This window comes from Cherax quadricarinatus, chromosome 28 (assembly GCF_038502225.1).
Source record: "Cherax quadricarinatus isolate ZL_2023a chromosome 28, ASM3850222v1, whole genome shotgun sequence".
Lineage (NCBI taxonomy): Eukaryota > Metazoa > Arthropoda > Malacostraca > Decapoda > Parastacidae > Cherax > Cherax quadricarinatus.
This window is the reverse complement of record NC_091319.1, coordinates 6,250,610-6,394,788: the sequence shown is the minus strand read 5'-3', so window position 1 is coordinate 6,394,788 and position 144,179 is coordinate 6,250,610. Positions and strand designations below refer to the sequence as shown.

The following is a 144,179-nucleotide window of genomic DNA, read 5'->3' as shown; positions in this document are numbered from 1 at the left end:
GTGCTAAATGATGGTCTACTGTACATAAGAAAAATAATCACAGAGCATGTAAACACATTCAAGGCATTTTTCTCATTCCTTTCTCTGTAACCATAATTCTTTGTGTCATTAGCCATAATTATCAGTAAATTTAGATGAAAGGGGAATTTTTTTTTTAACACATCAGCTGTTTCCCACCGAGGCAAGGTGACCTAAAAAGAAAGAAAATCCCAAAAAGAAAGAAAAAATATTTCATCATTCAACACTTTCACCATCACTCGTACATAATCACTGTCTTGCAGAGGCGCTCAGATACGACAATTTAGAAGTCCCTCCAAACTGCCAATATCCCAAACCCCTCCTTTTAAGTGCAGGCATTGTACTTCCCATTTCCAGGACTCAAGTCTGGCTAACTGGTTTCCCTGAATCCCTTCACAAAATATTACCCTGCTCACACTCCAACAGCTTTGTCAAGTTCCAAAAACCATTCACTCCTATCTAACATGCTCACTCATGCTTGCTGGAAGTCCAAGCCCCTTGCCCACTAAACCTCCTTTACCCCCTCCCTCCAACCTTTTCTAGGATGACCCCTACCCCACCTTCCTTTCCCTACAGATTTATACGCTCTCCAAGTCATTCTACTTTGTTCCGTTCTTTCTAAATGACCAAACCACCTCAACAAGCCCTCTGACTAATACTTTTAAAAACTCCACACCTCCTCCTAATTTCCACACTCCAAATTCTCTGCGTAATATTTACACCACACAATGCCCTTAGACACGACATCTCCACTGCCTCCAGCCTCCTTGCTGCAGCATTTACAACCCAAGCTTCACACCCATATAAGTGTTGGTAGCACTATATATATCCCACTATTTATACCAAAAGATATGTTGGGTTCTTAGGTGTGCAATTCCCCTGTAGGAAGAATGGCACCCATATTTGGGAAGTGGCCCCTTTTCCTAGGCATGATCCACTCTAACCCCACCATCACATTAATGTGATCCAACATCAAGAGATCACTTAGGAATCTCAGTAGTCATTCTGGGTGCTTTATATGACATATACCAGGCCCATTTCAGAGTACTCAGCACTAGTATGGAGCCCATACCTGAGGAAGGATGTTAAGAAATGAGAAAGTCCAGAAGTATGCACTGAGATTAGTGTAAGAGCTAAAGGGTATGAGCTACGAAGACAGGGTAAAGGAATTGCTTCTAACAACCCTGGAGGACAGAAGAACCAGGGAAGAAATTATAACATTCAGAATACTTGGAGAAATTGATATGGCAAACAGGAATAGGCTGTTGAGATGCAGGAAAACAGATCCTTGGAGGCACAGCTGGAGGTTAAATATGCAGGTAAGTCAGAGGGCTGTCAGGAAATATTTTTTTTTCGCTTAGGGTGGTCAGGAAGTGGCATGGCTTTGACGAAGAGGTGGCAGAGGCAGGCACCATACATCGTTTTAAGAGTAGGTATGATAGGGCCCTTGAGGCTAGGAGAGAGTGAATCTGATAAGTAGCAAGTTGAGAGGTGGGCCCAAGAGCTAAGACTCTACCCTGTAACTGCATATAGATGAGTACATGTAGGTGAGTACTCTTGGAGACCACATGCATATGAAGAACGATAATAGGTCTAATTTCCAGTGTAAATGCTGATGCATAAGAACATGCATCAGCATGTTGGGCTCAGCTGCTGTAGGCTGACAATTTGATATAAATTTTAAGTTCAAGAGCTATTAGTAGAACATCAATTTCATGTGTAAGAAATGAACTTTGAATCTGTCTACCCATTTAGTAATCTGATGAAGACAATCAGAAATAAATTACAAAAATAAAAGTCTGAATATTTTGCTTTTCTTTCCCTCCTTAGGAAGTTCCAATGATCCAAATTTGTTCTTCCCCACTTCCAAGGGTAAAAGCTTGCTTACCTTCTACAACTTGACTACATTCACTCTTTCTTGATCACTTCGTTTCATGCACTGTATGTCCCTTGTGGGTTTAGCACTTCATTTGATTATAATTTCTCATGCTATTGCAGTGTATACTGATGGTTATAAATCTCCCAGTGATGTCACATATGCAGCTGTTTTTCCTGAATGAGTCATCAGAGGTCATTATTAGATTTTTTTTTTTTTTGTATTTTCACAATGGAGGTATATGCAATTCTCACTGCTATTATCCACAGTGCGACTATCTGCTTTGTCATTTGTTGTTTTGGACTCCCAAAAAGCATTACAGGCTGTCCAGAAATTCAACTCCCCTCATCCCATCCCTCTTTGTATACAGCTTTGGTTATGTCATATTTCTAGTAAGTAAAAAGAAGTCCTGGAGGTGAGAAGTACAATGCTTGCACTTTAAAGGAGGAATTTGGGACATCTGAACTGTCGTATCTGAAAGCCTCTGCAAAGACGGCGATTGTGTGAATGATGGTGAAAGTGTGTCTTTTCTGGGTCACCCTGTCTTGCTGGGAGATGGCCAGCATGTTAAAAAAAAAAAAAAAAAAAAGTATTTTGCAGAGTATGTACATGCCAGTGTTCAGGGCAGTGAACATACAGACTCAGGCACTTGGCACAGTGAAGAGGATTTTGGTCTTCCTCCTACGGAACCTAATTGCCCCCCCCCCCCCCTCGTCTCCACATCTCTCCTACTGTATAGGCTTAGTGCTTCTTTTTTGATTATATTATTATTATTTCCTACTGTATAGCCCTTGTGGCTTAGCGCTTCTTTTTGATTATAATAATAATCCCATCTCTCCTGTTTTTGGCCTTTGGGGTCCTCCCTGCAGGCATTCTAGTTCCTAGGTTGGGGAAAGGATATTGTTGTCTATCCCATTCTTTTGAGGTCCTTGCTGATGGCTTAGTTTGCCATGGAATCTGGATCGTATGGGGATGTCCCGATCCCCCTCCTGTCTCCCAGGGGGAGGCTTACAATATCTTTTGGGTGAGGGGCAAACTCTGATGATGATACCTTTAGCACTCTCCTCAGTTCTTTCTACCTCAACCTCTTGCTACCCTCTACCCCTGCACTATCCACTGCCCCGCTGTACTCCATAACCTACTAATCATCCCTCTCCCTCTTGCTACCTGATACCCTCACATCCTTCCCTGCCTTGCAGTGCTGTATAGCCCTTGTGGTTTAGTGCTTCTTTTTTATTATAATTTGGATGACAAGCATATCTCTGGAATCTGCCTGTTGGATTCTGGGAGGTGGTGGCCAAAGGGGGGTATGCCTTGTGGTGGGTATCCAACTGTCCTCTTCTTTTGTCCACCAAGGTGGATGTGAGGTTGCTATCCTGGATTGCTGGTTTACTGGCATGAAGGATAGGGTATAGCATGGGTTCCATGCTGCATCTGCACTGAGGTTCTCTTGGGCATGGAGGGGGATTAACTGCCCTTTCATTCCTCTTAGAAGCTACCCTTCCATGTTCTCCCCTTTTTTTTTTCTAGCCATGGTGTCCTAGATCCATGAAGTGTCTCCTGCCCGTGGGCGGAGACATTTCCCCTGCACTGTAGTTTGCTTAACTTTTGACTGCCAATTATTCAATTACAATCAAGGGGGAGCGCTAAACCCATAGAATTATACAGCGCACATAGGGGGGAGGACTGTTTGGCTGCCAAGAAGTTCCGTCCTCAGTTTACATTGCAGGATACTGTTTAAGCGTCCGAAAGTCGATCCCTACACCACAACGGTGTAGAAATTGCTGTACGTCAGAGGGTGTTACTGGATCATAGTGTAGCAAAGGTGGAGAGAACAGAGGTAGAGATAGAAAGGGCTGTGAAGAGTGCTAAAGGAAGTGTGTATTATCAGAGTTTGTGTAATAAATTGGTTGTCAAAAAGTTAGAGGGAGTCCGAGTCAAAGGTTTGGCTGTCAGCAAGGAGGGAAGATAAAATAAGTGTGTTAGAGCGCTGACAATGATGGAGGTAAATTCTGCATGCTCGTTGATAGGACAGTCCAATAAAATATGGCAAACTGGCAATGGAACCTGACAAGTCTCAGAATAGAACAGGGCGCCTCTCCACGAGTAAGACGAGTGTGCCTGATGCAATGGAGTATCAAGAGACAACGGAACTTCTGGTGAAAGTAACTTGGCGAGTTTTAGCACCAGAAAATTTAAACCCATGCATAGTGCCCCAATGGGAAACATGGTTGACAGCATTCTGTCAACTGTTATTTGTTCACGACCAACGTTGTCCATGAAAAAACTAGGGCATGAGGCGAATAAAATTTTTTAATAGGTTGCAAAGCATTGAAGGAGGTGGACTAATACAAACATTGAGGTAGGCATCATTGCAGTATGGATAATGGGAATGAGAATTGCATACAGTTCAGCTGTAAGTCATCTTTAAGCATTACTGGGCAGCGCTGTGTAGCCCTTGTGGGTTAGCGCCTCTTTTTGATTATAATAATACTAATAAGCATTATTGGTAAAGCATGCTCTGGAGTAGACAATTGAGTCTATCTGCTGTATAAAGAACTGCAGGGTAGAACAAACCAACGGTATATGACAGAGTACCTGAGGACTTCATTGGAATGACTGACAAGAAATTTCATCACAAGATCCCCAATCTTCAACCTCAGCACAAGGGCCACTGTTGCCTAACTTGAAGGTATATACTCTACAGTATTATAACCAACCATTTTTTTTAGCTACAGTTACTCTTTTCTTAAACTGTCTAAACCTCACTAGAATTCAGTTACTTCACAGATCATGCTTAAAACAATGAGGTAGAAAATTAAAATCATGGGGGAGTGCTAAACCCATAGGACTGTACAGCATCTGTGGGAAAGGGGGGGGGGGGATGGAAGGTATTCAGGCTCAGTTCAGGTAACTGGAACATGGAAGGTAAAAACAAGTATTTTTTCAAGAATTATGATAAAAAAACAATTTTTTTTTTTGTAGGTCTTAAGGTGCACAACCCTATTTTCCCAAGTGTTCTCAATCCATCCCCTCAAGGGATGCTGATGCTGGTGAGGGGCTCTTGATCTAGGGAATTGGATCTGAATACCTTCCATTCACCCTCCCCCTCCACACTCACTGTATAATCCTATGGGTTTGGCACTTCCCCATGATTATGATGATAATCTCAGTCCATAAGTTGCAGAAATCATTGGTAGCACAGTATTTAAAGGGTTACCATCCTGAAAACTGAATATCCATTCTACTGTATTTTCTTTCCCCATCAGGTCAAGAACAGAGGCCCCTCAAGGGAGGTTCCTTGATGCTGGTGAGGGGCTCTTGATCTAGGGAATTGGATTTGTGCTCCATTATTATTATTATCAAAAAACAAGCGCTAAACCACAAGGACTATACAGCGCTGCAGGGCAGGAAGGAAGCGAGGGTATCAGGTGGCAAAAGGGAGAGGGATGATTAGTAGGTTACGGAGAACAGTGGGGCAGTGGATAGTGAAAGGGTAGGGGGCAACAAGGGATTGAGGTAGAAAGGGTTGAGGGGAGTGCGAAAGGTATCATCAGAGTTTGTGGGGTAAATCAGTCATTGTCAAGAAGTCAATGAGAGAGTCAGGATTAAAGGAGGGTCCATCAGCAAGAAGGGAAGGTAAAGAAAGAGTAGTAGAGCGGAGACGACGTTGGAGAGAGGACAGTCTAACAGAATGTGGCTAACCAATACTGGAACCCGACACTTCTCACAGAGGGGAACAGGGTGCCTCTTCATGAGGTACCCATGAGTAAGACGAGTGTGGCCAATGCAAAGACGGGAGAGAGTAGTCTCCCAACCGCGACACTGATGACAAGACAGCCAGTTACCTATACTCGGTTTAATAGACTGAAGTTTGTTACCGAACAGATTAGACCAACATTGTTGCCAACGAGTGTGAAGGTGGTAGCAATTACAGCAAAATAGTCCGTAAATGGAACACCTTTATATGAAACTGGTAGGTCATGTACTGCTGACCGCTCAGCAGTGTCTGCCTGTTCATTGCCCTGTACGTCAACATGCCCAGGTACCCAACAAAAAACAATATCTCTCTGCTTGGTAGAGATGCAGCGTAGCCAAAGTTGGATACGGAGAACTAGGTGAGGTGTATCAAATTTTCGTATAGCCTGTAGAGCACTAAGGGAGTCCGAGACAACCACAAATGATGACACAGGCATAGATGCTATACGGATGAGTGCTGCAAGAATGGCATACAATTCAGTGATAAAAATGCTAGCCGAAGATAGCAATAGTGTACACTGCGATGGCATGAGAATGAGAGTGGAAGTGGTCAAGAAAAAGAGTGGGAAGTTACCGTAGGCAGTTGGGCTTTTGAGCAAGGGAGTGAGAAAGAACAGACTCAAACAGCTGGAACTTCCCACGGGGGTAGGGAAAAGTGAGACGCTACATGAACATAGAAAGGTGGTAACTGAAGGGAAGACAAGCGAATGTAGGTGAAGAGAGAAGGGACGGAGCAAACGGGCGGCGAACAAATAAAGAATGTCTACTAATATCAGTCAGCGCTGTATAGCCCTTGTGGCTTAGCGCTTCTTTTTTATTATAATATCCACTGCTCCGCTGTTATCCGTAACCTATTACTCATCCACCTCCCTTTTGCCACCTGATGCCCTCGCTTCTTCCTGTCCTGCAGCACTGTATAGCCCTTGTGGCTTAGCGCTTCTTTTTCATTATAATAATAATAATATTATAATAATAATACTAATATCAGTGACCATTCTATATATGGAAGGATTGCAGAGATAATGAGAGCATACATAGTAACAAAGGCAATGGGCATCACAGCGATCAGACAAGGATGGAACATTCGCTTCTGCATAGAGGCTCTCAACAGAGAAAGAGCGAAAAGCACCAAGGCATAAACGTAATCCTTGGTGATGGATGGGTTAAGGCTAGAGAGAGTAGCAGGAGAGGCCGATGAATAGATCTAGTCACCATAATCGAGTTTTGACAAAATGAGGGCTGAATGTATGTGAAGGAGAGTTCGACGATCAGCTCCCCATGAAAGATGAGCAAGGGTTTTAAGAAGGTTCAGCCGGTTGTGACAAGTTGTCTTCAGAAAGGTAATGTGAGGTTTCCAGGATAACCTACGGTCAAAGAGAAGGCCTAGAAACCTAACTGTATCACGTTCAGGGATATGGGAGCCATAGAGGTACAAAGGATGATCAGAGATGACAGAGCATCTAGTGAAAGTAATTTGGTGAGTTTTGGTACTGGAAAATTTAAACCCATGTGTGGTGGCCCAATGGGAAACACGGTCGACCGCATGCTGGAGAGAAACTGTAATGAGGTGACAGTCAGCGCCTGCACAAGCAATAGCGAAGTCATCAACATACAGGGATGACCAAATATTGGATGGAAGACTAGAGGCCAAATCATTTATAGCAAGGAGAAAAAGTGTTATGCTCAGAAAACATCCCTGGGGGACACCTTCAGCTTGGACAAAGTCGGGGGAAAGCACATTATTAACCCGAACGCTGTATAGCCCTTGTGGCTTAGCGCTTCTTTTTTGATTATAATAATAATTAACCTGAACACGGAAATGTCTGTCAGTTAAAAACCCCTCAAGGAAGGTTCCTTGATGTTGGTGAGGGGCTCTTGATTTAGGGAATTGGATCTGTGCTCCAGTTCCCCGAATTAAGCCTGAATGCCTTCCAGACCCCTCAAGGAAGGCTCCTTGACGCTGGTGAGGGGCTCTTGATCTAGGGAATTGGATCTGTGCTCCAGTTCCCTGAATTAAGCCTGAATGCCTTCCATCCCCCCATAGGCGCTGTATAATCCTACGGGTTTAGTGCTTCCCCCTTGATTATAATAATAATAATGAATGCCTTCCACATCCCCCCCCCCAGGCGCTGTATAATCCTCCGGGTTTAGCGCTTCCCCTTGATTATAATAATAATAATGTCGGTTAAAAAGTTCTTAAGGAAGGATGGTAGATTGCCTCGGAGGCCTAAGGAGTGGGCTTGGGCCAAAATATTATACCTCCAAGTTGTGTCATATGCCTTCTCAAGGTCAAAAAATATGGCAATAACCGAGTGGTTATTCGCAAAGGCATTACAAACATACGTATCCAAGCGTAGTAAGGGGTCTATGGTAGAACGGCCTTTACGAAAGCCATATTGACTAGTGGAGAGACTGTTGTGTGTCTCTAAATACCACATTAAACATCGATTTACCAGACGTTCCATCACTTTGCAAACTGCACTGGTAAGAGCAATGGGACGATAGTGGGAGGCATCATGTCCCGTAGTACCCGGTTTGCGGAAAGGGAGAACAATGGCTGATTTCCACAGCTGGGGAAGAACTTGTGTCCAAATAAGATTGAAGAAGTGTAAGAGGACTGTAAGGGCTAACCTCTTCAAGGGGGGCTCCTTGGCGTGGTGAAGAGGCTCTTGGTCTGAGGAATTAGACCTATCGGTCTTCTTCCTCAGACCGAACCTAATTACCCCCCAATCTCCCCTCCCCTATCCCATCCTCCCCATCCTCCCCTTTTTCCTTTCCTCCTCCTCCTCCCCACTCCTCCCTTTTGCCCTTCCTCTTTTTGTCCTTTGGGATTTCTCCCACAGGCACGCTAGTTCCTAGGTAGAGGAAAGGACACCGGGGTCGATCCCATTCCGTTGAGGTTTCTTGGCGGTGGCGTAGTTTGCCGTGGAATCTGGATTGCCTAGGGATGTCCCGATCCCTCTCCGGTATCCCGGAGTAGCTTTGGGTGTCTTTTGGGCGACGGGTGTATCTCTGGAAGCCACCTTTCGGATTCCGGGGGTGGTGGCTGAAGGAGGTATGCTTTGTGGCGGATATCCGGCCGCCCTCTCTTTTGTCCACCGAGGTAGCTCGGCAGATGTGAGGTTGCTATCCCAGATTGCTGGTTTACTGGCATGAAGGGTAGGGTATGGCACGGGTTCCATGCTGCATCTGCGCTACTAGCGGTGTCGAGTCCTCTTGGGCGCGGAGGGAGATTTCTGGCCCTTTCATTCCTCCTAGGAACTATCCCTCCCCGGTCCCCCCTTTTTTTTTTCTTTTTTTTATTTTTATTTTCTTTTCTTCTTTCTTTTTTTTTCTTAAAAACAAAAAGAAAGAAGTAACCTAACCATGGCAGCCCTAGTCCATGAACCTGGTACCCCCGGGCCCCTTCTTGATACCGCACCCCGTTCTGACCCCGCCTCGTCTTTGGACCACTCTTCAGACATTCCTCATGCCTCTGTACCTATTGCCGGTGCTGTTTCCTCACCTGCTTCAGGTACTGAGGCCTCGACTGACTCCTTCGATTTACCAGACCTTCGCTCTCCTCTGACTATGCTTCCGGCCTCTCCCTCTACGGTGCGGCAATTTTCAAATCGCCGACCCGTTCCACGTCGGACCAACTCTGGTCCCACGCCTAAACGTCAACGACAATTACCTGCTGATGATACTTCTCCACCTTCACCTTCTCGTTCTTCTCAGAAAAGATCGACACGTCCTTCACTACCTTTCCACGCTCAGTTTCAGACTGAACAGTGGACTAAATTCTTCACTTTACGACCAACTTCCTCTACTGCCTATCTTTCTGACCATAGTATTGGCAAGGCACTCCTACGCCATGTTGGTAAAGATATTTCTTTTCATGCTCTTAAGAGCGGTACGCGCATCATTACCGTACAGAATGCTACCCAGGCTCGTGAGCTCTCTCGTCTTTCCCATATAGATACTGTTCCTGTCACCCTTGAAAAACATCATTCCCTCAATTCTTGTAGTGGTACCGTTATTCTGCCCCATACCATAGTTCAACAAAATTTCCAGACATGTGGCACCGACATTCTAGAACAGCTGGAACTCCAAGATCTCCCAATCCTCAAGGTAGACACTTACGTTCTTCCTGCCCGTGGGCGGAGACGATACCCTAGCAATGTGGCTCGTTTAACTTTTGACAGCCGAGAACTCCCATCCTCAGTTTATATAGCAGGACATCGGTTACAAGTTCGAAAGGTGATCCCTACACCACAACAGTGTAGAAATTGCTGGCGATTTGGCCATCCAGCGAAATATTGCAGATCTATCGCCGAATGCCCAGTCTGTGGTGCCGATGACCATTCTAATACGTCTTGCAATCGATCTCTCTCTTGCCTTAACTGTCATGAGGCTCACCCTTCGTACTCTCGCCGTTGTCAGGTCTATTTAAACGAGCGGGAAATCCGTTACCTCAAAGAGACAGAAGGTCTCCCTTATGCCATGGCAGTTTCTCATCTCCGCCTCCAAGGGAGACTCCCACGTGTTTCTTATTCCCGTGTTTCAAAACGTCCCCCCACTTCTGGTATCCCATCTTCTACACCCACCTCTGTGGTTACCTCTCCCATAATCACTCCTGTATCTAATCCTTTTGCTGTCCTCGGCTCAGACGTCCCTACTTCAACGCCTCAGTCTAATCTCGCTTCTTCGAGTTCTCTCTTACAAGCCTCAGTATCGACAAGACCTCGTACGACACCTCTTCCCAATCGTCCCTCTACTTCTCAAAAGTCAAAAAAAGGTCCGGTAACACCTCCTACCCATCTTCCACCTCCTCATTTTACCCTCCCTGTCTCTGTCCCTAGTTCTTCCCCTCTCACTGGCTCAGTTACAAGTGCAGAGGTTCACCCTCCTCCTCGTAATGTACCTTCCTCCCCTGTTCCCTCCCAAGTTTCTTCCTCTTCTGCTACCTCCCAGGTTCCTGTCTCTTCTGTCCCCTGCCACGCTTCTCCAGTTCCCTCCACCCTTTCGCCCCCCCCTACCTTGGTACAGTCCAATACAGTTCCAATCTTTACTCATCCTCCCCCTACCATTCCCAATATTGTCTCCCATACAACATCTCTGAATTCTGAAACACTTGAAGCAATCTCTGAATATATTGCAGAGACCAAACCATCAATGGACACTGATCCACCTTCCGCTCTTTCTCTCTCCTCTGCTCCATCTGCGCAACTCCTTTCTTCACAGCGCACCGTTCCTTCGCTGCTTGAACATTTTCCACTGCCTCCGCATGTGGACTTTTCTAACCCTCCTAGTCCGTAGGAACCCTTACCTGCGGATTTCAAGTATCTTTATCATTGCCATTCATGGCCTTTTTACAGTGGAATATACGTGGCCTCAGGGGTAATCGGGGTGAGCTTCAGATGTTACTCTCCCAGTTTGCCCCTGTTGGTGTTTGCTTACAGGAACCAAAATTACACTCTGCTGTTATTTCTCACATCTCAGGCTATAATTTATTGTATTCTTCAGATCCTTTTCCTGATGGGACCTTTAATGAAAGTGCCCTTCTTCTCCGCACTGATATTCCGTACCATCAGCTATTTGTTCATACTTCGCTGCATTACACAGCAGCCCGTATCCACTTACATAGGTGGTATACGCTCTGTTCTTTATATCTCTCTCCTTCTCGGGCATTATCTATTCCGGATTTTGCCTTCCTTGTTTCGTCATTACCGCCACCAATTCTGTTACTTGGTGATTTTAATGCCCACCATTTCCTCTGGGGAGGGTCTCACTGTGATTCCCGTGGAATTCAGTTAGAGGCTTTTCTTGCCACCCACCCCCTCCATGTTTTAAATACAGGTACTCACACCCATTTTGATCCTCGGACTCATACTCTCTCTTGCATCGATCTCTCAGTTTGCTCTTCCTCCGCCGCATTAGACTTTACTTGGTCTGTTCTCCCGGACTTACATGACAGTGATCATTTCCCAATCATTCTTACTTCCCCTTCATATTCGCCACCTCTTCGCACCCCACGCTGGCAATTTAATCGGGCAAATTGGAACCTTTACTCACACCTGACTGTTTTTAAAGAGGTTCCTTCTTCGTCCTCCATCGATGAGCTTTTACACCTCTTCTCATCCTCCGTTTTCACCGCAGCTTCTCATTCTATACCCCAAACTTCGAGCAGGCATTCTCAGAAATGCGTGCCTTGGTGGTCTCCTGCTTGTGCTCGTGCAGTACGTTTGAAACGCGCTGCATGGGGCAGGTACCGGTACAATAGAACCACAGAGCGACTCCTTGATTTTAAACAGAAGCGTGCGATCGCTCGCCGTGTCATCCGTGACGCTAAACGCACTTGCTGGCGAGATTATGTCTCCACCATCACCTCTGCTTCCTCTATGAGTGCAGTCTGGAAAAAAGTACGAAAACTGAGTGGTAAATATTCTCCTGACCCGGCTCCTGTTCTGCGGGTTGCCGGTGTTGATATAGCAAACCCACTAGATGTTGCCAATGAAATTGGCAATCATCTGGTCCGTATTTCTCAGGGACTCCATCTATGCCCCTCATTTCTTTCCTCAAAGTCTGCCAGAGAGTTAGCACCCTTGGACTTTTCTTCTCTCAGAGAAGAACAGTATAATGTGCCTTTTACACTTCAAGAACTGGAGGCAACACTCTCAGCTTGTCGATCATCGGCAGCTGGGCCCGACGACATTCATATTCGTATGCTACAACATTTACATCAGTCAGCCCTTGCAGTCCTATTACGCCTTTACAATCTTATTTGGTCACAAGGAGTTCTTCCACAGCTGTGGAAATCCGCCATTGTTCTCCCTTTCCGCAAACCAGGCACTACGGGACATGAAACCTCCCACTATCGTCCCATTGCTCTTACCAGTGCAGTTTGCAAAGTAATGGAACGTCTAGTAAATAGACGTTTAGTGTGGTATTTAGAGACACACAACAGTCTCTCCACTCGTCAATATGGCTTTCGTAAGGGACGTTCTACCATAGACCCCTTACTGCGCTTGGATACGTATGTTCGTAATGCCTTTGCGAATAACCACTCAGTTATTGCCATATTTTTTGATCTTGAGAAGGCATATGACACAACTTGGAGGTATAATATTTTAGCCCAAGCCCACTCCTTAGGCCTTCGAGGCAATCTACCATCCTTCCTTAAGAACTTTTTAACTGACAGGCATTTCCGTGTTCGGGTTAATAATGTGCTCTCCCCGGACTTTATCCAAGCTGAAGGTGTCCCCCAGGGATGTGTTCTGAGCACAACACTTTTTCTCCTTGCTATTAATGATTTGGCCTCTAGTCTTCCATCAAATATTTGGTCATCACTCTATGTTGATGACTTCGCTATTGCCTGTGCAGGCGCTGACTGTCACCTCCTTACAGTTTCTCTCCAGCATGCAGTCGACCGTGTTTCCAATTGGGCCACCACACATGGGTTTAAATTTTCCAGCACTAAAACCCACCAAATCACTTTCACTAGACGCTCTGTCATCTCTGATCATCCTTTGTACCTCTATGGCTCACGTATCCCTGAACGTGATACAGTCAAGTTTCTGGGCCTCCTCTTTGATCGTAGGTTATCCTGGAAACCTCACATTACCTCTCTGAAGGCAACTTGTCACAGCCGGCTGAACCTTCTTAAAACCCTTGCTCATCTTTCGTGGGGAGCTGATCGTCGAACCCTCCTTCACCTACATTCCACCCTTATTTTATCGAAACTTGATTATGGTGACCAGATCTATTCAGCGGCATCTCCTGCTACTCTCTCTAGCCTTAACCCCATTCATCACCAAGGATTACGTTTATGCCTTGGTGCTTTTCGCTCTTCCCCTGTCGAAAGCCTCTATGCAGAAGCGAACGTTCCATCCTTATCCGATCGCCGTGATGCCCATTGCCTGCGCTACTATGTACGCTCTCATGATCTCCGCAATCCTTCCATTTATAGAATGGTCACTGATATTAGTAGACATTCTTTATTTGTTCGCCGCCCCTGCTTACTCCGTCCCTTCTCTCTTCGCCTTCATTCGCTCTTGTCTTCTCTTCAACTACCACCTTTCTATGTACATGTAGCATCACACTTTTCCCTACCCCCCTGGGAAGTTCCAGCTGTTCGAGTCTGTTCTTTCTCCCTCCCTTGCTCGAAAGCCCAACTGTCTACGGTCGCTTCCCGCTCTCTTTTTCTTGACCACTTTCACTCTCATTCTCATGCCATTGCTGTGTACACAGATGGCTCTAAGTCTTCTGACGGCGTAGGATTCGCAGCAGTGTTTCCGGACAGCGTCGTACAAGGGCATTTACTATCTTCAGCTAGTATTTTTACTGCTGAATTATATGCCATCCTTACAGCACTTATCCGTATTGCATCTATGCCTGTGTCATCATTTGTGGTTGTCTCAGACTCCCTTAGTGCTTTACAGGCTATACAAAAATTTGATACACCTCACCCCTTAGTCCTCCGTATCCAACTTTGGCTACGCCGCATCTTTACTAAGCATAAAGATATTGTTTTTTGTTGGGTCCCTGGTCATGTTGACGTACAGGGCAATGAACAGGCAGACACTGCTGCGCGGTCAGCAGTACATGACCTACCAGTTTCTTATAGAGGTATTCCATGTACGGACTATTTTGCTGTAATATCTTCCCACCTTCGCACCCGTTGGCAACAACGTTGGTCTACTATGCTCGGCAACAAACTTCAGTCTATTAAACCGAGTATAGGTTACTGGCCGTCTTCTTATCACCAGTGTCGAGGTTGGGAGACTACTCTCTCCCGTCTTCGCATTGGCCATACTCGTCTTACTCATGGATATCTCATGGAGAGGCGTCTTGCTCCTCTCTGTGAGAATTGCCAAGCTCCATTATCAGTCAGCCACATTCTGTTGGACTGCCCACTTTATCAACGAGCACGCAGAATTTACCTCTGTCGTCGTCTTCGCCCCGCTGCTCTCTCTTTACCTTCCCTTCTCGCTGATGGACCCACCTTTCATCCGGACTCTCTCATTGACTTTTTGACAACGACTGACTTACTCCACAAATTTTGATACGTTCAGCCCTTTCTACTTGTATCTCTTGCTACCCTCTACCCCCGTACTATCCCCTGCCCCGCTGTTTTCTGTAACCTGCTGATCATCCCCCCTCCCTTCTGCCATCCAATTCCCTTGCTTCCTTCCCTACCCTGCAGCGCTGTATAGCCCTTGTGGCTTAGCGCTTCTTTTTGATTATAATAATAATAATAATGTAAGGGCTAACTGATGTAAATGTTGTAACATCCGAATATAAATGTCGTCAGGTCCAGCTGCCGATGATCAGCAAGCTGAGAGTGTTGCCTCCAGTTCCTGAAGTGTAAAAGGCACATTACATGTATACTGTTCTTTTCTGAGAGAAGAAAAGTCCAAGGGTGCTAACTCTCTGGCAGACTTTGAGGAAAGAAACGAGGAGCATAGATGGAGCCCTCGAGAAATACGGACCAGATGATTGCCAATTTCAATGGCAACATCAAGAGGGTTTGCTAAATCAACACCGGCGACCCGTAGAACAGGAGCCGGGTCAGGAGAGTATTTACCACTCAATTTCCTCACTTTTTTCCAGACTGCACTCATAGAGGAAGCAGAGGTGATGGTGGAAACAATCTCGCCAGCAAGTGCGTTTAGCGTCACGGATGACACGGCAAGTGACCGCACGCTTCTGCTTAAAATCAAGAAGTCTCTCATCGGTTCTATTGTACCGGTACCTGCCCCATGCAGCGCTTTTCAAATGTACTGCACGAGCACAAGCAGGAGACCAAGGCATGCACTTTTGAGAATGCCTGCCTGAGGTTTGGGGTATAGAATGAGAAGCTGCGGTTAAAACTGACATCGAGAAGAGGTGTAGGAGCTCATCAATGGAGGATGAAGAAGGAACTAAAAGCAGTGAGTTGCGGGTCAAGGTCCCAATTTGCCCGATGAAATTGCCAGCGAGGGCTATGGAGAGGTGGTGAATATGAAGGAAAAGTAAGAATGATTGGAAAATGATCGCTGTCATGCAAGTCTGGTAGCACAGACCAGACGAAGTCTAGTGCAGTGGAGGAAGAGCAAGAGAGAGTATGAGTACCAGGATCAAAATGGGTGGGAGTATCCGTATTTAAAACATGGAGGAGGCGAGAGGTGAGAAAAGCCTCCAACTGAATGCCACGCGAGTCACAATGAGACCCCCCCCCAGAGGAAATGGTGGGCATTAAAATCGCCAAGTAACAGAAGTGGTGGTGGTAAGGATGAAACAAAGGCAAAATCTGGGATAGATAATGCCCGAGAAGGAGAGAGAGATAAAGAACATATTGTAAACCACTTATTCAAGTGGATATGGGCTGCAGTGTAATGCAGCAAGGTATGAACAAACAGTGGACGGTACGGAATATCATTGCGTAGAAGAAGGGCACTTTCATTAAACCTCTTCAAGGGGGGCTCCTTGGCGTGGTGAAGAGGCTCTTGGTCTGAGGAATTAGCCCTGTCGGTCTTCTTCCTCAGACCGAACCTAATTACCCCCCATTCTCCCCTCCCCTATCCCATCCTCCCCTTTTTCCATTCCTCCTCCTCCTCCTCACCCCTCCCTTTTGCCCTTCCTCTTTTTGGCCTTTGGGATTTCTCCCACAGGCACGCTAGTTCCTAGGTAGAGGAAAGGACACCGGGGTCCATCCCATTCCGTTGAGGTTCTTGGCGGTGGCGTAGTTTGCCGTGGAATCTGGATTGCCTGGGGATGTCCCGATCCCTCTCCGGTATCCCGGAGTAGCTTTGGATGTCTTTCGGGCGACGGGTGTATCTCTGGAAGCCACCTTTCGGATTCCGGGGGTGGTGGCCGAAGGAGGTATGCTTTGTGGCGGATATCCGGCCGCCCTCTCTTTTGTCCACCGAGGTAGCTCGGCAGATGTGAGGTTGCTATCCCGGATTGCTGGTTTACTGGCATGAAGGGTAGGGTATGGCACGGGTTCCATGCTGCATCTGCGCTACTAGCGGTGCTGAGGTCCTCTTGGGCGCGGAGGGAGATTTCCGGCCCTTTCGTTCCTCCTGGGAACTATTCCTCCCCGCTCCCCCCTTTTTTTATTCTTTTTTTTATTTTTCTTTTCTTTTCTTCTTTTTTTTTTCTTAAAAACAAAAAGCAAAGGAGTAACCTAACCATGGCAGCCCTAGTCCATGAACCCACTACCCCCGGGCCCCTTCTTGATACCGCACCCCATTCTGACCCTGCCTTGTGTTTAGACCACTCTTCGGACACTCCTGATGCCCCTGTACCTCTTGCTGGTGCTGTTTCCTCACCCGCTTCAGGTACCGGGGCTTCGACTGACTCCTTCGATTTGTCTGAACTCCGCTCTCCTTTGACTATGCTTCCGGCTTCTCCCTCTACGGTACGGCAATTTTCGAATCGCCTGCCCATTTCACGCCGAACCAACTCCGGTCCTACTCCTAAACGCCAACGTCAATCTCCTGATGATGCTCCTTCGTTACCTTCCCATTCTACTCGGAAAAGACCGATACGTCAAACACTCCCTCTCCACGCTCAGTTTCGGACCACACAATGGACTAAATTCTTTACTTTAAGACCGACTTCTTCTGCCTACATTTCTGACCATAGTATTGGCAAAGCGCTCCTGCGTCATGTTGGTAGAGATATTTCATTTCATGCTCTCAAGAGCGGTATGCGCATCGTCACTGTCCAGAATGCTACCCAAGCTCATGATCTTTCTCTCCTTTCGAATATCGATACTACTCCTATCACTATTGAAAAACATCTTTCTCTCAATTCTTGTAGTGGTACTGTCATTCTGCCCCATACCATAGTCCAACAGAATTTCCAGTCATGTGGCAATGACATTTTTGAACAGCTGGAACTCCAGAATCTCCCAATCCTCAAAGTAGACACTTATGTCCTTCCTGCCCGGGGGCGGAGACGTTACCCTTGCAATGTGGCTCATTTAACTTTTGACAGCCGAGAACTCCCGTCCTCTGTATATGTCGCGGGACATCGGTTACCAGTTCGAAAGGTGATACCTACACCGCAACAATGTAGAAATTGCTGGCGTTTTGGTCACCCAGCGAAATATTGCAGATCTATGGCCGAATGCCCAGTCTGTGGTGCCGACGACCATTCTAATACATGTACATCTTGCAGTCAACCTCCATCTTGCCTTAACTGTAATGAAGCTCACCCTTCGTACTCCCGCCGTTGCCAGGTCTACTTAAATGAACGTGAAATCCGTTGCCTCAAAGAGGCAGAAGGTCTCCCTTATGCTATGGCAGTTACTCATCTCCGCCTCCAAGGGAGACTACCCCGTGTTTCTTATTCTCGTGTTTCCAAACATCCCCCCACTTCTGGGGTCCCATCTTCTGCAGCCTCCTCTGTTGTTACCCCTCCCATAGCCACTACTGCATCTAATCCTTTTGCTGTCCTTGGCTCTGACGTCCCGGCTACAACTCAGTCTGTTCTCACATCTTCGCGTCCTTCCTCACAAGCCCCAGTATCGACAAGACCTCGTACGACACCTAATACCAATCGCCCCTCTACTCAGAAGTCCAAAAAATCCACATTGCTCAAATCTTCTTTGCCCCTTCCTTCCCTTCTTCCACCTCCACACTTTACCTTTCCAGTCTCTGTACCTAGTTCTTCCCCTCTCTCTGGCTCTATTACAAGTGTGGAGATTCACCCTCCTCCTTGTACTATGCCTTCCACCCCCGTCCCCTCCCAAGTTTCTCCCTCTTCTGCCACCTCCCAGGTTTCTGCCTCTTCTGTCCCTCCCCACACTTCACCTCCAGTCCCTTACACTCTTCCCTCCCCCTCTACTTTGGTACAGTCCATTACTGTCCCAATCTTTACTCACCCTCCTCCTTCTATCTCCAATATGGTCTCCCATACATCTTTGAATTCAAAAACACTTGAAGCCATTTCAGAAAATATTGCAGACTAAACCTTCAATGGACACTGATTCACTTCCTGTTCCTTCTCTTCCCTCTATCCATCTTCACAACCCCATTCTTCGCAACGCTCCGTTCCTTCGCTACTTGAACGTCTTCCAAGGCCACCACACGTTGACTTTTCTAACCCCTCTAGTCCGTAGGTGCCTTTACCTACAGATTCCTGGTATTTTCATCGCCAATCATGGCCTATTTACAGTGGAATATCCGCGGCCTCAGGGGTAATCGGGGTGAGCTTCAGATGTTGCTTTCCAGGTTTTCCCCTGTTGGTGCTTGCTTACAAGAACCAAAATTACACTCGGCTGTTTTCCAACCTATCTCAGGCTATAATTTATTGTATTCTTCGGATCCTTTCTCAGATGGGACCTTTAATGAAAGTGCCCTTCTTCTACGCAATGATATTCCGTACTGTCAACTATTTGTCCATACCTCGCTGCATTACACTGCAGCCCATATCCACTTGAATAAGTGGTTTACAATATGTTCTTTATATCTCTCTCCTTCTCGAGCATTTTCTATCCCAGACTTTGCCTTTCTTGTTTCATCCTTACCACCACCACTTCTGTTACTTGGTGATTTTAATGCCCACCATTTCCTCTGGGGGGGGGGTCTCATTGTGATTCACGTGGCATCCAGTTGGAGGCTTTTCTCGCCTCTCACCCCCTCCATGTTTTAAATACGGGTACTCCCACCCATTTTGATCCTCGTACTCGTACTCTCTCTTGCATCGATCTATCAGTCTGCTCTTCCTCCACTGCACTAGACTTCACCTGGTCTGTTCTATAGGACTTACATGACAGCAATCATTTTCCGATCATTCTTACTTCTCCTTCCTATTCACCACCTTTCCGTAGCCCTCGCTGGCAATTTGATCGGGCAAATTGGGATCTTTACTCACACCTCACTGCTTTTAGTGAGGTTCCTTCTTCATCCTCCATTGATGAGCTCCTACACATCTTCTCGATGTCAGTTTATACCGCAGCTTCTCATTCTATACCCCAAACCTCAGGCAGGCATTCTCAGAAGTGCGTGCCTTGGTGGTCTCCTGCTTGTGCTCGTGCAGTACGTTTGAAACGTGCTGCATGGGGCAGGTACCGGTACAATAGAACCGCTGAGAGACTTCTTGATTTTAAGCAGAAGCGTGCGATCGCTCGCCGTGTCATCCATGAAGCTAAACGCACTTGTTGGCGAGACTATGTTTCCACCATCACCTCTGCTTCTTCTATGAGTGCAGTCTGGAAAAAAGTGAGGAAATTGAGTGGTAAATACTCTCCTGACCCGGCTCCTGTTCTACGGGTCGCTGGTGTTGATATAGCAAACCCTCTCGACGTTGCCATTGAACTTGGCACACATCTGGTCCGTATTTCCCAAGTGCTCCATCTATGCCCCTCGTTTCTTTTCTCAAAGTCTGCCAGAGAGTTAGTACCCTTGGACTTTTCTTCTCTCAGAGAAGAACAGTATAATGTGCCTTTTACACTTCAAGAACTGGAGGCAACGCTCTCAGCTTGCCGATCATCGGCAGCTGAGCCTGACGACATTCATATTCGTATGTTACAACATTTACATCGGTCAGCCCTTGTAGTCCTCTTACACCTCTTCAATCTTATTTGGGCACAAGGAGTTCTTCCCCAGCTGTGGAAATCTGCCATTGTTCTCCCTTTCCGCAAACCGGGTACTACAGGACATGATGCCTCCCACTATCGCCCCATCGCTCTTACTAGTGCAGTTTGCAAAGTGATGGAACGTCTCGTAAATCGACGTTTAATGTGGTATTTAGAGACACACAACAGTCTCTCCGCTAGTCAATATGGCTTTCGTAAGGGTCGTTCTACCATAGACCCCTTACTACGCTTGGATATGTATGTTCGTAATGCCTTTGCGAATAATCACTCAGTTATTGCCATATTTTTTGACCTTGAGAAGGCATATGACACAACTTGGAGGTATAATATTTTGGACCAGGCCCATTCCTTAGGCCTCCGAGGCAATCTACCATCCTTCCTTAAGAACATTTTAACTGACAGACATTTCCGTGTTCGAGTCAATAATGTTCTTTCCCCGGACTTCGTCCAAGCTGAAGGTGTCCCTCAGGGATGTGTTCTAAGCACAACACTTTTTCTCCTTGCTATAAATGATTTGGCCTCTGTTCTTCCACCCAATATTTGGTCATCACTCTATGTTGATGACTTCGCTATTGCTTGTGCAGGCGCTGACTGTCATCTTATTGCAGTTTCTCTCCAGCATGCGGTCGACCGTGTTTCCACTTGGGCCACCACGCATGGGTTTAAATTTTCAAGTACCAAAACTCGCCAAATTACTTTCACTAGACACTCTGTTATCTCCGATCATCCTTTGTATCTCTATGGCTCCCGTATCCCCGAACGTGATACAGTCAGGTTTCTAGGCCTTCTCTTTGACCGTCGGTTATCCTGGAAACCTCACATTACCTCTCTGAAGGCAACTTGTCACAGCTGGCTAAACCTTCTTAAAACCCTTGCTCATCTTTCCTGGGGAGCTGATCGTCGAACTCTGCTTCGCCTACATTCAGCCCTCGTTTTATCGAAACTCGATTATGGTGACCAGATTTATTCCGCGGCCTCTCCTGCTACTCTCTCTAGCCTTAACTCTATCCATCACCAAGGATTACGTTTGTGCCTTGGTGCTTTTCGCTCTTCCCCTGTTGAGAGCCTCTATACAGAAGCGAATGTTCCATCCTTGTCTGATCGCCGTGATGCCCATTGCCTTCGCTACTATGTACGCTCTCACGATCTACACAATCCTTCCATTTATAGAATGGTCACCGATATTAGTAGACATTCTTTATTTGTTCGCCGCCCGTTTGCTCCGTCCCTCTTCTCTTCGCCTACATTCACTCTTGTCTTCCCTTCAGTTACCACCTTTATATGTTCATGTAGCATCTCACTTTTCCCTACCCCCCTGGGAAGTTCCAGCTGTTCGGGTCTGTTCTTTCTCACTCCCTTGCTCGAAAGCTCAACTGCCTACGGTGGCTTCCCGCTCTCTTTTTCTTGATCACTTCCACTCCCATTCTCATGCCACCGCTGTGTACACAGATGGCTCTAAGTCTTCAGACGGCGTCGGATTCGCAGCAATGTTTCCGGACAGCGTCGTGCGGGGGCATTTACTATCTTCAGCTAGCATTTTTACTGCTGAACTGTATGCCATTCTTGCAGCACTTATTCGTATCGCATCTATGCCTGTGTCATCATTTGTAGTAGTCTCAGACTCCCTTAGTGCTCTACAGGCTATACGAAAATTTGATACATCTCATCCCCTAGTTCTCCGTATCCAACTTTGGCTACGCTGTATCTCTACCAAACATAAGGATATTGTTTTTTGTTGGGTCCCTGGTCATGTCGACGTACAGGGCAATGAACAGGCAGACACTGCTGCGCGGTCAGCAGCATGTTGGTGAGGGGCCCTTGATTTAGGGAATTGGATCTGTGCTCCAGTTTCCCGAATTAAGCCTGAATGCCTTCCACATCCCCCCCAGGCGCTGTATAATCCTCCGGGTTTAGCGCTTCCCCTTGATTTTAATAATAATAATGCGTGGTCAGCAGTACATGACCTACCAATTTCCTATCGAGGTGTTCCATTTCTGGACTATTTTGCTGCAATAGCTACCCACCTTCGCACCCGTTGGCAACAACGTTGGCCAACTCTGCTTGGTAACAAACTTCATTCTATTAAACCGAGCATAGGTTACTGGCCGTCTTCTTGTCATCAGTGCCGAGGTTGGGAGACCACTCTTTCCCGCCTTCGCATTGGCCACACTCGTCTTACTCATGGGTATCTCATGGAGAGGCACCCTGTTCCTCTCTGTGAGCAGTGTCAAGTTCCAGTATCGATTAGCCACATTCTGTTAGACTGCCCTCTCTATCAACGAGCACACAGAATTTACCTCCGTTGTCGTCTTCGTTCTACTACTCTCTCTTTACCTTCCCTTCTTGCTGATGGACCCTCCTTTAATCCTGACTCTCTCATTGACTTCTTGACAACGACTGATTTACTCCACAAACTCTGATACTTTTCGCACTCCCCTCAGCCCTTTCTAGTTCAGTCTCTTGCTGCCCTTTACTCTTTCACCATCCACTACCCTGTTATCCGTAACCTATTACTCATCCATCTCCCTTTTGCCACCTGATGCCCTCGCTTCCTTCCTGCCCTGCAGCGCTGTATAGTCCTTGTGGCTTAGCGCTTCTTTTCGATTATAATAATAATCCATCAGAAAAAGGATCCGAAGAATACAATAAATTATAGTCCATGATGGGTTGGAAAACAGCTGAGTGTAATTTTGGTTCTTGTAAGCAAACACCAACAGGGGAATACCGGGAAAGCAGCATCTGAAGCTCACTCCGATTACCCCTGAGGCTGCGGATATTCCACTGAAATAGGCCATGATTGGCAATGTGGAATATATCAGGAATCCGCAGGTAAGGGCACCTACGGACTAGAGGGGGTTAGAAAAGTCTATGTGTGGTGGCATTGGAAGATGATTAAGCAGTGAAGGAATGGAGTGTTGCGAAGAAAGTAAAGAATTTAGTCCATTGTGTTGTCCAAAACTGAGCGTGGAAATGGAGTGCATGACGTGTCGCCAACGACAATTTCCTAACGAAGTAACGATCAGGAAATTGTCGTTGGCGTTTAGAAGTGGGACCAGAGTTAGCCCTAAGAGGGACGGGCTGGCAATTCGGAAAGTGCCGCACCATAGAGGGAGAGGCCGGAAGCATAGTCATAGGAGGGCGGAGGTCAGACAAGTCGAAGGAGTCAGTCGAGACCCCGAAGCTGGTGATGAAACGGCACCAGCAAGAGGTACAGGGGCATCAGTATGTCCAAAGAGTGGTCAAAAAGCGAGGCAGGGTCAGAATGGGGTGCGGTACCAGTAAGGGGCCCAGGGGTAGCAGGTTCATGGACTAGGGCTTCCATGGTAAGGTTTTTAATTTCTTTTTGTTTTTAAGAAAAAAAAAAAAAAAAAAAAAAAAAAAGGGAACGGGGAGGAATAATTCCTAGGAGGAATGAAAGGGCCGGAAATCACCCTCCGCGCCCAAGAGGACCTCAACACCGCAAGTAGTGCAGATGTGGCATGAAACCCGTGCCATACCCTACCCTTCATGCCAGTAAACCAGCAATCCAGGATACCAACTTCACATCTGCCGAGCTACCTCGGTGGACAAAAGAGAGGGCGGCTGGATATCCACCACAAAGCATACCTCCTTTGGCCACCACCCCTGGAATCCGAAAGGCGGCCTCCAGAGATGCACCCGTCGCCCGGAAGACGAGAGAGGGAACGGGATATCCTCAGGCGATCCAGATTCCACGGCAAGCTACACCACCACCAAGAACCTGAACGGAATGGAATTGACCCCAGTACCCTTCCCCCTACCTAGGAACCAGTAGGCCTGTGGGAAAGAATCCCAAAGGCCAAAAAGAGGAAGGGAATAAGGGAGGGATGGGGGGAGGAGGAAAGGAAAAAGGGAGGATGGGATAGGGAAGGGGAGGATTGGAGGGTAATTAGGTTCAGTCTGAGGAAGGAGACCAACAGGTCTAATTCCTCAGACCAAGAGCCTCTTCACCACGCCAAGGAGCCCCCCTTGAAGAGGATCTGTGCTCCAGTTCCCTGAATTGAGCCTGAATACCTTCCACCCCCCCCCCACATGTGCTGTATAATCCTATGGGTTTAGCACTTCCCTGTGATTATAATAATAATATCAAGAACAGAGGCAGTAACCTCTACTATTATTATTATAATCAAAAAGAAGCGCTAAGCCACAAGGACTATACAGCGTAACCTCTACTAAATGACCTCCATTATTGTTATTATAATAAAAAAGAAGCTCTAAATATCCTCCAATGGTTTGACGTTTCATGAGCAAAGTGATAAAAGTATACATCACAGAAGGAAAACAACATTATAAAAATTCATTGATAAATTTATTTTTCCCAAAATGATCAATATGACATACCAGATGGCTCATTTACATCACCAGAGAACATGGAATGGCTTAGTGGACCTTGCCTACTGTCAAGCAATGCCTACACCCAAGACTAAGTGTTATGGGGTTAAACAACCATTAGAGCCTGCTGCTTCAACTGCTACAAACATCCATAAATAACACTGCATGTTCATGAACAGTAGTCACTTGCATCCTTAATTAAACTGGAAAAACCAGTGTTAATATATATGTTTGCCAATAAAATGGCACTCCTGAATGCCCTCCTTTTGAGAGTTCAAGAATGAAATGTTAAAGTCTGAGTCTTAACAGAATGAAATACAATTTATCACTTAAAAACCCAAACTGTTTTAAGATAAGGTTACTATATACAGTAGATAAGGGTCTAGTAATAAAAGGATAAAAGTTTTAGAAAAATAAACAGTTATTTAAAGTTGCTTCAATTCTACAGGTTTCTTTTCAGCACACTATAGTTTATAATAAATCCTCAAAAAATAGACTCAAGGGCCCTAACCATACTCTCTGTTTTCAACTATTGTCCCATAACTGTTTTGTCTGGGTGTGGCAAAGATTTTTTCCCTGACTTTTTTACAGCAGCTCTGGAAGTTTTATATACAATTTTTCCTTATAACTGAAGTACTTTATCAAACAATATATAGATACAATATTTCTAAGTGACATAAAATATACAAACATTACATAAATTTAATACAACAGGTTTTATACCTGTGACTGCACAAAATATAGAATTCTTGGGTCTAAGGGTCCTGCTCTGCAACAATGTAATAACTGACAGGACCAAGGATTATCAGCTTATCCCCAATCAGTAAAAAGGCCATTTCACTATTCACATCACACAAACTAGACATATTCACACAGTACCTTGAGCACAAATTTGTTCCAACAAATTTTTACTCCATAACCATATGCATAATAAAAATAATAATTTTTTTTAGCTGGAATTGTACATGAAAAACATAAAAGTATTTGGGGTTATGTGGATGGACTTTATTTGTTACAGCCAGAAATGACAGCTGAGCTTAGGTCACACTTTAAAGCTCTCCCCTCAGTGCATCACTTTATAACAAATATTTACAACAATTACTTAACACCTAACTCAGCTTATATTTTCTGAAATATTTACAGGAACCAGACTTATCATAAAATGAGACCTATAGATTTGTCAAACAAGAAAAAGTAGGTCAAAGGACATGTATTGATATTGTTGTAACCTTTCAGCTAGAGAAAGTTATTTGCGTGCAAACAATTAGTATCACAAAGTAAGAAAAACTTTAATATCTCAACAAGAATTGCTCATCTTGTTACAGCTGCAGATACAAGACAGCATCTGGCACATACAATATCAACAAGGAACACTTTAGAGAGAGTACACAACTCAAAAGTTGTACCAGATATAATTATTTGGTAGACTAAAAAGTAAGGGAAAGTAAATATACATGTGTATTACACATCAAGATACCCTCTTAGCTCTAAGTAGAATAGCAAAAATTTTGAAAAGGCAACCAATAATAGATTTACAAAGATTATAAATATTAACAAAATTTATCATGACAAATTTTTAGTTGTAAGAGCTAATTCTTTTTTTAATACATGGCTCCATGCATGCAACAAAACATTAAGTACAACAAAAAACACTGGATTAAAACAAATGTCTTGCATAAATGTGTTGACATGTCTAATGTAAGATGCCAGAGTTGGACTGCACCAACCTAGGAGAATTTAGACCAAAGTCTTGGAACATCCACACACAAAATCACTAACCTTTCTTAAAATTTTATCACACTATCAAATTACTAGCCACACTTATTCTCAGGACTCAACACTAGAAGAGTTAAGGCTTCATTAATGAGTCCAGCATCATTCCTGTTTTCTGTCAACTAACTGAACACTAAGCCATGTCACAAATCCTTGGGTCTTTAACAAAGCATATAAAACTATGGATAACCCATAATGAAAATAAAGAAAAATACTGATTCTTTACAAGTTATAATACAAATGGAGTGCTTACAGAAGCCACACAATCCCATTCAGCCTGTGCTGTCATGAGCAATATATGTAAAACTCAAAACTCATTAACTGTACTACTAACCTCTCACCCCTTGAATATTATCTTTTGGCAAATCTGTTCATTAAATTCCATGTAGTCTTTTTGTGATTAAACTGTAAAAAATTATTTAAGTACAGTACTAGTGTTTTAATAACAGTGACCTTTCAAAAGCATGTATTAAAATGTATTATTACAAGGTAATATTAATTAAATATAATATTAACACAGTCTACCTGTGCTATTTAAGCAGAACTTGCAGACTTGGCTTATAATGCAATAATCATGTTGCCAAACAAGAAAATTATGATAATCAAAACAATGCACTAAATCCACCAAACTAGTAAATTCATTGTTATAGCAACTAAGAATAAACCCGAACTTGTACATCATTATTAATAAATAAAATCTAAATTCAGGCCTGATTTAGGTAGGATTAAGCCATATTAACCCCTTCAGGGTCCAAGGCCCAAATCTGAAGTGGTGCCCCAGTGTCCAAGAATTTAAAAAAAAAAAATTTGTTATTTTTTCTTATGAAATGGTAGAGAATCTTTTTGTGAAGGTAATAAAACAAAAAGTATGAAATTTTATGGAAAATTGACGAAATTATGCTCTTGCGAATTTTGATGTGTCAGCGATATTTACGAATCGGCGATTTTGCCGACTTTGACTCCCATTTTAGGCCAATTACATTATTCCAGTCAACCAAATTCTTAGCTATTTCACTAGTATTACTTCTATTCTATCGACTGAGCACAAGAAATCACCAAGTCAACTGTTTCAACTACAAATTAAAGTGATCGGAAATTGTTAATTTGGCCAATTTAACACAAAGTTCAAAATATTCCAATTTCAAAATAGGGTCCAGAATAAACAATGTAGGTATTCCTGGAACTAAACTAACATTTCCTCTGTTCATTAGTTACGTTTTGAGGCTTTACAAATAAATTCCATTTTGATTTTTTATTCACATATTGAATTTTTATTCACACCAAAAAATAGAAGATTTACTGTTATGCAATACTGTAATAATTGTATAAATATCATCACCATATTTGTGAATGCATATTAGATCCACCAGCTGGCGTGTATTAGACGTGTGAGGTCGTTTGTTTACTCTTGAATATCGGCAAAAATTTAACATTTCTGCTACTTTGAGCTTAGTTTCAAGCCATTTCCAGTGCGAAAACCAATCAAAATCATCTCTATTTCTGTAATATGTCTTCCATTCTATCAAATGAGACCAAGAAATCACAAATAGAACTATAAAAAACATACGAAAAGACACTGCAAAGTCGCTGTTTTAATCGAAAAATCATGATTTCAGTTTTTTTCTCTCATTATACACAGCGTGCTGCAGGATCTGTTTTATGTGGTGCACACATACCACATAGATGTATTCTCTCATATCTAGGCCCAAATGTAGCACTCAGGTTATCAGAGTGAGCTGAGCTCATGACGTAGATCTACGGTTTGGACCCTGAACGTAAAGCCGTAGATCTACGGGACGGACCCTCAAAGGGTTAAGTTAATTATAATAAAGTTAGGTTTCTAAGTTAGTTTGGCACAATATTCAAAATTTATATACATACCATGTTAATTCAGAAATATAAATTCATTTTCTGAAAGATCTTACTTTTTTGGTAAATTTGATTTGTCTGACAAACTCTGCCTAAAAAAAGCATACTGTAACACTGAGTGAACCATACACTGACTGTATGGGTAATAAGAATAATCTGAATATTTTGAGCTTAACTAGAGAGCCCTCTTCAGATGATACTAAACCAGTTGGAAGGAACCCCTAATATACATATGCAAACATATGAGGTGCATACACAAAAAAGTAACACTGCAGTAGGCCTACTGCCCTTGCAAACTGACTCCACCCATCCCATCACTGTGTTCACATCCACAACTATTGGTAAATAAGTACTATATTATTTTATTCATATCTGAATTAATCTAGTTTAAATTCGTCAGATTCTTAATAGATGGGGAACCAAACATAACATTTACAGAGGATTTGGACATACATAAGGAACATAATTGACCAACAAAAAATTAGTCCATGGCCTTCATAAATATTTTAGGCCAGCCCATCTCTAATGAATTCAAGTTACAGTAATTCATTATTAAAAATGTAGGAAGTACAATATTTGTTTAGCATTATAATTATGGATGTGACCACACTGGCAGGTGGCATCAGAGTAACAATAATACAGGTACAACACTGATCTTATGGCACCCTTGGTTCCTAGGCCTTGCTGGAATATAAATTTTGCATGAAAAACAGAGGTCACATAAAACTGAATACACCCTGACCCACTATGCTCTGCTGGAAACATTAATCAAACATTATTATAAACATACCAGGTTTATTACTGTACTTAGTGTGCACCTGACACATTTAAACACATTTAAATATATATTAAGTGCTTATATCCAAGTAGCTTAGTATACAGTAGGACCCCTCCCCTCAATATTCATGGGGGATACATTCCAAGACCTACAGCGGATACCTGAAACCGTAAATAGTAGCAAACCCTATACAGTCATTTTTCATTTACATACGTAACTACGATAAAGTTCAACTGATAAATTACACAAAGTCAAGAATTAGCACTTTTTTACTGATGGGAAGCACTTCACAGCTTCTGTTAGCCTTAGAAGAACTACCACATCACTGCTTAATTGTTATTTTTGGGCCTGGGTAAACCACATAACTGAAACCACGGAAACCAGACCTGCAGATACAGCAGTCCTACTGTATACAAAGTATATGCACTTTTTTCTATACTGTACAATGTGGGTTATTCATGTGTGTGTGTATTGCGTGTGTGTGTGTGTATTGTGAGTGCGTGTGTATTGTGAGTGCGTGTGTATTGTGAGTGCGTGTGTATTGTGAGTGCGTGTGTACTGCAAGTGCGTGTGTGTATTGCAAGTGCATGTGTGTATTGCGTGCATGTATGTATTGTGTGTATATGTGTGTATTGTGAGTAAGCGCATGTAGTGTGTGTGCGTACGCGTATGTATTGTGTGTGTGCATTTGAAAAATATTATGTATTTTTTTCTTCAACACGTCAGCTGTCTCCCACTGAGGCAGGGTGACCCAAAAAAAGAAAATCACCTTCACCATCATTCACACAATCACTGTGTTTGCAGAGGCACTCAGATACAACAGATTAGAAGCCACTCCCAACAGCTGTGACTCAACCCCTGCAACCATATACAGGTGCATGCGCACATGTGCACAGTCATTTTCTCTCGCTCATTCACTCTCGCACTCTCACCTATTCACTCACATAATAGGTGTTCACATTGTTACCAATAAAATAATTATATTTTGTTTTCCATTACCACATTGTACAGGAAAAAAAATCTAAAATGCCATATCATGATATAAATTTAGGGAAAAATAAGTCTCTGCTCACCTTACACACCAATTCCAATGAGAACACACTGTTGGATACAGTAGTTTCCCTTCCCTATGCATCTCAGTCTGTCTATGGGCAAGTATTATCTGCAGGTGTAGTGTAACTGTTGTAGGTAATCTTCAATGCAGGCATCCACCATGCATGCATGCCAAGTTCTTATTTAGCCTAGTTATTCAATGAATTTTTTGACATTTTCATCAATCTATCCTGTCTCTGAATATTAACTATGGCACCCAAGAGGAATACCAGTGATGCTAGAGATGCCAAGAAAATTAAGCCTGAAACTCTTATGGCATCTAATGAAATTAAGGTATTTCAGGTTTATAATGAAGGTGGGGTGGTGAAAATTAATAACCTAAAATTACATTGTAATTATACATTCCCATGCCTTTAACAGTCATTTACCTATCTTAGTTGCATTTATACATCTGTCAACAGTTGGTATGTTGGTAATTGATAATATAAAGACTGAAAAAAGTTATTTAACAAGAAAGTTGTGGAGTGAAAATATGATTCTCACGAAAAACATTTGTTACTGTTGGGTTTAAGGGTCATCCCAACTGTTGCTTTATCAGTCCACCACATGACTGAAAGAAGGGTTGAATATGACATAAGCTATGGTGGGCCTCAATAATAATAACAATCATCAAACTAAGTCCTAAATTCAGAATGGTCATGCAGCACTGCAGCATGGGCTGTGCTAAAGAAGGAATATGCAGAAGTCAGGAACAAGAGTGGAACAGGAGTGTGCAAAAGTAAGGGTTAGTGGAGTGAGCAAGAATAAGGGTTAATGGGGGTAGTGGTGTGTGTTGAAGGTAAAATATAATTAGAGCAATAAGTTAGTTTCCAATACAAGGTGTCAAAAAGTCTGCATCATAGCTGGGACTTTCAGCAAGGAGGGACTTTCAGTGAGTGTGTTTGTGTGTATGGTGACCTTCAAAAACTCCCAACATTAACAAAAACACAATTATAATACAACTATATGCTTCTTGTCTATTTTTTTTTAAATACAATCACCTTTAGTATATATCTGATATAGGCATACAAGTTCCTATATGTCTGGAACAATCTATTATGGAAATGAGAATTAATTTTGCCAATGCTGATAGACAGTGATAGTAGTGGCAGTAGCCTGTCACATGATTATGTAAGGAATTTTAACTTGTCACATAGTTGCATTTCAACAAGCAACAGTAACTAGAATTTTAAATTAAGAAAAATAGCAGTTTCTTTTGACATTTAGTAAACAATTTCCTTGGCATTTTTGGTAATCTTTCAAACAAGTTTTTCATTTCATGTAAAACAGAATTCGCTTAAGAGAGTTTTCAGGAACACAACTACCTTGTTATGTGGGCATCTACTGTATGTACACATACTGTACTTTTCACTTTATTTTATATATTCTTGATTCAAAAAATTATGGACACTATTAAAATCAAACAAATTCTATGTATTATAAAGATGTTAAACTGAATTCCAACTGACATTCAAGAGACAACAAAACTGATTGCAGACTGCAAATCCTCATCACTGTCACCTCATCATTAATGGTACACAGTGTGGGTATGATACATTTATGCAGTGGAGGAGGAAGGACGGGAAGGATGCCATTAAGGCATAAGGTGAATGTAACACTTGCAATAAAACAAATAAATTAGCTGATAGATGACTCTGTGCAGGTTTACAACATACTGAGGGGAATAAGAACCAAAATTTTGTTGTCCTGTTTGGTGAGGATAAGATACATACAGAAGGAAAAACAAGTTGTAATGGATGAATACTAACTAGTGAACAAGAAGAGATAGAGATTCTTTGATAGAACCAGTGTATTACTAACCACTTGAGGCTATGAATTAATAAATTTAGAGAACAGAGAAGTTGTACAGAAAAAATGTAAATAAATATTTTCATAATTATTAATGATATAAGGGAGAAAAAAATTCCATAAATGACATTTGATGAAATACACGATGGCAACGATGACAGAAATGTGGAAGATTCCCGAGCAATGATCAAATTAATTATGGTTGAAACTCTAACTGGATTGCTGAGAAAATGGCTCTTTGAATACTCAGAAGGCAATGCAATTCTGGGTAGACCAAGACAAAGAGCAAGATAGGACACAGGTACGCTAAAACCTGGGATGTATACACGGGATGAAAAGAGGGAGCCAGGAGAAAGGTGAATGTGGTAGCTAGGGTAATGGAAGTATGGGTAGTGTCACTGCCATAGTGCTGAAGGAAAATTGCTAATTTCTCCCTGGTCTTGAACAGGTGACCCATTAGCTAACCATGATAATTTTATTCTCATCCTCAGTGGCACCTGAAAAGAGAAAAGCATATTAATACATTTATACATTCTTTTTTTTTTTTAACAAGTCGGCCGTCTCCCACGGAGGCAGGGTGACCCAAAAAGAAAGAAAATCCCCAAAAAGAAAATACTTTCATCATCATTCAACACTTTCACCTCACTCACACATAATCACTGTTTTTGCAAAGGTGCTCAGAACATAACAGTTTAGAAGCATAGATGTATAAAGACAACATATCCCTCCAAACTGCTAATATCCCAAGCCCTTCCTTTAGAGTGCAGGCATTGTACTTCCCATTTCCAGGACTCAAGTCTGGCTATATAAAAATAACCAGTTTCCCTGAATCCCTTCACTAAATATTACCCTGCTCACAATCCAACAGATTGTCAGGTCCCAAATACCATTCGTCTCCATTCACTCCTATCGAACACGCTCATGCACGCCTGCTGGAAGTCCAAGCCCCTCGCCCACAAAACCTCCTTTACCCCCTCTCTCCAACCTTTTCGAGGACGACCCCTACCCCGCCTTCCTTCTCCTACAGATTTAAATGCTCTCCATGTCATTCTACTTTGATCCATTCTCTCTAAATGACCAAACCACCTCAACAACCCCTCTTCAGCCCTCTGACTAATACGTTTATTAACTCCACACCTTCTCCTAATTTCCACACTCCGAATTTTCTACATAATATTTACACCACACATTGCCCTTAGACAGGACATCTCCACTGCCTCCAACCACCTCCTCGCTGCTGCATTCACAACCCAAGCTTCACACCCATATAAGAGTGTTGGTACTACTATACTTTCATACATTCCCTTCTTTGCCTCCATAGATAAAGTTTTTTGACTCCACATATACCTCAATGCACCACTCACCTTTTTTCCCTCATCAATTCTATGATTAACCTCATCCTTCATAAATCCATCCGCCGACATGTCAACTCCCAAGTATCTGAAAACGTTCACTTCTTCCATACTCCTCCTCCTCCCCAATTTGATATCCAATTTTTCTTTATCTAAATCACTTGATAAATCAAATGAAATGATTTATACATTAATATTAAAGTATATCAAATAAAAACAATTAAGCATAGAGGTAAATGAGCAAAACCTACTACATTAATTGTTGGTTTATGGTATTTTAATGCATGTGTAGTGCAGCATGCTTTTATTTAGTGGTACAATTTGGTAAAAGAAATATGGGTTTATTTCAATAGTTATTTCTTTCTCTCTCTCTCTCTCTCTCTCTTTTAATGGCTCAATCATGGCCTTTAACCTTTTAACTGCATCCAACATATATTAGCATCCAACTAATGACTGGGCCCAACATACTAGCATGCGCAATTTTTCAAACCTTAAATCTGCTACCTGCCAATATTTTTGACCTCAGCACAAATCTTTGGCTTCTTCAATCTATTCATAAATTTGAAGAAAATCTAAGGTCAGGAGGCTCTACACAGTATATCATGGTACCAGTGAAATCAGGAGCTCTTGTTCCTCCATCAACTTCCCTACCACTAAACGGGAAACAGAGGCTGCAGACCACATTCAGAGATAAAGACCTGGGAATAAGCGTAGTGCTTACCATATCGCCAGAGGCTCACATTAACCAAATAACCTACACAGCCAATGCTCACTTGACAAATCAGAGTGGCCTTCAAAAATCTTTGCAAGTCATTCTGAGTGTTTCATACAATGTATGTCTAGCCCATTTTGGGGTATACACCACTGGCATGGAACCCACGCCTGAAAAAGCAGAACTAAGGGGCATGAGCTATGAAGAAAGGCTAACAGAACTGAATCTACCAGCACTAGAGGACAGGAAGACCAGAGAATACACGATAACATACAAAATACTGAGAGGAACTCGTAGGGTAGACAGGGACGGGCTGTTTGAGAGGCAGATAACATATAAGCCACAGGGATGTCATGAAGTACTGCTTCAGTCTCAGGGTGATTGAGAAGTGAAATGACCTAGATTAACAAGTGGATGCAGGCTCCATACAGTCTTAAGAGCAGGCATGATAAGGCCCACATGGCTAAAAAGAGTGAATCTGGCAGGAAGCAAAGCAAGACAGGGCAGGAGCTAAGAATCAACCCCTGCACCCACATATTGGTGAGAATAGGTTTAGTATTCAACATAAACATTAAAAAATATACATCCATGTACTAAAAATGTCTTACCTTCTCTCCATCAAGTCATTTCCTTAACCCTTAAACTGTCCAAACATATTTACGTTCACATGCGTAGTGCTCCAAAAGTAGACCTTCGTTTTTTTTTTTTACATAGTAAAAAAAAAAACGTTCAAAGTTTTTTACACGTTTTCAAATGTAAAAAAAAAAAAGAGCTACTTTTTTTACATACTTTCAAATATTGAAGAAACGTAGATCTACATTTGGACAGTTTAAGGGTTAATGAGCCCATGAGGAAAATCTGGTACCCTAGCTACAGTGTTTAATTTAGAGAAAATTTTTTTTTTTTTTAGTTTCCAGTGCTTGTGTGTTTATTTTCATGTACTCACCTTGTTAGGGTTGTTAACCTTGATCAGTTGAGTCAATGAAGCAGTTGGAGCCATATTAGTTCCACTGGGATTCAACATCTGCAGCTGTATTGACTGCAAATGCCAAGTTGAATTTAAAGCGGGCAAAACATTATAGTTACAGTATTATTATTATTATCATTATTATACAACGGGGAAAATCTAAACCTGTAGAGGTCAAAAGGCATTTGAGGAATGGGAAGCAATCAGACTTGAAACAAGAGAATAACTCCAGATTCCTAAGGTCAAGAAAACTTAACTAGGTACTGTAACAGTACTTGTTGATTGCCTGATCAGCCAGGCTGTTGCTGCCCAGAGCCTGAAGGTCTACATAGACATCACAACCTGTAACCAATCCTCTGTTTCTAGCAATAATTATATGCCTGTATGTTAGTAGAAGGGTGAAGAGTCTGTGGCACCCAGTCATAAATGTATTATCTGCACAAAAAGAAAAAATTACCTTGGGTACAGCAGCTTGGAAGAGGAAGTCTGTGACCTGTGCTCCAGTGTTGTTAGATGCTATCAAGTTGATAGTAATGAGGGTTTCCTGCAACTCAAATGCCATATCCAATCGTATTCCATTTTTATCATATGCAGTGATACCAGGTATACCTGTGAACATACATTAATAATTTAATATGATGCAAGATGCTAAATTCTATGTCTATTAGTTTATACATTAAGTTTTAATTACACTATTATTTAAATTACTTGCTATGACTTTTCTTTAAATACAGCAGTACCTCAGTATACGTCCACTTTGAAATAAGTCCAACTTAGTATACATCCTGTCTGGACGCGAAAATTTTTGCTTGGTATATAACCTTCGTTTGAAATACGACTCGCATGATAGAACTTGTAAGGGTCAAAATGAGTCATGACACCGTGTGCTACCCTTGTTTACCTCTCTCTTGAGAAAAAATCATGACTGCCCACTAGCGCCAGTACGCCCGCTGCTACCATTCAGTGAACAACCCGTGCTCTAATTCTCTGTGAAGAGGAGATAGAGGAAGCCCCTACTTCATTAATCAAGGAAATCTTTGCCAAATGGATGGACATCAAAAATTTTGCAGAAAAGTACCACCCCAACAAAGCCCAAACAAGCCATAATAGCATTGTCTGGAACGACCAGATAATGTCATTTCCGAAACATCCTGAGGAGATGATAGAAGCAAAGTTTTTGGACAGATTTTTAGTAAAAATCAAACCTAGTTAGCTTCAACCAGGTCCAAATAGAGAAAAGAGACAGAAAAGAGAAGGACCTTGGATGTATACCGAGGTATCACTGTACTCAGTTACCACACCAGAGATTTTCCACCTAGGGAAAAAATGCCGAATATCTGATCAAAATATTTACAGCAAATATGTCTCAATTTTTCAGTTTTAGCATTTATCCAACTTTACAGAGAAGCACAAACTAAGGACTAGGACTCACTTGACTTTTGGAGGACTAATGGGTAAATTGAGTTACTGGTGGGAATGGTGCCTGCAGAGTTTGTGACCGGAGAGCTGGGAGATGAAATTATAGGGGTTGAGTTATTGAGCAGGCCATCTAGTAGGTAGGCAGCATTACTAGAATTGGGTAGCTGGGTTGGGGGGGCTTCATTCATATTGGTGGTTGGTACTGATGCTGCAGGGCCAGAGTCCAACCCTCCTGTAATGTAGCCTATCATTAAAATGATGCAAAATGGTCCACTACAATGATGTAACCTCACAAATGATGTATGAAGGCCAATAATGATGATGCATTTTTGCATAAATGATTAATGATGACTAACTACAATAACAAACTTTTAATAATTTTCTAGCTAACCAATCTCTCTCAGTACAATTTTACAAAATATAAATTCATGCAACTTCCATAAATTTCATGTCAAAGGCATCACAAAAACACAATATCCACAAAGTCCTTTTGTAATTTCTGATAATTATTACAATAAAATGAAAAAAGATACAGATACAGTTGAAATTGAAGTAATGCTTACCTAATAAGTCCAATATATCAGCATTAACTGAAGGAGTTGAGGCAACAGTGAGAGAAATCGATGTGCTAGTTGACTTGATGGTATCACTGTCTCCTGGCTCCATCCCCCCCAGTAGGTCAAGTAGTGCATTCTGAGATAATAAAACAAAATCCATGTACTTAATGTATGAATGTACATTAAGGGTATAACTGTTTTACTTTTATTCCAAATAAAACATCTCCTGTGTCATATATTGATGAACTTTTGTTTATAAAAAATGAAAAAGTCCCTAATTTCTCCCAGTCATCAAAAAAGGTCACTCCTAAATAAAAACTATGAATCACCATATATCTGCATTACTACTCGTAAGTAGCAACTCAGGAAAGTACTAATTGGCAACTCAAATTAATGAAAAATAGGTAGTAGGTTGGTAGACAGCAACCACCCAGGGAGGTACTACCGTCCTGCCAAGTGAGTGTAAAACGAAAGCCTGTAATTGTTTTACATTATGGTAGGATTGCTGGTGTCTTTTGTCTGTCTCATAAATATGCAAGATTACAGGTATGTCTTGCTACTTCTACTTACACTTAGGTCACACTACACATACATGTACACGTTTATTTATACACACTCATCCGAGTTTTCTTTAATTTTATCTTAATAGTTCTTGGTCTTATTACTTTTCCTTTTATATCCATGGGGAAGCAGAATAAGAATCTTTCCTCCATAAGCCATGCGTGTTGTAAAAGTCGACTAAAATGCCAGGAACAATGGGCTAGTAACCCCTTTTCCTGTAAAGATTACTAAAAAGAATAAGAAGAAGAAAATTGTCAAAGTGGGAAGTCTGAATGTGCGTGGATGTTGTGCAAATGATAAGAGATGATTGTAGATGTTATGAATGAGAAGAAGCTGGATGTCCTGGCTTTAAGTGAAACAAAGCTGAAGGGGGTGGGAGAGTTTCAATGGAGAGGAATAAATGGGATTAGGTCAGGGGTTTCAAATAGTTAGAGCTAAAGAAGGAGTAGCAATAATATTGAAGGATAAGCTATGGCAGGAAAAGGACTATAAATGTATTAATTCAAGGATTATGTGGAGTAAAATAAAGATTGGGTGTGAAAAGTGGGTTATAATAAGCAAGTATGCACCTGGAGAAGAGAGAAGTGTAGAGGAGAGAGAGAGATTTTGGGAAATGTTGAGTGAATACGTGGGGAGTTTTGAATCAAGTGTGAGAGTAATGGTGGTTGGGGATTTCAATGCTAAAGTGGGTAAAAATGTTATGGAGGGAGTAGTAGGTAAATTTGGGGTGCCAGGGGTAAATGTAAATGGGGAGCCTTTAATTGAGCTATGTGTAGAAAGAAATTTGGTAATAAGTAATACATATTTTATGAAAAAGAGGATAAATAAATATACAAGGTATGATGTAGCACGTAATGAAAGTAGTTTATTAGATTATGTATTGGTGGATAAAAGGTTGATGGGTAGGCTCCAGGATGTACATGTTTATAGAGGGGCAACTGATATATCAGATCATTATTTAGTTGTAGCTACAGTTAGAGTAAGAGGTAGATGGGAAAAGAGGAAGGTGGCAACAACAAGTAAGAGGGAGGTGAAAGTGTATAAACTAAGGGAGGAGGAAGTTCGGGTGAGATATAAGCGACTATTGGCAGAAAGGTGGGATAGTGCAAAGATGAGTAATGGGGGGGTTGAACAGGGTTGGAATAGTTTTAAAAATGCAGTATTAGAATGTGGGGCAGAAGTTTGTGGTTATAGGAGGGTGGGTGCAGGAGGAAAGAGGAGTGATTGGTGGAATGATGAAGTAAAGGGTGTGATAAAAGAGAAAAAGGTAGCTTATGAGAGGTTTTTACAAAGCAGAAGTGTTATAAGAAGAGCAGAATATATGGAGAGTAAAAGAAAGGTAAAGAGAGTGGTGAGAGAGTGCAAAAGGAGAGCAGATGATAGAGTGGGAGAGGCACTGTCAAGAAATTTTAATGAAAATAAGAAAAAATTTTGGAGTGAGTTAAACAAGTTAAGAAAGCCTAGGGAAAATATGGATTTGTCAGTTAAAAACAGAGTAGGGGAGTTAGTAGATGGGGAGACGGAGGTATTAGGTAGATGGCGAGAATATCTTGAGGAACTTTTAAATGTTAAGGAAGAAACAGAGGCAGTAATTTCATGCACTGGTCAGGGAGGTATACCATCTTTTAGGAGTGAAGAAGAGCAGAATGTAAGTGTGGGGGAGGTACGTGAGGCATTACGTAAAATGAAAGGGGGTAAAGCAGCTGGAACTGATGGGATCATGACAGAAATGTTAAAAGCAGGGGGGGATATAGTGTTAGAGTGGTTGGTACTTTTGTTCAATAAATGTATGAAAGAGGGGAAGGTACCTAGGGATTGGCGGAGAGCATGTATAGTCCCTTTATATAAAGGGAAAGGGGACAAAAGAGACTGTAAAAATTATAGAGGAATAAGCTTACTGAGTATACCAGGAAAAGTGTACGGTAGGGTTATAATTGAAAGAATTAGAGGTAAGACAGAATGTAGGATTGCGGATGAGCAAGGAGGTTTCAGAGTGGGTAGGGGATGTGTAGATCAAGTGTTTACATTGAAGCATATATGTGAACAGTATTTAGATAAAGGTAGGGAAGTTTTTATTGCATTTATGGATTTAGAAAAGGCATATGATAGAGTGGATAGAGGAGCAATGTGGCAGATGTTGCAAGTATATGGAATAGGTGGTAAGTTATTAAATTCTGTAAAGAGTTTTTATGAGGATAGTGAGGCTCAGGTTAGGGTGTGTAGAAGAGAGGGAGACTATTTCCCGGTAAAAGTAGGTCTTAGACAGGGATGTGTAATGTCACCATGGTTGTTTAATATATTTATAGATGGGGTTGTAAAGGAAGTAAATGCTAGGGTGTTCGGGAGAGGGGTGGGATTAAATTTTAGGGAATCAAATTCAAAATGGGAATTGACACAGTTACTTTTTGCTGATGATACTGTGCTTATGGGAGCTTCTAAAGAAAAATTGCAAAGGTTAGTGGATGAGTTTGGGAATGTGTGTAAAGGTAGAAAGCTGAAAGTGAACATAGAAAAGAGTAAGGTGATGAGGGTGTCAAATGATTTAGATAAAGAAAAATTGGATATCAAATTGGGGAGGAGGAGTATGGAAGAAGTGAATGTTTTCAGATACTTGGGAGTTGACGTGTCGGCGGATGGATTTATGAAGGATGAGGTTAATCATAGAATTGATGAGGGAAAAAAGGTGAGTGGTGCGTTGAGGTATATGTGGAGTCAAAAAACGTTATCTATGGAGGCAAAGAAGGGAATGTATGAAAGTATAGTAGTACCAACACTTTTATATGGGTGCGAAGCTTGGGTGGTAAATGTAGCAGCGAGGAGACGGTTGGAGGCAGTGGAGATGTCCTGTTTAAGGGCAATGTGTGGTGTAAATATTATGCAGAAAATTCGGAGTGTGGAAATTAGGAGAAGGTGTGGAGTTAATAAAAGTATTAGTCAGAGGGCAGAAGAGGGGTTGTTGAGGTGGTTTGGTCATTTAGAGAGAATGGATCAAAGTAGAATGACATGGAAAGCATATAAATCTATAGGGGAAGGAAGGCGGGGTAGGGGTCGTCCTCGAAAGGGTTGGAGAGAGGGGGTAAAGGAGGTTTTGTGGGCGAGGGGCTTGGACTTCCAGCAAGCGTGCGTGAGCGTGTTAGATAGGAGTGAATGGAGACGAATGGTACTTGGGACCTGACGATCTGTTGGAGTGTGAGCAGGGTAATATTTAGTGAAGGGATTCAGGGAAACCGGTTATTTTCATATAGTCGGACTTGAGTCCTGGAAATGGGAAGTACAATGCCTGCACTTTAAAGGAGGGGTTTGGGATATTGGCAGTTTGGAGGGATATGTTGTGTATCTTTATGTGTGTATGCTTCTAGACTGTTGTATTCTGAGCACCTCTGCAAAAACAGTGATAATGTGCGAGTGTGGTGAAAGTGTTGAATGATGATGAAAGTATTTTCTTTTTGGGGATTTTCTTTCTTTTTTGGGCCACCCTGCCTCGGTGGGAGACGGCCGACTTGTTGAAAAAAAAAAAAAAAAAAAAAAAAAAAAATGTCTGTTGAGTATACCTAGTAAAGTGTATGGTAGAGTTATTATTGAAAGAATTAAGAGTAAGACGGAGAATAGGATAGCAGATGAACAAGGAGGCTTTAGGAAAGGTAGGGGGTGTGTGGACCAGGTGTTTACAGTGAAACATAAGTGAACAGTATTTAGACAAGGCTAAAGAGGTCTTTGTGGCATTTATGGATTTGGAAAAGGCGTATGACAGGGTGGATAGGGGTGCAATGTGGCAGATGTTGCAGGTGTATGGTGTAGGAGGTAAGTTACTGAAAGCAGCGAAGGGTTTTTACGAGGATAGTGAGGCTCAAGTTAGAATATGTAGGAAAGAGGGAAATTATTTCCCAGTAAAAGTAGACCTTAGTCAAGGATGTGTGATGTCACCGTGGTTGTTTAATATATTTATAGATGGGGTTGTAAGAGAAGTAAATGCGAGGGTCTTGGCAAGAGGCGTGGAGTTAAAAGATAAAGAATCACACAAAGTGGGAGTTGTCACAGTTGCTCTTTGCTGATGATACTGTGCTCTTGGGAGATTCTGAAGAGAAGTTGCAGAGATTGGTGGATGAATTTGGTAGGTGTGCAAAAGAAGAAAATTAAAAGTGAATACAGGAAAGAGTAAGGTTATGAGGATAACAAAAAGATTAGGTGATGAAAGATTGGATATCAGATTGGAGGGAGAGAGTATGGAGGAGGTGAATGTATTCAGATATTTGGGAGTGGACGTGTCAGCGGATGGGTCTATGAAAGATGAGGTGAATCATAGAACTGATGAGGGGAAAAAGGTGAGTGGTGCACTTAGGAGTCTGTGGAGACAAAGAACTTTGTCCTTGGAGGCAAAGAGGGGAATGTATGAGAGTATAGTTTTACCAACGCTCTTATATGGGTGTGAAGCATGGGTGATGAATGTTGCAGCGAGGAGAAGGCTGGAGGCAGTGGAGATGTCATGTCTGAGGGCAATGTGTGGTGTGAATATAATGCAGAGAATTCGTAGTTTGGAAGTTAGTAGGAGGTGCGGGATTACCAAAACTGTTGTCCAGAGGGCTGAGGAAGGGTTGTTGAGGTGGTTCGGACATGTAGAGAGAATGGAGCGAAACAGAATGACTTCAAGAGTGTATCAGTCTGTAGTGGAAGGAAGGCGGGGTAGGGGTCGGCCTAGGAAAGGTTTGAGGGAGGGGGTACAGGAGGTTTTGTGTGCGAGGGGCTTGGACTTCCAGCAGGCATGTGTGAGCGTGTTTGATAGGAGTGAATGGAGACAAATGGTTTTTAATACTTGACGTGTTGTTGGAGTGTGAGCAAAGTAACATTTATGAAGGGGTTCAGGGAAACCGGCAGGTCGGACTTGAGTCCTGGAGATGGGAAGTACAGTGTCTGCACTCTGAAGGAGGGGTGTTAATGTTGCAGTTTAAAAAATGTAGTGTAAAGCACCCTTCTGGAAAGACAGTGATGGAGTGAATGATGGTGAAAGTTTTTCTTTTTCGGGCCACCCTGCCTTGGTGGGAATCGGCCAGTGTGATAATAAAATAAAGAAAAAATTTTGGAGTGAGTTAAACAAGTTAAGAAAGCTTAGGGAAAGTATGGATTTGTCAGTTAAAAATAGAGTAGGGGAGTTAGTAGATGGGGAGATGGAGGTATTAGGTAGATGGCGAGAATATTTTGAGGAACTTTTAAATGTTAAAGAAGAAAGAGAGGCGGTAATTTCATGCACTGGTCAGGGAGGTATACCATCTTTTAGGAGTGAAGAAGAGCAGAATGTAAGTGTGGGGGAGGTACGTGAGGCATTACGTAGAATGAAAGGGGGTAAAGCAGCTGGAACTGATGGGATCATGACAGAAATGTTAAAAGCAGGGGGAAGGGATATAGTGGTGGAGTGGTTGGTACTTTTGTTTAATAAATGTATGAAAGAGGGGAAGGTACCTAGGGATTGGTGGAGAGCATGTATAGTCCCTTTATATAAAGGGAAAGGGGACAAAAGAGATTGTAAAAATTATAGAGGAATAAGTTTACTGAGTATACCAGGAAAAGTGTATGGTAGGGTTATAATTGAAAGAATTAGAGGTTAAGAGAGAATGTAGGATTGCGGATGAGCAAGGAGGTTTCAGAGTGGGTAGGGGATGTGTAGATCAAGTGTTTACATTGAAGCATATATGTGAACAGTATTTACATAAAGGTAGGGAAGTTTTTATTGCATTTATGGATTTAGAAAAGGCATATGATAGAGTGGATAGAGGAGCAATGTGGCAGTTGTTGCAAGTATATGGAATAGGTGGTAAGTTATTAAATGCTGTAAAGAGTTTTTATGAGGATAGTGAGGCTCAGGTTAGGGTGTGTAGAAGAGAGGGAGACTACTTCCCTGTAAAAGTAGGTCTTAGACAGGGATGTGTAATGTCACCATGGCTAATATATTTATAGATGGGGTTGTAAAACAAGTAAATGCTAGGGTGTTCGGGAGAGGGGTGGGATTAAATTTTGGGGAATCAAATTCAAAATGGGAATTGACACAGTTACTTTTTGCTGATGATACTGTGCTTATGGGAGATTCTAAAGAAAAATTGCAAAGGTTAGTAGATGAGTTTGGGAATGTGTGTAAAGGTAGAAAGTTGAAAGTGAACATAGAAAAGATAAGGTGATGAGGGTATCAAATGATTTAGATAAAGAAAAGTTGGATATCAAATTGGGGAGGAGGAGTATGGAAGAAGTGAATGTTTTCAGATACTTGGGAGTTGACGTGTCGGCGGATGGATTTATGAAGGATGAAGTTAATCATAGAATTGATGAGGGAAAAAAGGTGAGTGGTGCGTTGAGGTATATTTTTTTTTTTTTTTTTTTTTTTTCAACAAGTCGGCCGTCTCCCACCTAGGCAGGGTGACCCAAAAAAGAAAGAAAATCCCCAAAAAGAAAATACTTTCATCATCATTCAACACTTTCACCACACTCGCACATTATCACTGTTTTTGCAGAGGTGCTCAGAATACAACAGTCTAGAAGCATAAACATATAAAGATACACAACATATCCCTCCAAACTGCCAATATCCCAAACCCCTCCTTTAAAGTGCAGGCATTGTACTTCCCATTTCCAGGACTCAAGTCCGACTATATGAAAATAACCGGTTTCCCTGAATTTTTTTTTTTTTTTTTTTTTTCAACAAGTCGGCCGTCTCCCACCGAGGCAGGGTGACCCAAAAAAGAAAGAAAATCCCCAAAAAGAAAATACTTTCATCATCATTCAACACTTTCACCACACTCGCACATTATCACTGTTTTTGCAGAGGTGCTCAGAATACAACAGTCTAGAAGCATACACATATAAAGATACACAACATATCCCTCCAAACTGCCAATATCCCAAACCCCTCCTTTAAAGTGCAGGCATTGTACTTCCCATTTCCAGGACTCAAGTCCGACTATATGAAAATAACCGGTTTCCCTGAATCCCTTCACTAAATATTACCCTGCTCACACTCCAACAGATCGTCAGGTCCCAAGTATCATTCGTCTCCATTCACTCCTATCTAACACGCTCACGCACGCTTGCTGGAAGTCCAAGCCCCTTACCCACAAAACCTCCTTTACCCCCTCTCTCCAACCCTTTCGAGGACGACCCCTACCCCGCCTTCCTTCCCCTATAGATTTATATGCTTTCCATGTCATTCTACTTTGATCCATTCTCTCTAAATGACCAAACCACCTCAACAACCCCTCTTCTGCCCTCTGACTAATACTTTTATTAACTCCACACCTTCTCCTAATTTCCACACTCCGAATTTTCTGCATAATATTTACACCACACATTGCCCTTAAACAGGACATCTCCACTGCCTCCAACCGTCTCCTCGCTGCTGCATTTACCACCCAAGCTTCACACCCATATAAGAGTGTTGGTACTACTATACTTTCATACATTCCCTTCTTTGCCTCCATAGATAACATTTTTTGACTCCACATATACCTCAACGCACCACTCACCTTTTTTCCCTCATCAATTCTATGATTAACCTCATCCTTCATAAATCCATCCGCCGACACGTCAACTCCCAAGTATCTGAAAACATTCACTTCTTCCATACTCCTCCTCCCCAATTTGATATCCAATTTTTCTTTATCTAAATCATTTGACACTCTCATCACCTTACTCTTTTCTATGTTCACTTTCAACTTTCTACCTTTACACACATTCCCAAACTCATCCACTAACCTTTGCAATTTTTCTTTAGAATCTCCCATAAGCACAGTATCATCAGCAATATCCCAATATCCCAAACCCCTCCTTTAAAGTGCAGGCATTGTACTTCCCATTTCCAGGACTCAAGTCCGACTATATGAAAATAACCGGTTTCCCTGAATCCCTTCACTAAATATTACCCTGCTCACACTCCAACAGATTGTCAGGTCCCAAGTACCATTCGTCTCCATTCACTCCTATCTAACACGCTCACGCACGCTTGCTGGAAGTCCAAGCCCCTTACCCACAAAACCTCCTTTACCCCCTCTCTCCAACCCTTTCGAGGACGACCCCTACCCCGCCTTCCTTCCCCTATAGATTTATATGCTTTCCATGTCATTCTACTGTGATCCATTCTCTCTAAATGACCAAACCACCTCAACAACCCCTCTTCTGCCCTCTGACTAATACTTTTATTAACTCCACACCTTCTCCTAATTTCCACACTCCGAATTTTCTGCATAATATTTACACCACACATTGCCCTTAAACAGGACATCTCCGCTGCCTCCAACCGTCTCCTCGCTGCTGCATTTACCACCCAAGCTTCACACCCATATAAGAGTGTTGGTACTACTATACTTTCATACATTCCCTTCTTTGCCTCCATAGATAACGTTTTTTGACTCCACATATACCTCAACGCACCACTCACCTTTTTTCCCTCATCAATTCTATGATTAACCTCATCCTTCATAAATCCATCCGCCGACACGTCAACTCCCAAGTATCTGAAAACATTCACTTCTTCCATACTCCTCCTCCCCAATTTGATATCCAATTTTTCTTTATCTAAATCATTTGACACCCTCATCACCTTACTCTTTTCTATGTTCACTTTCAACTTTCTACCTTTACACACATTCCCAAACTCATCCACTAACCTTTGCAATTTTTCTTTAGAATCTCCCATAAGCACAGTATCATCAGCAAAAAGTAACTGTGTCAATTCCCATTTTGAGGTATATATGGAGTCAAAAAACATTATCTATGGAGGCAAAGAAGGGAATGTATGAAAGTATAGTAGTACCAACACTCTTATATGGGTGTGAAGCTTGGGTGGTAAATGCAGCATCGAGGAGACGGTTGGAGGCAGTGGAGATGTCCTGTTTAAGGGCAATGTGTGGTGTAAATATTATGCAGAAAATATTGAGTGTGGAAATTAGGAAAAGGTGTGGAGTTAATAAAAGTATTAGTCAGAGGGCAGAAGAGGTGTTGTTGAGGTGGTTTGGTCATTTAGAGAGAATGGATCAAAGTAGAATGACATGGAAAGCATATAAATCTATAGGGGAAGGAAGGAGGGGTAGGGGTCGTCCTCGAAAAGGTTGGAGAGAGGGGGTAAAGGAGGTTTTGTGGGCGAGGGGCTTGGACTTCCAGCAAGCGTGCGTGGGCGTGTTAGATAGGAGTGAATGGAGATGAATGGTACTTGGGACCTGATGATCTGTTGGAGTGTGAGCAGGGTAATATTTAGTGAAGGGATTCAGGGAAACCGGTTATTTTCATATAGTCAGACTTGAGTCCTGGAAATGGAAAGTACAATGCCTGCACTTTAAAGGAGGGGTTTGGGATATTGGCAGTTTGGAGGGATATGTTGTGTATCTTTATATGTTTATGCTTCTAGACTGTTGTATTCTGAGCACCTCTGCAAAAACAGTGATAATGTGTGAGTGTGGTGAAAGTGTTGAATAATGATGAAAGTGTTTTTTTTTTGGGGGGGATTTTCTTTCTTTTTTGGGTCACCCTGTCTCGGTGGGAGACGGCCGACTTGTTGAGAACAAAAAAAAAAAAAAAAAAAAAAAAAAAAAAAAAAAAATCACCACATATTTACATTACTAATCATTAGTAGCAACTCAGAAAATTACCAACTGGCAACTCTATATACTGGCATCTACTATTATCATCATCATTTTATTTCACAGAGGAGTGTATAAGTGAGCACAGCTTGTCTGACAATATATTTACAGGTACAGTAGGGCCCTACTTACATGGCAGGTTAGGTTCCAGGCTACTGCTGGAAAGCAGACTTCGTCGGAAAGCAGAACTTCATTTTTTCCCTTTATAAATGCATATAAATGCCAGATAACAAGTTTACACTAACATATATTAAGTTAGCAATAGAACTAGGCATTAAAAAGTAAAATACACACACAGTACACTCATTATTTATCTCAAAATATTTGTAGTTTTAATGTAGGGCAAAAGGTGAGTAGTAATTACTGTAAGAAGTCAGGTGTGGTAGCCCTCCTGGCCATCCCACCCACACATACTATACTAGGATGCTTAAAGCTAATTAGAGCGATAAAATGCATATGCAGTACATTCATTTCTTACCTTAAAATGTTTGTAGTCTTAATGGTATTAATGTAGGGGGAGAGGTGAAAAGTGTAAGAAAGTCGTGTGGGAGGTATGGCATCCTTCCTGGCCACTCCCACCTACTACGACATTAAGCTCCCTAGAGCTATAAAATGCATATATAGTACACTCATTAATTATCTTAAAATATTTGTAGTCTTAATGTAGGGTGAGAGGCGAGTTTTATTTGTATGAAGTCAGGTTGGGAAGTATGGATAGCCAGGAAGGACAGAACACGTAAACAAACCAGACGAACGCATCTGGTTTTCGTCACTTTACATTATGTACATGTTGTCTCCACGTTGGTACAGTAGAATAAATAAAGAGAAACCCTCCCATTCTCATGAAACACCATTTTTAAAAGAAATGACGCCCTGAGTGAAGGCATACGAAAGGAATAATTTTCTAGCTACCCCCAGTAATATTATAGTGTACACATTTTCTCTGATGTTTGACTACAAGTCACCTGGCTACCACAAGTCCTACAAGTCGCCTGGCTACCACAAGTCCTACAAGTTGCCTGGCTACCACAAGTCCTACAAGCTGCCTGGCTACCACAAGTCCTACAAGTCGCCTGGCTACCACAAGTCCTACAAGTCGCCTGGCTACCACAAGTCCTACAAGTCACCTGGCTACCACAAGTCCTACAAGTCCCCTGGCTACCACAAGTCCCACAAGTCGCCTGGCTACCACAAGTCCTAGAAGTTGCCTGGCTACCACAAGTCCTAGAAGTCGCCTGGCTACCACAAGTCCTACAAGTCACCTGGCTACTGCAAGTCCTACAAGTCGCCTGGCTACCACAAGTCCTACAAGTCGCCTAGCTACCACAAGTCCTACAAGTCGCCTAGCTACCACAAGTCCAACAAGTCGCCTAGCTACCACAAGTCCTACAAGTCGCCTGGCTACTGCAATTCCTACAAGTCGCCTGGCTACCACAAGTCCTACAAGTCGCCTGGCTACCACATGTCATATTTGTTAATTTATTCTACTGTGGGGTATATTTAGATGGATTAAGCAAAATGTCTATATTAACGTTTTATACGATATTTAATGCACCTCAGAGTGATTATTATTGTGTTATCATCATTATTAATATGTCGTCAAGACTAATAAGACACTCTTAGTGATTTTAATGTGTACCAGCATGCCAGCACAGTAAGTTTACTTAGGTACATGTACACATAAGTATAATTATCAGTTATAATAATAATGTAGGAATGTAGTCCACCTGGACTACATACCTACACCTACCTACGTAGCCACACGATATTTAATGTGGCCCAGAGCCAAATTATTACCATCGACATACCATGTTCACTGAGTTTAATAATTTCTATCAACTACCTTTAGATGCCATCATACACAAAGGGAGAAGTAATGAATAAATCATGCCGAGAATTGTAAACAAAAGCGTTATGTATTAACCCTTTGACTGTTTCGGCCATATATATACGTCTTATGAGTCACCGTGTTTGACGTATATATACTCATCAATTCTAGTGGCTTCAGATCAAACAGGAGAAAGCTGGTAGGCCCACATGTGAGAGAATGGGTCTGTGTGGTCAGTGTGCACCGTATAAAAAAAATCCTGCAGCACGCAGTGCATGAGAAAAAAAACTGACCGTTTTTTTTTGTATAGTATTTATGGTTGCATTCTCATTTTATAAATAACAGGACGAAGGACAAGTATGCCTCAAATAAGTTCACACTCCATAAAATGGTTTTAGAAATTTAATTTATAAGTGCCCAGCTCAACAGTTTGTAACCTGGGGAATTTGCAGATTGATGCCCTTCTGCAACTCTAGTAACAAAAAGCACAATTCTGTTAACAAGCACGTGGTGGGACATATACAAAACTAGAAGCACCTTACCGATTCACTTGTTTCATGAGCATTGTTGTTTGGTGATGTTAAGTCATTGAGAAGTGACTCATTATCAAGTGGTGTGTCAACTCCATTGGTGATGGTAGCTTTGTCTTGCTCTGTACCTGCTCTTGTTCCTTCAAATGGAGGCATTCGTTCTAAAAGAGGCCCTCGCATATGGCTGCAAAATAAAAATTTATTTATAACTTTATTAATCTTTAAACTGTGTAATATTTCAATGGCGAAAGTATGAAATAACGTAACATATCCATTATCACACAATTTAAGCATAAAAATTCAAGAAATATCCTAGATAACTTTTCCAGATCACAAGCATCATTACTGTATTCTACTTTATGGGTGCATCTATGAATATTTTTTAAAAATTTCAAAAAATTTAAAATGAGAATATATTTTCCTCAATTTATTTTTAAACAAATCTGGCATGTAACAGTCATTAATAAATAAATAAATAAATAAATAAATAAATAAATAAATAAATAATATATATATATATATATATATATATATATATATATATATATGCCGGGAGCAATGGGCTAGTAACCCCTTCTCCTGTATACAATTACTAAAAAAGAGAAGAAGAAAAACTTTATAAAACTGGGTTGCTTAAATGTGCGTGGATGTAGTGCGGATGACAAGAAACAGATGATTGCTGATGTTATGAATGAAAAGAAGTTGGATGTCCTGGCCCTAAGCGAAACAAAGCTGAAGGGGGTAGGAGAGTTTCAGTGGGGGGAAATAAATGGGATTAAATCTGGAGTATCTGAGAGAGTTAGAGCAAAGGAAGGGGTAGCAGTAATGTTAAATGATCAGTTATGGAAGGAGAAAAGAGAATATGAATGTGTAAATTCAAGAATTATGTGGATTAAAGTAAAGGTTGGATGCGAGAAGTGGGTCATAATAAGCGTGTATGCACCTGGAGAAGAGAGGAATGCAGAGGAGAGAGAGAGATTTTGGGAGATGTTAAGTGAATGTATAGGAGCCTTTGAACCAAGTGAGAGAGTAATTGTGGTAGGGGACTTGAATGCTAAAGTAGGAGAAACTTTTAGAGAGGGTGTGGTAGGTAAGTTTGGGGTGCCAGGTGTAAATGATAATGGGAGCCCTTTGATTGAACTTTGTATAGAAAGGGGTTTAGTTATAGGTAATACATATTTTAAGAAAAAGAGGATAAATAAGTATACACGATATGATGTAGGGCGAAATGACAGTAGTTTGTTGGATTATGTATTGGTAGATAAAAGACTGTTGAGTAGACTTCAGGATGTACATGTTTATAGAGGGGCCACAGATATATCAGATCACTTTCTAGTTGTAGCTACACTGAGAGTAAAAGGTAGATGGGATACAAGGAGAATAGAAGCATCAGGGAAGAGAGAGGTGAAGGTTTATAAACTAAAAGAGGAGGCAGTTAGGGTAAGATATAAACAGCTATTGGAGGATAGATGGGCTAATGAGAGCATAGGCAATGGGGTCGAAGAGGTATGGGGTAGGTTTAAAAATGTAGTGTTAGAGTGTTCAGCAGAAGTTTGTGGTTACAGGAAAGTGGGTGCAGGAGGGAAGAGGAGCGATTGGTGGAATGATGATGTAAAGAGAGTAGTAAGGGAGAAAAAGTTAGCATATGAGAAGTTTTTACAAAGTAGAAGTGATGCAAGGAGGGAAGAGTATATGGAGAAAAAGAGAGAGGTTAAGAGAGTGGTGAAGCAATGTAAAAAGAGAGCAAATGAGAGAGTGGGTGAGATGTTATCAACAAATTTTGTTGAAAATAAGAAAAAGTTTTGGAGTGAGATTAACAAGTTAAGAAAGCCTAGAGAACAAATTGATTTGTCAGTTAAAAATAGGAGAGGAGAGTTATTAAATGGAGAGTTAGAGGTATTGGGAAGATGGAAGGAATATTTTGAGGAATTGTTAAATGTTGATGAAGATAGGGAAGCTGTGATTTCGTGTATAGGGCAAGGAGGAATAACATCTTGTAGGAGTGAGGAAGAGCCAGTTGTGAGTGTGGGGGAAGTTCGTGAGGCAGTAGGTAAAATGAAAGGGGGTAAGGCAGCCGGGATTGATGGGATAAAGATAGAAATGTTAAAAGCAGGTGGGGATATAGTTTTGGAGTGGTTGGTGCAATTATTTAATAAATGTATGGAAGAGGGTAAGGTACCTAGGGATTGGCAGAGAGCATGCATAGTTCCTTTGTATAAAGGCAAAGGGGATAAAAGAGAGTGCAAAAATTATAGGGGGATAAGTCTGTTGAGTGTACCTGGTAAAGTGTATGGTAGAGTTATAATTGAAAGAATTAAGAGTAAGACGGAGAATAGGATAGCAGATGAACAAGGAGGCTTTAGGAAAGGTAGGGGGTGTGTGGACCAGGTGTTTACAGTGAAACATATAAGTGAACAGTATTTAGATAAGGCTAAAGAGGTCTTTGTGGCATTTATGGATTTGGAAAAGGCGTATGACAGGGTGGATAGGGGGGCAATGTGGCAGATGTTGCAAGTGTATGGTGTAGGAGGTAGGTTACTGAAAGCAGTGAAGAGTTTTTACGAGGATAGTGAGGCTCAAGTTAGAGTATGTAGGAAAGAGGGAAATTTTTTCCCAGTAAAAGTAGGCCTTAGACAAGGATGTGTGATGTCACCGTGGTTGTTTAATATATTTATAGATGGGGTTGTAAGAGAAGTAAATGCGAGGGTCTTGGCAAGAGGCGTGGAGTTAAAAGATAAAGAATCACACACAAAGTGGGAGTTGTCACAGCTGCTCTTTGCTGATGACACTGTGCTCTTGGGAGATTCTGAAGAGAAGTTGCAGAGATTGGTGGATGAATTTGGTAGGGTGTGCAAAAGAAGAAAATTAAAGGTGAATACAGGAAAGAGTAAGGTTATGAGGATAACAAAAAGATTAGGTGATGAAAGATTGAATATCAGATTGGAGGGAGAGAGTATGGAGGAGGTGAACGTATTCAGATATTTGGGAGTGGACGTGTCAGCGGATGGGTCTATGAAAGATGAGGTGAATCATAGAATTGATGAGGGAAAAAGAGTGAGTGGTGCACTTAGGAGTCTGTGGAGACAAAGAACTTTGTCCTTGGAGGCAAAGAGGGGAATGTATGAGAGTATAGTTTTACCAACGCTCTTATATGGGTGTGAAGCGTGGGTGATGAATGTTGCAGCGAGGAGAAGGCTGGAGGCAGTGGAGATGTCATGTCTGAGGGCAATGTGTGGTGTGAATATAATGCAGAGAATTAGTAGTTTGGAAGTTAGGAGGAGGTGCGGGATTACCAAAACTGTTGTCCAGAGGGCTGAGGAAGGGTTGTTGAGGTGGTTCGGACATGTAGAGAGAATGGAGCGAAACAGAATGACTTCAAGAGTGTATCAGTCTGTAGTGGAAGGAAGGCGGGGTAGGGGTCGGCCTAGGAAGGGTTGGAGGGAGGGGGTAAAGGAGGTTTTGTGTGCGAGGGGCTTGGACTTCCAGCAGGCATGCGTGAGCGTGTTTGATAGGAGTGAATGGAGACAAATGGTTTTTAATACTTGACGTGCTGTTGGAGTGTGAGCAAAGTAACATTTATGAAGGGATTCAGGGAAACCGGCAGGCCGGACTTGAGTTCTGGAGATGGGAAGTACAGTGCCTGCACTCTGAAGGAGGGGTGTTAATGTTGCAGTTTAAAAACTGTAGTGTAAAGCACCCTTCTGGCAAGACAGTGATGGAGTGAATGATGGTGAAAGTTTTTCTTTTTCGGGCCACCCTGCCTTGGTGGGAATCGGCCGGTGTGATAATAAAAAAAAATATATATATATATATATATATATATATATATATATATATATATATATATATATATATATATATATATATATATATATATATATATATATATATATATATATATATATATATATATATATATATATATATATATATATATATATATATATATATATATATATATATATATATATATATATATATATATATATATATATATATATATATATATATATATATATATATATATATATATATATATATATATATATATATATATATATATATATATATATATATATATATATATATATATATATAATATTGGCAGAAAGGTGGGCTAGTGCAAAGATGAGTAGTGGGGGGGTTGAAGAGGGTTGGAATAGTTTTAAAAATGCAGTATTAGAATGTGGGGCAGAAGTTTGTGGTTATAGGAGGGTGGGGGCAGGAGGAAAGAGGAGTGATTGGTGGAATGATGAAGTAAAGGGTGTGATAAAAGAGAAAAAGGTAGCTTACGAGAGGTTTTTACAAAGCAGAAGTGTTATAAGAAGAGCAGAGTATATGGAGAGTAAAAGAAAGGTGAAGAGAGTGGTGAGAGAGTGCAAAAGGAGAGCAGATGAAAGAGTGGGAGAGGCACTGTCAAGAAATTTTAATGAAAATAAGAAAAAATTTTGGAGTGAGTTAAACAAGTTAAGAAAGCCTAGGGAAAGTATGGATTTGTCAGTTAAAAACAGAGTAGGGGAGTTAGTAGATGGGGAGAGGGAGGTATTAGGTAGATGGCGAGAATATTTTGAGGAACTTTTAAATGTTAAGGAAGAAAGGGAGGCGGTAATTTCATGCACTGGCCAGGGAGGTATACAATCTTTTAGGAGTGAATAAGAGCAGAATGTAAGTGTGGTGGAGGTACGTGAGGCATTACGTAGAATGAAAGGGGGTAAAGCAGCTGGAACTGATGGGATCATGACAGAAATGTTAAAAGCAGGGGGGGATATAGTGTTGGAGTGGTTGGTACTTTTGTTTAATAAATGTATGAAAGAGGGGAAGGTACCTAGGGATTGGCGGAGAGCATGTATAGTCCCTTTATATAAAGGGAAAGGGGACAAAAGAGATTGTAAAAATTATAGAGGAATAAGTTTACTGAGTATACCAGGAAAAGTATACGGTAGGGTTATAATTGAAAGAATTAGAGTTAAGACAGAATGTAGAATTGCGGACGAGCAAGGAGGCTTCAGAGTGGGTAGGGGATGTGTAGATCAAGTGTTTACATTGAAACACATATGTGAACAGTATTTAGATAAAGGTAGGGAAGTTTTTATTGCATTTATGGATTTAGAAAAGGCATATGATAGAGTGGATAGAGGAGCAATGTGGCAGATGTTGCAAGTATATGGAATAGGTGGTAAGTTACTAAATGCTGTAAAGAGCTTTTATGAGGATAGTGAGGCTCAGGTTAGGGTGTGTAGAAGAGAGGGAGAATACTTCCCGGTAAAAGTAGGTCTTAGACAGGGATGTGTAATGTCACCATGGTTGTTTAATATATTTATAGATGGGGTTGTAAAAGAAGTAAATGCTAGGGTGTTCGGGAGAGGGGTGGGATTAAATTATGGGGAATCAAATTCAAAATGGGAATTGACACAGTTACTTTTTGCTGATGATACTGTGCTTATGGGAGATTCTAAAGAAAAATTACAAAGGTTAGTGGATGAGTTTGAGAATGTGTGTAAAGGTAGAAAGTTGAAAGTCAACATAGAAAAGAGTAAGGTGATGAGGGTATCAAATGATTTAGATAAAGAAAAATTGGATATCAAATTGGGGAGGAGGAGTATGGAAGAAGTGAATGTTTTCAGATACTTGGGAGTTGACGTGTCGGCGGATGGATTTATGAAGGATGAGGTTAATCATAGAATTGAGGGAAAAAAGGTGAGTGGTGCGTTGAGGTATATGTGGAGTCAAAAAACGCTATCTATGGAGGCAAAGAAGGGAATGTATGAAAGTATAGTAGTACCAACACTCTTATGGATGTGAAGCTTGGGTTGTAAATGCAGCAGCGAGGAGACGGTTGGAGGCAGTGGAGATGTCCTGTCTAAGGGCAATGTGTGGTGTAAATATTATGCAGAAAATTCGGAGTGTGGAAATTAGGAGAAGGTGTGGAGTTAATAAAAGCATTAGTCAGAGGGCAGAAGAGGGGTTGTTGAGGTGGTTTGGTCATTTAGAGAGAATGGATCAAAGTAGAATGACATGGAAAGCATATAAATCTATAGGGGAAGGAAAGAGGGGTAGGGGTCGTCCTCGAAAGGGTTGGAAAGAGGGGGTAAAGGAGGTTTTGTGGGTTAGGGGCTTGGACTTCCAGCAAGCATGCATGAGCGTGTTAGATAGGAGTGAATGGAGACGAATGATACTTGGGACCTGACGATCTGTTGGAGTGTGAGCAGGGTAATATTTAGTGAAGGGATTCAGGGAAACCGGTTATTTTCATATAGTCGGACTTGAGTCCTGGAAATGGGAAGTACAATGCCTGCACTTTAAAGGAGGGGTTTGGGATATTGGCGGTTTGGAGGGATATGTTGTGTATCTCTATACGTATATGCTTCTAAACTGTTGTATTCTGAGCACCTCTGCAAAAGCAGTGATAATGTGTGAGTGTGGTGAAAGTGTTGAATGATGATGAAAGTATTTTCTTTTTGGGGATTTTCTTTCTTTTTTTTTTGGGTCACCCTGCCTCGGTGGGAGACGGCCGACTTGTTGAAAAAAAAAAAAAAAAAAATTTTAAAAAAAAAAAAAAAAAAAAAAAATATATATATATATATATATATATATATATATATATATATATATATATATATATATATATATATATATATATATATATATATATCTGTTTGTCTTTACCTAAAAAAAAAATGACTTTCAAAATCTGTCCAGTAATAATAAAGACTCCTAAGGGCAATGTGTGGTGTAAATATTATGCAGAAAATTTGTAGTGTGGAAATTAGGTGTGGAGTTACTAGAAGGATAAGCCAGAGGGCTGAAGAGGGGCTATTGAGGTGGTCTAGTCATTTAGAGAGAATGGATCAAAGTAGAATGACTTGGGGGAGCGCATAAATCTATACGGGAAGGAAGGCGGGGTAGGGTTGTCCCTGAAAAGGTTGGAGGGGGAGAGGGGGGTAAAGGAAGTTTCATGGGAGAGGGGCTTGGACTTCCAGCAAGCTTAGTACTGGAAATGGGAAGTACAATGCCTGCACTTTAAAGGAGGGGTTTAGGATATTGACAATTTGGAGGGAGGTCTACAGCGTCGTATCTGAGCGCCTATGCAAAGACAGTGGTTATGTATGAGTGATAGTGAAAGTGTTGAATGATGATGAAAGTTTTTTCTTTCTTTTTGGGTCACCCTACTTCAGTAGGAAACAGCTGATGTGTTAAAAAGAAAAAAAATGGAAATTAACAACATTAATAAACTTTTTCCACTACTGTCCAAATTGGAGGATAAAACCATTTTCCTGCTCCAATGAGAAAAAATAAAATAATAAATGGCATAATTGCTTAACAGAATTCCTTTAAAATATATCCATAGAGTTAAAAAAAACTTTATGAAACTTTATAAAACTGGGATGCTTGAATGTGCGTGGATGTAGTGCGGATGACAAGAAACAGATGATTGCTGATGTTATGAATGAAAAGAAGTTGGATGTCCTGGCCCTAAGCGAAACAAAGTTGAAGGGGGTAGGGGAGTTTCGGTGGGGGGAAATAAATGGGATTAAATCTGGAGTATCTGAGAGAGTTAGAGCAAAAGAAGGGGTAGCAGTAATGTTGAAGGATCAGTTATGGAAGGAGAAAAGAGAATATGAATGTGTAAATTCAAGAATTATGTGGATTAAAGTAAAGGTTGGATGCAAAAAGTGGGTCACAATAAGTGTGTATGCACCTGGAGAAGAGAGGAATGTAGAGGAGAGAGAGAGATTTTGAGAGATGTTAAGTGAGAGAGTAATTGTGGTAGGGGATCTGAATGCTAAAGTAGGAGAAACTTTTAGAGAGGGTGTGGTAGGTAAGTTTGGGGTGCCAGGTGTAAATGATAATGGGAGCCCTTTGATTGAACTTTGTATAGAAAGGGGTTTAGTTATAGGTAATACATATTTTAAGAAAAAGAGGATAAATAAGTATACAAGATATGATGTAGGGCGAAATGACAGTAGTTTGTTGGATTATGTATTGGTAGATAAAAGACTGTTGAGTAGACTTCAGGATGTACATGTTTATAGAGGGGCCACAGATATATCAGATCACTTTCTAGTTGTAGCTACACTGAGAGTAAAAGGTAGATGGGATACAAGGAGAATAGAAGCATCAGGGGAAGAGAGAGGTGAAGATTTATAAACTAAAAGAGGCAGTTAGGGAAAGATATAAACAGCTATTGGAGGATAGATGGGCTAATGAGAGCATAGGCAATGGGGTCGAAGAGGTATGGGGTAGGTTTAAAAATGTAGTGTTAGAGTGTTCAGCAGAAGTTTGTGGTTACAGGAAAGTGGGTGCAGGAGGGAAGAGGAGCGATTGGTGGAATGTTGATGTAAAGATAGTAGTAAGGGAGAAGAAGTTAGCACATGAGAAGTTTTTACATAGTAGAAGCTATGCAAGGAGGGAAGAGTATATGGAGAAAAAGAGAGAGGTTAAGAGAGTGGTGAAGCAATGTAAAAAGCGAGCAAATGAGAGTGGGTGAGATGTTATCAACAAATTTTGTTGAAAATAAGAAAAAGTTTTGGAGTGAGATTAACAAGTTAAGGAAGCCTATAGAACATAAGAAAGGAGGAACACTGCAGCAGGCCTGTTGGCCCATACTAGGCAGGTCCTTTACAATTCATCCCACTAACAAACATTTGACCAACCCAATTTTCAATGCCACCCAAGAAACAAGCTCCGATGTGCAAGTCCCTCTCAAATCCAACCCCTCCCACTCATGTACTTATCCAACCTAAATTTGAAACTACCCAAAGTCCTAGCCTCAATAACCCAACTAGGTAGACTGTTCCACTCATCAACTACCCTATTTCCAAACCAATACTTTCCTATGTCCTTTCTAAATCTAAACTTATCTAATTTAAATCCATTACTGCGGGTTCTCTCTTGGAGAGACATCCTCAAGACCTTATTAATATCCACTTTATTAATACCTATCTTCCACTTATACACTTCGATCAGGTCTCCCCTCATTCTTCGTCTAACAAGTGAATGTAACTTAAGAGTCTTCAATCTTTCTTCATAAGGAAGATTTCTAGTGCTATGTATTAATTTAGTCATCCTACGCTGAATGTTTTCTAACGAATTTATGTCCATTCTGTAATGTGGAGACCAGAATTGAGCTGCATAATCTAGGTGAGGCCTTACTAATGATGTATAAAGCTGCAGTATGACCTCTGGACTTCTGTTGCTTACACTTCTTGATATAAATCCCAGTAATCTATTTGCCTTATTACGTATGCTTAGGCATTGCTGTCTTGGTTTAAGGTTGCTGCTTACCATAACCCCCAAGTCCTTTTCGCAATCTGTATGGCTAAGTTCTACATTATTTAACTCATAAGTGCTAGGGTTATGGACACTCCCGAGCTTCAGAACCTTGCATTTATCTACATTGTACTGCATCTGCCACTTTTCTGACCAAGAGTAGAGTTTGTCTAAATCCTCCTGAAGTTCCCTAACATCTACGTTTGAATCAATTATCCTACCTATCTTCGTGTCATCGGCGAATTTGCTCATATCACTAGTAATTCCTTCATCAAGATCATTGATATATATTATAAACAACAACGGGCCCAAGACTGATCCCTGTGGAACGCCACTAGTTACTGATCCCCACTCGGATTTAAAGAACAAATGGATTTGTCAGTTAAAAATAGGAGAGGAGAGTTATTAAATGGAGAATTAAAGGTATTGGGAAGATGAAGGGAATACTTTGAGGAATTGTTAACCATTTCAGGGTCCGTCCCGTAGATCTACGGCTTTACGTTCAGGGTCCAAACCGTAGATCTACGCCATGAGCTCAGCTCACTCTGATAAACTGTGAGTGGTACATTTGGGCCTAGATATGAGAGAATACATCTATGTGGTATGTGTGCACCACATAAAACAGATCCTGCAGCACACTGTGTATAATGAGAGAAAAAAAATGAAATCATGATTTTTCGATTAAAACAGCAACATTGCAGTGTTTTTTCGTATGTTTTTTATAGTTGTATTTGCGATTTCTTGGTCTCATTTGATAGAATGGAAGACATATTACAGAAATAGAGATGATTTTGATTGGTTTTAGCACTGGAAATGGCTTGAAACTGAGCTCACAGTAGCAGAAATGTTAAATTTTTGCTGATATTCAAGAGTAAACAAACGACCTCACACGTCTAATACACGCCAGCTGGTGGGTCTAATATACATTCACAAATATGGTGATGATATTTATACAATTATTACAGTATTGCATAACAGTAAATCTTCTATTTTTTGGTGTGAATAAAAATTCATTATGTGAATAAAAAATCAAAATGGAATTTATTTGTAAAGCCTCAAAACATAACTAATGAACAGAGGAAATGTTAGTTTAGTGCCAGGAATGCCTACATTGTTCATTTTGGACCCTATTTTGAAATTGGAATATTTTGAACTTTGTGTTAAATTGGCCAAATTAACAATTTCCGATCACTTTATTTTGTAGTTGAAACAGTTGACTTGGCGATACTAGTGAAATAGCTAAGAATTTGGTTGATTGGAATAATGTAATTGGCCTAAAATGGGAGTCAAAGTCGGCAAAATCGCCGATTCGTAAATATCACTGACACATCAAAATTCGCGAGAGCATAATTTCGTCAATTTTCCACCAAATTTCGTACTTTTTGTTTTATTACCTTCACAAAAAGATTCTCTACGATTTCATAAGAAAAAATAACAATTTTTTTTTTTTTAAATTCTTGGACACTGGTGCGTGACTCCAGATTTGGGCCTTGGACCCTGAAAGGGTTAAATGTTGATGAAGATAGGGAAGCTGTGATTTCGTGTATAGGGCAAGGAGGAATAACATCTTGTAGGAGTGAGGAAGAGCCAGTTGTGAGTGTGGAGGAAGTTCATGAGGCAGTAGGTAAAATGAAAGGGGGTAAGGCAGCCGGGATTGATGGGATAGATAGAAATGTTAAAAGCAGGTGGGGATATAGTTTTGGAGTGGTTGGTGCAATTATTTAATAAATGTATGGAAGAGGGTAAGGTACCTAGGGATTGGCAGAGAGCATGCATAGTTCCTTTGTATAAAGGCAAAGGGGATAAAAGAGAGTGCAAAAATTATAGGGGGATAAGTCTGTTGAGTATACCTGGTAAAGTGTATGGTAGAGTTATTATTGAAAGAATTAAGAGTAAGACGGAGAATAGGATAGCAGATGAACAAGGAGGCTTTAGGAAAGGTAGGGGGTGTGTGGACCAGGTGTTTACAGTGAAACATATAAATGAACAGTATTTAGATAAGGCTAAAGAGGTCTTTGTGGCATTTATGGATTTGGAAAAGGCGTATGACAGGGTGGATAGGGGGGCAATGTGGCAGATGTTGCAGGTGTATGGTGTAGGAGGTAGGTTACTGAAAGCAGTGAAGAGTTTTTACGAGGATAGTGAGGCTCAAGTTAGAGTATGTAGGAAAGAGGGAAATTATTTCCCAGTAAAAGTAGGCCTTAGACAAGGATGTGTGATGTCACCGTGGTTGTTTAATATATTTATAGATGGGGTTGTAAGAGAAGTGAATGCGAGGGTCTTGGCAAGAGGCATGGAGTTAAAAGATAAAGAATCACACATAAAGTGGGAGTTGTCACAGTTGCTCTTTGCTGATGACACTGTGCTCTTGGGAGATTCTGAAGAGAAGTTGCAGAGATTGGTGGATGAATTTGGTAGGGTGTGCAAAAGAAGAAAATTAAAGGTGAATACAGGAAAGAGTAAGGTTATGAGGATAACAAAAAGATTAGGTGATGAAAGATTGGATATCAGATTGGAGGGAGAGAGTATGGAGGAGGTGAATGTATTCAGATATTTGGGAGTGGACGTGTCAGCGGATGGGTCAATGAAAGATGAAGTGAATCATAGAATTGATGAGGGGAAAAGGGTGAGTGGTGCACTTAGGAGTCTGTGGAGACAAAGAACTTTGTCCTTGGAGGCAAAGAGGGGAATGTATGAGAGTATAGTTTTACCAACGCTCTTATATGGGTGTGAAGCATGGGTGATGAATGTTGCAGCGAGGAGAAGGCTGGAGGCAGTGGAGATGTCATGTCTGAGGGCAATGTGTGGTGTGAATATAATGCAGAGAATTCGTAGTTTGGAAGTTAGGAGGAGGTGCGGGATTACCAAAACTGTTGTCCAGAGGGCTGAGGAAGGGTTGTTGAGGTGGTTCGGACATGTAGAGAGAATGGAGCGAAACAGAATGACTTCAAGAGTGCATCAGTCTGTAGTGGAAGGAAGGTGGGGTAGGGGTCGGCCTAGGAAAGGTTGGAGGGAGGGGGTAAAGGAGGTTTTGTGTGCGAGGGGCTTGGACTTCCAGCAGGCATGTGTGAGCGTGTTTGATAGGAGTGAATGGAGACAAATGGTTTTTAATACTTGACGTGCTGTTGGAGTGTGAGCAAAGTAACATTTATGAAGGGGTTCAGGGAAACCGGCAGGCCGGACTTGAGTCCTGGAGATGGGAAGTACAGTGCCTGCACTCTGAAGGAGGGGTGTTAATGTTGCAGTTTAAAAACTGTAGTGTAAAGCATCCTTCTGGCAAGACAGTGATGGAGTGAATGATGGTGAAAGTTTTTCTTTTTCGGGCCACCCTGCCTTGGTGGGAATTGGCCAGTGTGATAATAAAAAAAAAAGAGTTAAATTGTAATATAGTACTTACTTGTGTCTTGTGAAGAGCTGGCTGTATTCTATTCCTCTTTGTTGCAACTCAATGTTCAGGTGAGATCCGAAAGCACTAACAACTTGTTGTATTGATCTGTCCATGTACAAAAACTTTGTTAAGGACTAGTAATAATCCTACAAACTTCGAAGACGAGAACAGAAGCAAATACACAAATGATCCATGGTGGGAAATGGCCAATGTGTTTAAAACAAAAATTAATTAGCATGTTTGTGCTGTACTGAATCATTTTACACAATAACAAAAAAATTAATAAATAAATATTCAATAACTTTAGCTATCTCGATTTTTTTTTTTTACCATATTCAAAGAACTGAAGAGTACAACATAGTCAAACATCAGCAAAGCTTAAAGTTAAATTTAAATTATCGTCTAAACCCTAGGTAACTAGGAACCTGAAGGAAGGATCTGATTAGTTCCTCGCTGTTTGTGAATATTAAATCCAGGGTATTTTCATTTCCATTGGGATCAATTATCTGTTGGTTCAATGAGTACTTTTCACACCTATTAATTCTATCATTAGTAAATATTATGAACACATGGAAGGCGTACCCAATTTCGTGTGTGAGCCTCGCTGAGAGTTTCATTAATGAGGTGAGGGCATATTCCTTTGTAGTAATAGAACACTGTGATGACCACAAAATTTTCTGGTAAATATCTATCAACTCAGATTCCACAACAGTTACATCAGCATGACCTAGAAAAGAAAAAAATGATCTTTACTTCATACACAGTATCCCATAATTTCCTCCTACAAGTACAGTATACACTCTGAAGTCTAGCACCTTCAAATTTGAAAAGGATTAAAATCCAACTATTTTTTTTTTTAAGTTTTAATACCTTAGCTGTCTCCCATTGAGGTAAGGTAACCTGAAAAAGAAAACACTTTCACTATCACTCACTCCATCAATGTCTTGCCAAAGGTATACTAATTCTACAGTTCAGATGCCCCTCCAAACTGCAAAATCCCCATTTCTCCTTAAGAGTACAGCCGCTGTAATACCCACCTACAGAACTTAAGTTCTGCAAATTGCTTTCCCTGAATCCCTTCATAAATGTTATCTTGCTCATACTCCAACAGTACATCAAGTCATATAAACCACTTTTCTCCACTCAACTTCTATTTAAAATGCTTACACACCTGTTGGATGTCCAAGTCCCTCACATACAATGCCTTTTTTTTTTTACCCCCTCTCCAACCTTTCTAAGGATGACCCCTACCTGCCTTCCCTCTGCCATAGATTTATACATCCTCCAAGTTATCCTGCTTTGCTCCATCCTTTGTAAATGTCCAAAGCACCTCAATAATGCCTCCTCAAATAATACTTTTAGTAACCCTGCACCTCCTCCTGATCTCCAAACTATGAATTTTCTGCATAATATTCACACCACACATTGCCATCAAACACATCATCACTGCCTCCAGCCTCCTCTTCACAGTAACATTTAAAACCCATGCTTCACACCCATACAAGTGTTGGTACCACTATAGTCTTGATACATTCCTTTTTTTTTTTTTTTTTTATTATCACACTGGCCGATTCCCACCAAGGCAGGGTGGCCCAAAAAAGAAAAACTTTCACCATCATTCACTCCATCACTGTCTTTTATTTAACCCTTTGACTGTCGCAAGCCCATTTTTGAAACTAATTCTTTCGTAAAATTTTTTGGAAAAAAAAAAAATTCTTATGAAATGATAGAGAATCTTTGCCTGATGGTAATAACACCAAAAGTACAAAATTTGATCGAAAACTTACGGAATTATGCTCCCGTGAAGTTAGCGATCTCATCGATATATACGCATAGGCGATTTCGCCAACTTTGAGCCCTATTTTTGGCCACTTTCATTGTTCCAGTCGACCAAACTCATAGCTATTTCTTTAGAATTCCATTTTTTTCTATCAATTGAGTACAGAAACTGCCCATTTACGGATTCAACCACCCAATAAAGTGGTCAGAAACTGGCAATTTGGCCAATTTCACGCGAATTAAAAAAGATGCCAATTTCAAAATAGGATCCAGAATAAACAATGCAGACATTCTTGGCACTAAAATAACATATCCTTTGTTCATTAGTTATGTCTCCAGGCCCCTCTTATATTACTCTTGCTTTCTATTTTAATTTTTGATTAACACAAAAAATAGATTTACTGTTATGCAGACTACTGCATTATCGTAAAAATGGTATAAATAATATCAGTGCACTTGAAAGAATATTAGACTCCCCAGTTGATGTGTATTGGACGTGTGGTGTGATTTGCTTACACACGAACATTGGTAAAAATCGAACATTTCCGCTAGTTTGAGCTCAATTTCATTTCAAGGTCGTTTTCATTGTGAAACTAATCAAAATCATCTCTATTTCTGTAATATGTTTTCCATCCTATCAAATGAGACCAAGAAAACAAGAATATAACCATAAATACTATACGAAAATACACCTCAAATTCGGTGTTTTAAACCCAAAACACGGTCGGAGTTTTTTTTTTTTTCTCATTATGCACTGCATGCTGCAGGATTTTCTTTATACAGTGCACACTGACCCATTCTGTCACATGTGGGCCTCCCAGCTTTCTCCTGCTTGATTTGAAGCCACTTGAATTATTGAGTATATATACGTCCTAATCACTAGCTCATAAGACGTGTATACGTGTATATGGCCGAAACAGTCAAAGGGTAATAATATGAAATTCGGAATTTAATTTTTTCATCTGTATTGTTGTTCTTCCATTTATTGCCTTTAACGAAACTTTTACATGTTCTCACCTCTCACTGCCTGGTGTAATCATGTTAATGAAACCTGCACACAGCCCTATGGCTAGAAATGGAAAGAGCACAGAGACAGACAGTGTTAAAAAATATATACTATATACAGTAGGGCCCTGCTTTGCGGCATTTCGCCTTACGGCATTCCACTAATATGGGTATTTCAAATTATGACCAAAACTCTCTATACGGCTCCCACCACCTGACTTCTAATACGGTTACCACGGGCTATCCGGTTTGTTCACATTCTCTGTGAGCACAACTCTCCATTATATCCGGAAACTTTCCAAAATTTCAAGTGTTTTAAAGTTATTTCACGTTGTATATGTACTCTAATAATTATGCTGATGTGTACCTGTACCTAAATATACTTACATACTGTGCTGGTGTACAGGTACACATTAAAATCACAAAGAGTGTCTTATTAGTCTAGAAGATGCCATATTAATAATGATGATAATGAGGGCAGTGAGGCTCAGGTTAGGGTGTGTAGGAGAGAGGGAGATTACTTCCCAGTAAAAGTAGGTCTTAGACAGGGATGTGTAATGTCACCATGGTTGTTTAACATATTTATAGATGGGGTTGTAAAACAAGTATATGTTAGGGTGTTGGGGAGAGGGGAGGGATTAAATTATGGGTAATCAAATACAAAATGGGAGTTGACACAGTTACTTTTTGTGATGATACTGTGCTTTTGGGAGATTCTAAAGAAAAGTTGCAAAGGTTAGTGGATGAGTTTGGGAGGGTGTGTAAAGGCAGAAAGTTGAAAGTGAATATAGATAAGAGTAAGGTGATGAGGATATCAAACAATTTAAAGAATACTGGATATTACACTGGAGGGAGAGAGTATGGAAGAAGTGAATGTTTTTAGATACTTTGGAGTTGACTTGTCAGCAGATGGGTTTAAGAAGGATGAGGTAAACCATAGAATTGATGAAGGACAAAAAGGTGAGTGGTGCATTGAAGTATCCATGGAGACCTCAATTGTAGGCAAATTACTAGAGTCAATTATAGCTGAGATTATAAGAAGCCATCTCGATAAGCATAGCTTGATTAATGATACTCAGCATGGATTCACAAGAGGCCGGTCTTGTCTAACTAATTTATTAACTTTCTTCAGTAAAGCTTTTGAGGCTGTTGACCACGATAAAGGCTTTTGATAGAGTTCCGCACCATAGACTGTTAAAGAAAGTGGCAGCTCATGGCATTGGGGGAAAAGTGCTCTCGTGGATCGAGTCATGGCTCACTGACAGGAAGCAGAGTGTGTCCATAAATGGGGTTAAATCCGAGTGGGGATCTGTAACAAGTGGCATTCCACAGGGATCAGTCTTGGGCCCGTTGTTGTTTATAATATATATCAATGATCTTGATGAGGGAATTACTAGTGATATGAGCAAATTCGCCGATGACACAAAGATAGGTAGGATAATTGATTCAAACGTAGATGTTATGGAACTTCAGGAGGATTTAAACAAACTCTATTCTTGGTCAGAAAAGTGGCAGATGCAGTTCAATGTAGATAAATGCAAGGTTCTGAAGCTTGGGAGTGCCCATAACCCTAGTACTTATTAGTTAAATGATGTAGAACTTAGCCATACAGATTGCAAAAAGGACTTGGGGGTTATGGTGAGCAGCAACCTTAAACCAAGACAGCAATGCCTAAGCGTACGTAATAAGGCAAATAGATTACTGGGATTTATATCAAGAAGTGTAAGCAACAGAAGTCCAGAGGTCATACTGCAGCTTTATACATCATTAGTAAGGCCTCACCTAGATTATGCAGCTCGATTCTGGTCTCCACATTACAGAATGGACATAAATTCGTTAGAAAACATTCAGCGTAGGATGACTAAATTAATACATAGCACTAGAAATCTTCCTTATGAAGAAAGATTGAAGACTCTTAAGTTACATTCACTTGTTAGACGAAGAATGAGGGGAGACCTGATCGAAGTATGTAAGTGGAAGATAGGTATTAATAAAGTGGATATTAATAAGGTCTTGAGGATGTCTCTCCAAGAGAGAACCCGCAGTAATGGATTTAAATTAGATAAGTTTAGATTTAGAAAGGACATAGGAAAGTATTGGTTTGGAAATAGGGTAGTTGATGAGTGGAACAGTCTACCTAGTTGGGTTATTGAGGCTGGGACTTTGGGTAGTTTCAAATTTAGGTTGGATAAGAACATGAGTGGGAGAGGTTGGATTTGAGTGGGACTTTCACATCAGAGCTTATTTCTTGGGTGGCATTGAAAATTGGGTTGGGCAAATGTTTTGTTAGTGGGATGAATTGTAAAGGACCTGCCTAGTATGGGCCAACAGGCCTCCTGCAGTGTTCCTCCTTTCTTATGTTCTTATGAGACAAAGAACATCATCCATGGAGGCAAAGAAGGGAATGTACGAGAGTATAGTGGTACCAAGACTCTTATGGGTTGTAAATGCTGCAGCTAGGAAGTGGCTGAAGAGGGGGCGGAGATATCGTGTCTAAGAAGAATGTGTGGTGTAAACATTGTGCAGAGAATTCATTGTGTGGAAATTAGGTGTGGAGTTACTAAAAGTATTAGTCAGAGGACTGAAGAGGGGCTGTTGAGGTGGTTTGGTCATTTAGAGAATTGAACAAAGTAGAATGACTTGGAGAGCATATAAATCTATCGGGGAAGAAAGGCAAGGTAGGGGTCGTTCCCGAAAAGGTTGGAGGGAGGGGGGTAAAGGAGGTTTTGTGGGTGGGGTGCTTGGGCTTCCAGCAAGCATGCATGAGCATGTTAGATAGGAGTGAATGGAGATGAATGGTTTTTGGGACCTGACGAGCTGTTGGAGTGTGAGCAGGGTAATATTTTGTGAATGGATTTCAGGAAGCCGGTTAGCCAGACTTGAGTCCTGGAAATGGGAAGTACAATGCCTGCATATTAAAAGAAGGGTTAAGGATATTGGCAGTTTAGAGGGACATCTAAACTGTTGTATCTGAGCACCTCTGCAAAGACAGTGATTATGCATGAGTGATGGTGAAAGCGTTGAATGATTATGAATTTTTTTTCCTTTTGATTTTCTTTCTTTTTTGGGTCACCCTGCCTTGGTGGGAAATGGCCAAAGTGTTAAAAAAAAAAAAAGCACATGAGGTGATTGGTACAACTTGCTGCTACTACTTTTTATTATTATTATTTTTTTTTTTTTTTGACATGCTGGCCATCTCCCACCAAGGCAGGGTGACCTGAAAAAGATACGACTTTCACCATCATTCACACTATCACTGTCTTGCCAGAGGTGTGGAGATACGACAGTTTGGATGTCACTCTAAAACAGCAAATATTTAAAAGAGTGCAGGCACTGTACTTTCCACCTCAAGGATTCAAATCCAACTAACTGGTTTCCTTGTTCCCTGCTACTTATGCTTAGTTTATACCTGACATGTATATGTACACACACTCATCTGAGTTTCCTTCTATCATAATAGTTCTTGCCCTTCCCTTTAATTTCCATGGGGAAGGAGTAGAACACTTCCCCATAAGCAATGAGTGTTGTAAAAGGTGACTAAAATGGTGGAAGTAAGGGTTAATAACTCCTCCTGTATGAACTACTAAAATAAAATACATCCAAGATGTTAGCACACTTCTGGCACGACAGTGAGCGAATGGCAATGTGTGTTTACAAGGGTAAACACCTTATCTATATAGGAGACAGACAGTTTCAAGTAATGAAAATAAAATAACCCAAACACATAATTAAGTCCAAAAACACACAACCAAATCTGAGAATTCTTTGACTGAAAGTGATATGGGTAAGTGCATAAATTTATATTTGAAAATTTTGCTTCAAGACCATTACACAAAGAAAACATACCAATAACTGGATAATGAAGTGATATGCACCTACCACTTAATAATAAATCACCAAATTCCCCTATACACCAAGTGGCTACTTGGATCATTGGCTGGTATTCCATCTGAGCAATTGATAGGTGTCGCCACAACTCCCCAACTGCATATGCTTGTTCTGTCCGTGTCTCTGATATTAGCTGTATGGTGGATGACACCACATCATCTGGTACATGGTTTCCAGCCTGTCAAAATGAAAATCATATGAAATAGTTTAATTATCTATGTTTTACATAAGATCATATCAAAATACAGTACAGTAAAGCAGCAAGACTACAAGTGAATTACAGGAGGTTCCTGAAATAAAATACAATTGTACAGTATTCTTGGTTTTTTAACATGCAAATAAGCTTTTGTATAAAAAAAACATTACAAAGAATATTTCAGTTTCACATGTTTGTATTGCAGTTACTTAGTTGTAAACTTTAACTGCTACCTAAATTCCCAGTTTGCAAGTGCAGTTGTTTGAAATCTGGTAACCTTCTGTACTGTTTTGGGTTTAACCCTTTCACTGTCAAGACCCTTGATCCTGAGTTCACTGTGTCAAAAAAAAAAAAAAAAAAATTATTTTTTCTTACCAAAATCTTAAGAATATTTTTGCGAGTGTTTTAAAGCAAAAAAAATCTTTGCGATCAGTACTTACTGAGATGTAGAGGCGAGAAGTGACAAAGTGAACCGCTTACGGCAACATCAGCGACTGCCGCTCACTCGGTAATGTTATTTTTACTTTTATTCGATATTTTCTTTTCTTAATATTTTATTTTTTCAAGTAACTTTTGTGGCCTGTGCAACCAATATAATGCATAATATATATACAGTGGTACCTTGGGATACGAACAGCCCAAAACGCGAACAATTAGGTAAATGTAATTATGTAAGTGCTTTTGTAAGTGTACTTTTGGGGTCTGAAACGAATTAATCTAATTTACATTATTTCTTATGGGAACAAATTCGTTCGGAATCAGCACTCGAACAGTTCGTATCCCGAGGTACCACTGTGTATCCGCTTATTGTACACAACACAGTAACCGCACATGGTTATCATTATAATATTGACAAAACATATTAACACAAACCCATGGTGCCTTTCCCACCACCCACGCAGCCTACCTCACTACCCACGCTGCCTTCCCCACCAACCATGCCATTTTCCACACCACCCATATTGAAATAAGTCACTTTGTCTGACTTTTTTGGGTTATCCTAGGTAATCTACACGTATGCTGCTATGTTGTTTACACAAACCAATGCTGCCCTACCCACCACCGACACTGCCTCCTCCCCACCCACACAGTCTTCCCCACCACCCACATCGGAATAAGACACTTTGACTTTTTTGGGTTATCCTAGGTAATCTACACATACGTTGATATGTTTACACAAACCCATGCTGCCTTCCCCATGACCCACATGGAAATAAGTCACACTGTCTGACTTTTTTGGTGGAAGATTGATAATTGTCAGGGTTTTCAGCACTATTTCTGGTATCCTGGACATTGCTTTCAGTCACAAACTCCTCAAAACCATGAGATTCATCTTTACTGACACCTCAGTCTGTGTTAGAACTATCACTTGGGAAGGAAAGAGTCCCAATTACCTGGGGAGTGAGGTATTCCTTACCGCTAGGCTTGGTGACCTAGGTGTACTGAATTAGCACTCCCACAATGCACTGCAGCATACTTAATTTTTTTTTACACTGCACACACTGACTACACAGACCCATTCTCTCACATGTAGGTCTACCAGCCTTCTTCTGCTAGATTTGAAGCCACTAGAATTTTGGGGTATTAATACCTCACCAACACTGGCTCGTAAGCTGTACCTATTAGGCACCGACAGTGCTGGGGTTAGAGAGAGAAATTTAGGTTCATATGTATGGATATCTTCAGATTTGTGGAACTGATAAATTAAGCTTTCAGGTGGAAAACAAGGAAAACTGAATTGGCTTCAACAAATATTTTTCATCTATACAAAATAAGAAAAATAAGAAAAAATTTTGGAGTGAGTTAAACAAGTTAAGAAAGCCTAGAGAACGAATGGATTTGTCAGTTAAAAACAGAGAAGGGGAGTTAGCAGATGGGGAGATGGAGGTTTTGGGTAGATGGCAAGAATATTTTGAGGAACTTTTAAATGTTAACGAAGAAACAGAAGCGGTAATTTCATGCACTGGCCAGGAAGGTATACCATTTTTTAGGAGTAAAGAAGAACAGGATGCGAGTGTGGGGGAGGTGCGTGAGGCATTACGTAGAATGAAAGGGGGTAAAGCAGGTGGAACTGACGGGATCGTGACAGAAATGTTAAAAGCAGGGGGAAGGGATATAGTGTTGGAGTGGTTGGTATTTTTGTTTAATAAATGTATGAAAGAGGGGAAGGTACCTAGGGATTGGTGGAGAGCATGTATAGTCCCTTTATATAAAAGGAAGGGGGACAAGAGAGATTGTAAAAATTATAGAGGAATAAGTTTACTGAGTATACCAGGAAAAGTGTACAGTAGGGTTATAATTGAAAGCATTAGAGGTAAGACAGAATGTAGGATTGTGGATGAGCAAGGAGGTTTCAGAGTGGGTAGGGGATGTGTAGATAAAGTGTTTACATTGAAGCATATATGTGAACAGTATTTAGATAAAGGTAGGGAAGTTTATATTGCATTTATGAATTTAGAAAAGGCATATGATAGAGTGGACAGGGAAGTAATGTGGCAGATGTTGCAAGTATATGGAATAGGTGGTAAGTTGCTAAATGCTCTAGAGTTTTTATGAGGATAGTGAGGCTCAGGTTAGGGTGTGTAGAAGAGAGTGAGACTACTTCCCGGTAAAAGTAGGTCTTAGACAGGGATGTGTAATGTCACCATGGTTGTTTAATATATTTATAGATGGGGTTGTAAAACTAAGTAAATGCTAGGGTGTTGGGGAAAGGGGTGGGATTAAATTATGGGGAATCAAATACAAGATGTGGAATTGACACAGCTGCTTTTTGCTGATGATACTGTGCTTATGGGAGATTCTAAAAAAAAAATTGCAAAGGTTAGTGGATGATCATGTTTGGGAGTGTGTGCAAAGGTAGAAAGTTGAAAGTGAACATAGAAAAGAGTAAGGTGATATTTTTTTTTTTTTTTTTATTATCACACTGGCCGATTCCCACCAAGGCAGGGTGGCCCGAAAAAGAAAAACTTTCACCATCATTCACTCCATCACTGTCTTGCCAGAAGGGTGCTTTACACTACAGTTTTTAAACTGCAACATTAACACCCCTCCTTCAGAGTGCAGGCACTGTACTTCCCATCTCCAGGACTCAAGTCCGGCCTGCCGGTTTCCCTGAACCCCTTCATAAATGTTACTTTGCTCACACTCCAACAGCACGTCAAGTATTAAAAACCATTTGTCTCCATTCACTCCTATCAAACATGCTCACGCATGCCTGCTGGAAGTCCAAGCCCCTCGCACACAAAACCTCCTTTACCCCCTCTCTCCAACCTTTCCTAGGCCGACCCCTACCCCGCCTTCCTTCCACTACAGACTGATACACTCTTGAAGTCATTCTGTTTTGCTCCATTCTCTCTACATGTCCGAACCACCTCAACAACTCTTCCTCAGCCCTCTGCACAACAGTTTTGGTAATCCCGCACCTCCTCCTAACGTCCAAACTACGAATTCTCTGCATTATATTCACACCACACATTGCCCTCAGACATGACATCTCCACTGCCTCCAGCCTTCTCCTCGCTGCAACATTCATCACCCATGCTTCACACCCATATAAGAGCGTTGGTAAAACTATACTCTCATACATTCCCCTCTTTGCCTCCAAGGACAAAGTTCTTTGTCTCCACAGACTCCTAAGTGCACCACTCACTCTTTTCCCCTCATCAATTCTATGATTCACCTCATCTTTCATAGACTCATCCACTGACACGTCCACTCCCAAATATCTGAATACATTCACCTCCTCCATACTTTCTCCCTCCAATCTGATATTCAATCTTTCATCACCTAATCTTTTTGTTATCCTCATAACCTTACTCTTTCCTGTATTCACTTTTAATTTTCTTCTTTTGCACACCCTACCAAATTCATCCACCAATCTCTGCAACTTCTCTTCAAAATCTCCCAAGAGCACAGTGTCATCAGCAAAGAGCAGCTGTGACAACTCCCACTTTGTGTGTGATTCTTTATCTTTTAACTCCATGCCTCTTGCCAAGACCCTCGCATTTACTTCTCTTACAACCCCATCTATAAATATGTTAAACAACCACGGTGACATCACACATCCTTGTCTAAGGCCTACTTTTACTGGGAAAATATTTCCCTCTTTCCTACATACTCTAACTTGAGCCTCACTATCCTCGTAAAAACTCTTCACTGCTTTCAGTAACCTACCTCCTACACCATACACTTGCAACATCTGCCACATTGCCCTCTATCCACCCTGTCATACGCCTTTTCCAAATCCATAAATGCCACAAAGACCTCTTTAGCCTTATCTAAATACTGTTCACTTATATGTTTCACTGTAAACACCTGGTCCACACACCCCCTACCTGTCCTAAAGCCTCCTTGTTCATCTGCTATCCTATTCTCCATCTTACTCTTAATTCTTTCAATAATAACTCTACCATACACTTTACCAGGTATACTCAGCAGACTTATCCCCCTATAATTTTTGCACTCTCTTTTATCCCCTTTGCCTTTATACAAAGGAACTATGCATGCTCTCTGCCAATCCCTAGGTACCTTACCCTCTTCCATACATTTATTAAATAATTGCACCAACCACTCCAAAACTATATCCCCACCTGCTTTTAACATTTCTATCTTTATCCCATCAATCCCGGCTGCCTTACCCCCTTTCATTTTACCTACTGCCTCACGAACTTCCCCCACACTCACAACTGATGAGGGTATAAAATGATTTAGATAAAGAAAAATTGGATATCAAATTGGAGAGGAGGAGTATGGAAGAAGTGAATGTTTTCAGATACTTGGGAGTTGACGTGTAGGAGGATGGATTTATGGAGGATGAGGTTAATCATAGAATTGATGAGGGAAAAAGGTGAGTAGTGCATTGAGGTATATGTGGAGACAAAAAAGTTATCTATGGAGGCAAAGAAGGGAATGTATGAAAGTATAGTAGTACCAACACTCTTATATGGGTGTGAAGCTTGGGTTGTGAACGCAGCAGCGAGGAGGCGGTTGGAGGCAGTGGAGATGTCCTGTCTAAGGGCAGTGTGTGGTGTAATATTATGCAGAAAATTCGGAGTGTGGAAATTAGAAGGTGTGGAGTTGGAAATAAATTGTATACAAATAACCCGCACATAAAAGAGAGAAGCTTACGACGACATTTCGGTCCGACTTGGACCATTGACAAAGTCACACTGTGACTTTGTCAATGGTCCAAGTCGGACCGAAACGTCGTCGTAAGCTTCTCTCTTTTATGTGCGGGTTATTTGTGTATTGTTCCAGTCACGGTATTGTGCCTTTTTGTTATTTATAAATGGTATAAAATACCGACACAATGAAAATATAAACACACATGCAGTATAATGTGATCCTTTATTGACAAAGTTTTGCCCACACAGTGGGCTTTTTCAAGTCACAAACAGATATACCTGGGGTGGAAGGTACGCGAGTATTTATAGTCAGGTTTAGAATGCTGCATCTGATGATGTACCGAGTGGGGTTATAGTGTCTAAAATCTTGGGTAGCTTGGAAGCTAGATTGGATAAGTTTGTGAGCAGACCTTCTGCAGTGTTCTTCCATTCCTATGCTCTTATGTGGGATAGCGATGATGTTCTTCTCTGCAAAGCTGACCACGAACTTCGTTTTAAAGTCTATCGAAAACCCACCAACCAAAACGATCTTCTCCACTTCTACTCTCACCACGACACCATAACTGAACGTGGTGTAATTATAGGCTTCTTCCTTCGTGCACTCAGAATCCGCAGCAATGAGTTTCTTGAGGAAGAATGCGCTATAATTGAACAAGTATTTTCTTAACTCCACTATCCTCGTCACTTCATCAGAGACTGCAGACGATGGGCATTAAACATCTTCAACACTCCCAGAGAAGACACTGCCGAGAAGAGATACATAGTCCTCCCCACCAACTCCATTGCCAAACACGTTTCCAACATCTTTTCCAATACCTCATTCCAAGTATCTACCTCCACAACCATGACCATCAAGGACATTACCAGTGATAGACAGGACAAGCTTCCACCTTCTGCAGGGGTATACATAATCCCTTGTAATGACTGCAACAAATTATACATGGGTGAAATATCAAGGGACCTCCAAACACGTATTTCAGAACACCAATACGCAAGCAGGTCTGACGATACAAGGAATGCCTGTGTACAACACCGTAATTCACACAACCACTTGATAAACAACAAACTCAAGACTTATTGCCACAGAAGACAACACTCAATACCGAAGAATCCTGGAATCATCACTTCTATATCCGACAACTTCAACCAGAATAGTGGGTTCTATAACATAGCTGAACCACTTGCGAAGAAACTACTTCATCGCTATCCCACATAAGAGCATAGGAATGGAAGAACACTACAGAAGGTCTGCTCACAAACTTATCCAATCTCCCTTCCAAGCTACCCAAGATTTTAGACTCTATAACTCCACTCGGTACATCATCAGATGCAGCATTCTCTACCTGACCTCAGCATTCTGAGCCTGACTATATATACTCCCGTACCTTCCACCCCAGGTAGATCTGTTTGTGACTTGAAAAAGCCCACTGTGTGGGCGAAACGTTGTCAATAAAGGATCACACTATACTGCATGTGTGTTTATATTTCTAAGGTGTGGAGTTAATAAAAGTATTAGTCAGAGGGCTGAAGAGGGGTTGAGGTGGTTTGGTCATTTAGAGAGAATGGATCAAAGTAGAACGACATGGAGAGCATTTAAATCTGTAGGGGAAGGAAGGCGGGGTAGGGGCCATCCTCGAAAAGGTTGGAAGGAAGGGGTACGGGAGGTTTTGTGGGCAAGGGGCTTGGACTTCCAGCAGGTGTGCATGAGCGTGTTCGATAGGGGTGAATGGAGACGAATGGTATTTGGGACCTAACGATCTGTTGGAGTGTGAGCAGGGTAATATTTAGTGAAGGGATTCAGGGAAACCGGTTATTTTTATATAGCCAGACTCGAGTCCTGGAAATGGGAAGTACAATGCCTGCACTCTAAAGGAGGGGTTTCGGGGTATTAGCAGTTTGGAGGGATATGCTGTGTATCTTTATACGTATATGCTTCTAAACTGTTGTGTTCTGAGCACCTCTGCAAAAACAGTGATTATGTGTGAGTGAGGTGAAAGTGCTGAATGATGATGAAAGTATTTTCTTTTTGGGGATTTTCTTTCTTTTTGGGTCACCCTGCCTCAGTGGGAGATGGCCGACTTGTTAAAAAAAAAAAAAAAAAAAAAAAAAAAAAAAAAAAAAAAAAAAAAAAAAAATGGAACTGATTTGCTTACAGCTTCCACGACTTTGAGCAGTGTGTCTATGTGCCATCGAACATTAGGAGAGTACTTTTCTGCTGCCAACACACATTTGGATGAACACGAGGCCTTAAACTCTGGTTCCGCTTTCTCCAAGAATGTCAATAATTCCTTCATCATAGTACGAATATTATTGCCGTTGATCAGTGCAAAACACAACTCCATTGCTCGTCGCCGAATTGAGATGTCAGCATCCTAGAGAAAAAATAGGATGATAGCAATAAATAATAGGATGATAGCAATTATCGAAGTTCTTGTATAACCTTTATCACCAACTTATAAACAAATTTTATTCCATATCAAACTCTACTGGAATCTGGCATTCTTGCATAAATTAATCTATTCAAATTTCTTCCAAAGCCAAAAAGTACTTTAACTCCATTCACTGTGCATCTTTATAACCTTACAAAGATGTATTTACAATACAAGACTTACTAGGTAACTCCCAATATTGTAATTTTTCTTTTTTTTACTTTGACAAGATCACCACTTTTTGTAGGTTAACAAGTATATAATGTGCAAGTTTTACTTTTTCCTACCTTTTAAAGACTCATGTTTTAGTAATATATGACAAACTAGAGGAAATAATCTCAAATAAATTCAAAGTAAATAAATCACTCCCACTTGAGCATTATTAAAAATGTTACTTTTAGACACTCCAAGATGGTAGAACGGTGGCGCTGGACGGCAGAATTATCAGCATGTACAACCCGGAGGAGGGTATTCAGTGCCACATAACGGATGTTCTTATCTGCATTCAGCAAAAATCTTCCTAGAATATTGATTGCCAGAACCTGCAAGTGGGAAAATAGGCTAAATACTTTAATATTTTAATGAAGTACTTTATTTACTATTATCTATGTTCCTACTGTCATACAAGGCACAAACAATAAATGTACAGTAGTCCCTCGTATCTGTGGGGGATACGTTCCAAGACCTACTGTGGATACCTGAAACAGTGAACAGTAGTGAACCCTATACATATATATATATAAGCAGTTTTTCATTTACATACATACCTATCATGAAGTTTAATTGATATATTATGCACAATAGGTAGAAAATTAGCATTTTTTCACTGATGGGAATCACTTCACAGCTTCTCTTAGGCTTTGAAGTACTGTCACCATTACTACTTTTGTGCTTTGGGCCATTATTAAACAAAATTAAGGGTTATTTTCGGATAACTGAAACTGCGGAAATCAAATCCATGGATATGAGGGGTTCTACTGTAGTTATAAAAATCAAAGATAGCATGAAATAATATACAATAATGATATCCGTCCTAACATCAGTCTTGACATTATCAGATTTAAAACTTCTACTGTAATACAAAAGGAATTTGGTATAATGAAGTGCATATGCAATGAGGAAAATAAAGTGATACACATATACACAGATGTTTCTTTGCTGCACTTTTAAGGTACAGTCAGCCCTCCAAATCTGAAGAATTTAAAGTATTCAATGTTCTTATAAAGGTTCTCCCAGAATTATTTCAAATAGTTTTCTTTATGGTGTCCATTTTGTTTTGACTTGGATCATGGTTACCAAATTGAAACCATTGTTCTAGGCATTCTTATGAATGTCAATATTAGAAATGTTAGCAAAGTATTTAGCCTCCCTGATATACAAAAACCCAAACCTGAAAATTTTTTTTCAGAAAACTTTTAGCATTACAGGACTGAATTGGCAGCTTCTGGATTTCTGGAAACTCTAGGACCATAACATCAGTGAATTTGGAGGGCTGATGGTGCTGTGCATGAGCCTGGACCATAGCAGATAGAAGAAAAGCTTGAGTAACACTGAAAAAACTTTGTCTATTGGAATAAATTATCTTGGTAACCCAAATGAAACAGCATGGTTTTAAGATATGAGATTTATGCACATAAATGTATAAAAAATAATACCAAGTTTTTAGTTTGCATTAATTTTTTACATGCATGGTGTTTATGGGCATATTTAACCAGAATTCAGTTGTGTTCCCCCTTATTATTTACAACTCGTAAATATAAAGACCACTTTTTTCATTCTTCACAGAGCTATGTGACACTCACCCTTAATCCACTTTCACTTTTAATGTCCATTATAGAAAGTACAGTTTCATATAGAATGGCATTTCCCACATTTTTTGAGGATTCAGTATTGGTGGCCACTTGTGCTAAAATATCATTCATGGTTTCAGAGGCTTCACTGTCGCCACAACCTAGGATCCGCAATAACTTTAGAATCTTGACCTGAAACGAAAAAATGAATAGTCAAACATAAGATTAGAGTCCAATATGTACTATCAAACTACAGCAGTCTTGCCTCAGAGGGAATCACCAGATGAATCCTCATTACTCCTACAATTTGCTATTCTCCCAATAGTTTGTACATTCCTTTTCTGTTTATCTATTCAGGTACTATGATAAATGTTGGTGACTTCAACCTTAATCGTTCTCTACCCAATGACACCCAGTTTACAAGCTTCCTAAATATATGTGAAGTTAATGACAAACAAGTCAATAAAAAAAGATAATATTCAAGGCTTATACCTGGACCACAAACTAAAATTCAATACTCATATCCAACACATTGTAACAAAAGTATAAAAAATGGTGGAAATGCTCTCAGTAAAAATATTCCAAGTAGTATACATATACCGATTATACTCATACCTTACTTTTACCTATATTTTCTGTGAACTAATTTGTTTCATATTTTCTTTTCATACTGCAACTTGCCTCAGGATGTGGTCTTACTAATATATGGTAATATTAACTTCCTCTACACAAGAAAAACACAGACAGAAACCAACAGAATAAACTGTCATTTGTAATCCAGGGTACATGATACACATATTACAAAAGCTATAAATACAGAGGAACAAGAAATGAAGACTGATCATTATCAACTAACCTGCAGGAAAGGATCTGAAACACCTTGAACATCGTGCTCGGGAGAGTAGCCAGCCATGATCAGGTTCTTGAGGATACGCACCAGGTTTGGAACAATCTGGTAAAAAAAAAAGTAATATAATACTGTCTATAGCAGCATCCACTAAATTTATCACAATGCATTTATAATTTTTTATAACAATTCAGAATACCATACAAATATGAACCAAAAATTAAAGTTATGACTCATTCTTTAAACACCCAAATTTTATACTAGAGCAGAGAAGAGCAGTGTTAATTGAAGAAAAATACAGAAACTGTGCATGATGAATAGTGATAATAGTGAAATAACTAAGGGCACAGTCTGCACATGCAGAAAATAAAGAAATATTTTAGATTCAATTACAAACACCAAAGCCTTGTGAACAAGGGATATAGTACTGAAAATTTTTAATTTCTCTACAAATACAGTATGTTGAGAAACCTCCTGAAACCCTACAGGTATTATATTTATAGGAATTGCTAAACCCACAGGGGTCACAGAGCAAAACCCTACACAAGCTTCCATTACTTTCCATATTCACAAAATTTCAACATGGCTGTTTGTTTTACTTATTTAATAAGTAACACTTTTCTCCATAAATAAAAAATGTAAGGTGCACAATTTTCCTTAATACCTATGTACATATCACCAAAACTTAAAAACCTCTGAAGACCAACATCACACTTGCACCACTAAAATATATTGGTTTAAGAATCAAAATAAAGAAACCATTGGTCTTAGATGTGCACTTAACCCATCCTGTTCACTGACAGAGAAATGAGCTACTGATAATAAGTCACTGTATAGAGGGTGGATGTTGACTTCTAAGCCCATAGATCTAGGTCATACAGCACCTAGGAGGCATTCATGTTCGATACAAGGAAGGGGAGGATAGATCCAGTTTCTTGGATCAGAGTTCCTCACCAGTATCTAGGCATCTACCTTGAGGGGAGAGTTAAGCTCAAATACTTATGGAACTACTTCATTCAGTAGTCTCCTTTTGATCAAGTGTGCCTATTCCTATATTTCAAGCAGGAAGTCTTTAATACTGTAGTTTTATTAAGGTATTTACTTTTTGGTTTAATCAAAGTGCAAATAATTTACATTAAAGTAAGAGAGAAAATAGAAATAACTTATTGTACTGTATTTCACAAAATGTTAAACATGTCTTGATCACTGAGCTGAAATAGTGTTAGGGACTGATCCTCCATCTAGTAGCTGTGGCCTAGTTAATGATCAGTCAAATTATTGGTGATCCCGAGTAAAACGAGTTTCAGGATACTTTCCCTAAAGATGTGATATGTAAAAAGAGCCCAAGAATTTCTAAAAGTTAGTTAATAGTTGAACTACAAGTAACTGAATATATGAACTGTAATAATTCAGTTGAGTACAGACTCAAAACTAATGTGAACAATGTGGGAGAGAAGAGGAAGATTTAATGGATTATCTAGCCACAAAATGTGTATGCAAGATACTTTACATACTTGAACCACAAAAAAAAAAAAAAAAAAAAAAGTAATTAATTTTTTTCATTTCCTTTGAGAATTCATGCAGTTTTATGATTTAGATAAGTGATGATCGATACATTCAACAAAATTTTGACCTAACCTGTTTCAACACACAATCTGCCTGGGTACTATACAGAAAACAATTTAACCTACAAATAAATATTAAAAATCACAGAACCCACATACTTAATTCTCATGTTCTCCACTACACAAATATAGTACACCAAGTTCTTTTTGTTCTTCTGTTAATCAAGGCACACTATTCCCATTATCCCATTAAGATGGTTATCCACCATTACAAAATAGCTAATTTACCTGTGAGGTTCTAAAACATACTATACTCTTATTCAAAACTGTCATATTGTAACCTTTCAAAATATTACATCAAATCACTGCTGAGTTTCTGTTATAGAGGTTATTTAGTTACAATTAGCAGATATTCGAAAATCCATATTGGGTAAATGAGCATCAAGGGAACTCTGAAAGTCTTGAGGATAACCGCACTAATTAAAAGCACATAAAAGGCACACCTGGAACAGCTCTGAACTTTCATGCAACTGGGCATGAATAATTATGTCCTATCACTGTCATTAACATGTTACAAAAAATGCTACATAAGGATAATTAATTAAATTCAGTACTGTACAACACCCAATGCAGCAGGCAAAATAGCCACCTTTATGCAGAACTAAAACCCACCTACAGTACAAACCTGAATGTGCACCTCTACTATAATATAGACCAATGAATCATAAGCAACAGTCATATAAACAATATCTAATAAATATACATAAATTCATTTGCTTTAACATCTCTTCAGTATTTACAAATAAGAGATAAAGCAGGTAAGCCAAATAAAACTTTCTAACACTAGCTCGTACAAAACTGCTTTTATGACCGAACCCCTCCTACAACAGTTAGTGAATAAATAAAGAGCTTGCATACATGCATGAAAACAAGCCAATTATTTTATGAAAATCGTATACATTCCCTTGTCTACTTAGCTACTGAAAAGTCCTTCCCCCCCAAATACAAAATAAATTTACCCCAAAAAAACTGAAAGCTTCTACAGAGCTAAACTGAGAATCATGCTTGTTTATCCCAGCCATGAATCAGTACTGTACAAGTAGTGAGGCATAACCCATAGAATGGTGCATACAATAAGTATTTCCTCCACCACCATCACCAACACCAGCAAGGTCAGGCAAGTCTGACAGCTTTACCTCTGAGTGCTCGGGATCCTAGGGCATTAAGAGGAGCGTTGAGCGGGAGGGGAAAAAACACATGCTACTATTAGTACGACACGGCACAACTTCATTACCATTTCAAACCAGTAAACACTTACAAATTTACTACAACAATTAATCCCAAATTCTATTCAAGAGCACTGCAGTTGCCACTATTCACACTAAAAAAAGTAACTAAAATAAACAGTATTTCCATCTGATGGGAAGCAGATATGGTAATATCCCTTACTCTCTTCAAAACAGTAATAATAAAACTCATTAAAACCAAAGAAACTATCTATCATACCTTTTAAGTAGTGTGACAACTACAATGCACTATTATCAAGACATACCAAAATTAGACTAAATAATCACTGCAGCTAAGTAATGCATCTACTTAGTTGAAAACTTTCCAAACAATACTCATTAACAATCATTTATGCATACATACTTATATTTCCTATATCCAGTGAAACCTTTATAATGATAATTAAAAAAAACTGCATGATATATTATAGGAAAAAAACAATTCTAACTTCTACAAGGTTATTAGGAAATTAGAATAGTGATCTACAGTGACCTGGATTACAGATCATGTTCTCAGTTTTCACTTTATAAAAATGAAATGTACAAGATAAGACTTCTAATGAATATTTAGACACAAAAGTTGGCAAATTTACTGAACTGCATAATTTATATACTGCATATGTGCCAGCAATATTATTTATATAACTGCTGGTAAAAATTCAAAGAGCTGAGGATCTCTGATGTCAACACTGTTCTCTACATGTTTGTCACCCTTACCTTTCATTCAATTTGCCCTCCTTTTCTTCCATACATCTCACTCCCGTACATTATTAGTTTTGTGAGCAGATTAGATACAAGGTACTCAAATACTTTCCATGCATAGTTTATGAGATCTCACTCTCCCTCTCTCCCCCACTTTAAATAATAAATTCCAAGTGCTTTGTAGAAGTCCCCATAATTTAAAAGTTTCAGATTCTTTGCCAGGAGTAAATGATCTATACAATTTCTAGTTGAAGTATCTCACATACCATGAAGGAAAATGTGAGGGGCAGAACAGTATTCTAAGTGACAGTGCTTTGAAGATTACCATCCTTTACTTTTTTTTTTTAAATTTCTCAATCCACCCTACAATTTCCCTTACTTTCCATACACTGCACTTATTTTATTCTGATCTGTTAGTTCTTTTTTTATTTAATATTAGAAGCTCTTTTAGAAGGGAGCAAGGGGCTAATAACCCCTTCTCCTGTATAAATTAATAAATTTAAAAAGAAAAACTTTTGTTTTTCTTTTTAGGTCACCCTACCTTGCTTTGGTGGGATAGGGCTGGTTTGTTGAAAAAAAAAAAGAAACACCATTCTATTAACCGGATCTGACTGTTTTATATCCTGTATGTTTCAAGCTTTTCATTCCTTCCAAATCAAGCACCTGAATTTTGTTACTGTATGTCGATATTATCACCAGTTTTCTCGTTCATGAAACGTCACTTCTATATCTTACATACTACAGACCTTGCATATTTATACCATAAGTACATGAATTTGGAAGAGGAAAAATTACACACCTTTATTTCATAGTACTGCATCATTTTTTACATTTCCTCAATTTTCAAAAATAGGAAGGACCCTTTAGACTATTTAATCATGGATTATGTATATTTCTGGATCTACCAGAAACACATCACAAATGGCTCATCATTTTGGTGAACTTCTAAATAGTAATTCAGACCACTGAGGGTAATAAGAATATAAGAACATAAGAAAGATGGAACAGTGCAGCAGGCCAACTGGTCCATGTTAGGCAGGTCCATGTCAACCCCTGGCTTAGACTAATGGCCCACCCCACACTTAAGGAAGGGCCACGGCATCTGACCCAGTAGCACCAGCTAGTCCAACTCACACCCACCCACACCCACTCATGTATTTATCTAACCTATTTTTAAAACTACACATCATCTTAGCATCTATACCAGTACTCAGGAGTTTGTTGCAATCATCCACAACTCTATTACCAAACCAGTGCTTTCCTATATCCTTCCTGAATCTGAATTTTTCCAGCTTAAAACCATTGCTGTGAGTCCTGTCTAGGCTAAATATTTTTAGCATGCTATTTACATCCCCTTTATTCATTCCTGTTTTCCATTTATACACCTCAATCATATCCCCCCTAATCCTATGCCTTTCTAGAGAGTGCAGATTCAGGGTCCTCAGCCTATCCTCATAGGGAAGATTTCTGATACATGGGATCAACTTTGTCATCCTCCTTTGTACATTTTCCAGTGCATTTACGGCCATTCTGTAACACCAGAACTGTGCAGCATAATCTAAATGAGGCCTAACCAAGGATATATAGAGCTGAAGAACAACCTGAGGATTTCTATTATTTATGCTTCTTGATATGAAGCCAAGGATTCTGCTAGTTTATGCACTGTTGTCTTGGTTTCAGGTTACTGTTAACCAGAACTCCTAAATCCTTTTTGCAATCAGTAATATTAAGATCTACATTATTAAGTTTATATGTGGCATGGATATCATCCTTTCCAACATTTAGAACTTTGCATTTGTCTATATTAAACTGCATCTGCCACTTCTCCGATCATTGCATCAGTCCATTCAAATCATCCTGGAGTGCTCTAATGTCCTCATTAGAATGAACTGGATGGTCTATTTTGGTGTCATCAGCAAATTTGCTTATGTCGCTACTTATTCCCTCATCTATGTCGTTTATGTAAACTGTGAACAATAAGGGGCCCAACACTGTCCCCTGTGGAACACCGCTTGTGACGTGCCCTCATTCTGATTTCTCCCCATTCATGTAAACTCTCTGCTACCTATTTGTCAACCATGCTTCTACCCAGAAAAAAAAATTTCTCCTCCTATTCTGTGTGCCTTAAGTTTTCTCAATAGTCTCTGATGTGGAACTCTATCAAAAGCCTTACTGAAGTCCATATACACAATATCACATTCAATACCATGATCTACCTCCTCAAATACTTTAGAGAAAAAAGTTAGTAAATTCGTAAGACAGGAACGCCCTTTTGTAAAACCGTGTTGAGATTCATTAATCAATTTATGCCTTTCAAGATGGCTACAAACTGCCTCGGCAATTATTGATTCCATAAATTTTCCCACTAAGGAGGTAAGGCTTATAATGGTGAATGTATAAAAATATACTCTGCTTTCCAACTGTTATACTGTATTTGCAAGATAATCTTTACTGTCCACAAGCCTAAACTCCACCTAAATAGAGTAATTAGTTTCAGTACCTTAGTGTCACTTCAATTTACCTCAGTGGGAGACAACCAAAGTGTTGAAATTGTTAGAGTTATACCGCTTCACTTTATATGAAAATCTGATTAGTTATTCTAAGAATCATTAGAAGTCCTCATTACTTATACTGTACATGTATTAACAACAATGATTAAGAAGTTTAATTATGAAAGATTTCACTGCAACTATGATTAAAAAAATTTAATTATGAAAGGTTTCACTGCAACTAAGAGCTAAAACAGCAATAATACCAATAAATTTGCTACTTATTTACTACTTCTGCAAAAATGTTCTTTTCAAAATCTACCTCTAAGTCATTCTGCAAAACAAAAACAAAATTAAATTTCACCATTATTTTCTAACAATCACTTTTAAAATATACAAGTGTGCATAATACTAATCGTTTTAACTCGAAAATAGCTGAAAGGTACTGCACGAAATAAATTTCCTAATTCCCCAGGAAAAATTATCCATGTATACTATGTACATTTCTAGTAATAAGGGCTAAACTTTCCTATGAAAGTATATTTTCCTGAAATTTCAACAAGGAAAGCTATGTTGTAATATAATGTTCAATGCATAGCAAAAACTGCAGCAGTACAATTTTACAAGTTTTCTTTTCAGCATACTAACAAAATGCTTTTCAAACCAATTCTTTTCCAACATGCAATCACAAACCAGCCTTCTAATATCCATTCTTATTTAGTACACTGAATCATACAATACTGCAGAAACCTATTCTTTTCCTGCACACTGAATCATACACTAATGCTAAAAATTATTCACCTCTAAAACAATCAAAAACAAAAATACACACACACACGCACGCACGCACGCACACACACGCACGCACGCACGCACACACACGCACGCACGCACGCACGCACGCACGCACACACACACACACACACACACACACACACACACACACACACACACACACACACACACACACACACACACACACACACACACACACAAAATTCTACTGAATCCAAATCTTTTCCTATACATTAAATCATAAAATAATGCATTTTACACCTGTTCCATTATGGAGAGTACAGTATGTTGACAATATCTTTACTTGAAACCTAAGAAAAGTTAATACAATTTACTCAAACAATACAGCCTCTCCTCACTTAACAATGGAGTTCAGTTCCTAAGATCATGTCGGTAAACAAATTTGTATCTAAGCAAGGAGCATACTATAATGGTAGTGGAAACCATACCCCCGGCCGGGATTGAACCCGCGGTCATAGTCTCAAAACTCCAGAGGTGCCTGTGCTAACCTTCCTATGGTGTAGAAATATACCTAGTTGGATGAATCTTATTGTGGCTAGCTGGTCTAGTGGCTAACGCGACGGGCTGGAGTTTTGAGACTCTATGACCGCGGGTTCAATCCCGGCCGGGGGTATGGTTTGTTTGCAATCGTGTCATTACGATTTCTTGAGTCATAATGGTAGTGGGTTTGTGTCAACCATCTTTGATATTGCTTTAATGTCACCTCTGCACCATTTATAACATTTTTAGTATATTTTTAAATGTTTATACAGTAGTGTACTGTATATTGTAATAAAGAGAATAGAGGAAATCAGCTCTAATATACATTTAGGAATGCATACTGGTCAGAGCCCGTCGTACGTCTGAGTCGTTGGTAAACGAGTATGTTGCTAAGTGAGGAGAGGCTGTATAGAGTACAGTACTGCATCGTCAAAGTGCAGTACTCTTAAATCTTAGGGTTATACAAGGGTTATCTTCAGTCTCTGCTGACTCTTCAAATATATTTAAAGCTCAACATTTTAAACTGGATTACTTCATGAAAAGCTGAACCTGTGTGGGTCATTCAGTGCAAGGAGTAGAGGTTTGATTCCCTTTCTTAATCATGGCCTGATCTCTGACCAAAAAATAACAGCAACATTAAAAGAACATTATTTCAAGAAATAATGTTTATTAAAAGGTAGAGAACCCCAATGAGTCCATTCTTAGAGAAATCTATCAACACAGTATACCTACAACATACAATCTATGTGGCTCTCAATACTGTTATAACATTGTCAACTACAGGCAAAATGGACAGGTATAGTGGTTAGAGCCCTAGCCTGGCTTGTCAAAGGTTTGAATTCTCTCTGCACCAAGAGTCACTATCTATACGAAACATTATGTCCCATGGAAAGTGTTGTCCAGGACAAGAAAAAGATGGCAGGGTTTAAATAGGAGGATGCAGCTGTATATTAAAAAGGTAGGTAGCTGGTGAGAACATAAAAAAATTAATTTGTTCAACCATTTTTAACCCTTTGACTGTTTTGGTCATATATATACATCTTACGAGCCAGTGTTTTGGACGTATTAATACGCATAAATTCTAGTGGCTTCAAATCAAGCAGGAGAATGCTGATAGGCCCACATATGAGAGAATGGGTCTGTGTGGTAAGTGTGCAACACACAAAAAAAATCCTGCAGCACAAAGTGCATAATGAGAAAAAAAAAACTGACTTTTATTTGGGTTAAAACGCCGATTTGAGGTGTATTTTCGTATAGTATTTATCGTTGTATTCTCGTTTTCATGGTCTCAAGTGATAAAATGGAAAACATATTAGAGAAATAGTGATGATCTTGATTAGTTTCACTATGAAAACGACCTTGAAATTGAGCTCAAAGTAGCGGAAATGTTCGATTTTTACCAATGTTCAGGAGTAAGCAAATCACACCACATGTCCAATATACGTCAACTGAGGAGTCTAATATGCTTTCAATAGTGCACTGATATTATTTATACCATTTTTACAATAATGCAATAGTCTGCATAACAGTAAATTTTGTGTTTCTTGTATGAATAAAAAATCAATATAGAAAGCAATAGTAATATAAGAGGGGCCTAGAGATGTGACTAATGAACAGAAGATATGTTATTTTGGTGCCAAGAATGTCTATATTGTTTATTCTGGACCCTATTTTGAAATTGGCATCTTTTTTAGTTTGTATGAAATTGGCCAAATTGCCAATTTCTGACCACTTTTTTGGGTAGTTCAATTTGGTAAATGGGCAGTTTCTTGTACTCAACCGATAGAAAAAATGGAGTTCTAAAAAAAATAGCCATGAGTTTGGTCAACTGGAACAACGGAATTGGCCAAAAACAGGGCACAAGGCTGGCAAAATCGCCGATGCATATGTCACTGAGACCGCTAACTTTGCGGGAGCGTAATTCCATGAGTTTTTGACCAAATTTCGTACTTTTGGTGTCATTACCATCGGGAAAAGATTCTCCATCATTTCATAAGGAAAATCATTTTTTTTTTTTCCAAAAATTTTGCAACAAGCTGTTGAGTGTGAGCAGGGTAATATTTAGTGAAGGGATTCAGGGAAACCGGTTATTTTATATAACCGAACTTGAGTCCTGGAAATGGGAAGTACAATGCCTGCACTCTAAAGGAGGGGTTTGGGATATTGGCAGTTTGGAGGGATATACTGTATTGTGTATTTTTATATGTATATACTTCTAAACTGTTGTATTCTGGGCACCTCTGCAAAAACAGTGATTATGTGCGAGTGAGGTGAAAGTGTTGTATGATGAAAGTATTTTCTTTTTGGGGATTTTCTTTTTTTTTGGGTCACCCTGCCTTAGTGGGAGACGGCCAACTTGTTGAAAAAAAAAAAAACTTCAGGATTCCAACAAAGTTGGAAAATTTGAAGAAATTATTTTTATTTTATTATCACACTGGCCGATTCCCACCAAGGCAGGGTGGCCCGAAAAAGAAAAACTTTCACCATCATTCACTCCATCACTGTCTTGCCAGAAGGGTGCTTTACACTACAGTTTTTAAACTGCAACATTAACACCCCTCCTTCAGAGTGCAGGCACTGTACTTCCCATCTCCAGGACTCAAGTCCGGCCTGCCGGTTTCCCTGAATCCCTTCATAAATGTTACTTTGCTCACACTCCAACAGCACGTCAAGTATTAAAAACCATTTGTCTCCATTCACTCCTATCAAACACGCTCATGCATGCCTCCTGTAAGTCCAAGCCCCTCGCACACAAAACCTCCTTTACCCCCTCCCTCCAACCTTTCCTAGGCCGACCCCTACCCCGCCTTCCTTCCACTACAGACTGATACACTCTTGAAGTCATTCTGTTTCGCTCCATTCTCTCTACATGTCCGAACCACCTCAACAACCCTTCCTCAGCCCTCTGGACAACAGTTTTGGTAATCCCGCACCTCCTCCTAACTTCCAAACTACGAATTCTCTGCATTATATTCACACCACACATTGCCCTCAGACATGACATCTCCACTGCCTCCAGCCTTCTCCTCGCTGCAACATTCATCACCCACGCTTCACACCCATATAAGAGCGTTGGTAAAACTATACTCTCATACATTCCCCTCTTTGCCTCCAAGGACAAAGTTCTTTGTCTCCACAGACTCCTAAGTGCACCACTCACTCTTTTTCCCTCATCAATTCTATGATTCACCTCATCTTTCATAGACCCATCCGCTGACACGTCCACTCCCAAATATCTGAATACGTTCACCTCCTCCATACTCTCTCCCTCCAATCTGATATTCAATCTTTCATCACCTAATCTTTTTGTTATCCTCATAACCTTACTCTTTCCTGTATTCACCTTTAATTTTCTTCTTTTGCACACCCTACCAAATTCATCCACCAATCTCTGCAACTTCTCTTCAGAATCTCCCAAGAGCACAGTGTCATCAGCAAAGAGCAGCTGTGACAACTCCCACTTTGTGTGTGATTCTTTATCTTTTAACTCCACGCCTCTTGCCAAGACCCTCGCATTTACTTCTCTTACAACCCCATCTATAAATATATTAAACAACCACGGTGACATCACACATCCTTGTCTAAGGCCTACTTTTACTGGGAAAAAATTTCCCTCTTTCCTACATACTCTAACTTGAGCCTCACTATCCTCGTAAAAACTCTTCACTGCTTTCAGTAACCTACCTCCTACACCATACACTTGCAACATCTGCCACATTGCCCCCCTATCCACCCTGTCATACGCCTTTTCCAAATCCATAAATGCCACAAAGACCTCTTTAGCCTTATCTAAATACTGTTCACTTATATGTTTCACTGTAAACACCTGGTCCACACACCCCCTACCTTTCCTAAAGCCTCCTTGTTCATCTGCTATCCTATTCTCCATCTTACTCTTAATTCTTTCAATTATAACTCTACCATACACTTTACCAGGTACACTCAACAGACTTATCCCCCTATAATTTTTGCACTCTCTTTTATCCCCTTTGCCTTTATACAAAGGAACTATGCATGCTCTCTGCCAATCCCTAGGTACCTTACCCTCTTCCATACATTTATTAAATAATTGCACCAACCACTCCAAAACTATATCCCCACCTGCTTTTAACATTTCTATCTTTATCCCATCAATCCCGGCTGCCTTACCCCCTTTCATTTTGCCTACTGCCTCACGAACTTCCCCCACACTCACAACTGGCTCTTCCTCACTCCTACAAGATGTTATTCCTCCTTGCCCTATACACGAAATCACAGCTTCCCTATCTTCATCAACATTTAACAATTCTTCAAAATATTCCCTCCATCTTCCCAATACCTCTAACTCTCCATTTAATAACTCTCCTCTCCTATTTTTAACTGACAAATCCATTTGTTCTCTAGGCTTTCTTAACTTGTTAATCTCACTCCAAAACTTTTTCTTATTTTCAACAAAATTTGTTGATAACATCTCACCCACTCTCTCATTTGCTCTCTTTTTACATTGCTTCACCACTCTCTTAACCTCTCTCTTTTTCTCCATATACTCTTCCCTCCTTGCATCACTTCTACTTTGTAAAAACTTCTCATATGCTAACTTTTTCTCCCTTACTACTCTCTTTACATCATCATTCCACCAATCGCTCCTCTTCCCTCCTGCACCCACTTTCCTGTAACCACAAACTTCTGCTGAACACTCTAACACTACATTTTTAATCCTACCCCATACCTCTTCGACCCCATTGCCTATGCTCTCATTTGCCCATCTATCCTCCAATAGCTGTTTATATCTTACCCTAACTGCCTCCTCTTTTAGTTTATAAACCTTCACCTCTCTCTTCCCTGATGCTTCTATTCTCCTTGTATCCCATCTACCTTTTACTCTCAGTGTAGCTACAACTAGAAAGTGATCTGATATATCTGTGGCCCCTCTATAAACATGTACATCCTGAAGTCTACTCAGCAGTCTTTTATCTACCAATACATAATCCAACAAACTACTGTCATTTCGCCCTACATCATATCTTGTATACTTATTTATCCTCTTTTTCTTAAAATATGTATTACCTATAACTAAACCCCTTTCTACACAAAGTTCAATCAAAGGGCTCCCATTATCATTTACACCTGGCACCCCAAACTTACCTACCACACCCTCTCTAAAAGTTTCTCCTACTTTAGCATTCAGGTCCCCTACCACAATTACTCTCTCACTTGGTTCAAAGGCTCCTATACATTCACTTAACATCTCCCAAAATCTCTCTCTCTCCTCTGCATTCCTCTCTTCTCCAGGTGCATACACGCTTATTATGACCCACTTCTCGCATCCAACCTTTACTTTAATCCACATAATTCTTGAATTTACACATTCATATTCTCTTTTCTCCTTCCATAACTGATCATTTAACATTACTGCTACCCCTTCCTTTGCTCTAACTCTCTCAGATACTCCAGATTTAATCCCATTTATTTCCCCCCACTGAAACTCTCCTACCCCCTTCAGCTTTGTTTCGCTTAGAGCCAGGACATCCAACTTCTTTTCATTCATAACATCAGCAATCATCTGTTTCTTGTCATCCGCACTACATCCACGCACATTTGAAGAAAATGTTTTTTAATCTAAAATGCACTGTTCAGTGAGAGTAAGGGCAAAAGACAACTGTATCATGCAGTATATATGTATACTGAAAAGGGCACCAATTAACATTTTGAACTAATTCAGTAAGAGGAATAAAAGCATAGTAAGACTGCTGGATTGTGTGCTGGAGGGAAGACTGAGTGTTAAGGGTGTAAACATCCAATAAGCTTGTGTGTGAGCATTAGACAAGTGGTTTTCATGACTAGACATATTTTTGGAGTCTTAGAAAGGTAACATTTATGAAGGGATTCAAGGAAATTAACTAGCAGAACTTGAACCCTAGAGGTGGAAAGTACAGTGCCTGTACTCTTGAGGGGCGAGGATGTTGCAGTTCAGAGGGTTATGTGAAATGTGATGTCAGCACACTTCTAGTAAGACAGAAATTGAATGAAAGACAGTGAATGCATCTCTTCTTTTTTGGGTTCACTCTATGTTAAATATTTCAGACTGAGTAAAGTATTTTCTATGTCTACTATGAGAAGTTCATTACCACAAATCCTAAGCTCCTTTCTTGGTCTGCAGACTAAGAAAAATGTGGTGATCAGGTTCTTCTTGTGGATGCTCAGGATTTACAGTAATGAGCCTCTTATAATAAAACAAGACTACATACAGAAATATCCTCACCACTGAGATTAATAAAGATAATTTTACATAAAAAAACACATTAGTATGAGTACAGTCTCTCCTCACATAACGACGGAGTTCTGTTCCTAAGACCATGTCGGTAAACGAATTCGTCACTAAGTGGGAGCATACTGTAATGGTAGTGGGTTTGTGTCAACCATCTTTGATATTGTTTTAATGTCACCTTTGCACCATGTGTAACATTTCTGGTATATTTTTAAATGTTTATAGTACTGTACTGTATACTGTAACAGAATAGAGGAAATCAGCTCTAATATACATTATTTAGGTATGCATACTGGTCAGAAATCCATTGTAAGTCCGAGTCGTCAGTGAACGAGTATGTCGCTAAATGAGGAGAGGTTGTATACACATACAAACCAAATAGTGTCCAACATCTGCAACTTGAGCAGGAGAAATAAAGACATTATGTACAGCATAGTAATATTTCATGTAGCAGACCTCATTTGTATACTTTCCCAGATAATGCTTAGTAACAAACTGCAAAAAGATTACTTGATTTTGGTAATCCATGGATACCTATTATTGGGAAAAATAAAATGGAAACTTTTTTCCCACTAGACAAAGTTTTAAAGGTCACACAGTGTAGCACCACAGGGATATTAGGGATAATTTCTTCAATGTAACAGTGGCAAATAATTGAATGAGCCAAACCATGACAAGAGTGGAAGCCAACTCCATACAAAGGTTTAAAAATAAATATTACAGGGCTCCATCACATAAACTGGAAGGTTAAGAGGCAGGATGAAGAGCAAGAGCTCCCCTCCTTGTCCATGTAAACTCAAATAGGTAATTATATTACTAGTGGTCTAAAACATTTCTCCATCTTCATGTGGTCATTTCAATGACCGCTGCTTACCAAGCCCTTATTTTTTTTAAGTGAACTGTTCCTATCTGATTTAATTCTATCATGAAATTGTTAAAGTTAGCCTTTTTTTCACTTGTTAGCCAGATTAACATATTTACTTATGTGATACCCAAACTATCACGTGAAAATCATTAACTTGTATTATAGCTTCTTTTAATATTAAGAGCTAGTAGAGTGATTTAACACTAAGTCAGAATCAAGGTATTGCATTTGTATAAGTAATTTACATGAAGTTTATAAATATTTAAAGACAAATACGTAAATAAAAGAACAAATTATGTATCAGGGTATCATAGCATAAAAAGAACTCAGCACACAGGTGTAATGAAGCTCTTTCCAAGCAGAATCAGTTTATCATTCATAATCATAATGCAATAAATATTAAGAATATTATGATTGAGAAAATAGCAACAACAGAAGCATAAATCACAGAACAGATAGGGTTTGAACCCATGGCAAGTAAGCCCATGATTTGTTTGCTAATGTGTTATCACAACTTTGGGAGTCACAACAGAAACATATGCTGATAATAGTAGTACATCATTAGCTTGAGCTTTTGTAGATAATACAAAAGTACTGTATTTAATCTTTGTATTCAATGATCTGTCAGAAGATACAATAAAAAACTGGGGGAAGGGATGGTCCAACAACACCAAATATATTTAATGAATAACAGGGAAACCTATACTACAATTAACTCAAAAGGTAATAAACACCAAGCCCCACCTTTTTGAAGTGAGCAAGCATATCTGGAGATTGGCGGCACATCTCTGTGATGAGTGTCACACCTGTAATCAGCACACCTAGGAAAGAGAGAGATTAACCTTAACTCAAATGATATATGTATTATTAAATGCATCTCCTTTAACTAAACCCATTAAACAAACACACACACACACACATTACCGTAGGTCCTCAATTTGTACAGGAGATGCATTCCTTGAAAACTAAATTGAAATAAAAACTGCACAAAATGAATATAAAATTAAATGGGACAAAAAGGGACACATTTCAGATTACAGTGGAACCTCTACTTTCGAGTTTAATCCGTTCCATGACCTTTCTCGCATCTGGATTTGCTCGTTTGCTGTCAATTTTCCTCATTTAAATTAACTGAAATGCAATTAATCCATTCCAGTGGAATTCTGTACTTCAATAATTTTGCTAATATCAACTCTATGGCTTATTTATTTATCTCACTTCATCTAATATGACATAATAAACAATATAAATAACATAGAAACCTGATATATACTCTAAAATGAATAAAATATGTCATTCATGTAGTGGTATGGGCGGTGTTGGCGGTGGACGAGAGTTTGTCTGAACACCGGGCAAAATACTTCATGAATAATTTCGCTAATATCATCTATACGGCTTATTTATCTATCACAGTTCATCTAGTATGACATAACAAACAATATGAATAACACAGAAAGATGATATATACTCTAGTATGAATAAAATACGTCATTTATGTAGTGGTATGGGCGGTGTCGGTGGTGGACGAGAGTTTGTCTGGAGACCTGGCAAAATTCTTCATGAATAATTTTGCTAATATCATCTATACTGCTTATTTATCTATCATAGTTCATCTAGTATGACATAACAAACAATATGAATAACACAGAAACATGATATATACTCTAGAATGAATAAAATATGTCATTCATGAAGTGGTATGGGCGGAGTTGGCGGTGGAGGAGAGTTTGTCTGGACACCGGGCAAAATTCTTCATGAATAATTTTGCTAATATCATCTATACGGCTTATTTATATATCACAGTTCATCTAATATGACATAACAGACAATATAAATAACATAGAAACACGATATATACTCTAGAATGAATAAAATACGTCATTATGTAACAGGTGGAGGCGGCCACAACCGCTCCCTCTTTGTTGTGGTAAACACTGCCATCTAGTGACGGCCTTTTGAAGCCGTCTATTATAATTATTATATGTAGTACATTATTATTATAGATGTATTATTATTATACATATTATATTATTATTATTATTGTATTATACTATTATTATTACTATTATTATTATACATATTATTATTCATATATTATTTTTTTTTTTTCAACAAGTCGGCCGTCTCCCACCGAGGCAGGGTGACCCAAAAAAAGAAAGAAAATCCCCAAAAAGAAAATACTTTCATCATCATTCAACACTTTAACTACACACACACATTATCACTGCTTTTGCAGAGGTGCTCAGAATACAACAGTTTAGAAGCATATACGTATAAAGATACACAACATATCCCTCCAAACTGCCAATATCCCAAACCCCTCCTTTAAAGTGCAGGCATTGTACTTCCCATTTCCAGGACTCAAGTCAGACTATATGAAAATAACCGGTTTCCCTGAATCCCTTCACTAAATATTACCCTGCTCACACTCCAACAGATCGTCAGGTCCCAAGTACCATTCGTTTCCATTCACTCCTATCTAACACGCTCGCGCACGCTTGCTGGAAGTCCAAGCCCCTCGCTCACAAAACCTCCTTTACCCCCTCTCTCCAACCCTTTTGAGGATGATCCCTACCCTGCCTTCCTTCCCCTACAGATTTATATGCTTTCCATGTCATTCTACTTTGATCCATTCTCTCTAAATGACCAAACCACCTCAACAACCCCTCTTCTGCCCTCTGACTAATACTTTTATTAACTCCACACCTTTTCCTAATTTCCACACTCCGAATTTTCTGCATAATATTTAAACCACACATTGCCCTTAGACAGGACATCTCCACTGCCTCCAACCGTCTCCTCGCTGCTGCATTTACAACCCAAGCTTCACATCCATATAAGTGTGTTGGTACTACTATACTTTCAAACATTCCCTTCTTTGCCTCCATAGATAACGTTTTTTGACTCCACATATACCTCAATGCACCACTCACCTTTTTTCCTTCATCAATTCTATGATTAACCTCATCCTTCATAAATCCATCCGCCGACACATCAACTCCCAAGTATCTGAAAACATTCACTTCTTCCATACTCCTCCTCCCCAATTTGATATCCAATTTTTCTTTATCTAAATCATTTGATACCCTCATCACCTTACTCTTTTCTATGTTCACTTTCAACTTTCTACCTTTACACACATTCCCAAACTCATCCACTAACCTTTGCAATTTTTCTTTAGAATCTCCCATAAGCACAGTATCAACAGCAAAAAGTAACTGTGTCAATTCCCATTCTGAATTTGATTCCCAATAATTTAATCCCACCCCTCTCCTGAACACCCTAGCATTTACTTGTTTTACAACCCCATCTATAAATATATTAAACAACCATGGTGACATTACACATCCCTGTCTAAGACCTATTTTTACCGGGAAGTAGTCTCCCTCTCTTCTACACACCCTAACCTGAGCCTCACTATCCTCATAAAAACTCTTTACAGCATTTAATAACTTACCACCTATTCCATATACATGCAACATCTGCCACATTGCTATTCTATCCACTCTAGCATATGCCTTTTCTAAATCCATAAATGCAATAAAAACTTCCCTACCTTTATCTAAATACTGTTCACATATATGCTTCAATGTAAACACTTGATCTACACATCCCCTACCCACTCTGAAACCTCCTTGCTCATCCGCAATCCTACATTCTGTCTTTCCTGTAATTCTTTCAATTATAACCCTATCGTACATTTTTCCTGGTATACTCAGTAAACTTATTCCTCTATAATTTTTACAGCCTCTTTTGTCCCCTTTCCCTTTATATAAAGGGACTATACATGCTCTCTGCCAATCCCTAGGTACCTTCCCCTCTTTCATACATTTATTAAACAAAAGTACCAACCACTTCAATACTATATCCCCCCCCTGCTTTTAACATTTCTGTCATGATCCCATCAGTTCCAGCTGCTTTACCCCCTTTCATTCTACGTAATGCCTCACGTAACTCCCCCACACTTACATTCTGCTCTTCTTCACTCCTAAAAGATGGTATACCTCCCTGACCAGTGCATGAAATTACTGACTCTCTTTCTTCCTTAACGTTTAAACGTTCCTCAAAATATTCTCGCCATCTACCTAATACCTCCATCTCCCCATCTACTAACTCCCCTACTCTGTTTTTAAATGACAAATCCATACTTTCCCTAGGCTTTCTTAACTTGTTTAACTCACTCCAAAATTTTTTCTTATTTTCATTAAAATTTCTTGACAGTGCCTCTCCCACTCTATCATTATTATTATATTAGTATTAGTATTATTATATTATACAGGTCTCCCTCAACATTCACGTTTTCAGCTTTTGCGGGCTTCACACATTCGCAAATTCCCAACCGCCAAATTCCCAGCCACCAAATTCCCAGCCGCCAAATCATATTCAAGTTTCCCGCCACCTGCGAGTCCCTACTACCCTCCCTCCGACCCCTGCAACTGGCAGCCAGCCCTCCCACCACTCAGTGTGGTGAGTGTTTTGTTTGTTCATTATTTGCTATTAAACTACAGTATAAATAATGTAAACACATTCATGACTGTATATTGGAATGGCTATTTGGACAGGTATTGGACAGTGACATCATGTGTTTACTCTTGAACACAGCAAAGAATCAAACATTTCTGCTACTGCTAATAATAACACTAGTAATAATAATAATAATAATAATAATAATAATAATAATAATAATAATAATAATAATAATACGATATAATTAAAGAAGGAAATTGTACAAAAATACGAGGGACTGGTTGACACATCGTCAGTGTGACTTTGTTTATGCTGGAGTGAACATTAGTCTCCCTGCTCTTCCAAACATTTCACAATAATTCATTGTTTGGTGCTTGTAGATTGAGTGTGACTGGAGTGGTTGAGGCAGTGGTAGAGGTGATAGAGGCAGTGGTATAGGCAGTGGTAGAGGCAGTGGTAGAGGCAGTGATAGAGGCAGTGATAGAGGCAGTGGTAGAGGCAGTGGTAGAGGCAGTGGTAGAGGCAGTGGTAGAGGCAGTGGTAGAGGCAGTGGTAGAGGCAGCGATAGAGGCAGTGATATTTACTAACATATATGTTATAAATAATAATAGTACATTATGAATAACATTTATTATTATTATTATAAATGTTATTAATATTAACATGTACTATTATTATTTATAACATACGTATATGTTAGTAAATACCACTGCCTCACCCACTGCCTCTATCACTGTCTCTATCACTGTCTATCACTGCCTCTACCACTGCCTCAACTGCTGAATTATTGTGAAATGTTTGGAAGAGCAGGGAGACTAATGTTCACTCCAGCATAAACAAAGCCACACTGACGATGTGTCAACCACTCCCTCGTATTTTTGTACAATTTCCTTCTTCAATTATATCGTATTATTATAATTATTATTATTATTATTATTACTATTGTTATTATTAGCAGTAGCAGAAATGTTTGATTCTTTGCTGTGTTCAAGAGTAAACACATGATGTCACCGTCCAATACCTGTTCAAATAGCCATTCCAATATGCAGTCATGAATGTGTTTACATTATTTATACTGTAGTTTAATAGCAAATAATGAACAAACAAAACACTCACCACACTGAGTGGTAGGAGGGCTGGCTGCCAGTTGCGGGGGTCGGAGGGAGGGTAGTAGGGACTCGCATTGGTTGAGGAAGTGGTGGAGGCAGTGGTGGAGTCTGTGGTATTTAATAACATACATGTTATTAAAGCATAACATGTATATATTTAGTACAACTTACAACGTTTTAATGTATTTTATGATTGTTCATGGTTCAACAAGTTAAGCAGTATTGTATTATATTTCCCTACAATATGCTGTATAGCCCTTGTGGCTTAGCGCTTCTTTTTGATTATAATAATAATAATTCCCTACAATATATTGGGGCACCAAACATTCACGGTTTTTCAACATTCGCGAGGCTCTTGATCCCCTAACCCTCGCGAATGTTGAGGGACACCTGTATTATATATTTTTTTTTTTTTCAACAAGTCGGCCGTCTCCCACCGAGGTAGGGTGACCCAAAAAAGAAAGAAAATCCCCAAAAAGAAAATACTTTCATCATCATTCAACACTTTCACCACACTCACACATTATCACTTTTTGCAGAGGTGCTCAGAATACAACAGTTTAGAAGCATATACGTATAAAGATACACAACATATCCCTCCAAACTGCCAATATCCCAAACCCCTCCTTTAAAGTGCAGGCATTGTACTTCCCATTTCCAGGACTCAAGTCCGACTATATGAAAATATTATATTATATTATTACGTATATTATTATTATTATTATATAAATAATTTGTAATTTTTATTCACACAAAAAATATAAGATTTACTGTGATGTCATTTGTTTACACTGCAACAGCCAAGCAATGGACCATTTCTCCTAGGTTGAGCTCTATTTCAAGGCACTTTTCATCATGAAAGCAATCAAAATCATATCTATTTCTGTAATATATCTTCCATTCTATCAAATGAGACCAAAAAAACGAGAATACAACCATAAACGCTATTCGAAATTACCACTAAGGGGTGGCTAATTGCTGAGAAGTGAACTCCATTATTTATGCTTAGATTTCTTTCATTTTTCGTGTACGTTAAGAAGCATCTTTCCATCATACATTGCCCAAGTTTCAATAAGGTAGTCCAACAAACAAATGAGATACAATTCCCGAGATCAAGAGCAAGAGCCCCTCACCAGTGTCAAGGAACCTACCTTGAGGTCTGCTCGCTTGTGGAAATTTTGCTCGCGTATTGAAGCAAAATATCGACCCATCGACTGCTCGTATTTGGAAAAAATCGCACGTGGACACGCTCGCAAGTAGAGGTTCCAATGTATTTGCCTACCTGGTCTGAGACCAAATGCTTGCACTCCCATGCCACAATATATAATCTAGCTGTACACAGTTAAAATTATTAAATCTATAACAAGTATCCTGGCTGACTGACTGGTGACACAGACTGCTGGTGCTCACAACAACCAGTGCAGCAAAGGCACAACAACCTGAATGATCAGAACAGAGCTTTAAAGTGTAGTAAGAGTTCCATCTTATTCTACTCTCCCACCCTACTAGAGTAAATACATAAGGTCCACAAAATTCTTTTCTGATTTCAAAAACTTATTACATTATGGTGAAAAATGTGAAAATAAATGTCTGTATACAACAGTGTGTGGATCGAGTTTGATGGCCCCATCAAATGGCCCCACATTCCCAATATCATACTTTCAGTTTTTTCCTTGGAGTTCTGTGAAGAATTGTTTTCCAGATACCAGCAGTTTCCATCAGAATACTCCTTAACAGAATAAATGATGGCATCAAAAGTCACATAGGATATGTTGCCAATGTGTGTAATGAAATGGAGCATCAATTTGATTTGCACCTGTTGAGGTTGAACAAAATATCCAGAGATAATGTGATTGGTGATGATATTGCCTTCAACGAAAATGTCTTTTGATGTGGGTCTCAGTAATACGCCAATATCTATTTAGTCCCTCAGCTATCAACGTATTGTGTATAAAAAATTTGGGTATTTAATCCACTGCTAAAACTATAGCTTACTCACATAAAAATTATTTTTAATACATTTTACCAATATAACACCAATATAACATAGCCCAAAAGTCAATATCACAGAACATTACAAAAGCAAGCGTCTCACCATGATTCTTTTCAGAAAGGAGCGAGCGTGTGGCTGGCAGGTACATCTCCATTAGTTCTGGCACCCTGCAGATAATTCGCAAAGCACAAACTGCAGCCTTTTTACGAATATACGCATTGGAGGATTTTAGGAGTCTTTCCACTTCTCCCGCAAGGTCACGGGACATTTCAGGAGAGGCAATAGCTCCTAAAGTACAGAGTGCCAAGCCTTGTACAAACTGTGTTGATGAATTCAAGTCACTGGAAAATAAAGTCTTAATTAATATAATCAATTTTAAATATATTATACATATTTGTTTACTGTTTATCCTGAATTCGGTTCCCACTTTTATGTTGTGTGATACTTAGAAAGTCTCATAATAAGCATTCCTAAGTATCCTTAACCCTCTGAGGGTCCAAGAATTTTCAAAAAAAAATTTATTTTTTCTTATGAAATGTTAGAGAATCTTTTTCTGAAGGTAATAAAACAAAAAGTACTAAATTTGATGGAAAACTGACGAAATTACACTAGCATAGATTTTACTGCGTCAGCGATATTTACGCATCAGCGATTTTACCCAATTTGACTCCTCTTTTAGGCCAATTACATACATTATTCCAGTCAACCAAATTCTTAGCTACTTCACTAGTATTACTTCTATTTTATCAATTGAGCACAAGAAACTGCCCAATCAACTATTTCAACCACCCAATAAAGTGACCAGAAATTGGTGATTTGGCCAATTTCACACACAGTTCAAAATATTCCAATTTCAAAATAGAATAAACAATGGAGGCATTCCTGGCACCAAAATAACATTTCCTCTGTTTATCAGTTATGTTTCCAGGCTTTACAGATGAATTCCATTTTTATTTTTTATTTACATAAAGAATTTTTATTCACACCACAAAATAGAAGATTTACTGTTAAGCAATATTATAATAACTGTATAAATAATATCAGCGCATCTGTGAATGTATATTAGACCCACCAGCTGACATGTACTGAACGCGTGAGATCATTTGTTTACTCTTCAGCATCGGCAAAAATTGAACATTTCCGCTTTGCTCTCAATTTCAAGCTATTTTCAGTACTAAAGCCAATCAAAATCATCTCTATTTCTGTAATATACCTTCCATTCTATCAAATGAGACCACCATAAATACAATTGTAAAAACCATACAAAAATACACCACAAAGTCGGTGTTTTAATTCAAAAACACGGTCACATTTTTTTCTCATTATGTACTGCGTGTTGAAGAATTTATTTTATATGGTGCACACTTACCACACAGATGCATTCTTTCATATCTAGACTCAAATTTACCACTCACAGCTTACCTGAGTGAGATGAGTTCATGACACAGAACTACAGCTTGGACCCTCAAAAGAGTTAAACATCATTAGCAGGGGCCAAAAAAACAAAGCACTAAATAAATTAAAGAGGCATCATATTTATTTTGCTATAAGTCATCACTTAAAACTAGTGGTTCTACTTATTTTCTGACTATCATCAATGTCTCACAATCACTGCTTTCATAAATATCTACATATGTCACCCTAATCCTCCCATGGAACATCCCCATGGACCTCTTGAAAAATATATCCTTCAAAAAGTTTGCAATGACTCAAAGACCTCCCACGCCTATCTATACAATCTTCAACTAGTTAGTACCCTACTCCATCATATTTATAATAACATACAGTACTGTATTTTCCTTGTCTCTGTTGCTGCTTGTCTACCCTGTGCTTCACTCTTCATATATCTTCCTTGCAAGGGTCAAAACAGTCTCTCTATATGAAATTCACTTTATTCAGTGTTCTATTTCTTACTATTTTAATCCTAAAAGAAATGAGTTATGAAAATTAATCTAACATTATGTAATTTTTGTGCACTGAAATTTTTAAGTTAACTCAATCTGACAAAGGACTAAAAAGCCTTATCAACTCTACATTACTTGAATTATTGCCTTTTGGCATTTCTACTCTCGTATTTCCTGAATAATAATAAAAAAAAATAAAAAATAAATTTTTTTTCATTAATCAAGTTAAAATAAGTCTTTTACACTACATACTTTTCAGAAATGATCAGTTATTTCACTACATAACATACTGTATGAGAGGGCTTCTTCCTTTGTATTAATTAAGCAGTAAAACTTGTACAAGTATTCCTCATTTCATGAAGTAGAAGTGTTCCAGGTTCATGCCAACAGTGTTACGCTCAATCTGGCCATTAAAACTTTCATTCTGTATAATAAGATTCTTCAATATAATTTACAAACCATGCCGAATACATACAATGAATGTACATCACACACATACAAAATTTCCAACAGAAATGTGACATTGCAGATGTGAACCTGAATGAAATGAGGGGAAACTGTGCTATACATATTAACCTATAAAAATTCATTTAAAATTTTAATACTTATGCATGGACCAGCAAATCTTCATCAATACAGTACATTTAAAAGAAAGAGAGTAATGCACCTGTTCCAGCCACCAATAACATGGGCAGTCACAAAGACCATCTAGGACAATATTCAAGTTTCTGGCACACATCATCACAGAACTTGAGCAGCCATTCATATTCACCAGACATGGTCCCATATGACCTGCCTCCCTACACACAAGTTAATTCACAGCCCAAAGACTGGAGAACAAGTACATGGGATACATATACTTATGGTATAAACCTTGGTAACTGATACCGACAAATTTGTTTGAAAAGACACGTGAGCAAACACTAGGACATATTTATTAGAAAATCCTGGGACCTTGATCAAGGTCCCAGGACTGAAACATTTTCTAATAAATATATTCTAGTGTTTACTCACACATCTCTTGAAACAATATGTACTTGTAGATAAAGTGTTTCAAAAGAGAACATCATAAAGTGTAACCAGAACATATTAGAAAAGTGATAAAAGGTCTTTGAGCTCCCAAATTGAGTCTAGAACAATATAATGGCCCAAAGTAACTCTAGATTTCAATTTATAATATACACAAATTCTTTCTTTCAACACACCAGCCGTATCCCACCAAGGCAGGGTGGCCCAAAAAGAAAAACGAAAGTTTCTCTTTTTAAATTTAGTAATTTATACGGGAGAAGGGGTTACTAGCCCCTTGCTCCCGGCATTTTAGTCTCCTCTTACAACACCCATGGCTTACGGAGGAAGAATTCTGTTCCACTTCCCCATGGAGATAAGAGGAAATAAACAAGAACAAGAACTACAAAGAAAATAGAAGAAAACCCAGAGGAGTGTGTATATATATATATGCGTGTACATGTATGTGTAGTGTGACCTAAGTGTAAGTAGAAGTAGCAAGACATACCTGAAATCTTGCATGTTTGAGACAGAAAAAAGGACACCAGCAATCCTACCATCATGTGAAACAATTACAGGCTTTCGTTTTACACTCACTTGGCAGGATGGTAGTACCTCCCTGGGCGGCTGCTGTCTTCCAACCTACTACCTAAATACATAAATTATATTTTCATATTTTATATTTTTATATGGCCAGACTTGAGTCCTGGAAATGGGAAGTACAATGCCTGCACTTTAAAGGAGGGGGCTTAGGATATTGGCAGTTTGGAGGGATATGTTGTGTATCTTCATACATATATGCTTCTAAACTGTAGTATTCTGAGCACCTCTGCTAAAACAGTGATTATGTGTGAGTGAGATGAAAGTGTTGAATGATGAAAGTATTTTCTTTTTTGGGATTTTCTTTCTTTTTTGGGTCACCCTGCCTCAGTGGGTTGACTTGTTGGGAAAAAAAAAATTATATGTTCCAAACCTCAAAAATGTTGTGTGAATTCTATGTATACTGTACTCACTTCTTGAGGGAATTTGTAATAAGCAGATGTACATCTTGCCGTTCATCCAGGAGTAACATGGCTCCAAGGTAACCTATACGTTTGTCAGTGAAACGTGGCGATGCAATTAACTTAAGGCATTCCATCTGACCAAAGTGAGCAGGATATCTGAGGAAATAAGATTTTTAAAATTTACAATGTGTAGTGGGACATAAAGCTCACTTACTCATTCTATGCAATACAACACTTCACACTCGCATGCATGCTAACCACTCGGAAGCACTATCCTGCCCAAGTTAAAAACATTCTCACAGGTATGCAAAAGAAAACAGCAAATAATTTAACAATAGGATCCAGTTTATTTAAAACTATAATGTCACACGTAGGACTTAGAGGTTTATCAAGGTCCCAGCAGGCACCTCAGTACAGACAAAGCCATAGGCATACAGTAAAAATGTGCAGCCCAGTCAGTGAATGCAACAAGTTGCGCAGAGAAGGGCAGGATCACCTGAATGCAGGTTGCCATGAGTAAAAGTGCATGTGTTTGATCCTTAATCTATAGAACAGTCTCATAGTGATGATTCTTGTGGAAAGAGGATTGACTGCAAAATAACCATATGCTGCCAAACCCTGTACAGCTTGTTGCTCATCTGCAAGGCCTACCGGGCCAGACAATTTCCAAGGACTTAACGATGTATGTGGTCAATAAAGTCACTAGGAGACAGAAATCTACTATAGAGAGGATGTCTGAGGAAGAAATAAACAAGATTACAGAAACTATTATTAAATTATTTAAAATTTACCATTACTACTCACATTTGTAAACCTATCTTTTTCCTTCTAAACCTTCTTTCCTGATGTTAAAGTGCAGGCATTGTACTTCCCATTTCCAGGACTCAAGTCCGGCTATATAAAAATAACCAGTTTCCCTGAATCCCTTCACTAAATATTATCCTGCTTACACTCCAACAACTCGTCAGGTCCCAAATACCATTCGTCTCCATTCACGTCTATCTAACATGCTCATGCACGCTTGCTGGAAGTCCAAGCCCCTCTCCCAAAAAACCTCCTTTACCCCCTCCCTCCAACCTTTTCAAGGACGACCCCTACCCCGCCTTCCTTTCCCTACAGATTTATACGCTCTCCAGATTTATACGCTCTCTAAATGACCAAACCACCTCAACAACCCCTCTTCAGCCCTCTGACTAATACTTTTATTAACTCCACACCTTCTCCTAATTTCCACACTCTGAATTTTCTGCATAATATTTACACCACACATTGCCCTTAGACAGGACATCTCCACTGCCTCCAAACGCCTCCTCATTGCAGTATTTACAACCCAAGCTTCACACCATATAAGAGTGTTGGTACTACTATACTTTCATACATTCCCTTCTTTGCCTCCATAGATAACGTTTTTTGTCTCCACATATACCTCAACGCACCACTCGCCTTTTTTCCTTCATCAATTCTATGATTAACCTCATCCTTCATAAATCCATCCGCTGACACGTCAACTCCCAAATACAGTGGACCCCCGCATACCGTTGGCATCACATGACGTTAAATCCGCATACCGCTACATTTTATCATCAAGATTTTGCCTCGCATACCGCTAAAAAACCCGCTCAACGCTGTTCGTCCGAGACACGTCTAATGTGCGCCCTTAGCCAGCCTCACATGTTCCGCCGGTGGCATTGTTTACCAGCCAGCCTCCGCGGTAACATCCAAGCATACAATCGGAACATTTCGTATTATTACAGTGTTTCTGGTGATTTTATCTGAAAAATAAGTGACCATGGGCCCCAAGAAAGATTCTAGTGCCAACCCTACAGCAATAAGGGTGAGAATTACTATAGAGATGAAGAAAGAGATCATTGATAAGTATGAAAGTGGAGTGCGTGTCTCCGAGCTGGCCAGGTTGTATAGTAAACCCCAATCAACCATCGCTACTATTGTGTGCAACAAAAAGGCAATCAAGGAAGCTGTTCTTGCCAAAGGTTTAACTGTGTTTTCGAAACAGAGATCGCAAGTGATGGAAGATGTTGAGAGACTCTTATTGGTGTGGATAAATGAGAAACAGATAGCAGGAGATAGCATCTCTCAAGTGATCATAAGTGAAAAGGCTAGGAAGTTGCATCAGGATTTAATTAAAAAAATGCCTGCAACTAGTGATGATGTGAGTGAATTTAAGGCCAGCAAAGGTTGGTTTGAGAGATTTAAGAGGCGTAGTGGCATACATAGTGTGATAAGGCATGGTGAGCCTGCCAGTTCGGACCACAAAGCAGCTGAAAAATATATGCAGGAATTCAAGGAGTACATAGAAACTGAAGGACTGAAACCTGAACAAGTGTTTAATTGTGATGAAACAGGCCTGTTTTGGAAGAAAATGCCAAGCAGGACCTACATTACTCAGGAGGAAAAGGCACTCCCAGGACATAAGCCTATGAAAGACAGGCTTACTCTGTTGATGTGTTCCAATGCTACTGGTGATTGCAAAGTGAAGCCTTTATTAGTGTATCACATTGAAACTCCCAGACCATTCAGGCAAAAGAATGTCCTCAAGGAAAATTTGTGTGTGCTGTGGAGGGCAAACAGTAAGGCATGGGTCACTAGGGACTTTTTCTATGACTGGTTACACCATGCATTTGCCCCCAATGTGAAAGATTACCTAACTGAAAAGAAATTAGAACTTAAGTGCCTCCTGGTGTTAGACAATGCCCCTGGTCATCCTACAGACGTGGCAGAGCGACTTTACGGGGACATGAAATTCATTAAGGTGAAGTTTTTGCCTCCTAATACCACTCCTCTCCTGCAGCCCATGGACCAGCAGGTTATTGCAAACTTCAAAAAACTGTACACAAAAGCTCTGTTTGAAAGGTGCTTTGTAGTGACCTCAGAAACTCAACTGACTCTAAGAGAGTTTTGGAGAGATCACTTCAATATCCTCAATTGTGTAAACCTTATAGGTAAGGCTTGGGAGGGAGTGACTAAGAGGACCTTGAACTCTGCTTGGAATAAACTGTGGCCAGAATGTGTAGACCAAAGGGATTTTGAAGGGTTTCAGGCTAACCCTGAGAGGAGTATGCCAGTTGAGGAATCCATTGTGGCATTGGGAAAGTCCTTGGGGTTGGAGGTTAGTGGGGATGATGTGGAAGAGTTGGTGGAGGAGGACAATGAAGAATTAACCACTGATGAGCTGCTAGATCAACTACAACAGCAAGAGGCCAGACCTGAGGAAACTGGTTCAAAGGAGGGGATAGAGAAATTGAAGAAATTGCCTACTACAAAGATTAAGGAAATCTGTGCAAAGTGGCTTGAAGTGCAAACCTTCATGGATGAAAATCACCCTCACACAGCTATTGCAAGCCGTGCTGGTGACTATTACACTGACAATGTTGTGAAACACTTTAGGGAAGTCATAAAGGAACGAGAGGTACAGGCCACTATGGACAGATATGTTGTGCGACAGAACTCCAGTGACTCTGAAGCTGGTCCTAGTGGCATTAAAAGAAGAAGGGAAGTAACCCCAGAAAAGGACTTGACACCTCAAGTCTAAATGGAAGGGGATTCCCCTTCTAAACACTAACACTCTCTCCTCCTCCCATCCCATCAATCATCACCAGATCTTCAATAAAAGTAAGTGTCATGTAATTGTGCATGCCTTTTTCAGTTTGTGTGTATTAAAATTAATATTTTATGTGGTAATTTTTTTTTTTTTTCATACTTTGGGGTGTCTTGCACGGATTAATTTGATTTCCATTATTTCTTATGGGGAAAATTCATTCGCATAACGATAATTTCGCATAACAATGAGCTCTCTTGCACGGATTAATATCGCTATGCGGGGGTCCACTGTATCTGAAAACATTCACTTCTTCCATACTCCTCCTTCCCAATTTGATATCCAATTTTTCTTTATCTAAATCATTTGATACCCTCATCACCTTACTCTTTCTATGTTCACTTTCAACTTTCTACCTTTACACACACTCCCAAACTCATCCACTAACCTTTGCAATTTTTCTTCAGAATCTCCCATAAGCACAGTATCATCACAGTATTCTCATTTTGTATTTGATTCCCCATAATTTAACCCCACCCCTCTCCCGAACACCCTAGCATTTACTTGTTTTACAACCCCATCTATAAATATATTAACCCCTTCAGGGTCCAAGGCCCAAATCTGAAGTGGTGCCCCAGTGTCCAAGAATTTTCAAAAAAAATTTTTTATTTTTTCTCATGAAATGGTAGAGAATCTTTTTGCGAAGGTAATAAAACAAAAAGTACGAAATTTGATGGAAAACTGACGAAATTATGCTCTGGCGAATTTTGATGTGTCAGTGATATTTACGAATCAGCGATTTTGCCGACTTTGACTTCCATTTTAGGCCAATTACATCATTCCAGTCAACCAAATTCTTAGCTATTTTACTAGTATTACTTCTATTCTATCGATTGAGCACAAGAAATCGCCAAGTCAACTGTTTCAACTACAAAATAAAGTGATCGGAAATTGGTAATTTGGCCAATTTAACACAAAGTTCAAAATATTCCAATTTCAAAATAGCATCCAGAATAAACAATGTAGGCATTCCTGGCACTAAACTAACATTTCCTCGGTTCATTAGTTACGTTTTGAGGCTTTACAAATAAATCCCATTTTTATTATTTATTTACATAATGAATTTTTATTCACACCAAAAAATAGAAGATTTACTGTTATGCAATATTGTAATAATTGTATAAATATCATCACCACATTTGTGAATGTGTATTAGATCCACCAGCTGGCGTGTATTAGACGTGTGAGGTTGTTTGTTTACTCTTGAACATCGACAAAAATTTAACATTTCCGCTACTTTGAGCTCAGTTTCAAGCCATTTCCAGTGCTAAAACCAATCAAAATCATCTGTATTTCTGTAATATGTCTTCCATTCTATCAAATGAGACCAAGAAATTGCAAATACAACTATAAAAAACATACGAAAAAACACTGCAAAGTTGCTGTTTTAATCGAAAATCTTGGTTTCAGTTTTTTTTCTCTCATTATACATAGTGTGCTGCAGGATTTGTTTTATGTGGTGCACACATACCACATAGATGTATTCTCTCATATCTAGGCCCAAGTGTATCACTCACAGTTTATCAGAGTGAGCTGAGCTCATGACGTAGATCTACGGTTTGGACACTGAACGCAAAGCCATAGATCTACGAGACGGACCCTGAAAGGGTTACACAACCATGGTGACATTACACATCCCTGTCTAAGACCTACTTTTACAGGGAAGTAGTCTCCCTCTCTTCTACACACCCTAACCTGAGCCTCACTATCCTAATAAAAACTCTTTACAGCATTTAGTAACTTACCACCTATTCCATATATGTACTTGCAACATCTGCCACATTGCTCCTCTATCCACTCTATCATAAGCCTTTTCTATATCCATAAATGCAATAAAAACTTCCCTACCTTTATCTAAATATTGTTCACATATATGCTTCAATGTAAACACTTGATCTACACATCCCCTACTCACTTTAAAACTCCTTGCTCAACCGCAATCCTACATTCTGTCTTACCTCTAATTCTTTCAATAACCCTACAGTACACTTTTCCTGGAATACTCAGTAAACTTCTTCTATAATTTTTACAATCTCTTTTGTCCCCCTTCCCTTTATATAAAGGGACTATACACGCTCTCCGCCAATCCCTAGGTACCTTTCCCTCTTTCATACATTTTTTTTTTTTCAACAAGTTGGCCATCTCCCACCGAGGCAGGGTGACCCAAAAAAGAAAGAAAATCTCCAAAAAGAAAATACTTTCATCATCATTCAACACTTTCACCACACTCACACATTATCACTGTTTTTGCAGAGGTGCTCAGAATACAACAGTTTAGAAGCATATACGTATAAAGATACACAACATATCCCTCGAAACTGCCAATATCCCAAACCCCTCCTTTAACCCTTTGAGGGTTTTCGTCGTACTAGTACGTCTTACGCGTAGGGGTTTTTGACGTACTAGTACGCATAAATTCTAGCGGCCTCAAATCTAGTGGGAGAAAGCTGGTAGGCCTTCATATGAAAGAATGGGTCTATGTGGTCAGTGTGCACAGTCTAAAAAAAATCCTGCAGCACACAGTGCATAATGAGAAAAAAAAAAACTTTGACCATTTTTTTGGAATAAATCAGCGACTTTGCAGTGTATTTTCGTATGGTATTTATTGTTGTATTCTAGTTTTCTTGGTCTCATTTTATAGAATGGAAGACATATTACAGAAATTGAGATGATTTTGGCTGGTTTTACAATGAAAGGTGCCTTGAAATTGAGCTCAAAGTAGCAGAAATGTTCGATTTTTACCAAACTTCAAAAGTAAACAAATCGTGCCAAGCGTGCAATACACGTCAACTGGTAAGTCTAATATTCTTTCACAAGTGCACCAATAATATTTATACCATTTTTTACACTAATGCAGTAGTCTGCATAACAGTAAATCTTATATTTTTTGTGAGAATAAAAATTCAAAATGGAAAGCAAAAGAATATAAGAGGGGCCTTGAGACGTAACTAATGACTAGAGGAAATGTCATTTTAGTGCCAGGAATGTCTTTCTTGTTTATTCTGGACCCTATTCGGAAATTGGCATCTTTTGAAATTTGTGTGAAATTGGCAAAATTGCTAAATTCTGACCACTGTACTGGATAGTTGAATTTCATAAATGGGTGGTTTCTTGCACCCATTCGATAGAAAAAATGGAGTTCTAGCGAAATATTCATGTTTTTTGTCGACTAGTACAGCGAAATTGGCCGAAAATGGGGCTCAAAGTGGGCAAAATCGCCGATGCGTAAACATCGCCGAGACCGCTAACTTTGCGAGAGCATAATTTCGTAAGCTTTCTATCAAATTTCAAACTTTTGGTGTCTTTATGATCGGGAAAAGATTCTCTATCTTTTCATAAGAGAAAATAATTTTTTTTTTTTTTAAATTTGGCCGACCCTGAGAACGAGTTTCGGAGAGGGCCTGTCGACCCTCAAAGGGTTAAAGTGCAGGCATTGTACTTCCCATTTCCAGGACTCAAGTCCGACTATATGAAAATAACCGGTTTCCCTGAATCCCTTCACTAAATATTACCCTGCTCACACTCCAACAGATCGTCAGGTCCCAAGTATCATTCGTCTCCATTCACTCCTATCTAACACGCTCACGCACGCTTGCTGGAAGTCCAAGCCCCTCGCCCACAAAACCTCCTTTACCCCCTTTCTCCAACCCTTTCGAGGACGACCCCTACCCCTCTTTCCTTCCCCTATAGATTTATATGCTTTCCATCTCATTCTACTTTGATCCATTCTCTCTAAATGACCAAACCACCTCAACAACCCCTCTTCTGCCCTCTGACTAATGCTTTTATTAACTCCACACCTTCTCCTAATTTCCACACTCCGAATTTTCTGCATAATATTTACACCACACATTGCCCTTAGACAGGACATCTCCACTGCCTCCAACCTTCTCCTCGCTGCTGCATTTACCACCCAAGCTTCACATCCATATAAGAGTGTTGGTACCACTATACTTTCATACATTCCCTTCTTTGCCTCCATAGATAGCGTTTTTTGACTCCACATATACCTCAACGCACCACTCACCTTTTTTCCCTCATCAATTCCATGATTAACCTCATCCTTCATAAATCCATCCGCCGACACGTCAACTCCCAAGTATCTGAAAACATTCACATCTTCCATACTCCTCCTCCCCAATTTGATATCCAATTTTTCTTTATCTAAATCATTTGATACCCTCATCACATTTATTAATTTATTTATTAAACAAAAATACCAACCCCTCCAACACTATATCCCCCCTGCTTTTAACATTTCTGTCATGATCCCATCAGTTCCTGCTGCTTTACCCACTTTCATTCTACGTAATGCCTCATGCATGGTCATGGTCATGGTCATGGACCGGGCCGCGGGGGCGTTGATCCCCAGAATAACCTCCAGGTATGCACCTCCCCACACTCCCCTGCTCTTCTTCACTCCTAAAAAGTGGTATACCTCCCTGGCCAGTGCATGAAATTACCGCCTCCCTTTCTTCATCAACATTTAAAAGTTCTTCAATATATTCTCACCATCTACCCAATACCTCCATCTCCCCATCTCCTAACTCCCCTACTCTGTTTTTAACTGACAAATCCATTCATTCCCTAGGCTTTCTTAACTTGTTTAACTCGCTCCAAAATTTTTTCTTATTTTCATAAAAATTTCTTGACAGTGCCTCTTCCACACTATCATCTGCTCTCCTTTTGCACTCTCTCACCACTCTCTTCACCTTTCTTGTACTCTCCATATTCTCTACTCTTCTTATAACACTTCTGCTTTGTAAAAACCTCTCATAAGCTAACTTTTTCTTTTATAACACCCTTTACTTCATCATTCCACCAATCACTCCTCTTTCCTCCTGCACCCATCCTCCTATAACCACAAACTTCCGCCCCACATTCTAATACTGCATTTTTAAAACTATTCCAACCCTCTTCAACCCCCCCACTACTCATACTTGCACCAGCCCACCTTTCTGCTAAGAGGTGCTTATATCTCTTAAGTAGTGTATGCATGCTGACAAATTCCTAGAAACTGTTTAAAAAAAACACTGTGAAAGTGAACACTATTCCAATAACATATATACTCATACTCTCTGCCTCCACAATAGGCTTGTATATTCTCCAATTAGCAAACAATTTAACAAGAACTCACCCTAACATATGTATGTACAAAAGTTTGGCAACATTGCGACATCTCCATACAGAATCTTCCTCTCTGAATGTAAGACGAATGTAGGCACACTCCCTATTCACAACTGCTCTCTCCTCTGCGGCTGTCTTGGCAGAGCGAATCTGTCGTATGAGGTCTCGTAGGCGTATGGGGTTAGGCTGTCGCACTGCAGGTAGTGAAAAGCTTTTGTATACAAAGCAATAAATAAGACTAATTCAATCTCATTTCAATGCATAACTGTTCACTAATAAATACATAGTAATCTTTAGAATACAAATTTTTGTTTTATTCACACTACATTGTTATTCAAACAGGAAAACGGGACAGCCTACATCATCCCACGCATATTAGTACAAAAACATTATCATTTGTGTTAGAGCAGTTAGTGAATATTGCTACAGTATCATGACAGATGTTCTCTACATTAATTTGCAAACAATAAATCGAGCTGCCACAAGATTTTATTACTGAAAACTTGAAAGGCTTTATCATCACTATTAAATGGGGTTTACAGCATCAGCAATACAAGTCAAGTACAACTAATTGCAAAAATACAAGGTACTACATGTCATACATTAATCCCTGCCAAGGAATCACTAGAATTAGCAATCCATTTAATTAAATTGTAATCCTAGCCATGATATAACCATGAGAATTATTAACTATTTATCAATGTGATTTCCGACATACAAAAGAACTGATGATACATAATCCAGTAGTGTAAACAATTTTTTAAACAAAGAAATCTGTGAAATACAAGGTTTTTCACACAATTCAAGGTATTATTACCAGTATATTAATGGCTTACAATGCAAAGAACTGTAGTGAACCCTAATTAAACTTAAACCTATAACTTCCAAAAGCATACCTACTTACTTTCCTGAAATTATTATAGTCACAAACCCAGTAATATAAAATGTTGGTAATAAACATATGTATTCAATTCCAGTCCTGTATCTAAAGTTTTCTGCCTTATTTAACACACACAAGATAAAAAGCTCTCGTCTAGAAAATATTATTCCCTGGAGGAAGAAAGTACAGTGCCTGCACTCTGATGGATGAGTGGAGGATGTTGCAGTTCAATGGGTCATTTGAATTACGGTAGACCGTCGTTTAACACAACTTTGTCTTGCACGTTCTTGTTATAGCATGTCTGAAGAATTGCGGCATATTTTTGCTTAACACTTCATAAAATTAGTTTAACATGATTACACGAGGGGAAAAAATTTTGAGGGCATGGTCGCCTGCCGGGCGGGATGTTCTGCAGGTTAGTGGGTTACACCATTGTGTCAACGGGGAAGACCTATCACCATCCCCTACCTCCCTAAGCCAACCACACCATCCTCATCATCAAGTGTTTAATGCTGACAAGACAAGTGTTTTTTGGAGAAAAATGCCAACACAAACTTGTATCAGTCAGCAAGAGAAAAGTGCACCAGGCTTCAAGACGGCAAAGGATCGCCTCACCTTGTTCCTTTGCGGTAATGCAGAAGGTGATTTCAAGTGTAAGCCCATGGTTATTTACCGCTCTACGAATCCTCGTGCTTTGAAAGGTGTAGATAAAAAATCTTACCGGTAATTTGAAGGTCAAACCAGTCAGCATGGATGACAGAGGAAATATTTATTGACTGGTTTACGCATCACTTTATTCCTGAAGTTAAGTTTTACCTGCACAGCAAGAACCTTGCATTCAAGGCTTTCTTCATTCTTGATAATTCCCGTACTCATCAACAAGCTTTGCTGGATGTGACCCCACATGTAAAAATTGTATTTTTACCTCCAAATACAACATCTCTAATACAACCACTAGATCGGGGAGCTATTAAGTCATTTAAGTGTAACTACACAAAAAGAGTCATGAAAAAACTAGTTGCATCAATGGACTCTGACCTGGCAGTACCAAGCTTTGGGAATAAATTTAACATTGCAGAAGCCATCAGCTATGCTAGAAGTGCATGGAATGAAGTGCCCCAATCAACATTAATTGCAGGCTGGGGGAAAGTTATGGCCTTCTGTAGTTAATTCTTTCACTGGCTTTCCCTTGCTTGAGAGTCAGGTTCAGGAAATTGTTCAGCTGGCAAGATTACCAGATAATGGTTTTGAAGATATGAATGAAGATGTGAATGAGCTCGAAGAAGAAGAAGAAGAAGAAGAAGAAGAAGATGATGATGATGATGATGATGAAGATGAAGATGATGAAGATGATGAAGATGATGATGATGATGATGATGATGATGATGATGATGATGATGATGATGATGATGATGATGATGATGATGATGATGATGATGATGATGATGATGATGATGATGATGATGATGATGATGATGATGATGATGATGATGATAATGATGATAATGATGATAATGATGATAATGATGATAATGATGATAATGATGATAATGATGATAATGATGATAATGATAATGATGATAATGATGATAATGATAATGATGATGATAATGATAATGATGATGATGATGATGATAATGATGATAATGATAATGATAATGATAGTGATAATGATAATGATGATAATGATAATGATGATAATGATGATGGTGATGATAATGATAATGATGAAGACAAAAGTCCAGAGGAAATGTTGGCAGAGCTCAATGCACAGATACAAGGGAGGGAGATAACAGCAGACTTTTTCACTAGAGAGGACCTTGACAAATCTAGAAGCAGTGCTTTGAAAAGGGGTCTAGACCAGCTAATGATGCCTTACCATCAGCTGTATAATGTACTGCAGGGTAAGAGCACCAAGAGAGCCATTACAAAATTTATGTACTCTCCAATACAACCATCGACTTCAGTACTAGAACCTCTACCATCCACTTCTGTCGACAACCAACAACCATCCACCTTAGCCCAGTAGGGCCACACCATCCATATCCACTCTTCACAATAATTACCCACAATTTAAGGTAAGAAATACTATTATTTCTATTGCATTTGTAGTCTTAAGCAGTAATATATCACGGCAATGCACTACAATTACATATTCACTTTTATTTTGTAAGATCTGGAGATCTAAAAAAAAAGTTGTTTGGCTTTTTGGGGGCTCCCAGGAACATAACCCTACACAAGTTGTTCAGTCTAACATTTTCAGGAATATAACTACTGTGTTAAATGACGGTCTACTGTACAATGTCCATGCACTTGTGATAAGACAGCTCCTGAATGAGTGATAGTGAGTATGTGTTCACCACAGAGTCATCCTGCCTTGGTTGGAAATAAGTAATGTGGTAAAAAATATTTATAAATTTTATTCAAATTGCACAGACTAAATTCTTTTGTCAGGAATAATACATATTAGTAAAAACACACTGCATGCTAATGTTAGTTATTCAAACCAGTGCAACTAGTTGCTCTACACTTTTAGGATGCAGAAGCTAGGAAAGGGGATGGTTGAGAATACAAATTAAGTCTACAGTACATGTTATCAATGTTTACAAATAGTCATTTTCATTCATCTTGAATGTTTAAAAAGTCTGTCAACTGCAACAGCATCTTGTATATTGCAAACAAACTACTGTAGCAAACTAATATCGAGCTAGCTTCTGCCAGCCTTGAAAGTTCATACAATATGTCAGTTATCAGAATATATGTTCCTCAAGGCAATCAAATCAGCTTGCAAAGTATCCTTAAAACCTTGGTCAAATGATAGCCTCATTGAAGCGCTCGAAATCTCCACCAATTCAAAGACAGCCTCACCTAAAGAAGAATAAGAATAATGCCTAAGAATTTGTAAGGGCAGACTTGAATGTACAATACTTTACACTATGCCAACTGATAAAAACTAAAATTCTAGTTTTGAGATACTGTTTTTAAATTCTTAGTGAAATCAAGGAATGAAAATAGTACATAAGGTTTAATTAATCAAGATCCCTGAAAATTAGCAGCCAATGCACAGATAATAAAAAATTAAGGTCTCCAAGCTCTCAAAGCATTTACCCAACAACAATCACTGGATAATGAAAATAAATATTCAAGGCAGAAACTAACACTGTAGTAAATAAAAGTCCTTCAATAAAACCCCAAATAAATGATCAACTCACTCACAGCTAGGGTGATAAATAGAACAACAAAGAACAAAACAAAATAGAACTCCATTATGTACCTGTTATTTGAGAGAAGAGGATACATAGAGTACATATATGTATATTTTACAACAACCATTTCTCATCAAGATAAGATGACTTAAAAGGAAACAGTCACTATAACTCATTCAATAGCCGTCTGTCCAGTGTATGTGCATTATATTTCTTCCCTCTGGAACTCTAATAGGACTTACCATTTTCCCTAAATCACTTATTATATGTTACCTTGCTCACACTTAGACAACATATCAAATTCCAAAAACAACTTGTTACCTTGCTCACACTTAGACAACATATCAAATTCCAAAAACAACTTATCTCCACTCACTCAAATCTAGCATATTTACATGTCTGGTGGATGCTCCTACCATTTAAATCAAATGAATAATGAAAAATCAGCATAACAACCCCTTAAAGGTTGCTAAAACCTACACAAAGGAAAATGCAATGCAATGAAGATAATTTGAAACTTGTTTCAATCCATAAGGCACTAAAAATAAGACAAGTTATAAGAGGGTTATGCTAAGATAGCCAGAAAAAAATCCAACAAAAAACCCAGGTTAACCAAAATATTTTATAATGCAAAATAATGGAAAAAAAAAGTTTTGATAAAAATTCAGAGAAGGGAGGCTGATTTACAGCACAGCCATGCACAGAACATAGAAAATATATTACTTCCACATATACAGGGTAGCCACACTGAATAGGTTACCCACAGCAGTCGCAGAAAATTTGAAAAAAAGTACTGCATAAAAAATTAAATCTGAGAAAATGAGCTACACAACAGAGCTTAATACATAAGTACCAATGGAAGGTAACGTTGGCAACAACACAAGGATTTTATAAACTTAGAGAATACTTCACTCAAAAGGGCCCTCCGCTAACCACACACTCATACAATGATTAAAGATTAAAATGACAAATATACTCTTAGTACTATGTTTAAGTTTAACACAGGTTCACATAAGTAAAGCATCAAATATGACAGCCACCATAAATAGCACCGATACTCAAGTACACACCTTTCTTGGTACTTTATATCAAGATTGTTGTGGAAAAACTCCCCAGGTAGTACCCACTTACCCATAGAGATAAGGTTTTTCAGTTTAAACAAACTGGGGCCTGACCTGGTACCTTAACTTAAAAAGCTATTACATATTATTGCTGGGATACAAAGAGTTATATGAACCCAGTACTCAAAAATGCAATACTGTACTGTATTGTTACTGTATACATTAATACAGCCTCTCCTCAACGACATCCTAGCTCACTGACGACTTGGACTTACGACGGGCTCTCTGACCAGTATGCATACCTAAATAATGTATATTAAGAGCTGATTTTCTCTATTCTGTTCATTACAATATAGGGTACATACACTACTATATAAATATTTAAAAATATACAGGTCCTCCATCATAAATCCGGTATCATTGAGACCTGTAGTGTGCCGGATTACTGAGTTTGCCTGATTACAGAGTGGTTAGGTTAGAATACACTTAATAAAATTAACGAACTTGACTTACACAAAGTTCATTGAACATCGGCCAAAATCGAACATTTTCGCTACTTTGAGCTCAATTTCAAGGTACTTTTCCAAACCATACCCCGGCCGGGATTGAACCCGCGGTCAGAGAGTCTCAAAACTCCAGCCCGTCGCGTTAGCCACTAGACCAGCTAGCCACAATAAGATTCGTCCAACTAGGTATATTTCTACACCATAGGAAGGTTAGCACAGGCACCACTGTGACCACAAATGCAAGTTTTTACAGACGAATCTCCAGCTAGCATGAAGGGACTTGAGCTAGAGTTCGTCACGGCCATGCTAGCTGGAGATTCGTCTGTAAAAACTTGCATTTGTGGTTACAGTGGTCCCTGTGCTAACCTTCCTATGGTGTAGAAATATACCTAGTTGGACGAATCTTATTGTGGCTAGCTGGTCTAGTGGCTAACGCGACGGGCTGGAGTTTTGAGACACTCTGACCGCGGGTTCAATCCCGGCCGGGGTATGGTTTGTTTGCAATCGTGTCATTACGATTTCGTGAGTCATGTTGACGGCAGTGAAGGGACTTGAGCTAGAGTTCGTCACAGCCACGCTAGCTGGAGATTCATCTGTAAAAACTTGCATTTGTGGTCACAGTGGTACCTGTGCTAACCTTCCTATGGTGTAGAAATATACCTAGTTGGACGAATCTTATTGTGGCTAGCTGGTCTAGTGGCTAACACGACGGGCTGGAGTTTTGAGACTCTCTGATCGCGGGTTCAATCCCGGCCGGGGTATGGTTTGTTTGCAATCGTGTCATTACGATTTCGTGAGTCAAGGTACTTTTCGTCATGAAAGCAATCAAAATCATGTCTATTTCTGTAATATATCTTCCATTCTATCAAGTGAGTCCAAAAAAATGAGAATAAAACCATAAAAACCATACGAAAATATACAGTGGACCCCCGCATACCGTTGGCATCACATGACGTTAAATCTGCATACCGCTACATTTTATCGCTAAGATTTTGCCTCGCATACCGCTAAAAAACCTGCTCAACGTTGTTCGTCCGAGACACGTCTAATGTGCGCCCTTAGCCAGCCTCACATGTTCCGCCGGTGGCATTGTTTACCAGCCAGCCTCTGCGGTAACATTCAAGCATACAATCGGAACATTTCGTATTATTACAGTGTTTCTGGTGATTTTATCTGCAAAATAAGTGACCATGGGCCCCAAGAAAGCTTCTAGTGCCAACCCTACAGGAATAAGGGTGAGAATTACTATAGAGATAAAGAAAGAGATCATTGATAAGTATGAAAGTGGAGTGCGTGTCTCCGAGCTGGCCAGGTTGTATAGTAAACCCCAATCAACCATCGCTACTATTGTGGGCAACAAAAAGGCAATCAAGGAAGCTGTTCTTGCCAAAGGTTCAACTGTGTTTTCGAAACAGAGATCGCAAGTGATGGAAGATGTTGAGAGACTCTTATTGGTATGGATAAATGAAAAACAGATAGCAGGAGATAGCATCTCTCAAGTGATCATAAGTGAAAAGGCTAGGAAGTTGCATGAGGATTTAATTAAAAAAATGCCTGCAACTAGTGATGATGTGAGTGAATTTAAGGCCAGCAAAGGTTGGTTTGAGAGATTTAAGAAGTGTAGTGGCATACATAGTGTGATAAGGCATGGTGAGGCTGCCAGTTCGGACCACAAAGCAGCTGAAAAATATGTGCAGGAATTCAAGGAGTACATAGAAACTGAAGGACTGAAACCTGAACAAGTGTTTAATTGTGATGAAACAGGCCTGTTTTGGAAGAAAATGCCAAGCAGGACCTACATTACTCAGGAGGAAAAGGCACTCCCAGGACATAAGCCTATGAAAGACAGGCTTACTCTGTTGATGTGTTCCAATGCTAGTGGTGATTGCAAAGTGAAGCCTTTATTAGTCTATCACTCAGAAACTCCCAGAGCATTCAGGCAAAAGAATATCCTCAAGGCTAATTTGTGTGTGCTGTGGAGGGCAAACAGTAAGGCATGGGTCACTAGGGACTTTTTCTATGACTGGTTACACCATGCATTTGCCCCAAATGTGAAAGATTACCTAACTGAAAAGAAATTAGACCTTAAGTGCCTCCTGGTGTTAGACAATGCCCCTGGTCATCCTACAGACGTGGCAGAGCGACTTTATGGGGACATGAAATTCATTAAGGTGAAGTTTTTGCCTCCTAATACCACTCCTCTCCTGCAGCCCATGGACCAGCAGGTTATTGCAAACTTCAAAAAACTGTACACAAAAGCTCTGTTTGAAAGGTGCTTTGTAGTGACCTCAGAAACTCAATTGACTCTAAGAGAGTTTTGGAGAGAGCACTTTAATATCCTCAATTGTGTAAACCTTATAGGTAAGGCTTGGGAGGGAGTGACTAAGAGGACCTTGAACTCTGCTTGGAAGAAACTGTGGCCAGAATGTGTAGACCAAAGGGATTTTGAAGGGTTTCAGGCTAACCCTGAGAGGAGTATGCCAGTTGAGGAATCCATTGTGGCATTGGGAAAGTCCTTGGGGTTGGAGGTTAGTGGGGATGATGTGGAAGAGTTGGTGGAGGAGGACAATGAAGAACTAACCACTGATGAGCTGATAGATCAACTTCAACAGCAAGAGGCCAGACCTGAGGAAACTGGTTCGGAGGAGGGGATAGAGAAATTGAAGAAGTTGCCTACTTCAAAGATTAAGGAAATGTGTGGAATGTGGCTTAAAGTGCAAACCTTTTTAGATGACAATCACCCTAACACAGCTATTGCAAGCCGTGCTGGTGACTATTACACTGACACTGTTGTGAAACACTTTAGGGAAGTCATAAAGGAACGAGAGGTACAGGCCACTATGGACAGATATGTTGTGCGACAGAAGTCCAGTGACTCTGAAGCTGGTCCTAGTGGCATTAAAAGAAGAAGGGAAGTAACCCCAGAAAAGGACTTGACACCTCAAGTCTTAATGGAAGGGGATTCCCCTTCTAAACACTAAGACTCTCTCCTCCCATCCCATCAATCATCACCAGATCTTCAATAAAGGTAAGTGTCATGTAACTGTGCATGCTTTTTTCAGTTTGTGTGTATTAAGATTAATATTTCATGTGGTAAAAATTTTTTTTTTCATACTTTGGGGTGTCTTGCACGGATTAATTTGATTTCCATTATTTCTTATAGGGAAAATTCATTCGCATAACGATAATTTCGCATAACAATGAGCTCTCAGGAACGGATTAATACCGTTATGAGGGGGTCCACTGTATAGTAAAACATTAATGAAATACAGATCAATGGGACAAATATTGAATACTGACATGTTATAGTACAGTATTTCAAGGAAGAAAATAAAAAAAAAATTGCACTTCTTATAAATGTGACAAAAAAAAAAATCAGTAAAGTATCTGACCTGTGCAGCATAGCATCTACTTTTTTTTCAACATTATAAATAAAAAACGTTTGCAAAAGATACTACATTACAAATTTACAACCCACAAATAAAGCTTTCAATTAACAAGACAAACAGTGATACATTATGAATCTGATGAATGAAGATTGTTACCATGTGTATCCTATTACAGTGGACCCCTGACGTACGATGTCCCCAACCTATATTAAAACCTACCTATGATGCTTTTCAGCGTAAAAAATTGACCCCGATGTACACTGAAAAACTCGACCTACAGCATTCGTCCGGTACCGTGCCCACTTGTCTGTCTTCCTGAGCACGCCTCAGCTGGCCTGCATTCAGTTAGTGTGCCAATGTTTACAAGCCAGAGCAATCGCTCCCACGCATACATTCAGAATATTTTGTATTATTCCAGTGTTTTTAGTGCTTCTAACTGCTAAATAAGCCACCATGAGCCCAAAGAAAGCTTCTAGTGCCCTGTGGCAATAAGGGTGAGAAATATTATCGAAATACTATCGTACCACGGTCAGGTACTGCTGCTGCTGCTGCTGTAGCACCATCAGCTGCTGCTGCTGTAGCACCGTCAGCTGCTGCTGTTGTAGCACCATTGTTGGTGTGGCTTATCAAGAATACTGAGAAACAATTAACCCCAGAGGGTTAGCCACCCAGGATAACCCAAAAAAGTCAGTGTGTCATCGAGGACTGTAACTTATTTCCATTGGGGTCCTTAATCTTGTCTCCCAGGATGGGACCCACACCAGTCGACTAACACCCAGGTGAACAGGAAAAAATGCCTGGAACTTGTGCTCATATTGGTGAATTTAAGGCCAGCAAAGGTTGGTTTGAGAGATTTAAGAATCGTAGTGGCATACAGTGTGCTAAGGCCTCTTCTGGAAGAAAATGCCAAACAGGACCTACATTACTCAGGAGGAAAAGGCACTCCCTGGACAGTGTCTCATCAGCCATTGCTGCATCTTCAATAAAGGCAAGTGTCATTTATTCTTCATTTAGTAGAGTAGTACATGCACAATATATATGGTGCAAGTACTACTCTACTACTGTGCATGTATCCTTCTTTTTTGTGTGTAGGATATGTATATTTCATGTGGTAAAAATGTTTTTTTGGTTGCCTTGCACGAATTAATTTGATTTCCATTATTTCTTATGGGGAAAATTAATTCAACCTACGATCATTTCATCTTACGATGGGCTCTCAGGAACGGATTAATATCGTAGGTCGGGGGACCACTGTACGTGTTTTTTATTTTTTTCCATTACCAGAGTAGAGAAGATGCACTCAACTGAAGCAGGGGTTGATGGAAGACTATCTAGTTCAAGCACAAAAGAGCATTATTCAGCTGAATCCAACATGGCAGTTTTTTCTGCTTTTGTTTTTATAAATTTCCACCACTTGGATGGGGAGAAATTTTCAGTTGTTTTTGGCATCAGCATTAATTTTGGGTACATATCTTCACCAGTGGAGAATGCAAGCCATTCAGCAGCTGCTTCCTCTTGTGCTCTAGTTAATTTACTGCCTCTGTGCTTGGGATCTGCTTGATATGCTACTAGGTGATGTGTCACACTGGTTAAATCTCATATCAATTTTTCTTGGTAATTACATAGTACAGGTGCATCTTCTTACTTCAATTATAGATGCATTGCATTAAATAAAAATGAAATAAAAATTAAAACAAAAATAACTTTGTGGAAAAAAAATCTAGTTTTATATACTGTAAAAAAAAACCTTGGCAGTTAAAAATAATAAAATAAAAATTTAACAACCCTGCTTTATATGTACTAAGATAATTACATACTGTGTACCAGTTTTAGTGGTAGAATATAAAATTTAAAAAAAAAAAAATGATGACATTTTTATTTACCAATACGTAATTCTAAAAAGATTTTCTTGGTCTTATTAATTTGTATTATTCCATCTGACTAAAATCCAAATTATAAAAATTATAAAAATTAGTAGGTTGGTAGGCAGCAACCACCCAGGGAAGTACTACCGTCCTGCCAGATGACTGTGAAACAGAAACCTGTAACTGTTTTGCATGATAGTAGGATTGCTGGTTTCTATTTCTGTCTCATAAACACGCTAGATAACAGGGATATCTTGCTACTCCTACTTACACTTTGGTCACACTTCACAGACACGCACATGCATATATATATACATACATCTAGGTTTTTCTCCTTTTTCTAAATAGCTCTTGTTCCTCTTTTTTTCCTCTATTGTCCATGGGGAAGTGGAAAAGAATCTTTCCTCCATAAGCCATGCGTGTCGTATGAGGCGACTAAAATGCTGGGAGCAATGGGCTAGTAACCCCTTCTCCTGTAGACATTTACTAAAAAAGAGAAGAAGAAAAACTTTATAAAACTGGGATGCTTAAATGTGCGTGGATGTAATGCGGATGACAAGAAACAGATGATTGCTGATGTTATGAATGAAAAGAAGTTGGATGTCCTGGCCCTAAGCGAAACAAAGCTGAAGGGGGTAGGGGAGTTTCAGTGGGGGGAAATAAATGGGATTAAATCTGGAGTATCTGAGAGAGTTAGAGCAAAGGAAGGGGCAGCAGTAATGTTGAATGATTAGTTATGGAAGGAGAAAAGAGAATATGAATGTGTAAATGCAAGAATTATGTGGATTAAAGTAAAGGTTGGATGCGAGAAGTGGGTCATAATAAGCGTGTATGCACCTGGAGAAGAGAGGAATGCAGAGGAGAGAGAGAGATTTTGGAAGATGTTAAGTGAATGTATAGGAACCTTTGAACCAAGTGAGAGAGTAATTGTGGTAGGGGACCTGAATGCTAAAGTAGGAGAAACTTTTAGAGAGGGTGTGGTAGGTAAGTTTGGGGTGCCAGGTGTAAATGATAATGGGAGCCCTTTGATTGAACTTTGTATAGAAAGGGGTTTAGTTATAGGTAATACATATTTTAAGAAAAAGAGGATAAATAAGTATACAAGATATGATGTAGGGCGAAATGACAGTAGTTTGTTGGATTATGTATTGGTAGATAAAAGACTGTTGAGTAGACTTCAGGATGTACATGTTTATAGAGGGGCCACAGATATATCAGATCACTTTCTAGTTGTAGCTACACTAAGAGTAAAAGGTAGATGGGATACAAGGAGAATAGAAGCATCAAGGAAGAGAGAGGTGAAGGTTTATAAACTAAAAGAGGAGGCAGTTAGGGTAAGATATAAACAGCTATTGGAGGATAGATGGGCTAATGAGAGCATAGGCAATGGGGTCGAAGAGGTATGGGGTAGGTTTAAAAATGTAGTGTTAGTGTGTTCAGCAGAAGTTTGTGGTTACAGGAAAGTGGGTGCGGGAGGGAAGAGGAGCGATTGGTGGAATGATGATGTGAAGAGAGTAGTAAGGGAGAAAAAGTTAGCATATGAAAAGTTTTTACAGAGTAGAAGTGATGCAAGGAGGGAAGAGTATATGGAGAAAAAGAGAGAGGTTAAGAGAGTGGTGAAGCAATGTAAAAAGAGAGTAAATGAGAGAGTGGGTGAGATGTTATCAACAAATTTTGTTGAAAATAAGAAAAAGTTTTGGAGTGAGATTAACAAGTTAAGAAAGCCTAAAGAACAAATGGATTTGTCAGTTAAAAATAGGAGAGGAGAGTTATTAAATGGAGAGTTAGAGGTATTGGGAAGATGGAGGGAATATTTTGAGGAATTGTTAAATGTTGATGAAGATATGGAAGCTGTGATTTCGTGTATAGGGCAAGGAGGGATAACATCTTGTAGGAGTGAGGAAGAGCCAGTTGTGAGTGTGGGGGAAGTTCGTGAGGCAGTAGGTAAAATGAAAGGGGGTAAGGCAGCCGGGATTGATGGGATAAAGATAGAAATGTTAAAAGCAGGTGGGGATATAGTTTTGGAGTGGTTAGTGCAATTATTTAATAAATGTATGGAAGAGGGTAAGGTACCTAGGGATTGGCAGAGAGCATGCATAGTTCCTTTGTATAAAGGCGAAGGGGATAAAAGAGAGTGCAAAAATTATAGGGGGATAAGTCTGTTGAGTATACCTGGCAAAGTGTATGGTAGAGTTATTATTGAAAGAATTAAGAGTAAGACGGAGAATAGGATAGCAGATGAACAAGGAGGCTTTAGGAAAGGTAGGGGGTGTGTGGACCAGGTGTTTACAGTGAAACGTATAAGTGAACAGTATTTAGATAAGGCTAAAGAGGTCTTTGTGGCATTTATGGATTTGGAAAAGGCGTATGACAGGGTGGATAGGGGGGCAATGTGGCAGATGTTGCAGGTGTATGGTGTAGGAGGTAGGTTACTGAAAGCAGTGAAGAGTTTTTACGAGGATAGTGAGGCTCAAGTTAGAGTATGTAGGAAAGAGGGAGATTATTTTCCAGTAAAAGTAGGCCTTAGACAAGGATGTGTGATGTCACCGTGGTTGTTTAATATATTTATAGATGGGGTTGTAAGAGAAGTAAATGCGAGGGTCTTGGCAAGAGGCATGGAGTTAAAAGATAAAGAATCACACATAAAGTGGGAGTTGTCACAGTTGCTCTTTGCTGATGATACTGTGCTCTTGGGAGATTCTGAAGAGAAGTTGCAGAGATTGGTGGATGAATTTGGTAGGGTGTGCAAAAGAAAATTGAAAGTGAATACAGGAAAGAGTAAGGTTATGAGGATAACAAAAAGATTAGGTGATGAAAGATTGGATATCAGATTGGAGGGAGAGAGTATGGAGGAGGTGAATGTATTCAGATATTTGGGAGTGGACATGTCAGCGGATGGGTCTATGAAAGATGAGGTGAATCATAGAATTGATGAGGGGAAAAGGGTGAGTGGTGCACTTAGGAGTCTGTGGAGACAAAGAACTTTGTCCTTGGAGGCAAAGAGGGGAATGTATGAGAGTATAGTTTTACCAACGCTCTTATATGGGTGTGAAGCATGGGTGATGAATGTTGCAGCAAGGAGAAGGCTGGAGGCAGTGGAGATGTCATGTCTGAGAGCAATGTGTGGTGTGAATATAATGCAGAGAATTCGTAGTTTGGAAGTTAGGAGGAGGTGCGGGATTACCAGAACTGTTGTCCAGAGGGCGGAGGAAGGGTTGTTGAGGTGGTTCGGACATGTGGAGAGAATGGAGCGAAACAGAATAACTTCAAGAGTGTATCAGTCTGTAGTGGAAGGAAAGCGGGGTAGGGGTCGGCCTAGGAAAGGTTGGAGGGAGAGGGTAAAGGAGGTTTTGTGTGCGAGGGGCTTGGACTTCCAGCAGGCATGCGTGAGCGTGTTTGATAGGAGTGAATGGAGACAAATGGTTTTTAATACTTGACGTGCTGTTGGAGTGTGAGCAAAGTAACATTTATGAAGGGGTTCAGGGAAACCGGCAGGCCGGACTTGAGTCCTGGAGATGGGAAGTACAGTGCCTGCACTCTGAAGGAGGGGTGTTAATGTTGCAGTTTAAAAACTGTAGTGTAAAGCACCCTTCTGGCAAGACAGTGATGGAGTGAATGATGGTGAAAGTTTTTCTTTTTCGGGCCACCCTGCCTTGGTGGGAATCGGCCAGTGTGATAATAAAAAAAAATAATAAAAATATATATAAGTAATGATACCTAAACATAATTCTATTTTATACTGCTAACACACTACAAGTGTACAGTACAACCAATATCACATGTCTAAATCTCTGTAAACGGCTTCCTCCTTTAGATATACAGCAATGAACTCGACATATTTTGTTGACACAAGTGTTGACTCGACCAGACTAGTACACAAATTTCACACCATTACCCAACATATCCATTCCTAAATATTCAGCCTTCAGGTTCTAATATCTAGCTAGTAGTACACATGCAACACGGTTGTTTCAATGTGCAGATCACCAGAACAAATGCCCATTCCTCCAAAAGGAAAAGTTAACAAAGTGATGTAAATTTCTGATACGCCCATTTTTAATTTTGAATCAAGACCAAGCTAGTAATCTTGCCTAGCCTGGTTAAGAACTTTTTTCTTAAATCAGCAATTAAGGTTGCAGCAAGAAGGAAACACACTATCATTCATTCAATAGCTGTCTTGCCAAAGGTGCGTGGACATCATGATTCAAATGATACTCTGAACTGCAACATTTCCAATCATACTTCTGATAGCAGGCACTGTACTTCTGCCCACCGCCCCCAACTCTCTAGAATGGAAGTTTGGTTAGCTGGTTTCCCGGAATCAATTTACAGTACATACAAAAAAATAGAATACTGTAGCTTACTTTGTCATCAAAGAATTTGCATAACTTTCAGTAACTGATGTCCTTCTATGGAACAAGACATGGCTAATTTTCAAATATGTAACTCCAATATGTTTTCTAAACTCATAAATGAATATGAGGAGCATTGCCCAAACAGCTGGAAAAACTACAGCAAAGCAGGAGTGATAGCACTGATTTGTTCTCACTACAGACTAGGTGATCAAAGATATTAAATTCAGTACAGGTATATAATCCTGCTGAAAGTATGCTTTATCCTGCTCTTCAGATAGGACTAACATAATTTACTGTCAACTAGAAAAAATAATTCGTCTCAAAAAAACTAGTCAATACGAGCCAGCCCTAACAAGATTACAGACATAACCATCAACATTCCATCCAGTTGACAGAAGAAACTTTTATAGAATGAAAATCTTAGAAACATTATCAGTATGTTTATAATTACTGTATCTAGGACTTCATTTTGGACATCAACGCTGGGTTAAAAGTAGAAGCTTCGTGTTATAACAATATAATTTATTTACAAATGAAAATTCTGGAAAACGGATAAAGAAACTACTAAAAACTGTATTTTTTCACATTATAGTTTTCCTATAAATTCCACCATTAAAAATCTAGCAACAAATGAAATTCATAAAAAATTTAAACTAGCAACTAATGATGTGAAGTCCATAACAATAATGCATGTAGCTTCTGCAATATAGGGAAAATAACAAACTACTGTTTTTACAAAAAATTGCAGACACCACATAAGCTAAATGCAGTATGAAAAACACCACAGAACAAGCACCAAACCGCTTTCATGCACTTACACACACCTCTGAAGATATGCATTCAAATGCACAAAAGCACTCAGGTGTTTGTTTTTTAACCGAGGTATTTGTTTCATGTTTGTAGTTACACATTCTCAAGAGTGATTTATTCCCCAGACTGAACTGTAGTACATTAAAGTATATAATGCTTTTAAGTATAAAATACTGCTTTCTGTGAAAGTATAATCTATTTTATTTTAAGAATATATGACACCATGGTAATGTACATAGCCCAGAATTTTTTATAAAAAAAACTACCACAAGGAAAAAAATGCACTATAACATTGCACAATAATTCTTAAATAGCAGAGTAAAGCATTACTGGATGCTGATCACCCTACCTGTAGTGACAGTGGTAAAGGGTACAAATGTGCGTGGGTTGCAAGGGGTCCATAACAAGGAGGGTCTACATACCTTTTTCGTATACCTCCTTACCTTTCTCCACTGCATCATTGATCACCTGTTTTATGCTCGACATTGTGCCGAGACTGGGAGGCAGGGGGTGAGAAAAGAGATGGTTAAGAAATTCTCTTAGTATTGTATACACAAATATTATAGTACTGGTACTGTAAAGGAAAATAAAAAAATTTAAGTACAGTACTTTACATAACATAAAATACAAAAATAAAATTGCAAAGCAGTTAATATGAATACCTTGAGCTAAGATGAATGATTTATGTATTTGCAGAGAAAAATAATCAGAAAGACAGTAGGCTTAATACCTTTATCTGGAGGCTCAATAAAACCATTTTTATTAGAGCCTGTTACTCAGCAATCTAGCGTCTGCAGCTAACCTTGAGCTTTACAAACATCTTGACAAGATAATTATGAAGTTAAGCCTAGTATACAGTGGACCCCCGGTTAACGATTTTAATCCGTGCAAGAGGGCTCATCGTTATGCGAAATAATCGTTATGCGAATGAATTTTCCCCATAAGAAATAATGGAAATCAAATTAATCCGTGCAAGACGCCCAAAAGTATGAAAAAAATTTTTTTTTACCACATGAAATGTTAATTTTAATACACACAAACTGAAAAAGGCATGCACAATTAAATGACACTTACTTTTATTGAAGATCTGGTGATGATTGATGGGATGGGAGGAGGGGAGAGCATTATCTTCTTACTGTTTAGAAGGGGAATCCCCTTCCATTACGACTTGAGGTAGCAAGTCCTTTTCCGGGGTTACTTCCCTTCTTCTTTTAATGCCACTAGGACCAGCTTGAGAGTCACTGGACCTCTGTCGCACAACAAATCTGTCCATAGAGCTCTGTACCTCCCGTTCCTTTACGATTTGTCTAAAATGGGCCACAACATTGTCATTGAAATAGTCACCAGCACGGCTTGCAACAGCTGTGTCAGGGTGATTTTCATCTATAAAGGTTTGCAGTTCAACCCACTGTGCACACATTTCCTTAATCTTTGAAGTAGGCACAATGGATTCCACAACTGGCATAGGCTTCTCAGGGTTAGCCCCAAACCCTTCAAAATCTTTCTTAATTTCCATACTAATTCTCACCCTTTTTACCACAGGGTTGGCACTAGAAGCTTTCTTGGGGCCCATGGTCACTTATTTTCCAGAAACAGCACCGAAAACACTGTAATAATACGAAATATTCCGAGTGTATGCTTGGATGTTACCGCGGAGGCTGGCTGGTAAACAATGGGACGGCCGGCACATGTGAGGCTGGCTGAGGGCACATTGGACGCGTCTCGGACGAAAATCGGTAAGCGGGTTTTTAATCGGTATGCGCGGCAAAAATTTTGCGATAAAAGTAATCGGTATGCGGAAAAATCGCTATGTGATGCCATCGTTATGCGGGGGTCCACTGTAATGTCCATTGCAAATCTTGATTTTTAGGAATACATGTATTAGAGTCACATGCAGAAAAGTGAAAGTTTATGGCCAAAAATGGGAGGATAGAATAGTTCTTTTGGTCTGAATATTTCAGTAGGAATCTAGATGATGGGTCATTTCAATTATTCAGATAGGAGATTTCAGGTAACTTTAGATTTACCCGAGTTTTAAGATTTTAGCTTTAAATTTTTGAAAAGCTATCAAGCTACTAGACAGCAGAAAAATGGGCATGAATACTAACCAGACACTTCTTTATTCTTGTGTAAATATAAACATACAAATAATACGCAGATTATTATTCCTCCATTTGTTCTTTCTCAAAGGCTTTATAGCAGTTAGTTTTCATAGCCCTCCCCCCTACACATTTTATTGGTGTTGTTCTTGAATTTGAGGAGCCATAGACAGTGTATGTCATACTGAGCTCTACCTACCAGTGTCCATAGAGAAAATATTGTGAAGGAAACAGGAGTTCCCTTTGGGAATCAAGAGAGTTCTCAAGTATGCATGCCCTTATCTAAACCCCAGCAGAAGTGGACTCAATCACCCTAAAATGAGATGATAACAATGTACAACACTTTGGTATCTTTATTGCCAAAACATTTCTTCTGAACAGCAGGCTTTTTAAAGCTAATAAAGCTTAATTTTATTCTAGACAGAGCAAAAGAAAGAGAATCTTGATACAGAGGATATCTTTCATTACTACTGAGAACCTCTGGCCTTGATTAAGGGCACGTCCTGCTTCCACTACTGTGGTGGAAGGAGGACATACCCATTGGTGATGATCTTTTCAATTGCTGCACCTTTCCTCTGACTCAGGCATATAAATTTACATCCTCATTACTTTGTTTTCAATGGATCAAAGTTAAAAGACTGAACACCTATTCAAGGCTCAGGGACTAAGCACCTTAAAATTACCTCTCCACTTCTTCCACTGTATTAGACTGAAAAAATGCCTGCTGCACAGGTGAAACATTTCACAATTGTAGATATCCAGATGCAGCATATATGTATTATTCATCAACGTGTTTGTATTATATACCAATAATGTTATAATACCTTCCAAACCAGTGACCAACTTTCCTTTCAGCCATATGAAACCTGAAGAGCAAATCCAACAATGGTGCCCCTGGCCATTGCTATGCCCAGTAGGTGGATTATAAAGTCAAGCATCTCAGTGAGAAAACAGGAAAATATCATCACCAATACTCAGGCAGAGCAGCTTCTACACACCACCAAGGTTGATGCAAGTCTTTTACTGTATACAGACTCCTGCATATTGTACATCATTCTAAATGGGGCAGTGACACCTGAAATCCTCAGGTATCACCTCACTGTGATCCTCACAATTATCTCATCATATTTAGTAGGTAGTAGGTTGGTAGACAGCAACCACCCAGGGAAGTACTACCGTCCTGCCAGATGACTGTGAAACAAAAACCTGTAACTGTTTTGCATGATGGTAGGATTGCTGGTTTCTTTTTCTGTCTCATAAACACGCTAAGATAACAGGGATATCTTGCTACTCCTACTTACACTTTGGTCACACTTCACAGACACGCACATGCATATATATATATACATACATCTAGGTTTTTCTCTTTTTTCTAAATAGCTCTTGTTCTTTTTTATTTCTTCTATTGTCCATGGGGAAGTGGAAAAGAATCTTTCCTCCGTAAGCCATGCGTGTCGTATGAGGCGACTAAAATGCCGGGAGCAATGGGCTAGTAACCCCTTCTCCTGTATACAATTACTAAAAAAGAGAAGAAGAAAAACTTTATAAAACTGGGTTGCTTAAATGTGCGTGGATGTAGTGCGGATGACAAGAAACAGATGATTGCTGATGTTATGAATGAAAAGAAGTTGGATGTCCTGGCCCTAAGCGAAACAAAGCTGAAGGGGGTAGGAGAGTTTCAGTGGGGGGAAATAAATGGGATTAAATCTGGAGTATCTGAGAGAGTTAGAGCAAAGGAAGGGGTAGCAGTAATGTTAAATGATCAGTTATGGAAGGAGAAAAGAGAATATGAATGTGTAAATTCAAGAATTATGTGGATTAAAGTAAAGGTTGGATGCGAGAAGTGGGTCATAATAAGCGTGTATGCACCTGGAGAAGAGAGGAATGCAGAGGAGAGAGAGAGATTTTGGGAGATGTTAAGTGAATGTATAGGAGCCTTTGAACCAAGTGAGAGAGTAATTGTGGTAGGGGACTTGAATGCTAAAGTAGGAGAAACTTTTAGAGAGGGTGTGGTAGGTAAGTTTGGGGTGCCAGGTGTAAATGATAATGGGAGCCCTTTGATTGAACTTTGTATAGAAAGGGGTTTAGTTATAGGTAATACATATTTTAAGAAAAAGAGGATAAATAAGTATACACGATATGATGTAGGGCGAAATGACAGTAGTTTGTTGGATTATGTATTGGTAGATAAAAGACTGTTGAGTAGACTTCAGGATGTACATGTTTATAGAGGGGCCACAGATATATCAGATCACTTTCTAGTTGTAGCTATACTGAGAGTAAAAGGTAGATGGGATACAAGGAGAATAGAAGCATCAGGGAAGAGAGAGGTGAAGGTTTATAAACTAAAAGAGAAGGCAGTTAGGGTAAGATATAAACAGCTATTGGAGGATAGATGGGCTAATGAGAGCATAGGCAATGGGGTCGAAGAGGTATGGGGTAGGTTTAAAAATGTAGTGTTAGAGTGTTCAGCAGAAGTTTGTGGTTACAGGAAAGTGGGTGCAGGAGGGAAGAGGAGCGATTGGTGGAATGATGATGTAAAGAGAGTAGTAAGGGAGAAAAAGTTAGCATATGAGAAGTTTTTACAAAGTAGAAGTGATGCAAGGAGGGAAGAGTATATGGAGAAAAAGAGAGAAGTTAAGAGAGTGGTGAAGCAATGTAAAAAGAGAGCAAATGAGAGAGTGGGTGAGATGTTATCAACAAATTTTGTTGAAAATAAGAAAAAGTTTTGGAGTGAGATTAACAAGTTAAGAAAGCCTAGAGAACAAATGGATTTGTCAGTTAAAAATAGGAGAGGAGAGTTATTAAATGGAGAGTTAGAGGTATTGGGAAGATGGAAGGAATATTTTGAGGAATTGTTAAATGTTGATGAAGATAGGGAAGCTGTGATTTCGTGTATAGGGCAAGGAGGAATAACATCTTGTAGGAGTGAGGAAGAGCCAGTTGTGAGTGTGGGGGAAGTTCGTGAGGCAGTAGGTAAAATGAAAGGGGGTAAGGCAGCCGGGATTGATGGGATAAAGATAGAAATGTTAAAAGCAGGTGGGGATATAGTTTTGGAGTGGTTGGTGCAATTATTTAATAAATGTATGGAAGAGGGTAAGGTACCTAGGGATTGGCAGAGAGCATGCATAGTTCCTTTGTATAAAGGCAAAGGGGATAAAAGAGAGTGCAAAAATTATAGGGGGATAAGTCTGTTGAGTGTACCTGGTAAAGTGTATGGTAGAGTTATAATTGAAAGAATTAAGAGTAAGACGGAGAATAGGATAGCAGATGAACAAGGAGGCTTTAGGAAAGGTAGGGGGTGTGTGGACCAGGTGTTTACAGTGAAACATATAAGTGAACAGTATTTAGATAAGGCTAAAGAGGTCTTTGTGGCATTTATGGATTTGGAAAAGGCGTATGACAGGGTGGATAGGGGGGCAATGTGGCAGATGTTGCAAGTGTATGGTGTAGGAGGTAGGTTACTGAAAGCAGTGAAGAGTTTTTACGAGGATAGTGAGGCTCAAGTTAGAGTATGTAGGAAAGAGGGAAATTTTTTCCCAGTAAAAGTAGGCCTTAGACAAGGATGTGTGATGTCACCGTGGTTGTTTAATATATTTATAGATGGGGTTGTAAGAGAAGTAAATGCGAGGGTCTTGGCAAGAGGCGTGGAGTTAAAAGATAAAGAATCACACACAAAGTGGGAGTTGTCACAGCTGCTCTTTGCTGATGACACTGTGCTCTTGGGAGATTCTGAAGAGAAGTTGCAGAGATTGGTGGATGAATTTGGTAGGGTGTGCAAAAGAAGAAAATTAAAGGTGAATACAGGAAAGAGTAAGGTTATGAGGATAACAAAAAGATTAGGTGATGAAAGATTGAATATCAGATTGGAGGGAGAGAGTATGGAGGAGGTGAACGTATTCAGATATTTGGGAGTGGACGTGTCAGCGGATGGGTCTATGAAAGATGAGGTGAATCATAGAATTGATGAGGGAAAAAGAGTGAGTGGTGCACTTAGGAGTCTGTGGAGACAAAGAACTTTGTCCTTGGAGGCAAAGAGGGGAATGTATGAGAGTATAGTTTTACCAACGCTCTTATATGGGTGTGAAGCGTGGGTGATGAATGTTGCAGCGAGGAGAAGGCTGGAGGCAGTGGAGATGTCATGTCTGAGGGCAATGTGTGGTGTGAATATAATGCAGAGAATTCGTAGTTTGGAAGTTAGGAGGAGGTGCGGGATTACCAAAACTGTTGTCCAGAGGGCTGAGGAAGGGTTGTTGAGGTGGTTCGGACATGTAGAGAGAATGGAGCGAAACAGAATGACTTCAAGAGTGTATCAGTCTGTAGTGGAAGGAAGGCGGGGTAGGGGTCGGCCTAGGAAGGGTTGGAGGGAGGGGGTAAAGGAGGTTTTGTGTGCGAGGGGCTTGGACTTCCAGCAGGCATGCGTGAGCGTGTTTGATAGGAGTGAATGGAGACAAATGGTTTTTAATACTTGACGTGCTGTTGGAGTGTGAGCAAAGTAACATTTATGAAGGGATTCAGGGAAACCGGCAGGCCGGACTTGAGTCCTGGAGATGGGAAGTACAGTGCCTGCACTCTGAAGGAGGGGTGTTAATGTTGCAGTTTAAAAACTGTAGTGTAAAGCACCCTTCTGGCAAGACAGTGATGGAGTGAATGATGGTGAAAGTTTTTCTTTTTCGGGCCACCCTGCCTTGGTGGGAATCGGCCGGTGTGATAATAAAAAAAAAAAAAAAAAAAAAAATTTAGTATCACTTCACATAACTGTCTTCTTTCCTATCATAACTTGTTAGAATTTTTGAATTACCATATTTTAAATATTGTATAATCTAAGTGTTCTTAATCTCAAGTACCCTGCTAGGGCTTTATATGTCCATATACATTATGTCATTCAAACTGAATCAGTTCTGCTGTGAGCTTCACTTATATACCTACTTGTAAAATACTGTCTCATCACATTTTGTAATACAGGCAGCTAGTCTCACTCACTTTTTAACTTTATGTTTATGATGAATTAATGAAATAATATAGTATAATCTAAGTGTTCTCATTTCCATATAACTTATGATTTTATCTGCTTCATATACATTTGTTTAATATTCATGTAATCTGTCTTACATACATATATGTAAAATACTGGTCCTCCTAGATGTAAGTTAAGTTTAAATAAGCTTATTTAGGTACAGGCACACATAAGTACTAATATTATGTATAGTATAAATTACCTAGGATAACAAAAAAAAAAATGTCAAAAATGATCTAAATAACTAAGGGATGCAAGAGATGTAATGTCATCCAAGTTTATACAAATGATGGATCAAGTGGAAATAAATTGCAGATGAATGGTTATTCTTGGTTGATTACATCTTTGTGGGAGCAGTAAACCCACAGGGATCATTCAGCACCTGGGCCTGGGGAAGAGGAGGCATTCAAGTTTGATCCAAGGATGGGAAAGGCCGGTTCAAAATCTGGTATCAAGAGCCCCTTACCAGCATCAAGAACACTCCCTTAAGGTGAATCATCCTCAGGTAAACCGTCATGAATGGAGTATGGCCAGGAATCACATCCTCGCCATTAACACATTTCACAGCATAACTATATTACGACATTTTCCTGGCAAGTAGTAGACTCCAGGCTAATCTGTCTGATAATGGGATAAACCTATAATAGACTCATTAGTGCCACCTTAGGCCTGGGTAGGCTTTCTCGAGCACTTACCCTATATAACCAACACCACATTCTTCTTCCCACTTTACTCCCTAACAAACCACAAGCCAAACCCCCAAAAATTTTCTTTCTTATACTGATAGCTTGTCGACCTATTCCAGACATTACGAAAAACCTAAAAAAAAAAAAAATCATCTCAGATGTGGGCAGTGTCTGTGTTGACATCATCTGACTAGCCAAAATGGCAGCTACAACCCTCCTTCCACTTTAAAGCAGCTGTACATCCCCTTAACATCACTCATTCCTCCTCTTAGCCCCTAGGGTAGAAGCAACACCCCTAAATAATAGACTGAAGTTCCAATCATCTCACCTGAGGTCACCTGAGGCGTAGAATAATAAACTTTACTGAGGCATCTGCCAGTATTTTGTCATCTGTGTGTTTCCGGCAAGGTGGAACTCCCTGTGGTGCCACCTGCTGGCGGCCCTCACAACCCTCCAGAGAAAACTGTACTACCAGTGACTACTCTGTCTCTCATGCTCACCTGCCCCAGGGGTGACTACTCTGTCTCTCATGCTCACCTGCCCCAGGGGTGACTACTCTGTCTCTCATGCTCACCTGCCCCAGGGGTGACTACTCTGTCTCTCATGCTCACCTGCCCCAGGGGTGACTACTCTGTCTCTCATGCTCACCTGCCCCAGGGGTGACTACTCTGTCTCTCATGCTCACCTGCCCCAGGGGTGACTACTCTGTCTCTCATGCTCACCTGAACCAGGGGAGACTACTCTGTCTTTCATGCTCACTTGCCCCAGGGGTGATTACTCTGTCTCTCATGCTCACCTGCCCCAGGGAGACTCTCTCATGCTCACCTGCCCCTGGGGTGACTACTCTGTCTCTCATGCTCACCTGCCCCAGGGGTGATTACTCTGTCTCTCATGCTCACCTGCCCCAGGGGTGATTACTCTGTCCCTCATGCTCACCTGCCCCAGGAGTAACTACTCTGTCTCTCATGCTCACCTGTCCCAGAGACTGATCTGTCTCTCATGCTTACCTGCCCCAGGGGTGAATATTCTGTCTCTCATGCTCGCCTGCCCCAGGGGAGACTACTCTTTTTCATGCTCACCTGCCCCAGGGGAGACTGTCTCTCATGCTCACCTGCCCCAGGGGTGACTACTCTGTCTCTCATGCTCACCTGCCCCAGGGGTGATTACTCTGTCTCTCATGCTCACTTGCCCCAGAGGAGACTGATCTGTCTCTCATGCTCACCTGCCCCAGAGGAGACTACTCTGTCTCTCATGCTCACCTGTCCCAGAGACTGATCTGTCTCTCATGCTTACCTGCCCCAGGGGAGACTACTCTGTCTCTCATGCTCACCTGCCTCAGGGGAGACTACTTTGTCTTTAATGCTTACCTGCCTCAGGGGAGACTATTCTGTCTCTCATGTTCACCTGCCCCAGGGAAGACTACTGTCTCTCATGCTCACCTGCGTCAGGAGAGACTACTCTGTTTCTCGTGCTCACCTGCTCCAGGGATGACAACTGTCTCTCATACTCACTTGCCCTAGGGGATACTATTCTGTCTCTTATGCTCACCTGCCCCAGAGACTAAGTAAGTAAGTAAATTTATTCAGGTATACACAATACAGTTACATAGAATTATCATACATAGCAGCATATGTGTAGAGACTGATCTGTCTCTTATGCTTACCTGCCTCAGGGGAGACTACTCTGTCTCTCATGCTCACAAGCCCCAGGGGAGACTACTGTCTCTCATGCTCACCTGCTCCAGAGACTAATATGTCTCTCATGCTCACCTGCCCAGGAGTGACTACTCTGTCTCTCATGCTCACCTGCCCAGGGGTGACTACTCTGTCTCTCATGCTCACCTGCCCCAGGGGAGACTACTCTGTCTCTCATGCTCACCTGCCCCAGAGGAGACTGATCTGTCTCTTATGCTCACCTGCCCCAGGGGTGATTACTCTGTCTCTCATGCTCCTCTTCCCCAGGGGAGACTACCCTGTCTCTCATGCTCACCTGTCCCAGGGGTGATTACTCTGTCTTTCATGCTCACCTGCCCCAGAGGCTGATCTGTCTCTCATGCTCACCTGCCCCAGGGGTGATTACTCTGTCTCTCATGCTCATCTGCCCCAGGGGAGACTACTCTGTCTCTCATGCTCACCTGCCCCAGAGGAGACTGATCTGTCTCTCATGCTCACCTGCCTCAGGGGTGATTACTCTGTCTCTCATGCTCACCTGCCCCAGGGGAGACTGTCTTTCATGTTCACCTGCCCCAGGGGTGATTACTCTGTCTCTCATGCTCACTTGCCCCAGAGGAGTTAGTTTTAGTTTAATATGTTTATTATGCACCCCATACCCATCCTGTGGGTGGTAGTCAAAAGATTACAGAGGTACATAATTGGTCCAGGGACTGGACTCCAAAGTTTTGATAGCTGAGCAAGTTACAGAGGTAATGAACTCACAGTTTACAAAGGTAATGAACTCACAATTTACAAAGGTAATGAACTCCAGGTAGGTCTGGTCACAATCATGACAAGTTACAAAGGTATTTACAGATTACAGAGGTACGTAATGGGTCCAGGGACTGGGCCCCCAAAGTTTTGATAGCTGAACTAGGTACAAAGGTAATGAGCTCACAAGTTACAAAGGTAATGAATTCTGTAGAATGGTTACTTACGTTTATACATGGCTACAATCATGAACAAATTATAGTGTAATGAGCAATTCACACTTCCACACCCGGTCACAACTGTAATGAGTTACTGGTGCAAATATTGATTGTTGAATCACACACACACCACACACACCACACACACACACACACACACACACACACACACACACACACACACACACACACACACACACACACACACACACACACACACACACACACACACAATCTTTAAAAAAGGAGACAGACATGAAGCATTAAACTACAGACCAGTGTCACTGACATGTATAGTATGCAAAATCATGGAGAAGATTATCAGGAGAAGAGTGGTGGAACACCTAGAAAGCAACGATCTCATCAACTGCAGCCAACATGGTTTCAGGGACGGGAAATCCTGTGTCACAAACCTACTGGAGTTCTATGACATGGTGACAGCAGTAAGACAAGAGAGAGAGGGGTGGGTGGATTGCATTTTCTTGGACTGCAAGAAGGCGTTTGACACAGTTCCACACAAGAGATTGGTGCAAAAACTGGAGGACCAAGCAGGGATAACAGGGAAGGCACTACAATGGATCAGGGAATACTTGTCAGGAAGACAGCAGCGAGTCATGGTACGTGGCGAGGTGTCAGAGTGGGCACCTGTGACCAGCGGGGTCCCACAGGGGTCAGTCCTAGGACCAGTGCTGTTTCTGGTATTTGTGAACGACATGACGGAAGGAATAGACTCTGAGGTGTCCCTGTTTGCAGATGACGTGAAGTTGATGAGAAGAATTCACTCGATCGAAGACCAGGCAGAACTACAAAGGGATCTGGACAGGCTGCAGACCTGGTCCAGCAAATGGCTCCTGGAGTTCAATCCCACCAAGTGCAAAGTCATGAACATTGGGGAAGGGTAAAGAAGACCGCAGACGGAGTACAGTCTAGGGGGGCCAGAGACTACAAACCTCACTCAAGGAAAAAGATCTTGGGGTGAGTATAACACCAGGCACATCTCCTGAAGCGCACATCAACCAAATAACTGCTGCAGTATATGGGCGCCTAGCAAACCTCAGAACAGCATTCCGACATCTTAATAAGGAATCATTCAGGACCCTGTACACCGTGTACGTTAGGCCCATATTGGAGTATGCGGCACCAGTTTGGAACCCACACCTAGCCAAGCACGTAAAGAAACTAGAGAAAGTGCAAAGGTTTGCAACAAGACTAGTCCCAGAGCTAAGAGGTATGTCCTACGAGGAGAGGTTAAGGGAAATCAACCTGACGACACTGGAGGACAGGAGAGATAGGGGGGACATGATAACGACATACAAAATACTGAGAGGAATTGACAAGGTGGACAAAGACAGGATGTTCCAGAGATTGGACACAGTAACAAGGGGACACAGTTGGAAGCTGAAGACACAGATGAATCACAGGGATGTTAGGAAGTATTTCTTCAGCCACAGAGTAGTCAGTAAGTGGAATAGTTTGGGAAGCGATGTAGTGGAGGCAGGATCCATACATAGCTTTAAGCAGAGGTATGATAAAGCTCACGGCTCAGGGAGAGTGACCTAGTAGCGATCAGTGAAGAGGCGGGGCCAGGAGCTCGGACTCGACCCCCGCAACCTCAACTAGGTGAGTACAACTAGGTGAGTACACACACACACACACGCACGCAACCACAAATAGGTGAGTACACACACAGACACACACAGACAGACACACACACTGACAGGGAGGCAACAACGAGTCATGGAACGTAATGATGTATCACAGTGGGCACCTGTGACGAGCGGGGTCCCACACGAAACCTCACTCAAGGAGAAAGATCTTGGGGTGAGTATAACACCGAGCATGTCTCCGGAAGCACACATCAATCAGACAGCTGCTGCAGCATATGGGCGCCTGGCAAACCTCAGAACAGCATTCCGATACCTTAGTAAGGAATCATTCAAGACACTGTACACCGTGTATGTCAGGCCCATACTGGAGTATGCAGCACCTGTTTGGAACCCGCACTTGATAAAGCACGTCAAGAAACTAGAGAAAGTACAAAGGTTTGCGACAAGGTTAGTTCCAGAGCTAAGGGGAATGTCCTATGAAGAAAGATTAAGGGAAATCGGCCTGACGACACTGGAGGACAGGAGGGTCAGGGGAGACATGATAACGACATATAAAATACTGCGTGGAATAGACAAGGTGGACAAAGACAGGATGTTCCAGGGAGGGGACACAGAAACAAGAGGCCACAATTGGAAGTTGAAGACACAAATGAGTCAGAGAGATAGTAGGAAGTATTTCTTCAGTCATAGAGTTGTAAGGCAGTGGAATAGCCTAGAAAATGACGTAGTGGAGGCAGGAACCATACACAGTTTTAAGACGAGGTTTGATAAAGCTCATGGAGCGGGGAGAGAGAGGGCCCAGTAGCAACCAGTGAAGAGGCGGGGCCAGGAGCTAAGACTCGACCCCTGCAACCACAAATAGGTGAGTACACACACACACACACACACTTTAGTTTAATATCTTTATTATGCACCCCATACCCATCCTGTGGGCGGAAGTCAAAAGATTACAAAGGTACATAATGGGTCCAGTGACTGGACCCCAAAGTTATGATAGTTGAACTAGTTACAAAGGTAATGAACTCCAGGTAGATCTGGTCACAATCATGGCAAGTTACAGAGGTAATGAATCAGCTTCACTCCTATACATTGTTACAGTCATGAGCAAATTACAAAGTAATGAACCACTGATACGTCCACACCTGGTCACAATTGTAATGAGTTATAAATACAAATATTAAGTGGTTCATACACCCACACTAGCGCGCGCGCACACACATACACACACCAGGGCGCACGCACGGACATGTGCACACGAGCGTACAAATATATGCATACACACAAGGACGCACACCCACACACACACCCACACACACACACACACACACCAACACCCACACACACACCCTCACACACCCACACACACACCCTCACACACACCCTCACACACACAACCACACACGCACACACACACCCACACACGCACACACACACACTCACACACACACACACACACACACACACACACACACACACACACACACACACACACACACACACACACACACACACACACACACACACACACACACACACACACACACACACACACACACATGGTAATGCATTATTTACAGCTAACAAAGTCAGGGTATTTCTCCAGAATGGTCTGCAATATACCACTGTGGATAAAATACTTTGCCATTTCTTGAACATTTCTGAGTGAGTTGTTTCTAAATTCATTAATCTGATCACACTCCAGTACATAATGACGCAAGGTGTGACAATAGTCCATCTGGCAAAGTTTACATTTCGTTTGGTCTACATCTGGTGGTGGTGATTTAACCTGCCAAAGATACTTGTAACCCAGCCGGAGCCGGGCGGTAGTGACATCCAAGAGTCTGCTTTTGTTGGATGCACCATAGACATGTGGCTCCTCCTGCATGATGGAATGATGATAGATGGACTGACTTGTGTCATTCTCCCTAAGTCTTAAGTCAGTAAAGTTCATTTGAAGTTCTTTTCGTATTATTGTTCTCAAACTGCTAACTGACAACCCAAGATTGTAATCTACCCCCTCTTTGAAAGCATACAGCTTAGCCAATTTATCAGTTCTATCATGTATCTGAAGACCAATGTGAGATGGAATCCAGAGCATGTGCACTCTGACTCCACTGTCCACAATCTTACCATACCTATGTCTGGCTTCTGACACAAGCATGCCACAATTTATACTTAATGAGTTGAGAGCATTTATGGATGACAGAGAATCAGTTACAATTAAAGTGTCAACCTTA

General features: G+C 40.0%; 1 protein-coding gene across 6 annotated transcripts; it reads right to left on the bottom strand.

Annotated features, from left to right (window-relative positions):
• Positions 1-24,533: 24,533 nt before the first annotated feature.
• Positions 24,534-138,161, bottom strand: AP-1gamma (adaptor protein complex 1, gamma subunit). Of its 6 annotated transcripts, XM_053782804.2 has the most exons (21): positions 138,023-138,160; positions 130,336-130,388; positions 117,506-117,568; positions 113,831-114,014; positions 105,087-105,233; positions 101,267-101,505; positions 94,340-94,416; positions 81,907-81,924; positions 79,155-79,250; positions 78,311-78,490; positions 76,904-77,050; positions 76,233-76,451; positions 68,752-68,938; positions 62,671-62,815; positions 62,098-62,193; positions 49,443-49,614; positions 36,904-37,033; positions 36,354-36,572; positions 35,379-35,530; positions 34,901-34,993; positions 24,534-32,387 (listed from the first exon to the last, which is right to left on the bottom strand). In XM_053782804.2, the coding sequence occupies exons 2-21, from the start codon at positions 130,376-130,378 to the stop codon at positions 32,286-32,288; spliced, it is 2,709 nt and encodes a 902-aa protein (XP_053638779.1). In that variant the 5' UTR covers positions 130,379-130,388; positions 138,023-138,160; the 3' UTR covers positions 24,534-32,285. The 6 variants fall into 6 exon arrangements, with proteins under 6 accessions (XP_053638779.1, XP_053638784.1, XP_053638781.1 ...); XM_053782809.2 differs by lacking the exon at positions 36,354-36,572 and having other exon boundaries at positions 138,023-138,161; XM_053782806.2 differs by lacking the exon at positions 117,506-117,568 and having other exon boundaries at positions 130,315-130,388.
• Between the last annotated feature and the right edge of the window lie 6,018 nt (positions 138,162-144,179).

Coding starts and splice junctions, on each gene's coding strand:
- AP-1gamma (XM_053782804.2), bottom strand. CDS start 130,378: ATGTCGAGCATAAAACAGGTGATCAATGATGCAGTGGAGAAAG. Junction 94,417..101,266: donor CCTTTCTGAAAAGAATCATG/GTGAGACGCTTG, acceptor TCTCTTTCCTAG/GTGTGCTGATTACAGGTGTG. Junction 37,034..49,442: donor CTCATGAAACAAGTGAATCG/GTAAGGTGCTTC, acceptor TTATTATCTCAG/AATGCACTACTTGACCTACT.